At 36.3% G+C, this 130945-nt stretch overlaps 32 protein-coding genes and 2 pseudogenes across 45 annotated transcripts; 19 read left to right on the top strand and 15 right to left on the bottom strand.

Moving 5' to 3' along the window:
* The first annotated feature begins 220 nt into the window (after positions 1–220).
* On the top strand, positions 221–1014 carry LOC9307523. The gene has a single exon (XM_021023113.1). The coding sequence runs from the start codon at positions 328–330 to the stop codon at positions 787–789; it is 462 nt and encodes a 153-aa protein (XP_020878772.1). The 5' UTR covers positions 221–327; the 3' UTR covers positions 790–1014.
* A 2785-nt stretch (positions 1015–3799) lies between these two features.
* Positions 3800–6805, bottom strand: LOC9307522 (homeobox protein knotted-1-like 4). 2 transcript variants are annotated; one of them, XM_021022590.1, is made up of 6 exons: positions 6125–6805; positions 5503–5623; positions 5138–5322; positions 4632–4763; positions 4368–4504; positions 3800–4149 (listed from the first exon to the last, which is right to left on the bottom strand). In XM_021022590.1, the coding sequence occupies exons 1-6, from the start codon at positions 6689–6691 to the stop codon at positions 4116–4118; spliced, it is 1176 nt and encodes a 391-aa protein (XP_020878249.1). In that variant the 5' UTR covers positions 6692–6805; the 3' UTR covers positions 3800–4115. The 2 variants fall into 2 exon arrangements, with proteins under 2 accessions (XP_020878249.1, XP_020878250.1); XM_021022591.1 differs by having other exon boundaries at positions 3800–4141.
* Positions 6806–14250: 7445 nt separating this feature from the next.
* Positions 14251–16130, bottom strand: LOC9307521 (myb-like protein A). The gene is made up of 3 exons (XM_002871405.2): positions 15539–16130; positions 15347–15473; positions 14251–15264 (listed from the first exon to the last, which is right to left on the bottom strand). The coding sequence occupies exons 1-3, from the start codon at positions 15871–15873 to the stop codon at positions 14449–14451; spliced, it is 1278 nt and encodes a 425-aa protein (XP_002871451.1). The 5' UTR covers positions 15874–16130; the 3' UTR covers positions 14251–14448.
* A 1091-nt stretch (positions 16131–17221) lies between these two features.
* LOC9309563 (trafficking protein particle complex II-specific subunit 120 homolog) lies at positions 17222–23115 on the bottom strand. The gene is made up of 10 exons (XM_021023862.1): positions 22606–23115; positions 22206–22412; positions 21916–22098; positions 21622–21731; positions 21481–21540; positions 20513–20801; positions 20075–20364; positions 18891–19771; positions 17847–18752; positions 17222–17721 (listed from the first exon to the last, which is right to left on the bottom strand). Exons 1-10 carry the CDS (start codon positions 23014–23016, stop codon positions 17498–17500), a joined length of 3561 nt encoding a protein of 1186 aa, XP_020879521.1. The 5' UTR covers positions 23017–23115; the 3' UTR covers positions 17222–17497.
* Positions 23116–23261: 146 nt separating this feature from the next.
* Positions 23262–27397, top strand: LOC9309562 (aberrant root formation protein 4). Of its 3 annotated transcripts, XM_021023865.1 has the most exons (14): positions 23262–23327; positions 23435–23608; positions 23697–23846; positions 24012–24084; positions 24281–24447; positions 24563–24622; positions 24739–24889; positions 24991–25035; positions 25189–25322; positions 25399–25470; positions 25928–26005; positions 26202–26360; positions 26720–26771; positions 26957–27397. In XM_021023865.1, the coding sequence occupies exons 1-14, from the start codon at positions 23271–23273 to the stop codon at positions 27199–27201; spliced, it is 1617 nt and encodes a 538-aa protein (XP_020879524.1). In that variant the 5' UTR covers positions 23262–23270; the 3' UTR covers positions 27202–27397. The 3 variants fall into 3 exon arrangements, with proteins under 3 accessions (XP_020879524.1, XP_020879523.1, XP_020879522.1); XM_021023864.1 differs by having other exon boundaries at positions 24991–25322; positions 26969–27397; XM_021023863.1 differs by having other exon boundaries at positions 24991–25322.
* Positions 27398–31058: 3661 nt separating this feature from the next.
* On the top strand, positions 31059–35291 carry LOC9307520 (probable receptor-like protein kinase At1g80640). Of its 3 annotated transcripts, none has more exons than XM_002873445.2 (10): positions 31059–31536; positions 32047–32202; positions 32327–32592; positions 32713–32845; positions 32932–32995; positions 33085–33181; positions 33274–33373; positions 33497–33615; positions 33701–33790; positions 34918–35291. In XM_002873445.2, exons 1-10 carry the CDS (start codon positions 31401–31403, stop codon positions 35065–35067), a joined length of 1311 nt encoding a protein of 436 aa, XP_002873491.1. In that variant the 5' UTR covers positions 31059–31400; the 3' UTR covers positions 35068–35291. The 3 variants fall into 3 exon arrangements, with proteins under 3 accessions (XP_002873491.1, XP_020879525.1, XP_020879526.1); XM_021023866.1 differs by lacking the exon at positions 34918–35291 and adding an exon at positions 34845–34897 and having other exon boundaries at positions 31104–31536; positions 33701–33816; XM_021023867.1 differs by lacking the exon at positions 31059–31536 and adding an exon at positions 31867–31962.
* Positions 35292–35481: 190 nt separating this feature from the next.
* LOC9307519 (probable RNA-binding protein 19) lies at positions 35482–39659 on the bottom strand. Of its 3 annotated transcripts, XM_021023359.1 has the most exons (15): positions 39477–39659; positions 39262–39369; positions 39070–39184; positions 38780–38986; positions 38469–38680; positions 38238–38369; positions 38026–38115; positions 37815–37932; positions 37409–37732; positions 37267–37331; positions 36981–37134; positions 36616–36720; positions 36431–36535; positions 36046–36354; positions 35482–35963 (listed from the first exon to the last, which is right to left on the bottom strand). In XM_021023359.1, coding segments are annotated over exons 1-15 (2184 nt in total). In that variant the 5' UTR covers positions 39479–39659; the 3' UTR covers positions 35482–35825. The 3 variants fall into 3 exon arrangements, with proteins under 3 accessions (XP_020879018.1, XP_020879016.1, XP_020879017.1); XM_021023357.1 differs by having other exon boundaries at positions 38469–38986; positions 39477–39657; XM_021023358.1 differs by having other exon boundaries at positions 36431–36532; positions 38469–38986; positions 39477–39650.
* A 1056-nt stretch (positions 39660–40715) lies between these two features.
* On the bottom strand, positions 40716–43260 carry LOC9309559 (polynucleotide 5'-hydroxyl-kinase NOL9). Its single transcript, XM_021023821.1, has 9 exons — positions 43036–43260; positions 42559–42747; positions 42233–42330; positions 42081–42120; positions 41822–41979; positions 41538–41721; positions 41269–41446; positions 41082–41181; positions 40716–40994 (listed from the first exon to the last, which is right to left on the bottom strand). Exons 2-9 carry the CDS (start codon positions 42723–42725, stop codon positions 40813–40815), a joined length of 1107 nt encoding a protein of 368 aa, XP_020879480.1. The 5' UTR covers positions 42726–42747; positions 43036–43260; the 3' UTR covers positions 40716–40812.
* A 3896-nt stretch (positions 43261–47156) lies between these two features.
* On the top strand, positions 47157–48782 carry LOC9307518. Its single transcript, XM_002873444.2, has one exon. The coding sequence runs from the start codon at positions 47447–47449 to the stop codon at positions 48611–48613; it is 1167 nt and encodes a 388-aa protein (XP_002873490.1). The 5' UTR covers positions 47157–47446; the 3' UTR covers positions 48614–48782.
* A 1858-nt stretch (positions 48783–50640) lies between these two features.
* LOC9309558 (auxin-responsive protein SAUR50) lies at positions 50641–51879 on the bottom strand. Its single transcript, XM_002871401.2, has one exon. It carries the CDS (start codon positions 51447–51449, stop codon positions 51003–51005), a length of 447 nt encoding a protein of 148 aa, XP_002871447.1. The 5' UTR covers positions 51450–51879; the 3' UTR covers positions 50641–51002.
* Positions 51880–55368: 3489 nt separating this feature from the next.
* LOC9307517 (histone H3.3) lies at positions 55369–56521 on the top strand. Its single transcript, XM_021021101.1, has 3 exons — positions 55369–55658; positions 55914–56081; positions 56182–56521. Exons 1-3 carry the CDS (start codon positions 55587–55589, stop codon positions 56350–56352), a joined length of 411 nt encoding a protein of 136 aa, XP_020876760.1. The 5' UTR covers positions 55369–55586; the 3' UTR covers positions 56353–56521.
* Positions 56522–58626: 2105 nt separating this feature from the next.
* LOC9307516 (zinc finger protein 3) lies at positions 58627–60277 on the bottom strand. Its single transcript, XM_002871400.2, has one exon. It carries the CDS (start codon positions 59652–59654, stop codon positions 58845–58847), a length of 810 nt encoding a protein of 269 aa, XP_002871446.1. The 5' UTR covers positions 59655–60277; the 3' UTR covers positions 58627–58844.
* Positions 60278–64361: 4084 nt separating this feature from the next.
* Positions 64362–65951, bottom strand: LOC9309557 (probable CCR4-associated factor 1 homolog 10). Its single transcript, XM_021021091.1, has 2 exons — positions 65671–65951; positions 64362–65562 (listed from the first exon to the last, which is right to left on the bottom strand). The coding sequence occupies exon 2, from the start codon at positions 65449–65451 to the stop codon at positions 64621–64623; it is 831 nt and encodes a 276-aa protein (XP_020876750.1). The 5' UTR covers positions 65452–65562; positions 65671–65951; the 3' UTR covers positions 64362–64620.
* A 2602-nt stretch (positions 65952–68553) lies between these two features.
* LOC9309556 (nucleolin) lies at positions 68554–71251 on the top strand. 2 transcript variants are annotated; one of them, XM_021021080.1, is made up of 7 exons: positions 68554–68906; positions 68988–69061; positions 69128–69179; positions 69421–69516; positions 69593–69660; positions 69908–69997; positions 70221–71251. In XM_021021080.1, the coding sequence occupies exons 1-7, from the start codon at positions 68835–68837 to the stop codon at positions 70975–70977; spliced, it is 1209 nt and encodes a 402-aa protein (XP_020876739.1). In that variant the 5' UTR covers positions 68554–68834; the 3' UTR covers positions 70978–71251. The 2 variants fall into 2 exon arrangements, with proteins under 2 accessions (XP_020876739.1, XP_002873488.1); XM_002873442.2 differs by having other exon boundaries at positions 68555–68906; positions 69608–69660.
* Positions 71252–73841: 2590 nt separating this feature from the next.
* On the top strand, positions 73842–75633 carry LOC9309555. Its single transcript, XM_002873441.2, is given in 3 exon segments — positions 73842–74038; positions 74807–74901; positions 74903–75633. Coding segments are annotated over 3 exon segments (279 nt in total). The 5' UTR covers positions 73842–73902; the 3' UTR covers positions 74951–75633.
* A 1356-nt stretch (positions 75634–76989) lies between these two features.
* Positions 76990–82546, top strand: LOC9309554 (WD and tetratricopeptide repeats protein 1). Of its 3 annotated transcripts, none has more exons than XM_021021054.1 (19): positions 76990–77170; positions 77381–77449; positions 77530–77607; positions 77794–77928; positions 78053–78160; positions 78237–78365; positions 78718–78833; positions 78917–79034; positions 79155–79269; positions 79585–79724; positions 79807–79977; positions 80067–80177; positions 80299–80410; positions 80914–81248; positions 81410–81500; positions 81632–81727; positions 81822–81892; positions 81985–82112; positions 82225–82546. In XM_021021054.1, exons 1-19 carry the CDS (start codon positions 77099–77101, stop codon positions 82304–82306), a joined length of 2277 nt encoding a protein of 758 aa, XP_020876713.1. In that variant the 5' UTR covers positions 76990–77098; the 3' UTR covers positions 82307–82546. The 3 variants fall into 3 exon arrangements, with proteins under 3 accessions (XP_020876713.1, XP_002873486.1, XP_020876714.1); XM_002873440.2 differs by having other exon boundaries at positions 76991–77170; positions 79155–79260; XM_021021055.1 differs by lacking the exon at positions 76990–77170 and adding an exon at positions 77214–77290.
* Positions 82547–83648: 1102 nt separating this feature from the next.
* On the bottom strand, positions 83649–84033 carry LOC110227874 (annotated as a pseudogene).
* A 2437-nt stretch (positions 84034–86470) lies between these two features.
* On the top strand, positions 86471–88266 carry LOC9307515 (CBL-interacting serine/threonine-protein kinase 5). Its single transcript, XM_021021078.1, has one exon. It carries the CDS (start codon positions 86805–86807, stop codon positions 88143–88145), a length of 1341 nt encoding a protein of 446 aa, XP_020876737.1. The 5' UTR covers positions 86471–86804; the 3' UTR covers positions 88146–88266.
* Positions 88267–89631: 1365 nt separating this feature from the next.
* Positions 89632–92069, bottom strand: LOC9307514 (argininosuccinate lyase, chloroplastic). Its single transcript, XM_021021074.1, has 5 exons — positions 91676–92069; positions 91131–91511; positions 90741–90889; positions 90181–90637; positions 89632–90094 (listed from the first exon to the last, which is right to left on the bottom strand). Exons 1-5 carry the CDS (start codon positions 91985–91987, stop codon positions 89840–89842), a joined length of 1554 nt encoding a protein of 517 aa, XP_020876733.1. The 5' UTR covers positions 91988–92069; the 3' UTR covers positions 89632–89839.
* Positions 92070–92153: 84 nt separating this feature from the next.
* Positions 92154–94259, bottom strand: LOC9309553 (ribosomal RNA small subunit methyltransferase H). Its single transcript, XM_002871397.2, has 5 exons — positions 93790–94259; positions 93437–93667; positions 93288–93356; positions 93000–93192; positions 92154–92745 (listed from the first exon to the last, which is right to left on the bottom strand). The coding sequence occupies exons 1-5, from the start codon at positions 94171–94173 to the stop codon at positions 92318–92320; spliced, it is 1305 nt and encodes a 434-aa protein (XP_002871443.1). The 5' UTR covers positions 94174–94259; the 3' UTR covers positions 92154–92317.
* Positions 94260–94370: 111 nt separating this feature from the next.
* LOC9309552 (serine/threonine-protein phosphatase 7 inactive homolog) lies at positions 94371–97760 on the top strand. The gene is made up of 11 exons (XM_002873438.2): positions 94371–94551; positions 94674–94837; positions 94932–94982; positions 95068–95682; positions 95999–96442; positions 96532–96672; positions 96766–96867; positions 96946–97149; positions 97252–97323; positions 97425–97445; positions 97531–97760. Exons 1-11 carry the CDS (start codon positions 94539–94541, stop codon positions 97594–97596), a joined length of 1893 nt encoding a protein of 630 aa, XP_002873484.2. The 5' UTR covers positions 94371–94538; the 3' UTR covers positions 97597–97760.
* An 805-nt stretch (positions 97761–98565) lies between these two features.
* Positions 98566–100037, top strand: LOC9309551 (protein POLAR LOCALIZATION DURING ASYMMETRIC DIVISION AND REDISTRIBUTION). The gene is made up of 3 exons (XM_021021082.1): positions 98566–98874; positions 99029–99543; positions 99634–100037. Exons 1-3 carry the CDS (start codon positions 98655–98657, stop codon positions 99937–99939), a joined length of 1041 nt encoding a protein of 346 aa, XP_020876741.1. The 5' UTR covers positions 98566–98654; the 3' UTR covers positions 99940–100037.
* Positions 100038–100065: 28 nt separating this feature from the next.
* Positions 100066–100760, bottom strand: LOC110227872 (proline--tRNA ligase, cytoplasmic). The gene is given in 4 exon segments (XM_021023771.1): positions 100066–100187; positions 100189–100304; positions 100306–100533; positions 100719–100760. Coding segments are annotated over 4 exon segments (489 nt in total). The 3' UTR covers positions 100066–100084.
* Positions 100601–102587, top strand: LOC9309550 (chorismate mutase 2). 2 transcript variants are annotated; one of them, XM_021021092.1, is made up of 6 exons: positions 100601–100768; positions 100855–101107; positions 101612–101698; positions 101784–101927; positions 102004–102096; positions 102192–102587. In XM_021021092.1, exons 2-6 carry the CDS (start codon positions 100874–100876, stop codon positions 102429–102431), a joined length of 798 nt encoding a protein of 265 aa, XP_020876751.1. In that variant the 5' UTR covers positions 100601–100768; positions 100855–100873; the 3' UTR covers positions 102432–102587. The 2 variants fall into 2 exon arrangements, with proteins under 2 accessions (XP_020876751.1, XP_002873482.1); XM_002873436.2 differs by lacking the exon at positions 100601–100768 and having other exon boundaries at positions 100790–101107; positions 102192–102548.
* A 34-nt stretch (positions 102588–102621) lies between these two features.
* On the top strand, positions 102622–104151 carry LOC9309549 (CBS domain-containing protein CBSX3, mitochondrial). Its single transcript, XM_002873435.2, has 6 exons — positions 102622–102731; positions 102931–103198; positions 103282–103363; positions 103442–103515; positions 103596–103656; positions 103763–104151. The coding sequence occupies exons 2-6, from the start codon at positions 102938–102940 to the stop codon at positions 103903–103905; spliced, it is 621 nt and encodes a 206-aa protein (XP_002873481.1). The 5' UTR covers positions 102622–102731; positions 102931–102937; the 3' UTR covers positions 103906–104151.
* Positions 104152–104588: 437 nt separating this feature from the next.
* Positions 104589–107791, top strand: LOC9307513 (transmembrane 9 superfamily member 8). The gene is made up of 7 exons (XM_002873434.2): positions 104589–104821; positions 105291–105455; positions 105546–105655; positions 105751–105862; positions 105944–106056; positions 106137–106287; positions 106390–107791. The coding sequence occupies exons 1-7, from the start codon at positions 104684–104686 to the stop codon at positions 107545–107547; spliced, it is 1947 nt and encodes a 648-aa protein (XP_002873480.1). The 5' UTR covers positions 104589–104683; the 3' UTR covers positions 107548–107791.
* Positions 107721–108897, bottom strand: LOC9309548 (putative methyltransferase DDB_G0268948). Its single transcript, XM_021021094.1, has 2 exons — positions 108567–108897; positions 107721–108445 (listed from the first exon to the last, which is right to left on the bottom strand). The coding sequence occupies exons 1-2, from the start codon at positions 108714–108716 to the stop codon at positions 107810–107812; spliced, it is 786 nt and encodes a 261-aa protein (XP_020876753.1). The 5' UTR covers positions 108717–108897; the 3' UTR covers positions 107721–107809.
* LOC9309547 (probable folate-biopterin transporter 6) lies at positions 108596–111690 on the top strand. 2 transcript variants are annotated; one of them, XM_021021075.1, is made up of 6 exons: positions 108596–108680; positions 109023–109066; positions 109212–109903; positions 110012–110116; positions 110315–110485; positions 110986–111690. In XM_021021075.1, the coding sequence occupies exons 3-6, from the start codon at positions 109244–109246 to the stop codon at positions 111556–111558; spliced, it is 1509 nt and encodes a 502-aa protein (XP_020876734.1). In that variant the 5' UTR covers positions 108596–108680; positions 109023–109066; positions 109212–109243; the 3' UTR covers positions 111559–111690. The 2 variants fall into 2 exon arrangements, with proteins under 2 accessions (XP_020876734.1, XP_002873479.1); XM_002873433.2 differs by lacking the exon at positions 109023–109066 and having other exon boundaries at positions 108603–108680.
* Positions 111691–111806: 116 nt separating this feature from the next.
* On the top strand, positions 111807–113862 carry LOC9309546 (enhancer of rudimentary homolog). Its single transcript, XM_002873432.2, has 4 exons — positions 111807–111914; positions 112149–112254; positions 112695–112815; positions 113540–113862. Exons 1-4 carry the CDS (start codon positions 111912–111914, stop codon positions 113637–113639), a joined length of 330 nt encoding a protein of 109 aa, XP_002873478.1. The 5' UTR covers positions 111807–111911; the 3' UTR covers positions 113640–113862.
* A 477-nt stretch (positions 113863–114339) lies between these two features.
* Positions 114340–119844, top strand: LOC9307512 (protein RRC1-like). The gene is given in 16 exon segments (XM_021021053.1): positions 114340–114467; positions 115031–115091; positions 115190–115334; positions 115431–115547; positions 115647–115812; positions 116280–116315; positions 116318–116373; positions 116543–116614; positions 116782–117003; positions 117091–117149; positions 117232–117316; positions 117419–117556; positions 117767–117991; positions 118075–118799; positions 119105–119247; positions 119386–119844. Coding segments are annotated over 15 exon segments (2541 nt in total). The 5' UTR covers positions 114340–114467; positions 115031–115032; the 3' UTR covers positions 119679–119844.
* A 69-nt stretch (positions 119845–119913) lies between these two features.
* On the bottom strand, positions 119914–122352 carry LOC9307511 (ubiquitin carboxyl-terminal hydrolase 22). Its single transcript, XM_002871395.2, has 3 exons — positions 121269–122352; positions 120983–121101; positions 119914–120876 (listed from the first exon to the last, which is right to left on the bottom strand). Exons 1-3 carry the CDS (start codon positions 122021–122023, stop codon positions 120077–120079), a joined length of 1674 nt encoding a protein of 557 aa, XP_002871441.1. The 5' UTR covers positions 122024–122352; the 3' UTR covers positions 119914–120076.
* A 204-nt stretch (positions 122353–122556) lies between these two features.
* On the bottom strand, positions 122557–124392 carry LOC9309545 (ER membrane protein complex subunit 4). 2 transcript variants are annotated; one of them, XM_021021096.1, is made up of 6 exons: positions 124154–124392; positions 123959–124015; positions 123614–123767; positions 123254–123351; positions 123069–123134; positions 122557–122931 (listed from the first exon to the last, which is right to left on the bottom strand). In XM_021021096.1, exons 1-6 carry the CDS (start codon positions 124280–124282, stop codon positions 122872–122874), a joined length of 564 nt encoding a protein of 187 aa, XP_020876755.1. In that variant the 5' UTR covers positions 124283–124392; the 3' UTR covers positions 122557–122871. The 2 variants fall into 2 exon arrangements, with proteins under 2 accessions (XP_020876755.1, XP_002871440.2); XM_002871394.2 differs by having other exon boundaries at positions 122557–122935; positions 124154–124391.
* Positions 124393–127196: 2804 nt separating this feature from the next.
* LOC9309544 (aspartyl protease family protein At5g10770) lies at positions 127197–129557 on the top strand. Its single transcript, XM_002873430.2, has 3 exons — positions 127197–127599; positions 128009–128446; positions 128521–129557. The coding sequence occupies exons 1-3, from the start codon at positions 127434–127436 to the stop codon at positions 129342–129344; spliced, it is 1428 nt and encodes a 475-aa protein (XP_002873476.1). The 5' UTR covers positions 127197–127433; the 3' UTR covers positions 129345–129557.
* An 89-nt stretch (positions 129558–129646) lies between these two features.
* Positions 129647–130945, top strand: part of LOC9309543 — a 1976-nt pseudogene continuing 677 nt past the window's right edge.

Genomic DNA, 130945 nt, shown 5'->3' with positions numbered 1-130945 from the left:
AAGAACTTTTTTTTTTTTTTTTTTTGTCAATCGGTAAAGAACTTTCTTTATATTATACAAGTATCAATTTTTTATTATTATTACCAACCTGAGGAATTTAAAAATTACAAAATAAACCCATAGAAAACGCGGATCGGGCCCAAGCCCACGCATCAACCACGGGTTTTTGTAACTCTCCCTTATCTTTTTTTTTTTTTTTTCCTATTTATTCTCAACAGACTCATTCTCTTTCTCTCACTTATCTTTTTTTTTTTTCTAATTCAAGAAACCATATAATTTTCCTCTGTTTTTTAACAAATTCATCAAGAAAAACATTCAAGATCAAGAATGTACAACGAATGCAGCTCTCCCTCCACCGCAAGATCAACGACGAGAGGAACTAATCACCGAATGAGATCTCCGATCTGTTGTGTAGGAGCCAACGCGGTGGTTGAGCCTGAAGCCATGATGATCGGAGAACAAAGAACTCCGAGATCTCCTTACGAATGGCTCAAATCCACGGCGCAAGAACTCGAGTTAAGAGATCGGTGCCGGCGCGTGAAGTCACGTATCAAGGTTACGTGTCGTAACAACAATTGTGCTTATAATTGTGTTCATCATCATCAGAGACATCAGAGCCATCAGAGTTATCCTGGAGATTTCAGTTACGATCCGTTGAGTTACGCGCTCAATTTCGAGGATAATGTGCGAGCTGATGAAGACGGCTCTTTCCCGAATTTCACGGCGAGGTTGCCTCAGTCGCCGGTGACGAAGACGAGATCAGCGACGGTTGATTTGATCTCGTTTTGACGGTTAATAAATTAAAATTCTCTTTTTTAAAGAAAATCTTTTCGTTTTCTTTTGTGTGACGGTGGAATGTAACTGTTCGCCGGAGAAATGACGTAAGAATATGACGTCATGTATATGTAAATGCTCTCTCGCCATATTGATTTGATATACTTGTGAAATTGATGTGTGCCAAAAAAAAAAAAACAATTTCTATATTTCTGACTAATTTGATCGATTTCACTTATGCTTTGTTGACTTGTTCTTCAAATGAGAGAATTGTTTTCAAGTATAATACAGAAATTGTTATGGACAACCCTAAAATGTGGGTGTGGATCTAATAGATGGTTAATCATTGCATATTTGTTTCCATCATTTCAATCTGGATTTGATATTAGTGTTCGTTAATTACCACACTGTATTTAGATGGAACAAGAAATGCTTTTGGATTCGTCAAGAACTATAGCAAAAATGATGAGTGAGCAGATTCTTGAGCTGAGGATTAAAACTAGCTTGTAGAAACATTTTAACTTTATAATATTAATGATTTATGGATCGTGATCATTGAGAACGTTGTAGCAAGACTGATATTTTTTTGGAGGTAAAAACACCACTTTAGTGTATATATTTATGGGCTGTTTTCAATCATATAAAAATCTTTGTGTAGTCATCTATAGTATTAAACTCATCATGACGAGAAGAAAAGGGGTTTTGAGTATACTTTTAGAACACAAGAACCTGATTCAGCTACCGGATGAATTATATATGAATTTCATAATTAGAAGAATCACTCTTTACGTTTCGGCTAATTATGAATTAGGTTAGAAAAAAGAACCTTTAGTGTCTGGAAATAGTATTAATCAAAACACAGAGATTCTGGTAAGCTGTCACGGGCATAAAGCCGGTTTAAGATAGTGGAGGCCAATTATCGTATTATCCACAATATTTAAAATTAAACTATAAAACACAAAACAAGTGGAGATGCTGAGGATAAGAGTGTGAAGTGAAGTGAAGTGAAGTGGGGAAAAGTGAAAAAGAAAAGCGAACCAAAAACGCTTTCTCACCTGTTTTTTTGTTTTTTTTTTTTTCACTCACCTGTTTGACGTTTGTGTTGTTACATAGTGATACATACCACTTGCCACCAGTCGACATGTCTCTTTCTCTTTTGATGCCTCAAATCTTTCTCGTTTTGTCTACTATACATTTTTTTTTTAGTGTATTATACTCTTTTCTACTTTTTTCCCTTTCAACTATCTCTAGACTTGATCTCCTATCGAGACTCGAGTCACAACAATTCGATATCAATCATCGTCATTGATTGTTTCCATTTTAGATATTTGTATTCACCACTAGTCCATTACATTTCTATATAAACATATATCGTGTTTCTAATTAAAAAATGTATTATGATATTTTTATAAATTGTAAAGGTGTAATTTTTTTGTCAACTGTAAAGTTTGTTTTGTGGCAAGAGAGATAAATTGCATCATGTCTCCAACAACGAATATAGATATGCCATCAAAAAATAATGAAATCGTGACGTCCTCAACTTGCAATTGTTACCGTACCTAGATGAATTCCTTCATCGCATATTAAAATATACCTTAAAATATATAATATTGAGATTTAATGTCAAACTTCATTCGAACGTTATTTCCTCGTATTGGTGCTCGAGGAAGAGCTTCTTCTCTCATAAATATTCTAAGCTTCAGAGAAACACCAGACGAATCTAATATTTGTATCAATGTTTATCTTAATATACTTTTTATATATAAAAATATCAGAAAATGTTCCTCATATATTGGCGGCTAACGTGTACCAGAAAGAAGCGCATGATAAACTAGAGAGAATGTTGAACTTCTTTGTCGTCCTCTCTGTTTTATTCTCTATCTAGTATCTATCCTCCAGTTACCCACTAACACTTTATTATTTTGTACTTTTTTTCTGCGTCACTTTCAGATAACGAATCTTTGATATCTTCAGCAATTGTAAATTGATTTTGAAAAGAAAAGTATTATCCATGATGACAAAAGAGAAGAAGAAGAAGCAATTGTTTCGTCGCTCGCTGCTGCTACATAACGGATAACACAGAGAGCTAGCTGTCTTTTATGATTTGGCCTGCTTTAAAACGCTCCACTCATATGACGACTGTCTTGTAAGTAGAAGACAAGACCAATCACAAAACCCCACAACGTTCAGAATGCCACGTCATGCAATCTTATTATTCTGCTGCAAAAGGATACTCTCTCAACTCCTACCACCAGTCCACTAGTCTAACAATAATAATTGAAGCCAAAACCCAAATTTTTTTAATCTGACATTGAACCAAAGTTCATTTATAATCCAATTGGTTTTATTATGGTTAAAACAAAACCAAGAGCTACGTTTTAGTGTAGCCGAATCAAACCTATCAGAAGAAATCGAATTTACCTCAGTTTTACTTACATTGTCAGCTCATTGAGCTCAACACTGATTGATGTTTAATGACTTATGCTAGTATTGTTGTTACTTAATCAACTTGATTATTAAGATGAACAAAAAAAAACCTTATATAGTATATGGAGAGTATAGAGAGCACTAATGTCTATTGTTAGGTCCATCACTCAGAATCAAAACCCTAATTACTCCTTAGAGACAAGATGCTTTTTTTTTTTTAACTATTTAAGTAAACCCTGCAAGGTAGAGAGAGTCTAGAGACGATGAGGCCCATAGTGGACAATAAAGAAACCCAGGTGGAGACAATGAGGCCCATAATAGGGGAGAGGGGGTCAAAATGGAAAAACTTAAAAATAGGTTTTAGTAATTTTGACAACGGTGGAGAGAATCTCTCTTTCGTTCGTTTGCCGGCGACCTTTGCATTTTTTGTTGTTGTTGTTGCAGAGTTGGTCGTATCATTAGGGTTAACAAATGGACATACGAAGTGGTTCCACTCACAAAACAGAAAAAAATCGAAACAGTTAATTAACAATATATATATAGAATATAGTCATGAAGCTATATAACTAATATAGATGTATATGCATATTTGTGTAGATTACGGCCAATGATTGCACAAATGCTATAACGAGAAATCTCCATGTTATTCACAAGATATAATGATGGATTGATGGTGGAGATGGCAGTGACGACGACTGCCGATCCTATCATAAAGTAGTCCATCTAAAACCTCATATTACAAATCATACTTTGGGGCTTGATGTGTTCCCTAATCATTACGAACTATGGAAGTCATACCATGTAATGACACAAAATTTACGTTCTAAGTTTCTTGTGTAAGAATTCTTGTCTTCATGATGTCTCCAATTTTCTAAAAAGCTTTTGGATCTCTCCATGCGAGCTTCAAAGTGACCTCAACGCTCTCTTCCGCTATTTTCACCTGCATTGCTTCATAAAGAAAACTCCCCAAATTTAATGACTCCATGTGTCTTAAAAATGTAACTAAACACTAATCTAACCATACCTAAATTAAACAAGCTAAACTTTGTCACACCTAACATATATATTTCAAAGATTGTATCGTATATGGTCTGATCATATATTAATTGGTCCTATATATCTTGGATAAATAACTCTTCCTACAAAGTTTTGTTGGTGTGAAGTACCTTCTGCGTTTGTTCTTTGAGACGGTAGAAGAAGATGGATTGCTATGCCAGTTCCTCTTTCTTTGGTTGATGAACCAATTGTTTATCTGTTTGAGCTGCAAACCTGTCTCCTGCACCAACCTCGCCTTATCTTCCTCCTGCCAAAAGTTATCATATTATTTTAAAACATAGAAAATTGAAAACGCAAATAAAGTCGTGAAAATAATAGTCCAAGATTTGTGGGACAAATATGAGCGATTGTAGAAGTAGAAAGAGTGAACTCACAGTAGGGTACGGCCACTTAGAATGAGACTGCCACCATGCTTTGAGAACAGAAGTGGTGTCTCCTGGTAACTTTCCAGCTCTTCTCTTCCTCAGTATCTCCTCTCTTATGTCCACAATTTTCTCCTTATAACCCTTTATACAAAAACATGGGTCTATATCATTAGATCAAGCTAACTATAGTGTGTACCACAAATATTTTGGGTTTGATGCATGCATATAAGTGTCAGGTAAGTAGGTAGATGTTGTAAACTGACAACTCATTAAACAAGCTTCAGACAAAAAAATTTCTAAATTCATTGAGTCTTTTAGAAGATCAAAAATAAAGTTTTGATAAGTTCTTGATTGATTGGACTTAATAGAAGCATATCTTTCTTTGGGCTACAACGATATATAATAAGGTATGAAGGATGTGTTTGACTAAATGATGGATATAATATATATCAGTAGTTACCTGCTCAAACAATGTGTATGACTAAATGATAGAGATAATATATATCGGTAGTTACCTGCTTGAGTTCATGTTTAAGTTCTTGTCTGACTCGTTCCATCAAAGATCTCTCACTCTCAGTGGGAACTAGAGGACCAAACCCTAACCCATCTAAGCTTCCATCAAACAACGGAGCATCACTCTCTACTTGCTCATCTTCATCCTCAGACATTGTTGCTCCTGTGCCTTCACCAGGAGATACTCCTGTCTCACCCATCAAACAAGTGTTAAATCCTTAAGAAATAATCGGGTACTATAAAGTATAAAACAGCAATAAAATGAGAAATAAAATAAAAGAACCTTCTCTTTGTCAATACAAGAGTTATCATTATATCTAAATGGCAAAGAAATGTTAAAATTTGAGAAGAATTCTCAAAAACTAACCTGTAAAACTTTGAAGAGACTGCTCAATCTCCCAACAGGCCATAACAGCTTCCATTGCATGAACCCGAACATGCTGTTGCAATTGTTCTTTGAAAGAGCAAAGCAGTAGTACATAATGCGTCTGCACAAAAACATGGAAATATCTTTATCTTTCAGACAACAGATACAATCATACAAATACGTCCATGAATAGTAAAATATGGATATAGATACAGAAAATGACAAACTAGTTTTTGTCAGATCACTGTATCCGTAACTGCAATCAATGAAATTGCTCAATCACTTACACTCGCAAAAATCTATCTCAAAATAAACCTTCCGCTGTCAAATTACTACTGTACAAAACTAATATTCAAATTTTGACTGACGATTTATCCAACCCACTGATCATGTGTGTCGGTGCAAAGTACAATTCTACTAATGAAATTTCCATTTTCTTCTCTAGTTTTTTATAAAAATTTTTTTTGAAAAAAAACAAATATTCAAATTTGTCAAACCGTGTTAAATATAGACTAAAAGACGAAAATAAATGAATATTGATTTTATTTTCCCAAAAACCGAAAAAAAAGGAATAAAATAATGGAAATTGAAAATGGTAAGAAGGAAAGAGAAGTTAAGTTACCATGAAGTGGTCAAGCTCCTTGTCATCGCCGGCGAGGAGTCCTTGAGCGGCTTCTAAGGTTGAGTACTTAGCCACGACGTTTTGCGACTGAGCAAGCTGTGCGTCGATCCTCGGAAGCTGATCCACCGGCGTTGCGATCCTCAGGCACGCCACGTGTGCCGACAAAAGCTGCTCGTAGAGTGGATGAGACAGTATCTCCGCCTTGTGTCTCGCATTCTGCCACCTTTCCGCCTCTTTCTTCTCTCCGATCATTGACTCCTCTCCGCCGGCGACGTCTTCGATGACGTCACCGGATGTTTCGTCGTTGTTGTTTGCGGTGCCGCCGCGTTGGAGGAAGGATGAGGATCGTGAGAGCCACTGGTTAGCGGCGGCGGAAGAAGGAGAATCGGAGCTTGTAGCGGCGGTGTGGAGGTTGAGGAAATTGTTATCGGAGCGGAGGAGCCAATTAGGCGGTGCTGATTCATGAAAATGTTGTTGTTGTTGCTGCTGTGACGGTGGCGGAGGAGGAGAAGGCTGATGTTGTTGTTGGTCGGTGAAGTGATTAAAGTGATTGTTATGAAACGCCATCGTTTTCGTCTGAAATTGGTTTTGAAGAGAAATTCTTAGCTTTGATGTTCAGATTTATCAATCAATTATAGAAACTTTCTTCTTTAAAAAGAAAGAAAATGAAATATAAGGGTTTCGATGTGTATGTGTTTGAACGTTTGAATTTTATATGTGTGTATATGTAATGTAGCTTACACCAAAAAGACGATTTATTCCTATATTTATTCTTCTTTTTATTACTATTTTTTAATTGCAGAGTACCAATTTTTTGGTGATCCATAATAAAATGGGATTAGGTCAGATTAGTAACATAATACTAGCATTTACTGCGACAACAAAAAGTTTTATCGTTTTACAAAAATAGGATGGTACAAGTTGACGGCAAAAGAATGATACGAATTACGAAGTGACAGTAAAAGGAAATAGCTGCACCACTTTTTCTTCATTCGTTGCAAACATTTTTTCTTCTTATTAAAAAGAAGAAGGCTTATTTTGCTCATTTTTGTTCTAAATTATTTTTTTGTTACCAAGCAAAAGTAAATATGAAACAAAGTTAATTAATAATGTATCTTTGATCTTTCTATATTCGGAGTGATTACACTAATCTCAATCTGTAAGGATTTTGGCGCAATTTTTGAAAAATATCGGAGGAAAAAATATAATTTGTTAAAGATGATGAATAGTTGGAATCGGAGAAGAAAAAGGAAAAAAAAAAAGAGAGTAAACGAATGGGAAAAAAGCAAGGAAGGAGGGGACCATTAACAATGACGTCACTACTCGGCGCCAAAAATATCGGAAGACACGTGTCGTGATACGATTTCCTCTAATAGTGGTCCCTGAAGAAATGGCATGCGATAGATCGGATAAGAGAATCCAGCCGTACAAATTTAAATTTTACATTATTTTGTATAAGTAACAGAAAAAAAGGAAAATACAGATTCAAAAATTTGGAGACTAATCTCAATTGCTCCTCAGAGTCAAAGAATTAATCTATATACTCTCCTCTAATCTATATATTCTCCTTCTTTTAATGAAAGGACGAAACTACCCATTTACTAGGTATACGTGGTACAACTGGTATCCTAGTTGTACCCTCCTAGTTGTACCAAACCTTAGTTGTACCACCTAGTTGTACCTCCTCCTAGTTGTACCATCTAGTTGTACCAGACCTTAGTTGTACCCGAATATTCCCGAATATTCCCTAGTTATACCAGTTACAACCCGAATAAAAGGATTCGAACCCTGGGGGCGTGCGCGTGCGCATGGAGCTTGCAACCACTGAGCTATTGTGTTTTTCGTTGAACATTTACCGATTTAATTGTATTTAACCTTTATCACCCAAAATCAACCCTCATTAAGGGTAATTTTGTCTTTCTACCATTGAGAAGTATTTGAGACAAAATTTGGAGCTTGAGGAGCTCCTGAGAATTTGTTCCAAATTTAGAGGTGTGGGGGACCAATTTCAGAAATTTGACTTAAGCTTATTATAGTTGCTGTCTAATCAAAAGTACGACAAATTTAATCCCATTAGAAGAAAAAAAATTAAAAAATTTGCATCTTAATTTTGGTATGAACTCATGACTTCTGCTAAAAATATTTATTAGAGATACATGATATCAAATGTTTCACACACACATATTACCTAGGAAACATACATATACTTTGTTAAATTTGTTTTTGGTAAACAAACAAATAGATGAGATAAAAGGTTTAACAACATTTCAATTAAGTTCTACACCAAATTAGGTTTGTCATGAGATTTCATTGATTTTCGATGTATATCCTACATTATTTTCTCAGTAATTTTCATTGTCTAAATATAATGATCGAATTCGGAACTCCATGCAAAACTATTTTAACCGGTAAAAATGACATTAATATATGAAAGTAGACATTTGTTAAAACTATCCAACGATGAGTGGTAATTTTATAGAAGGTTGGTGGCCATTGACTGCTTCCAAGATTTGGCCATTGAGAGTGTTCTATTTGCGTGCGATACACGCGAGAAAGCAGATGAACGAGACTAAGCGACAAAGTTGAATCCACCAAAATATCCAAACAGTAAGGTGTGAGTGATGAATAAAAGAGCAAAGAAATGTGTCAAGAACTCTTCCTGTGTGATAAGGTCTACCTTTCGTGTGGAATCAGCTAACACATGATTGGACAAATAGAGTCACATTAACGATCACAGTCGTCCATTTCACAACAACTCTTGTCGTCCCCACTCTCTTTTCTCCGAGAAACGACGAAGTTCCCTACGCCCCACGGCTCCAACTAATTACTCCTTAAAACACTTTTTTTTTTGTTTTCTGTCTTACCTTTACTGAAATATGAAATGTATATATAAATCAATACTTGCAATGAGCCAAGTTAATTGTAATCACCAGTAAATCTTGTGCTTTTGCACCTCGTGATGACTTATTGAACAACCATCACCGATTATTCTTATTCACATTTACATAAAACTATCCTTACATTTTGTTTTTGAAATTGGATTTGGACCTACTAGGACCAAAGCTAAGAGTAGGGTGGTACAGAGAATCTTAATCAACGACTTGTGCTGGCTATATTAGCGACAGAAACAAAATCATTAATTAATAAGAGTTAATGACAATTTGGGTTGTTAACAAAAATCTTGTCTAGTTTACAAGTTTTTTTTTTTTAAATTAGTATTTTCACAAGTCCATGAATCTTTATGGAAACACTTACATAGTGGTTTCCGACGGATTTTAAACTTTATTGACTAATACAAGATTAGTAAAACCAAGTATTTGCCAATCAAACAAACAAAAACTAATATGGAACTTATAATACAATATAGACGCAGCCTTGAAAATGGGATGTATGTGATGATCGTAAAGATTGTATTTGGATGCTGGTGAAATGTCAACTATCGCCATTTATTTATATTTATCGAACACACAAGAACTTAACACAAAGACAAAACAATGTCATCTCAGCAAAATAAAGATAATCAATTTTGCTGGAATTATAATTAAATATTCTTAATGAAAACTTTTACGAACATTGTTTTTCCTGATAATTTTTGTGTAAAATAAGAATGAATCTGATACTTATAACTTTTATTCCTGAAGATACCGGCATAGCAGATTTCGAAGAAGAAATTAAAAAAGTTGATGTTTCATATTTTGCTAAAAGCCTTAAACTGGCGAGTTGTTTGTAGAAACAGTGAATCTATATACGAGGATGATATTTATAAAAATGATGCTTTATTTTGTTAATTTGTTTGCTGTACACTTGGCTTGTGAAATAGATGAAAATTAGAAGAAACCTAACAATATGGACAACATATACATCAAAACATTATGAGTTAAAAAATCATAAATACTTTATTATATTACTAAGATAGAGTAGAGAAAGAACATAGGAAGCTTTTTGTCAGGTTTGTGGATGAAAATGATGGAACGTAAAGGATGTTTTCTCTTCCTCTTTCACTTTGTTTTGTAACGCTGCCAAACTTGTTCCTTTAGTGACTTACTTTTTTTTTTTTTTCTAATATTCGAAATTGACATTATAGCATATTAGAGTAATTCTAATGCTCCCTAACATTTCCTTTGTTTGAGAGGATTTTATGAAATAGGATTTTTTTTCTTATATCTTATAATGTATAATACTAGAGTTATATTACATGCAATTACTTTTGATCATGTTTGTGCAAATGCACTGAGATGAAAGCAAAATTACCAGAGAGATAAGCATTAAGTTTCTTTTGCTCAAAATTTGATCACACTCGCAACAAAAAGCCACAAATGTCTCATTGACTATAAGTGTGTGGCATTTATTCATTGTCCAGAACCAGAAGTATACGTCGATCACGACAAGATCTTTGTTATCCCACTAGAGTGACACACACATGAATATATATATATGTACATGGCTCTTTTTTTTTTGTCGAAATATGTACATGGCTCCTATTAATAGTTTTTCAAGAATGGGATGATCACAGAGAAACATATATAACTACATAAGAGAGGGATGGAACTAGCTTTATTTGTTCCACAAAACAAACAAGAAAACGTAACGGAAATGTTTAATTTAACTTTTAATAGAGATGTGTGTGTGTACAAAGACTGTTACATCTTTATCAAATAATAGAGAAAGTAATGGAAATGTTGAAACGATCCAACAAAAAAAAAGATGGAAACGTTTCAAAGTAGACAAAACGTAGAAAAGAAGAGTGGTTTGGCCCCGCGTGAGAAAGAGAGATTGGGGTTATCCACATTGCTGAGAAAGTCTTTGGTTCTTCTTCTTACTCAATTAGTTCTTTTAACAAGTCTTCAAACCCTCATATTTGAAGGTTTTTTGAATTCCAACAAACTCTCAAACCTTTATTTTTAGGGTGTAAATAGTGAACCCTCAAATTTGAGGATGAACTATTCACACCCCCAAAATCTTTTTTTTTTTCATATTTCATTTTAGTTCTTAAAGTTTATATATATATATATATATATATATATATATATTTAGAGTGGTCTCCTTTCTTTCTATAAAAAAAATGTTAGTTTATACATTAGAGTGGTCTCCTTTCTTTCTATAAAAAACGTTAGTTTATATATTTTTAAAGGATATATCTTTGGACAAATAAAACATACATCAGCTATGATGCCTATGTTTTTTTAGTGACGTAATGATGTGTATCTTTTCTACTCGATTTGTATGGAAATCTTAAATTTAAAGGGGGATATATATGATGCGATCTTGTATATTATGATGGGGAAAAAATCGAATTTTGAGTATCTATTGTTGTGAGAATGTTATAGTTATTAGTTCCAGGTACATGTTATTTTGAAGTTTCATGACTTTCTTCTCAAATTTAGGATAACTTCTCAAATAATGTTACAAATGTGTCCCCATCCAACCTTTCTCTTATATAACTTTTTATGAGATGTATAAGCGAATATGTGTAGTTTTATAAGCTTTTTATCTTATTATATACTTTTGAATTGTACATTAGTGAGATGGAGACGTGAGAGGATGTGGCCATATCACATTTTTGCAGGATATTGACAATGAAACGTTGAATTTTTGAGGTTCTTATAGTATTATATATTTAATTAGAAGAATAAAAGACAAGCACAGAGGAATACAGATAAGCAAAGAGGAACTAGGATAGTAATAAGTTTTTTTTTTCTTGTGTCAATAACATGGATTATTATGACACAAAATAAAATTAATACAAACTTATATACAACATCTATATGTCAAATAGTAGTATTGGTTGAATAGTATATATAGTAACATAAAACATGTCATATGTCTTGCTAATATAAGAGTGGCGCATTTGTCCGCTTCTCTTATTAACCCTCAAAGTTAGGCTTTGTTCACTTCCAAAATTGGACCACAGACATCAGAAGAAAAAGAAGAAGAATTTTCAATGAAATTAAATTCTGTAATGGACCACTTCTACACTCTTCTGCTTACTTCTTCAATGCTTCTCTGTGTTGTCCATGTCTCTCCGCATTGTTTGCTTACTTTTAGTTATGCATTTGACATCTCTTTGGGAATCTTAGGCCAATCTGAAGTAGCATCTACTTATCTCTTTTTCTTTTTCTTTTTGGTTTCATTAATCTTGGAATCCAATGTGGCTCAAATTGTACCTATAATGTTGTAAGGTTATATGGGAGTCAACATTTTGGTTTGGATTACTATATTATTTGCCCTCTCAGGATCATAGTAAAGCCAAATTAATTGCAAGTTCAAAGTTTTATAAACTTATGCATATTAAGTTTTCATTGGTGACAATGGTGGATCTATTATTAGCTAGAGTTAGATTTAGTCCTAACTCACATTTGTACTCAATTTGACACCAAATTAATAGACAATACACCACATCTTTAAAAAAAAAAAATTCTAGTTAGTTATAATTCAAACTAAAAAAATAAAAAATAAAAGAAGCTAAGAAGTTTAGCAAATTAATCGACCTATTCTGATTGTGACAAAATCAAAGTACAATTTAATAACAATTTTATTGAGTCGGCGAGGACGGGTACCTTTGAAAACAAATAAGCTATTTTATGGTCCATATTTGCCCTCTGGGCCGCTCTATTTGCCACGGCCCATGTTTAATTCCTCAAAAAGTTATAGCAGATCAGAATAAAAACAAATTAGATTACAATAATTTGTATTATTTATTCATATGCAGTATAGTTATTTCTTAAATTAGTCTCTGACATATACTGATGATAACATTGGCCTGATTGGTTCCGGCTGTACCTTTAGATTTTCTACTGTAAATTTTAGGTTGTACATGTTTTGGCTATGACTGTAGATTTTAGTGTTGTAGTATTTTTACTGTATAATTTAAAATTTTGGAAAGTTGAAAATTGTATGCTTTAGAAAAAAGCTTTCTATAACCAAAAAAAAAATAATTATGAAAATATTTTGGATGTGCAAAAAAAAGAAAACCAAAGTTTATAAATTTTTTTTTGTTTTGTAAAGACTCTAAAACACTTGCTAATCAGATTCATTGTCTTTTAAGAGCGCCCAAGAACATATATCTTTGGTTGGTGATATATATATAATTTCTTTCCATTTTATTCCAATCGACATTATTTTGATCCGTATATGTTATAGAGTTATCCGGATATTTTTTTTTGTCGAGATACATATTAAAATTCGGATATTAGTTGGGATAACCAATCGTTCCGTTAGTATTATTAAATACAATAAACTATTTAACATCAAAATAAAAAGAAATGCAATTCATTTCAAAATTTATGTTCCGGTAGAAAATTTAATAGATATTATAATTAATTTTACGCCAAGTACTCCATCCATTTCACAAAGAGTGTCGTTTTAAAGTTTTAATCTTGTTTCACAAAGAGTGTCGTTTTATGTTTTTAATGCAGTTTTTTAAACTAATTCTTTTTTTTTTATCCATACTTTTTCAGCTTATTAATTAGAGAGAGAGAATTATCTAGTGTATTAATAAGAGGTAAAAAAGGAATTTTGTTACTTTTCTTAATTTGTGTGAAAAATGGTAGAATGACACTCTTTCTGAAACAGAAAAAGTATTTTTTTAGTATTATATATATATATATACACAATTTATAACAAATGTCGCATATAGGAAAAATCATTTTTTGCCCAGCTGGACTAGTCATTTATTACATAAACTCTGATTTGGTTTAACTTGTATAGTAATTAGTAATTACTGAAAGAAATATTTATTCCTAGCTAGCTAGTATCAAATGACTGTTACGATCTCAACCTAAGATTTCAATTCAAAAAAGGTAATGGGTTAACACATAAATTTTTAACTTACAAACTGATATTTTATATAATAGGTGAAATTGAACACAAAATGATAATTGTTCTCGAATTTTCTTGTCACTCCTAATAATTCATAATATAGAGTTACATAACGGATTTGTAAGTTGTAACGTTCATGATGACTAGGTAGGATTTCATGTATTATTTTCATTGAGACAATGTTTTCTGGCTTTTGCCTGAAAATTGAGAACTTACGCAAAAGTGCATGAGAATCAATCTCACCTTAGATAGTAAAACAAAAAACCAACTTAATATATGAGATCATTCAAAATAAGATTACACAAAGGAGAAGAAAAACTCTGACTACCAATTGTAGCGCATATATAAACCTAGTTATTTTGATATGAATAGAAGCATGAATATGATATATCGAAGTTCCTTTTTATTTTTTAAAAACAAAAAATAGTACTAGATCACTAAAAAAAAAATTAAAGAGGGAATTATCAATATGATAATGATGATCTCATACATGGGTCATAAGGTAGCTAGAACAATGGGAACCAAATGTTGCTACCTTGAGTAGAACCAGAGAGCATTTCTATCAGATCCATTTCTCTTCTTTCGCTTGTGGAGTTAGCTTGGGGCAAAAGCAACTCGTTTTCACCGGCTTGCTCATTGTTGTTGGAAGACAGAAAAGAAAATGAAGAAGAAGACGACGCCGTACCATTCAACAAATCAGATAGGTAGATATCAGATGCGAGGTGGGAAGTATTCGAAGGTTCTGTGACCATTGCTCCAAGATGATTTCCGAAAATATTGTTGTACAAGTTAGGTTTAGGGTTAGGGTTCTCGATCATGAACCCAGATGAAGAAGACTGGGTTATCTCATCCATACCTTGGCTCAGGTTGATGTTCTCGAGAGAAACTGGGTGGTTCGCAAAGATATTTTTCAGGAAAACAAGCTCTTCGTCATAAGGATCATCCAAAAGAGACGATGTAGAGTCTTCGGAATTAATCTGATCAAGATTCGAAGTAGAAAGAACATGATTACCACTAGTAGTCGTCATGATGTTCTCGCTATTGTCCTTGTCATTACTCTCGATTCTTCTAATATAGTTTTCTAGAATGCACGGCCTTTTAGCGGATGGAGAGAGATCATCTATATCGCTGTTATTATCCGCGTTTTTTGAACGCTTATGTTTGCGTTTGGAGTTTTGGCGACGTTTCGTCGCATTCCAATGGTTCTTGATCGAGTTTTCGGTTCGTCCTTGTATGAGTTTAGCGATCTCTGCCCACTTATTACCGATTCTGGTGTGTGCTTCCACAAGAAGACTCTCTTCTTCTTCACTCCAACTATCTTTCTACAAAACCAAAACAACATATATTTACATATATCCAAAGTTTTCAAGTAACTTTTGTAAGAATACAGATCTATATGAAAACCTTGATATCAGGACGGAGATGATTGTGCCATCTCTCACGACATTGCTTGCCTGCTCTTCCCTCAAGCTTCTCCGAGATTACTGCCCATTTCCTCTCTCCATGTTGCATCACCAACTTTATCAACTTCCTATACATATATACATCATATATAAATGCAAATACAGAATTATAGCATGAAAAAAATATATATACCTGTCTTCTTCGGCTGTCCATTGCCCTTTGATGAGATTCTTGGATGGTCGTTTCTTTGTTATTTCCTTGCAATCTTTAGCTGCACCTTTAACGACCATTTCTCCAATAACGGCCAATATTTTCTCCTTCCTCGGACCAAACATCATGTTCTCTTTGTTTTCATTTCTAATCTCAATCGCCCTTGTCGTCTTCAATATCGGTCGGTCTACAGAACGCTCTTGTTTCTTGAAGCACAAGGTATCATTTTTTTGGCCGTTCAAGAATCTCTCAACCGCTGTCAACGGCGGTGCAGCGCCGTGGGCGAAGCTCTTCTCTTGTATTCTCTGTTCTTCCATGGAGGAAAAAGGAGAAAAAGTTTAGTGTAGAATGGGGAGGTGAGCCGAGAGCACAAAGGAGGGATAAAATTAAGCTGGTAATAAGGAATATGAGAATTTAATGAGAGGTAAAATAAAATGCACACTAATTACTAAATAAATTTCATTAATTATATTGACTTTTTAGCAAAACATATATATTTAGTAAAAAATAGCCCTTCTGGTTAATTAGTTATCGATACTTTGTAGTTTATAGAAATATATCAACTACACATCAAAAGTTATTATTATTCGTATACCTCAGAAGTAAGATAACACAGAAATAATCAAGACTACAAAATCTGAGACTTAGGAAAATATCACATATGGATTTTACCTATTTGTCACTTAACCTCGATCAAGTCAATATTTTTCACGAGGCCATTAATCATTATTTAGATGACAGTATCTACGAACAATATAATGATATATTAGTCACATAATAGAAGTTAGAACAATTTTTAACTAAATATTTATGAAATTTGTAAAGATTGTTTGTTCGGCCATAAATCTCATGTGTGATGCAGACTGTAGTAAGAAAATAGCGGGAATAATTAGTGAGTTAATAGCATAGGTTAATTGTTGAAATGAATGTTTTTGTAAATGTGTAACCGACGAACGGACGAAGTGGTAAATGAGAAGACCATCAATGATAAATTTATATATGTAATAAATTAGTTAGTTGACTACAATTATTTGGAAGGATAAAATTTAGGAGAAGTCTAAGCCCATCCAACAAAATCTAGTACTGTAATATTCGAATAATTACTATAAAAAATACCAATAATCATACTCGCAAACATACATAGCTGCTAGGTGGTTTTCCAAATTATTATTAGTACGCAGTAATTGACTAAAATTTATTCATAACCTTATGAAAGCGTATTACAACTACAAAATGAAACCAAATTCGTTCATATCCTTCAATTAAGCTCCCCCAAAAACTAAATTGCACACTAATTTAAATAACAAACACAATAGAATAGGACAATCCTCTTAGATTTCTGCTGATTGGATGTTGGGATCAGGTGATTCAGCCCAAGAGACTTTATGTACACAATTTTTTTCTCTTCTTTAAATTAACAATCTTAACTATTTCTAAAGTAAATTGTTGTATTATTTTTTAGTTATTGCTTAATCCGTAAGGCCACTAATACACGACATACGAGCTTAGGGGAACTTCACCGCCTTATTTGAGTATTTCAATGAATGGTATTTATTTGCCGATGAAGGTTATGTCAATTGCTCTGTGTAACTTAACACTACACAATAGGAAAGAATTCATGGTTAAATATGTTTTTTGTTTTTTGTTCATATTATGCTATTTTGCTATATAATCGGTTTATCATGTTTATCACTGAAAACTGATCCCAATGAGCAGAGTACAAACACTTGCTTTGAGAATAATAGTCTCAGAACTGAGGCCGTAAAATTCCAAAAAAGCATACAGTCTATGCATGATGGTCATAAGATGACCCAAGGTAAAATACAGAGACACACACAAGTATTTATAGATATATATATAAAGACCAATTACTTAAACCGGAACTTAAAATTAAAATTGATTCTCGTGAAATCAACAAACAGAGCTGATTTGCTTTACGAATCACAGTGCGCCTCCAGCGACACAGACATGAAAAGGCGGTCCACGGCAGAAGATGGGTTCGTTAGGAGATGCAGTTCGTGCTCGTGCTCTGAGTACATTGTTAGCGTCTTCAATTACAGCCGCTGCTACCATCGTGTACTCTCCTGGAACAAGGAAGTAGAGTGAGAAACAGTGTCTTGCTTCTTGCAGCGGTGCAACTTCCATTGAGATCCCACTAAGAGCACCTGACAAAAGAAGTCACGGACATGTATAAGCCACCTTCTACATATATTATTGTAATACACATGGCTATAATGGCAGCAAAAACCTATGTTACACAAATTTTATTACTTAATGACAGGGATCTTACCAGCCCAGAGGACAGTGGCATCAGCTCCTTCAGTGCAGTTCTGTCCAGCTACATCTCTGCAAGTAACACTTAGATTCAACTTGATAGCTTCGCTTGTGTTATTGCGGACCAGAACCTCCATAGGAGTGACTTCATGTGACAGAACAGATCCCTTTGAAAATGGGGACTCAGCCTTTGTCTCAGAATCCCTCTCCAGACCGTTTCTGACCAGTCTGAAACCAAATGTTAGCGGATCTGGGAGCAAAACATCCATCACGGTCGTCTGGAGAGCTGTCTGAATTGCATCCTTGATGTCCAGTTCTCCTGAGCTGTTCCTTCCTGATTGCCACCGAACTTTTATCTTAGAAATGAGATTCTTGATCAATGTGTTTATCTCAGCTTTCGTGTTCTTCTCTGAGAAGCTCGGATTTCTACTACTTGAAGGGCTACCAGGTGGAGGGTCCTTTGTGAAGAATGAACCATCAAGAACCGGTAGCTTAAAATGCTCCAACGGAATCAGTACCCTAGCAGAATAGTCCCGGTCGATTCTTGTTTTTGGGTACTCATACTCTGGAGAATCTTGCACTGGTGAAGAATCATCTTCCTTGGCAGAGTTTTCCAGCTGAACGAAGACGCTGATTTCAAAAACAACATCTGTTGGGTTAGATAGCTCAAGTTCAAGAAACCGTAGCCCCCAGCTTCCCCTAAAGGGATTGATCTTGACAAGGCTGTCTGCATTGCTCTCTCTTTCAATGTCTTCATCCCGAAGGTTGTCACTCACATGTGCAGGGATTTCCATGGAAAGCAAACGAGCTTTCACAAACGACAAACCTTGCAAAACACAAATTTGTAAGGGAACAACAAGCCGTCTGCCCGGTGGCACGACAGATTCTTTTTCCTGGGAATCCCCATTGTTAGACAACGGCCCTGCAAAAAATATGAATACAAAATGCTTTTGGTAATCAGTCATCGTGAGGATACATGAAGCACTGCAAAAGTAAAATACATAATAAAAATACGTGTGTTGACCAAAAAAAAAAAAAACGTCAATGAAGAAATGATTACCTGCGTAGTGTATAAGTAATGACGGACTGGTTCCGTCTTTTGGTCTTCCTGTGCTACCAGCAGCATTCCTGCTACTGCTAATAGCATTGTCAGAATCTGTTGGTCCCACATGCCAAGCTTTTAAAGTCACAGGAAGAGTCACTTGTGCCCCGGGTTTCAAGGGAAGAGCAGACTGTAAAGCTTCATCTGCTATCGAGATAACAGCATCCTGATTCTTTCCAGAGAGCGAGACATGTGCCTGTTCTATTGGAACTGTGCCAGCATTTGCAAAATTTATAAACACCTCTCGAATTTCACCTTCATACAGAATAATTGCACCATCACCACCGACAACATTAGCCACAAGGAGGGGCAATGGTGGTGCAACTGATATGTTAGGAACAAATACATGCCGTAGCTTTGCAGATCCGCAGGATCTGAAAGGGTCAGAAAATACAAGTCCTTGTGCTGCTCCAAGAAGCAGATTGTCAACATCACTGAACACATGTTCAGTGATTACACCAAAGCAATGAACTGTGCAGCCTGGAATTGTAACTGGTCCTACAGCTGTTGGAATACCAGATAATGTGATCACTTTTGCAGAGTTAGGGGGAATGTCCACACTGACAGGAAACGCATCAAAGTTTTTTGAGTGAGCTGAGAGATATATACTATCAATCCGCAAATCGAAGCAACAAGGATTTGCTAACTCCACTAAGACCTGAACTGGTTCACCGACCACCCAAATCAATTCCTGCTTGCTACTTTCGTTGGCATCTCCTTTGCTGAAAGGAGTGTAAATAAATGGCCCAGAAGGAGCAGACCCTGTCCACCAATCTTCTCTTGCTGGATTGCGTTTTACGATGTCCACTTGGGAGGAATGAAGTGGGAAAGAGAACAGCCTGAAATTTCATTGAAATAATAATGCTTAAACGAACCATAAAAATTTGCCAAAACATACATAGTTTTGCCAGAGTCGGCTAAGAACCAAACATGGAACACATTCCTGAAAATAAACACATATTAGGCATATATGAAGCCTAAGAGATGGATTAAAAGTAATTATTACTTATTAGTCTGATCTCGTTACTCTACTTAGAGTGCTAGGAAATATAACATGACCAAGTTAGGTTGTTTCATGATCGTGAGAGTGCACAAGGCAAAACATCTCTGAAAGCAAAAAGGTTGACTGCTGATAAACATACCTTACAAAAGGCAAGGCAGGGTCAGCACAGCGAGTTCCTGAAGGTAATCTATCCGCTGAATTTGCAAGGGAATTAGCAAGTCCATTTTGACCTGAAGGTGTAATTAGAGGATAATGCCACCTCAGAAGCCTAGCTGCAGCACTCCATGCAGCTAGGGGATCTCCAGCACGAACAGCAGAGAGAAGTATCTCCCTAAGCACAACCATCTGCAAAGTACTCCACTGAGACTCGAACAGGGAGACAATGGAATGATGATGCATTTTCCCAGCATCAGGTAGGCGCCCAGTTTCCTTTACCAACAAACACAAGAGAAAATATTAAGATCATCAAAGTATGATACGTGGAGGAACACCAAGATAGTGAACAGTGATGATACCAAAAAAAAACCTCCGGAAAACCACAAGAGAAGAAAAATAATTCTTATGCTGTCAAACTCACATTGTTAACAGAAACTTTTGACACGGATGCCCTACTTTGGATTCTGTATGCATCAGTTGTCATAGAGAGAACTTGCATGGCACTGATAGCAGCCAATCGATTGTCTTGCTGCAAATACAATTGGGCGACCTGCCTACAGAAGAAGGCTGCTTTCCGTTGATAACCAAGTACTCCAAATAAACGCGCTACTTCAACATATAATATGAGCCTATCACTGGCATCAATCAAAGACTTCGCACCATCGGCAGCATTTGTTAATAGCTCTACTACTTCCTTAGCCAGTTCCCTCCTGCACAACCCATAAAAATGACATTGTAAGAAAGATTAAGATCAAAGATAACAAAGAGAAAAATGAGGATTCAACCAGAAGGTTAACAAAACATACAAGCTGCCCACAACAGAGAGCATCATTTCATATTAAACGGAAAACCCATGTAGTTTAGCTTTTTCAAAACGTAATAGTCATTCTTCTCCCAGCTAACATCACCATCTGTTAGAGTATTTACTACTCTTGACTCATCTCTTAGAATTCTACACATCATCACTTAAAATTCTACACATTTATCTCTTGCCTTGACCATCTCTATGTCTCTTCGATTCTCTCTATGTATTGTGTATATATACCTCTCTGTAATCCTTCTATTTCTATTAATAAAAAAATAAGAGATTCTCTTCTTTAATACATGGTATCAGAGCAATCAATCACAAAACATTAACATACAGCCATCGTCCACTAGGTCACTTAATACTTAATAGTAATCTAAATTTATTGGTATTATAAGTTGAATGTGCAGATAGTTTTAGAGGATCAAAGCCACACACACACAAGATCCCATGAGTTAATATTCAAATTATATTAGCAATACAGACAAAAATACCATAGCAAACTTAAACTTAAGCAGGATACTGAAGGCAAAAAGGAAACTACACCATGATAATTTAAAGAAATAGAGAGCATACAATGATACCTGCAAAGGAATCTGGCCAGTTTAAGGGTAGCTTCGAGTTCAAAGCTGAGGGGCGAAACTCTGCAAGGAAGAGAATTGATTGCTATTTTTGCAGTGCTTAAGTTTATCGAAGAAGAGAGCCAAACAGGTACGTAGAATTACCTCTGAGCAATTTCTTGAATAAATGACTTTCTGTAGTGCAAGATAACATTAGTGTATCGATATCTAACTTCATCTTCTAAAGCCACATCACGTTGACCCATCCGATCTACCTAATATTAAGAAAACGGAAAACTACGATGATTGCAAACTTAATTAAAGAGGGACAGATGAGAGAAATTTCATAATCAGTGCACTTTAGATAAATAGCACATTCACTATCCATGTTTTTGGGCTATAATGCTATGAAAAATGTCAGAACAATGCATTTAGAGCTTTATTTGCATAAAGCCTTACCAGTAAGGCACAAACACTGCCTTCCAAGGCACCGGCATACCAGAAGTAATCTCCTGTCAATCTGGCCAGTTCTAGAGCAGTAGAATAATGAGCATTGGCATCAACAGGTGAACCAGCCAACAAAGAATAGTCTCCTATAGTTTTTTGTGCACGTCCCAGCCTACGCTTTTTGGCCTTAATAACCTGCATTATACCAAACTAGTGAGCCTAGAAGACTATGGTAATAATTTATAAGCTTCCACAGGAAGAAATGAAACGAAGACCAAATTATAGGACACCTAGACATAAACCTCCTCTGAGTTAAGACTAGCTTGGGAATCCAAAGGCGTCTTCAAAATTGTGCCAGCAGATTCTGCCTGAAGAACCCACTTCTCAAATTCCATTAACAGCGAAGCGGCAATGTCTTGCATCATTGTTTGTAAATGAAACTCCTGAGTTTGCTTGTCAGATGGAGGAAACAAAATCAAATTTTCACCCTTCTTGTCTCCATCTTCAAGCTGCAAAAGACAGTACATTGATCAGTAAATCGTCAATCAAACGCATACAAAAGCCAGTAACTAAATCACTGGTACCAAAATTTGCCATCACTATCAACTATAGAGGCAAATCAGAAAACAAGCTAGCTAGATCCATCCGCATCGAGCTAAGAATGCCATAGCAGATAAGAAGCATGGAAGCTAATATACATACTTGCGAATCGTCAGGGGAGAAAGCGAAGCACCGCCGAACAAGAGCCGAGGAATAGCTCTTACAAGCGACATTGAATTTTTCAGTGACAGAATCGAGATCAGGAGACGAAGGACAGTGACAAAGACCGATCACGGCGAGCATCTTCCGATTAGACTGAAAATCCTCCCAAGGACTCGGAGGAGAACCACCAAGCACAAATTTGAACCGGAGAGAGCCAGAGTCCCAAGGCTGATTCGTGAACGGAGATTTCTGATGCTCAGTGTAGAAAGAGCTAATAGCAGAGAGTGCGATCGTGTGGTGACGGAGCAGCATCGAGTGATAGTCCCGGAGAAGCGTCGGCGGGATAGTGCCGATCGGAAGGACGGCGATCCGAATGATCGACAAAGTCTCGATGCTGACGTCAGGTTCCATGGCGAGATCAGAGGAAGAGAGTTTGGAGCCAGTGAGGATCTTTCGGTGAGCGTGAGTGCACCGGATCTGGAGGAGACGAAAACGAGAAAGTGTTGAGAGAGAGAACGTGGTCTGTTTGGATACAGGTTTTAAATTATTCTTAATTAGAATGAGATTATCCGAGGTTAACTCTATTCGTATAACCAAACAAACTGGTTTAAATTCGAGATTATTAATGTGATCGAAACTTGGGAGAAATTGAAAAGTTTGAAGAGATGGCTAGTGCTTCTCCTTCACGTCGTGTACGAGAACTTCTAGCTTTGTGTTTCAGTGTAAGCTTTTCTCTACTTCGTCTCCTTGTTTTCTGGTGGAATTTCTAGATGCTTCGTGATCTTCGGAATTGAATTCGTACTTTCGATTGATTTTGTGATTTTTTCAGTCAGTTGAAGCTGGAGGATTTCGAGAGTTGGAGAGCTTAGTGACAGAACTTGTCAACTGTTTGAATTCTTTGTATGAGAACGTAGTTTTGAATGCCAGCGATGAACTGGAGAATGATGTTATTGAAGTATTAGATGAAATTTTGAAAGTTTTGTCATCTCCTCAAGTGGATCAGGTAGTTTTCAGTTCTCGAATCGCTTTGAAAGCCTAAAAGGAAGGATTTTGTTTAGAATCAAGCTTACGATTTTTTCATTGTGGTATAGGATGTTATTGATGCACTGTCATTTCACTTGCCAAGAGTAACTTCCAAGTTTGCAGACCTATCAAGCAGATGTTTACAGTTAGTTGAGGAAATCGTTGATCGATTTGTGGAAGCATGCAATCCACGGGATATGCTTTCAATTCTTTGTGAGGTATTAGATCTGGAATTGGTTTTGGATCAGGCTAGTTCAAGGCAGTAACTATACAGATTCTTAAGTTGCTTTTTCCTACTTGGTATTTGGCATAAGAAGATCACAACTTCTTTTATCCACTGAGTAGTGTTTTGGCATTTTGATCACCTTATGACTCTGAACCAGGCACTCGATGCTGCACGGTGCTCTCTTTCACCCTCCAGTTGTTCTACTCCTTTATTACATGGGCTCTCTAAAGGTATCAGTTGAAGATTTCTCGTTTTCAAGATATTTATAGACTTCTCTCATGAAAGTGAATTTTAGCCTGGCACCTGCAAAGGATGAATTTCCTAAAATTGTGTTTTTGAATTCCTAACTAGTTTTGTTACTGAAGATATTAATTTAGTCTTCGCGAACTGAAGCAGTAAAAAGTTATTCAAATTTCTTGGTTTCAGTATTTATTTCGATTCAGAGGCGTCACTACGAGCAATTGAAAGTTGCAGTTCCAATTGTCCTGAACGTTTTGAAGGACATTTCATTGGAAACAGACGTGCAAGTTGAAGGTTTATTTGATAAGGCTCTAGGCATTGCCTCTTCAATTCGAGACGTTTCTTCAAAACTGGTCTGTAAGTTTGATAAATTGGCAATTAAGATTTCCTAAATTACTACCCAAAGTGCACATTCTCTAATTTGAATATTCCACTTGCCTGTTTTGATCTCTTTTCTTTGTTTTACAGAATAACGAAGAAGAAGCAAAAGTCCGTTGTCTGCTTGGTCTCTATGTGATACAGATAACGGTTTGTACTTGATTCCAACTTTGTTTCTATATATCCTGGAACTTTGCTGACTTTTCTCTTTTATGAGCTATTCCTTAGATTTTCTTCAATACCTTAGATTTGGTCTGGTTTTGCAGGCTATTCTTTCAGTTAGCATCAGAGACAAAGCGGCCTCTTGTATTCCTCTGGTGATTCAGTTAGAACCTTTCTTGACATACTGTGGTTTAACACATCTTGGTTTAATCACGGGAAACGACACTGAAAAATTAATGAGCACAGTTGCTATAGGTTACTCTCAATACTCAAAAAACACTTCTTCCTAAAACGCCTTCCATCCGTAACATACATCTTTTCTCGTGTCACATGTCTCATGGTTGTAAAATAAACAGATGATGATGATGATTTCGGCACCTCTTTCCCTGACATCAACTTGGGTGCGTCGTTTTTACTCATCTGGGCAAAGATCTCACATGAGGTTGCAGAGGCTGCTAATGCGGCTTTAGGAAGTGATGTAGATGAGCTTCAAAGCAATCCAGTGAAAAGGTGGCAAGTTTATGGGATGTTGAAATATATTCTTTCCTCTGTAGATCTGCTCTGGGAATTCAAAAGACATGCTATCGAGTTCTTGCTTGACATAACAGAAGGAGTTACTTCATCTCATTGCAATGATGAGCAAATAGATTGTTCGCACTACACGCCTGGCATCTACGCTACTTTACAGGCATAATATTCTTCTCCTTAATCTTTACACCATTCAGGTTTACCAGCGTTCTAAGTGTCTCATTTCTTTTATCCAGGCTGTTACATTAGTGATCATGTATGCCCCAGACGCAGATCTGAGGAAAAAGACATTTGAGGCACTGAAGAGGGTAAATAAACCTCGACTTAATCAATTTTTTGGGTAACTGACTTTGAGTGATGCAGAAATTGATACTATATGAAGCATGAATATACAAAAAAACGAACAACGCAAACTTTCAAATGGCTTTTGTTTCCTCAAAAATCTTTTTCTTTAGATCTAAACTTGTAATTGATGGTTCAGAAATTATGGTTTAACAAATTTAGATGATTTGACTTGTGCTGATTATCTTTTATAAGTAGAAGAGGTATCAGCCAACTTTGACACAGAATGATTCTCTCTTTATAAGTAGAAGAGATATCAGCCAAATTTAAATGATTCAGATGTTTTTCTGTCTTTTCATTTACTTTTTTTAAAACACATCGTCTTCATTCAGAAATTTAGTTATCTATTGGGCTTGGTTAAAGTTTGAAAAGAGATGATTAATAATCTCGTCTTACAATCTTATTCTTGTGTTGTTTGATTAGGTTCTTTCTGATATCGCAGCTCCTCATAGGTTTGATGTTTTAAGAGCCCTTGTCACAAATTCCCGGTCTCCTTCAATGGTTAGTATATTCGTATCCCGTTGAGCTTTATGAATAGTCAAATGCCATGATGGTCACCTTTGCATGCATTGACCATTCATAAATTGCATAGTTTAGTGTCTTCAGTAGTCATACTGTGCTAATATTTGTTTTAAAAATTGGTTTCAAAAGAAAAAGGTATCTTGTTTCAACTAATATGTTGTGCTAAATCAACCAGACAGCAATCCTTCTGGGTCTAGTTAAAGACAGCATAAGCGAAAGCAGTTTGCAAGCTACAGATTGTGCGACTACTGATACGCATGTTATTGAGCTAGTGGAGTTGGTCTTAAGGCCTCCAGAGGGAGGTCCTCCACTCCTTCCGGACCAGAGTGATGCGGTGATGTTTTCATTTCCTATATCAGTTATTTAAGTGCATAAAATCATTTAGGCAATGCAATGATATGGGTTAAGGTAATTACTTTAAGGGCCATACATACCTACAAAGAAATGGAGAAAATGCCCATTTCTGTGCAAATGAGAGTAGCTTGCTTTTCTCGCTAATAAATGAAATTTATCATGTTGCATTGTCTTCTAATTTGCCGCAAGGAAAACTGTGATAACAAAAGACCCCAGAATTTTCACTATTTATAAGAATCAGAGGGTCAGAACGAAAATAGAGAGAAACATGGTTTTGTTTGAAGATCGATTATTTAACCACATTTTGTGTAACAGAAGCCTTGTGTGATGTCTGTGCAGGTATTGGGGGCACTTAACCTCTACAGGTTTGCACTGTTATTTGAATCAAGAGGTAAAAAGTCTTAAACTCTCTAAAATGATAAAATGTCAAGTTGAAATGTACTTTGCTTCTCATTTCCTTCCAAGTAAATGGAGGAAATCTGACTATTTAAAATGTTGCAAATTAGTAGGCAGTGTGGTTTTGCCATTTCATCTCTCTTGTTCTTGTGGTTGTTTTTCTGACAAGACAAGTTATAGAATGTGAAGCAGGTAAAGAGAGAAGCAAAGTAGGCAGTGAAATTTTGTCAAAGAAGAATCTGGAGAAAGCGTATAAGGAATGGCTTCTGCCTCTCCGAACTCTTATGAGCTGCAGCATCGCTGAGAACCTCAAGGAGGATCATGGCCAAGAATCTTCACTCGGCGATGTATGCCTTCTGAACCCAATTGAATTTGTTCTATATCGATGCATCGAGCTCGTGGAAGAAAGGTTGAAAAGTCATTAGTAAAATGAATCATGAGCACTACAATTCTGCTCATTTGTTAGTTACAAAAAAATATTGTTTGATATTTTCCTGCAACTTTAGTTATTCCAAATTTAGTCTTGGCACTTTGCTTGATCTATATTATTATTGATAACCCATATTCACTTGTGAACCTGCTGTTGCTTCAAGGAAATGCAGAAGAAGATTATGTTTCTAACTTTCATTTTGCAAAAGAGTGTTGTCTTGTGTAATGCCAAGACCACAAGCCGAAGATTACTATTTAGCAGGCTTAGTGATTGGTTTGGCTTGGGATAAGCTAATTGCATACAAAGTCAGAGAAAAATAAATGGTTAAGGCTATCATTTTGAGATGGCATCATATTCAGATGTGGAAGTAGGAGACGAGTCTTGAACTTGATGATGAGAACTTTGAAATTTAGTCACAGTCAAAGGAAACAGAAGTTGGAGCATCCCACAAGCTAACAACTAAATCTCTGCAAAAGACACACAGTTGAGGTTGATAACCTAATCTTTCCAACAGACGACACATTTCATTTACCACAGCAATTTCTCTGTTAAATCAGGGTTGGACCGTGATTTGTATCCCATTCTTCCCATGCTCTTATCAGTATAGGGACCTAGGCATACTTTTTATACTGCAACAACATTATGAGGTCAGGTTCAAAGGAAGATTTATAACACAAAGGCAACAGTATCTATCTCCAGCTTCTTTTTAGTTCCTTTTATTTCAACTGAGGAAAACAAGAGGCCTCTTTGTCATTGATGCTAAGTGAGAGAAGAGCCTGCAAAATCAGATCTCTCGAAAAGATTTAAGATTTGTAATTTGAAAAGAGAATACTAAAGAGTATGATTTCTGGTATACTTAACGACAGGGCCGGTCCTTGACATTATGTGGCCTAAAGCATGCTTAAACTATGTGGACTTCTTATATACTAATGATTAAAAAAATTAACATTAAAACACTATAATTTTTTTTTGTAAATCATCAGATATAGTTGATGAAAAAAAACATTAAATATATTAACAACGTAAGACAATCTAATTTATTTCCATTCACAAAAATAAACTTTTCTAATTTTTTCTTCAACAAATTCAGTAATTAATTAGGTTTTCATAGTCGAGTAATAATAGATTAAATCAGAAATATATATACAAAAATGTAATTGTTGTCATTTTCGTGATCGTGATTCGTAAACATAGATATTGAATCTCACAGTTATATATGATATTGAATATCACAGTGACGCTAGTAATTAGTTCTGTTGTTCTTACGAAAATGATTAGCATGAGCACTTTAGCAAATAAAATCTATTAAAAAAAACTGGAGGGAAGAGAAGAATAAAGAGATAATTAAAGAGAGAAGCTGGAAATATTACCCCAAAAAAGAAGGAACCGTGACTTCAAAGGGATTCGAATTCTATACCTACAATAAACTTTTGGACTATATAACCACTGAGCAAATATAACATTTAGAAAAATGTGGCCCTAAAATTTAGTTTATATTCAGTGACCTAAAGCTTGTGCTTTAGTTGCTTTATGACAGGGCCGGCCTTGCTTAACGACAAATCAGTATGCATAATTAGAAAGATTATAGCATTATAGTTGCCTTTCTGGGGTGTTGGAAGGAAATTTATTTTAATGTCTCGAGACAAACCCATTGGTCACCTAACATGTGATAGTAGTTTCTTAAAATTTGAATTTTAGTTACATAACTATCTAATAGCTTCAAAACATGAAAGATTTCATGTCATGCATATGCATTTCAAGATTGGACCACCCGACCTTATCCATATTCGATTTTCTTACTTCAAATAATCCATTACCTAATAAATTGATAATTGTAGGGAAAAAAAGTATAAATTCGCTAATTCGATTGAATACAAGGAAGTGAATTCGCTAGTTTTAAAAGTACGGAAAAAAAACATATAAACCAGCTTTTTAGATTCTATAACAAAAGCTTCTAGATGTCAAAAAAAAATAACAAAAGCTTCTTTTTTTTTCTATTAACTTTTACTTTTAATTTTTGATGGAGAACTTGGAAAGTCAAGTCTAAAGTAATACACTTTTTTCTTAGACTTTCGTACATCTACTTTCAGTTTGAAGAAAAATATGTAAATTTGGTTTATTTTTTTATTTTTTTCCATCTGGTAGAATTTTTATAAAAGAGAACTAAGTTACAAAGTCGGCGATTAAAAACATAATCCCGAAAACTAAGCCGGCGGAAACAACACAACCCCGGAAACTAAGCCGACGGATAACAAGATATCTTCGGAAACTAAGCCCAAAGAAATGGGATTCAAACAACAACTCTACAAATGAAAAACAATGCCGAAACAAAGAAGGCAACGAAGCACAAAGAACTTAAAATACAACTCTAACTCAGAATCTAGCACATCACACCTTGCCTACCATCAAACCAACAAAGAGAAAAGCTTGAAGTAGTGGCTAACCGATGGAGACGAGAAAATCCACGACACCGGACAGCGGCTCCTCCTATACCAATGAAGACTACCTCACAAATTATAGAGAACTAAAGTATCTTTACCAGCAAGTAGAGAACAAGAACCCAAACACAAACTCCTGGAAACGGCGAATTCGAGGCAAACGAAATAACCACGAAAAGAATACGCCTAGAAAGATACCAATGCAATAGAGAGACCTCGATCAGGTCTTGACCGTAGAGACAAGGACCGAGCCCAAACAATCCGCATCAAACCGAAAACTGGAGACGGCAAGAACGCGAACCGGATCGATAAACAAGCAAACTCAAAAAGGCAGAGAATAGGCACGAGATCAAGAAACTAGACCACAAAAGACTGAATATAGAGCCAATTCCATGACAGCACCCAAGAAACCAACGATGAGAGCACAAAGACTAAGACCCAACAGAGAATTGAAGAGAACAAGGCTAACGAAGGCACAAAGTGGCAAAAACAGACCACAAACCCTAATCCACCAGATACCGTCGCCACCACCAACACTGGAAGATGGCCAGACCATGAGTGAATCAAAACCGCGGCCAACACCGCTACAAAACGCCTTCGTCGGAGCCCAAATCTGAACCGACAAAGGAGAGAGACAGAAACTCCGACGCGAACCACTACCCCTCATACTGCAAGCTGTTGGTCCTCACCGCAAGACATGACCGAGAACGGCCGCTCCAACCCCACAAACGACCAACGGCTCCAACGAAACGAAACCTTGACCAAAAGTCGAATCAGATCTGAGAACCCAAAAAAATTTTCACCTCGCCAACAACTCCCAAGGTCCCCACAAACTAAGAGAACTAAGCTAGAGACGAAAACAAAAGGAAAACGGATAGGAGGACCGACGCCGGCGCTACCTAAGCCGCCACGCGCCGGTCACGCGCTTGAAAATTGATGTTTGGACTCTCTCTAATATTTCGCCACTGTGGAGACAAATTTGGTTTATTCACGAGATCATTTTTAATGTTTTGATTAATTAGATGAATAATAAAACCCTTTTCTTATCAGCTTACAAACTTTAGGACGATATTGACATATTGTTATAGGTAAAATTTCATATATCTAAACGTTAATTGTCAAAAGTTCTGACTTCTAGAAAAAGATTGTTGCCATAAAAGTGATAATAATTGCTAGAGTTTTACATATACTTGTTAATTGTTATTTAGTATTCCACTAGAGTTTAGAATAGCGTCTAAGGTACTCAGCTTTACTGTCTCGTATTGCATGATGATACCAGTTTGAATTGAACTAAGTAACTAACTCACCACAAGATTTACATAATTACAAAAACATATTTATTAACCTCTCACAATATTGATTGACATATGTATACATACGTATACATTAATATGATATATATATATTTCCCTTAATACCGAAATTATTTTCCCTATCCGGTGGAAATTTCCGATATTCTTTATGGTAACTGCTCCACCTCAAGAATTTCGTCTGAATCCTCTTGTCTTTATCTTTTTACCATTTCTTGCTCATAGCTCTCTTCAACAATGGTTAAATAGGAAAACTGAATATTTTTCTCAAATCTCTCTTTCTCTTTCAAACTTTCAAAAACACATTCTTGGTCTTTCTTGAAATACTCAAATCTTCTTCTCTCTTATCCCAAAATCATGTCTCTGCTCTAAAAACCCAAATTTAAAAATCTGTCTAAATCTTCCCAACTCTTGGTGGGTTCTTGAAAGTAAACATTTTTTTTTAAATGAGGCAATTTGTTATAACAGCTCTTGTTTTACTACAAGTTTATGTTCTTCATCAATCCACATGTGTTGTGTCCCTCACTTCACATGAATCTCTTTCTCCTCAGCCTTCTGCTTTCACTCCCGACTTATCTCCTGGTAAATTTCTTCAATTTTAGGGCTTTATTCATTCACTTCAACATGGTATGAAAATTCAAGAAATTTAGAAGAGGAAGAAGAAACAGATTCTGGTTACTCTTGCTTGTGACCTGTGCATTGAATGATTATGATGTTTTTTTATTCGCTATAACTTGCATCTTTTTTGGTAGAAAGTAGAAAATTTTCAAAACGTTATTTTGAAAAGGTTTTAGCTTTGTGGGGAGTTTTGTCCTCTGGGTCACATGAAATTTTCTCTGTAGTCACCCTTTTCATGTCCTCCATTGTAAACGCTTATCACTTGCCGTAAAGTTCCAACTTTTCATTTGATTTTTCGATTTGTTTTTAAGAAAGTGAGACCATTTTCCTTCGTTAAATTCAGTTTGATTGTTTCTTGAATCTGAATTTGTTTTGGAGGTCTGCATAGAGGTCTGAAGGATTTATGCGGTTTTTGATTTGGATGTATAATCCTGAAACGTTAGGAAAAGCTAATGCCTTTGGTTGGTTGATCAGGTTTGCAACAAGGCGAGAAGGAATTGCATAAACAAGATAGTAACAACATGAGACTGGTTATTTCACTAGCAGCTGCATTTTCCTTAGTTGGGATAATCTTAGTTTGCTCTCTGCTTTATTGGTTTTGCCATAGGAGAAGAAACCCTAAGAGCTCCGGTAAATTTCTCTTACTCACATTTCTTGTTCATGTTCTTGTTGGTTTATGGCTTTAATCTTGAAATTCATGATGAATCCGATAGCTGAGAAAGTGACTCTCAATGTGTCAATTTGGGTTTTGAAGGTTGTGGGTGTAGTGAAATCACATTCTCACGGTTCTTGAATGGGTTTAGTCGCTCAAAAACATTAGACAAGAGAGCTACAAAGCAGGGAATCGTGTCGTTGATCGATTACAATATACTAGAAAAGGGAACTAGTGGTTTCAAGGAGAGTAACATTTTGGGTCAAGGTGGATTTGGATGTGTATATTTGGCCACATTAGAGAACAACATTTCAGCTGCGGTTAAGAAGCTAGACTGTGCCAATGAAGAAGCAGCAAAGGAATTCAAGGTGCTATACAAATCTTTCTTTTTGTGAAAACTCTTCCATGTTTGTAGTTGATATTACTTTGATTGTTTGCAGCTATATAGTTCATCATCCTGAGTTTGTTATATTCTTTGAGATTTGCAGAGTGAGGTTGAGATATTGAGTAAGCTCCAGCACCCGAATATAATATCCCTTTTGGGTTATAGCACGAATGATACTGCACGATTCATCGTCTATGAGCTGATGCCAAACGTTTCTCTGGAATCTCATTTGCACGGTACAGAAACCGATTTACATATTCTTGCTAAAGTTGGGATTTGAACATGAGAAACTGAAACATTTTGTTCAAGTACTTGTTCTTAGGATCTTCTCGGGGTTCGGCGATCACATGGCCTATGAGGATGAAGATTGCTCTTGATGTAACAAGGTGAGCTTGACTTTTCGTGTTTGAACTTGCAACATTTCACAAACTAGATGACTAAAACAACTACTATTTTTGTGTGTATTTCAAATTAGGGGATTAGAATATTTGCATGAACATTGTCATCCAGCAATCATTCACAGGGACTTGAAATCATCCAACATCTTATTGGATAGCAATTTCAATGCTAAGGTAAACAAATCAATGATTAATGTCATAATGTTTCAATATCATATTCCTTTGTTTTATTTTTGTCTAAAGCTCTAGCTTTCTGTGAAATGTAGATTTCAGATTTTGGTCTTGCTGTTGTTGATGGGCCAAAGAACAAAAACCATAAACTTTCCGGGACAGTTGGCTACGTTGCACCAGAGTATCTTCTCAACGGTAAACCCTGAAATATCAATCTGTCAAGTCCTAATTCAAATAAACATCCCTAAAGAAACTTGTTCTGTTTTTTTGATAAGCATTTCTTACTCATTACCATATTGCATGTGTTTGCTTTTATAGGCCAATTGACAGAAAAGAGCGACGTGTATGCTTTTGGAGTAGTGTTATTAGAGCTTTTACTCGGGAAAAAACCTGTGGAGAAACTAGCTCCCGGTGAATGCCAATCCATCATCACTTGGGTACATATATAATCTCGTGCTATGTTTTTATAAATCTGTTAAACTTGGAACCTTGAATTGTGTGTTTTTTTCTTCTTCTTATCAGGCAATGCCTTATCTCACTGATAGAACCAAGTTACCGAGCGTCATAGATCCTGCTATTAAAGACACAATGGACTTGAAACACCTTTACCAGGTTCGTTATACAAAATTTGAGAAGGATTAAGGGGGGTTTATTGGATCATTGATTTGAATGGAATTGGAAATCTAACTAAAATCATGTGTTATTCAATCATTGATTTTAAAATCTTTATAAAAATCATGTGTTATTGGTTCTATGATTTACAAATACTAGTTCAAATCACCCTTTATTCAATATTGAAGATTTGAGTATGGATTTGATTTCATATTGGATTTGAATGGATTTGAAAATCTGTTTTAGTTATAAATAGAGAGATTGAAATCCTTGGGTTCCACCTAGTTATTTGGGTGGATTTGAAAAAAAAAAATATTAGTAGTTTTTATTTTCCATAATGTTTTGAATATCAAAAAGAAAAAAAACTGCTAATACAAAAATCACGAAACATCTTCGTATAATACCATATCGATCACAAAAAAAAAAACTGCTAATACCAAAAATCATGAAACACCTTCATATAAAAGTATATTTTTATCATATAATAAAAATCAAAAATACTAGAAAACAAAGGAAGGTTTTCGAAACCAAACAAGACTAGAGGAAAAATTCTAGAAAACCAACAATACTAGAAAACAAATAAAAATTAATCTAACATTCCATAATGTTACGCTTAATCCAACCATGACGTTCATTAGTAGACATACTAACAAAGATTTCTTTCATCCCCAATTGGTGAATCACTTTAACCGCATCGTAACGAACGGTTTTTTTTCCAAATTATGGACTTTTTTGATATCTTCCCATATGTGTGGAGAGAACAATCAGTGGAGAGAAACAAGAGCATCAAACATGTGGAGTAATTCAATTCAGAGTTCATAGATGAGAACATGATAGGTTATTTTGTTTATCATAAAAAATTTCATGTTTTAATTTTATAATCTCTTTTCTATGATTTTCAAATCCATTTTATTTGACTCTAAAATCAACTTTATTTGATTCTCAAATCCACATTGTTTGATTTTAAAATCAGTGGATTATGTGTGAATTTCCAAATGTGATAGGGATTTCTAATTCTATTCAAATCAATGATCCAATAACCCCTCCTAAGTTGATTCTGCAAAGTAGAGAGTTAGTTTTGATGAGATAGAATTCAAGAGTTGTGATGCGAATATGTAAATGTGTAGGTAGCGGCAGTGGCGGTTTTGTGCGTGCAGCCAGAACCGAGTTACAGGCCGTTGATTACAGACGTCTTGCATTCTCTTATTCCTTTGGTTCCAATGGAACTTGGTGGAACCTTAAAAACCATCAAATATGCTTCAATGGATCACTGTTAAAACATCATAGAAAACCGGGGGTTTTTTAAAAATCCGGTTTAATATTGACCGGTAGGTGGTTTTGATGTGTATATTACGTATATTGGGTTAACATAACAGTAACGAATTTTTTTCACCTTATTTCTTCTTTGTATCCTTTTAAAACTCTTACTTGCACTGTTGATTAACTCTTTTCTCATATGTAAATTATTTCTTTTTACAAAAAAAATGAGAACTATTTATCAGTTTTCTTTTGTATACGTCTATCCAGTATCCAGTAAGTAACACTAGTAGTTTAGAGTAGGTGGTGGACAAGTCACAAAAAAAATGCTCAGTATCGTTTATCTTCCGAATTTGAAATTAAATACTCTTGCTTAGAATAGGACCATTTACGCCCATCTGCATTAGCTAAATCAAGATTAGCCCATTTGAAAAACTTATGAAGGTATTCAGATTTCAGAAATAGGACCATTTATTACAGTCTTAGTTATTGCTTACTAAAGGAGAGACAATTTTCACACTGAAGTGGACCATTGAAAATCTCTACATCTAAAATAACATACTAAAAATTAAGATCGGCTTCAACCACAGGAGAATCACAAAAGAGACTCTTATAAGTTATAACACCATGGTCAATAATAATATATATATATATACTCTCGATTACAAAACTACAGAGAGGGGCTATTCAGCTATCCTCTCATTTTATAAGAGAGTTCCACCGCACGTGCATAACACCTCTTGTTCACTTCACGCCAACGCCCTAAAACCATCTTCTTCTATAACCTTTTCTTTGACGTCTCTCTACCTCTACCAACAACTGTCCATCTTTTCCTTTTCTTTGGATTATCGTTTTCTTGGTCCATATACTTGGCAGCACAAGATTTTCTCTTGTCATCATGAGCCCACTCGAGCACCTGCAAAGACCTCATACAGAGAGAGTTGAGGATGTCAGAAAATGAACAAGCTAGAGAGATGAGTACACAACATAAGACTTACCAATTGGCGTCCATAGAAATGGGTGTTGGAGAATGCCTTTTTAGCGTTTAAAGCTTCTTGCATTGTCCCAAATTCAACAAAACCAAAACCAGCATATTTTCCCACAGTCTTCAATGGAAGCCCAACTCTCTTGATCTGTCCAAATGGACTGAAAAGCTGTCTTACTTCTTTCTCGGTTGCTTCAAAAGCTACATTTTTCACATGTAACTTTGCCAAATTTGTGACCTTGTCTGAACCTTCCCCAACCGTTTCACTCCGCTTGTTTTCAGAATAACTCAAGATCAAAGAATGCCCATCCAGAACATTTCCCTACAAACAAACAAATCCGTACTTCATCGAGTCCAATCACCTTCAAGTTTCAAAGAGACTTAACTAGATAATATACCTCTACTGGTAGATCTCTGTAGACACTGGTCGCTGTCTCTACGGAGTCAAATTCTACAAAACCATAACCGCTTGAACGACGTCTCTTCCAATCTCTTATTATCTGCTTTATATTGAAAAATAAAACAGACTTATGATGGTTAACTGCATATCATATTCATCTGTAAGCAATGAACAACAACTTACCTTAACACTCAGAATCTTTCCCTGCTTCACCAGTCCAGTCAAATGCTTCTTCAAACCCTCATCAGTTGTCTTGAAGCTCAGATTCTTTACATGAAGGACATTTGACTGAAATATAATGCATTATTTAGAGAAAACGTCTTTATAAGATGTGATCAGAAAACAGATATTTCAAGTCAATGAATAAACATAAATTATCAAGGTTCCTAACCTGAAACTTGCAAGAATAGTGTACTAAAACCAAATCTAGTTTCCCAAGCTAATCAAGATTTTTTCAACTATATCTCTGTTTGCGATAGTTCGATACCACACACAAAGCAAGAACATATGATTTCAAAACGTCCACAGCAATCATAAAGTGGACATACCTCGGCTATATCCGAATAGATTCCAACCTGCTGATCCAGGTTGACTCTTCTCGCATCATTTTCTTCAACAGCACTCTTCTCTTCTTTGTTATCGGCAAGTGCTTTTGGCTCAAGAATATCTCGAGGAGCCCACTCCAGATACAGGGGAACATCTCTGTAATAATAAGGAAATGTGATGAAGCAGTTTGGTTAAACTAGGACAATCATTGATCTCCAAGAAGCACTTTAGGGAAAGAAGGAGGATTTTAGACTTTATACATGCAGAAACAATAATGTTAAAGCTTACTTGTAACGCTTGTATGCCATTCCGTTCAAAGCTGCACGTGCCTCAGCCGGTTCAAGGAAAACAACCTGAAATTCAAGTAAGAACAGGTTAGAGAACACAACAGGTTAGAGAAGAATCACCTATTCCTTGGAAAGAATAATACCAAAGCCATCGTCTTCGTCGGAGGGAGAATAATTTTGTCTAGACTTCCAAATTTTCGGAACATTTGAGCCAGTTCCTTTTCAGTGGAAGCAAATGGCAAATTCTTTACTAAGAGAATATGTTTGCTTCTGTTCTTCTCATCACCTTTCCGTGCAGCAAATTCTTCCAAAGAGGCGACACGTACTCCAGCTTTAGCAAGGGCTTCTTTGGTCTCCATAATCACTTTTGTTTCTCCCAAAGCAAGGCGTACTGCAGGATCTTCGCATTCACGGTCAAGTAACTCACTCTTTGTTACACCATACGACCTGACTAAGTTTTCCAGGATCTACAACAGAAAATGCAAACATGAAGCAAATCAAACAAGCCAGATTTCAAAATGGATGCATTGTTGAAACAAGAAAAGGTACAGTATCGGGTCGCATGAAGAAACTGTTCCAAGCCTTTGTGTTTCCACAAGCTTCAGACGCCTTCCTTTGTTCCTCCCTCTTTTGCTTGAATGATTTTGGCAGATTAGAAGAGTTATCTCTGTTGGGGAAAGCCATGATAAACAACTGATGAAAATCCTAGCTAGTCCACAAAACAAAATATTACAAGTTTGACATAGAAGTGGTCACTGACACTTGTTTAGCAGACTTTGCACAGGGCTTAGCTGGTAAAATATGCAACGTCCGCCCCTGGAAAGGTAACTTATCTAATTTCTCCATTGCCCTGCAACACCATCCAAATTCTAACGATTCAAAACCTCAACTAAAACAGCTAGAGATCAACATAAGGGCTACTTTTTGAAAACCATGCACTTAGAACTTTTTAATTGGTATGAATTAAAATACCTTTTTGCAGATTCCGGTATCAGGTAAAGGACGTAGGCCATTCCTCTGGAATTTCTGGTATCCTTGTCAAGAACAAGATGGACCTCTGATATATCACCGAATTTGCTGAAATGTTCCGTAAGCTCTTCTTCTCTATTTCATGAGAGAAATATTTTTTTAACAACAAATGGACATGTATAAGACATAGGATAATCAGGAAAGAAGAAGAAGAAGAAGAAAAAGATCCATTACGCTGTAGAGTAAGGCAGGCCATGGACGAAAAGGCGACTAGTGTCAAGAACATCATCATTGCCATCCATTGCATGGCCATCATCATCATCATCATCTTTGTCGACTCTGTCAGCTTCAACTTCTCCATCAATAGGAAAAACATGAATTGCATCTTCACGACTATCAGTTTCACAATCACTGTCCGAATCCGACAGATTTTTCTTTATCCGACTCTTCAAGTATTCCATATCAGAAACATCGTCACCAACTTTATTCTTTCTAGTCTTTTTAGGATCTAAGAATGATCTTTTGGCACCATTGGAAAAACTTACTGGAGAGACCTTTTCTTTGCCGGTGGAAGGAGGAATACACATGTCATTGGACCAGAATTTCAACTTCTTATGCTCATGAAGAAATTCTTGAAGCTGAGGATCATGATCAGCCTCTGGTTTCTTCTTAATCTTTTTGTCTCCTTTAGCATAAGCATGTTCACTCTTTTCATCAGCCTTCCCTTGTGTCCTCGGAGGAGGGTCCGCAACCTATATATATGCCAAAGGAGAATCTAAATTAAACTAGTACTACACAAGTGAAACTGAGGCGTAATTAAGTGAAAATTAATTACCAAAACAGATATTCGAAGAGTATCAATGAAAGACTTGTTAAAGTAAGTGATAGCATCTTGAGCTTCTTGTTCATTACGAAATCCAATATAAGCAAATTGTCTACTTGTGCCATCACTGCAAAAGCAAAAACGATATGTGTGTATAGTGATTCCAGCATACAACACAACAATTAGCTGTGACAAGTATATTACCTTAAACGCTTCAATTTCACGTCTGTGATTTCTCCTTTTCGTGAAAAGATACCTCGTAGTTGATCCTCTGTCACATATTTGGGAACATTCTTAACGATTATCCTAGACCTGTAACAGAAGATAAGTTTCTTACATTTATTGTGTTTCTGCGAAATCTCAGCTAATTAAAGGGAAAAAAAAAAAAAGAAAACTGTTGTAGGAAACCCAATACTTACATTCTTAGGATTTGCAAGCAGATCTCGTTCTAGGAACTGTAGACTTTAGAGGGATTCCAAAATTTAGGGTTTCGAAGAGAAGAAGAACATGATGTTTCTGGAGTGTCGACCAAGACGACCACTATTAGGAGGGTCTTTTTTCCTTTTGTTGTTCCTCTTACCAAACCTGGCCCTAGATCGAAGCGGTCCAAGCCCATATTTTTTATAACCAGTTCAAAAGCTAAAATGGGGTTAATAATCTTTTACCAGTCCAAGCCCATGCTTTTTTTTAACCAGTTCAAAAGCTTTTACCAGTCTTGGCTTGGTTATTGCATAAAATGTTACTTAAGAAGGTTCGAAACATGCCTTCTTCTAGGCCTGGACAAATCAACCAAACCGAATGAATACTAAATTTTATAACCGAAAGAATCGGAACCGAACCGAAATATTTCGGGTAATCAAAAATACCCGAAATACAATTATTTTTTCAAAAATATTAGTTATTTATACATCAAATCATCAAAAATACTTGAAAAAATAGTAAAAATATTCGAAAATAACAGAAAATATCCAAAAATATCCAAAAATACCCAAAAATAACCGAAATATCCAAAAATATCCAAAAAAATAACCGAATGGATACTAAATTTTAAAACCGAAAGAAGCGCAATCGAAAGGAAACCGAACTGAAATTTCAAAATACACGAATGGGTATTAAATTCTATAACCGAAAGAACCAAAACCGAATGGAACCGAACCGATAACCGAACGCCCATGACTACCCTCCTCAAAGTCCAAGTTTGTGAAATTTGATTATTTAACTGCTCTTTTTTACTCAAAACATATTGATCATAGTGCATAACCGGATACAAAGTTTGGTTTATCTATCTCAACATATGGCTAAAGTAGCCATAAAACGAGTAGCAAATATCAAGATTTAGCACATAAATCTCCAAATTTATATGTTTTAACTCTTTCAACAAATGATTTATCACGACAAATACAAAAATTAAGAAAATCGTTATGGGCATACAAATAACTGTCTCTTTGCAGCAAGACAGTGCCATGCAAGTTCTCTCTAAGACAACTGATGCATACAGAATCCAAAGTAGGGCATCAATGTCAGAAGTTTCTGTTAACAATGTGAGTTTGAAAGCATAAGAATTATTTATCTTCTCTTGTGCTTGATTGAGCATAGTTTATGTTAGCAATTAGTTGTATATTTCGGTCTCAATGCAGTCATTTCTTGGTTCCATTTTCTTACCCCCATAAAAAAAAATTTATCTTGAAGAAACTTAGCAAAATTGATACATAGTAAACAGAAAAACTGAGCAAAAATGTCTTACAAGAACAAAATCTAGGTGGAAGCTAAGACGTTGGCAGATAAATATGGACACCTGTAATCCTTCACCTCTAAGAGGCAAGTAGGTAACTGAATATAGCCTTGCAATAGAAGATCAACTTTCTCAACTACGTTTTCTGGAACTGGAGTGATCACGTATAATATTCCTCTCTCTGTGTCAATACCCCTCACGATTCCTATTCAGCATCCAAAACCAATTTCAATACATAATCATAGACCCATGTTCGACGATCACTGATTGCAATGGATAAAGAGAAACTTACCAAGACCTACACATGATGGCAAATCTTCAAACACGTCGTTGCTAACGCCCAAACCAACAATGGAAGCATTCAAACTATAAAACACTTCAGAACTTGGGATCTAGAGAGAACAAAAAGAAGAAACCCATTATTGGCATCAATCATATGGATTAGAAAGATATGACCTTTATAATGTTCTGATTTTTACCTGACAATGGAGATGATTGATTGTTAAACTTGATATTGGAACTTCATAAGGAGTGTGGGAAGCGAGTTCATGGGTTAGTTCTTTGATCGTGTTTACTTCTTTTCCTTTAATGCATTGCCTGAAGTAGGCAATTATACGCATGTCCCTCATCAAACGAGCATCCTTATGTATTAAAATGCTGTACAAACGGGATACAACAACATGTAACTACTTAGACAATAAAGCGTATCAATGAGATTGTTCGATAACTAGCATTATACAGGACTTACGATTGATTATATCTGTCTTGGTAAGCAGATTGAATCTCTATCAAATCAGCTGTCTCATCATCATTACCGTCTAACCAGAACAACCCAGCTGGTAGATTCTTGTTGTAAGCAGAGATGTTGATTTTCACAACGTGGGAAGGAGAAACATATCTCAGTACGTCCACCAATAACTCATAGCCAATTCCTAAATATTGTGAATCATTTTATCAGTGAAAGAATAAGTCTGTAGTTTCTTCTGTTGGACATAATCCTTTTGTTATGAAAGGATAAAGAGAGGGAGTTACCTTTAACCCATCCTGGTGTATTAATGACAAGCGGCAGTTCAGTTTTGTTCTCGCTAGACTTGCAGAAGTGTAGCTGATAGTAATCGAATAAGGTATATACATATCTTAAATATGCCTTTGGATCCCTCTTTGAAGAAACATCACCATAGAAGAAACATCTGCATCATCAAATAAAAAAGAAATGAGAATAATTGGCTTTAATTCTAAATCAAAGACTCGTTGCTACTGATTCCAAGAAAATTTTCTCAAACCAAACTACCTCTCCGGTGTCTTTACGCATGGAACTGTCCAATCCGATTCTAAAAAGTAACAAAAATAAACCAAAAACATAAGTTACAGAAATAGCATTATGAAAACAAGTTTTGGGAATGCAAACAGCAAGAATCGTCAAAGCAATAAGTTTGAGGGTACCTAGAATTGATCTATCAACAACAGTGAGAGAAAGAAAACCAGGTGCAGTAAATTCAGGCTGGCCAACATCAGTATCCAAATAAGCAACCCTTTTGTATCTGTAAAAACCACAAAGGTCAAATTTTCAGTAAAACTTATCCAAACAAAGCAACAACCATCATAAGCCACTAAAGAAGATATTGGATCCATTCAAACTAAAGTAGAAGGTAAAGACATTTTTCCCCACTGCTGCTGATTTACATTTTGCAAAATGATACTCAGATTCTCGAACACTCGTTAAGAGACTCGGAACAATAAAGAGAGGCTGAAGGAGAAGCAATAATAACCTTTGGAGAAGAACTTCAACAAGATTGCGTGAAAATGTGCTTTTGCCACTGTTTTTAGGGCCACAGACCAAAGCTATAACCGGTTGCAACGAACTGCTGGAAACAGAACTTGCTGCATTCGACCATTCCTCTGGTATGAAAGGCAGTTTCTTTTCTCCTTCAGACATTGCAGCCACACCTTATCTTTGTCTAAGAGAAATCATGTAAAAGAGTTCAATAAAAAAACCAAGACCATTTAACATAAAACCAACAAGTTCTTAACTGTGTTTTAGCAAGGGTTCAAGCTAATGTATATAACAGAAAACAAAACTCATCCTTTTCTACCTAAAACACGAGTCTAGACTCAAATTTGATATATCAAAGCTCGATTCTACTACCTAAATCATCACAACAAGCTCGATATGCCCCGATCAATCTAGGTGAAGTCTCTACGAGGTAAGACATCGTAACAGAGAATCAAGCTCAATGTAAACATACTTGTAAATAACACGGAGAGTGGCGAAATTAGAAGACGTCGGAGAAGAAACTATAACCGGCGATTTTGGAGTCGTCGACCAGAGGAGAAGGTATTATTGAGCCGTCGGAGAAGAAGGAAACAATGGCTAGAAATTAGGGCTTTTAATTTCTAAATGCTTTCGAAACCGAACCGTTATAAACCAAACTTAATTGAATTGGTTCCAAATAAAAAAACGGTATAGTCAAACCCAGACCAAAGAACTCGGTCCGAATCATATTGTTTTACATTTACGTATGTATATTACTAGAATTTAACCCGCGGTACACCGCGTGGCTATATTTTTTAAAAAAATATAATGTTATTTTTTAAAGTTTAACTGAAGATATATCATATTAATTTGTAATTTTAAATGTAGATATCTATCTATGTATTATCTAGTGTATGATTACTATTGTTTAGGTTTCAATTTTTAAAGTATAGATACGAAAACATACATTTTTTTTAAGTAACGATGTATGGTGGATTTTAAAATTTTGAATATTTGACTCCGAAGTATACTGTGGGTCGGTTTTTTAATAACTAAAAATTTTAAGTTGTATTTGTTTTGTTAATATTGTTTCTTTTGTTTTGTGTTTAAGATTGTATAATTGTATTTTGATTGTTAATTTTAGGATTTCATCCTTAATATACCGTTATTAATATCGACCCAAACCCGTCATTCCATATAAACCCGTCTATATTATCCCATTAGCTAAATTATTAGTGTTATAAAATCCAAGAAAATAAATTATTATTGTAATAAAATCCAATAATTTTAGGATCTCACCCGTGGTATACCGTTCTTTGAATGATTTTAAATTTATATTACTAATATATATTTTAAATTTATCATATAAAATAAATGATTTCAGGTTTTTGTGTTTTTATTTTATTTAAATAAAGCAACGGCTTAAATGATGACATATATAGTTTTTTTCTTGTATGTGTATATAATTTTTCTATGTGAATATTTTGATTATTATAAATTAGTATTTTTATTACTATGCAAAATGTTAATATAAATATTTGCTATAAAAGTTTTTTGAAGATATATGGAAAGATTGTGTAGAGATTTTTAAAAACAAATTAGGCAAGATATTGTTTGGTTCATATCTTTTATTTAAATTTTGTAAAAGTAAATAATAAATGCCAATGGCATTCTTTGTAAATACATTTCAACTCCAGGATTTATTTGCTAAAAGTCATCCAAAAATGTATATATAGATTTTATTATTTTATTAAAATTATGATCTTCGAGACATGGAACCTGCTATTTCCCACCAAGCATATATAGTCCGAGATCTCAATTACTTCGTGGCAGCTAATATTCCGCCGATGAATTCATTATTTAACCATATACAGTATTTATATATAATATACACTTCTCTGAAATACAAATATAAGTTATTCACGAGTTAGTGAAAAAACCCACATGGAACAATGGTCTATAATCGCAACATTGTTTCTATTAACATATATTTTGTGTCTTTATAATTATCTTCACAATTTATTTGTCCATTAACAAGGTTCTAGGATCTGATGATTAACTGATAGATACATAAATCAATATTTCTGCGACACTTAAACAGCTACGACCAGTTGAAAACAAAGTAAAACAGCTATAACCAAGATATGAAATCAGATGTTATGAAAAAATAATTAAATCTTTAGCAGTAGCTTGTAGAATTATCTCTACACTCTGTTTTTTTTTTTCTTCTTTTACACAGCCTATTTCTACTTTTTGGTCATCTTTTTATTAGGATTTTTGTGAACAGCCAAATTATTGTCATTCTGGTAGAAGATTACCAATCATACACAGTTTCACCAAATCAATTACTTCCTCCGTTTCATAATATAAGTCGTTTTGGAGAAAAAATTTTGTTTCATAATATAAGTCGTTTTCAAGTTTCTATGCACTTTATATATTACTTTAATATTTTATAATTATTTTTATTATGCAGTCTTTTTTATAATTGGCTAAACCTTTTAAAAGTAGATCTTCTTAATCTGCGTGTTTAAAACTAAAACGACTTATATTATGAAACGGAGGAAGTATAAAATAAATAAAAAAAGAGAAAAACTTGTCGCTTAGTCAAGAGATATTAATGAAGTAGGTGTGATAAAAGAAAAGAAAGGTATTTGAAAAGGTTGAAAAGAGAATCTAAGAAGTGGACAGACAGTATAAGAAAATGAAGGTCGACCAGACTCGAGAGGAGGGGTTATTAAGTTGAATCAAAAGCGTGTTGTCGTTTCAAACTGACCTGGTCTTAGTCTTCTACATGAGAAAATTCAGTCAACCATTGCTCTCAAATTCGTTTGTTTTTATAAATTTCATTAAACAAAATCAAATATACTATCTTCATCACCATTTCTTCAAATTAAGTTTCTGTTTATTACTTTTAAATGTATTCAAACTATGTTCGGAAGTACGAGTTTTTTGTCAATAACGGAAACAAAGTTTTTAAGCTTAGTTCACAAAAATAGATCGTCCTATCAGCCTATGATTTGAAAGTGTTTCAAAAGATAGGGGACAGAGTCATTTTGAAGCAAAACAATCTTACTAGTTACTAGCTACAAGTTGAGCGTAATTATTACATTAAATTGTTTATTGCTAGTGTGTATCAAAGATCTCACTTGTACAATAAAAAAAACATGTGGATATGATCCAAATATTATGGGATGAGACAACAAAGACTCACTCTTTAGGACTGATATCACGTGAAACTAATTGTACTCCATTATTTAGGCTGGTAAATTCTAGTATCTTGTACATGAGCTATACATTTGTCCAAAAAAAAAAGGACATGAGCTATACCAACTTATTACCGAGAATATTGTATTAGTAAATTATTTTTCCAGATTAGTTAACTGAAGTGTTATCTTTTAATACAGATTTTATAAGTTGAAAATTATGCTAATTTTAGATAGGGAAAGGAAAATATTTACTGTCTTCTTTTTTACCGTCAAAAACAATATTTTAGTCTCAATGAAACGATAAGTACCAATTGGATTCACAATTTAGTTGATAAAATTGAATTCACCAAAAAGACAAAAAAAATAGTTGATAAAATTGTTTTCTTAACACAAATTTTTCGAGCCAAAATAAGTTAAACAGTGTTAAAACTATAAATTGGGAGACAACAAAACTTAAACTAGTGATTTATATCAAAAAATTTATAGAAAGGTGTTTCAGTTTTTCTTTTTTAATATTTTTATCATATAATACAGGTTCGAATAATTAGTTAAATGTTTGGTGTATAAACCATGGCTTATAATGGGTTGTTATACACGTAGCTAATTATATAAATAATGTAAAGACGTTTAGCTGTCTTACAGTTATAATTTCTTGAACCTAAAGTTTCAAAACACATCTTGTCTCATAGCATAAGAAAATACGGATCTAACCAAATATCAAATTAATTAATAATACGGATATGACTCAATAAGTACTTATCCACCTCCTTTTAGCTGTCTGCCAACGTATCCGAATAACTCAAGAAAATCAATAAAATATAACTTATGAAAACATAATTAAATAAACCGAAAACGATGTTTTCACAAAGTAAAATGATATTAAGTCGACCGAACCAATTATTTGTCTTTTTTTTTTCAGGCATCACAAGGGATACATTTTTAATTGTCACACATTATAATTTTCTGTTATTTTAACTGTCCATCAGGCGTTAAAATAACAACTTGTTGGTGTGTATTACTACTATAAATGAAATTAATATACCTTAACCATGTAGACTATAAATGGATATGTTAAAAGTTAAAACGATAAATGGGTGTGTATTAATTCTAGATTATATATATATAATATGACATAAAATAAATAAAGGTTGTATAATGTGAAATAATTGACCCAACTTCTACCAATTGATTATGTTCTCCAATAAAACCTTCAAGTGTGCAGGCTGTTATCATAACGTGTTCCTCATAGTCGAACAGTTAATAACGCCTTTTTACTGTTAACCCTTATAATATCTCCTAATATTCAACTAAATTATTATTTTTTATTTAAATGTGAATAGTTCTTGTTTAAATTCATCCTCCATATAAGAAAGTCAAGTTGAAAAAGTCAGTTATTCATGCCCAAGTTTACAAGTTGCAAGCTCACAAGTTCAATATTCGTATAATTATAATCTTATGTCTCTATCAATCCTCATCCACATTCTTGTTTTTACGAATGATTCGAGCCAAACATTATATTATAACTTTTCCATTTTCTGAAATTTAACAATCTTTTTATATAAATATAAATCCCTCTTAAACAAAAAAAAAAGGAAACAAGAAAAAAACCTCCCAAACACAAACTCCCGAAAATCTCTCTCTTTAATTCTTTCTTTCTTCTTCTTCTTCCAAACTTGAGAAAAAATAGGAAACACAAAAATGTCTCCTTCTTGGCTCCGTCCAACCGCCGATCAAAATCATCCTCCGCCGCCACCGCCGTCTCAATCACCGTCTCCTCTATCTTCCGGTGATCCGAATCTCACTACTTGCCTCTACCAAACAGATCACGGCGTCTTCTATCTAACATGGTCTCGAACTTTCTTAGGAGGCCACTCTGTGAATCTCTTCCTCCACTCACAAGATTACTACAACCACTCTTCACCACTCTCTTTCTCCTCCGCCGATCTCTCCCTCTCCTCCGCCGTCTCTTTCCATCTCAACTTAAACACATTAGCTTTCTGGAAAAAACGCGGATCCAGATTCGTTTCTCCTAAAATCCAAGTCTTCTGGGACTTAAGCAAAGCCAAATTCGACTCTGGATCCGAACCTAGATCCGGATTCTACATCGCTGTAGTTGTTGACGGAGAGATGGGACTATTAGTCGGAGATTCGGTCAAAGAAGCTTACGCTCGTGCTAAATCGGCGAAACCTCCGACGAATCCACAAGCTCTTCTGTTGAGGAAAGAGCATGTGTTTGGAGCCAGGGTTTTCACAACGAAAGCTAGATTTGGAGGGAAGAACAGAGAGATTTCTATTGATTGTCGTGTTGATGAAGACGCTAAGCTCTGTTTTAGCGTTGATTCGAAACAGGTTTTGCAGATCAAACGACTTCGATGGAAATTTAGAGGAAATGAGAAAGTTGAAATTGATGGTGTTCAAGTTCAAATCTCTTGGGATGTATACAATTGGCTGTTTCAGAGTAAAAACTCCGGTGACGGCGGAGGAGGAGGAGGACACGCGGTGTTTATGTTTAGATTCGAGAGTGATCCAGAAGCAGAGGAGGTTTGTGAAACAAAGAGGAAAGAAGAAGAAGATGAGAAAAACCGAAACGGCATCGTTTTATGGAAGCCGAAGCAGTGTGGAAATAGTTTTGGGATTAAAGGAATTGTTGAGTGGAGGAAGATGAGGAAGAGATTTGTTAAGAGTAAGAGAAGTTCGTCATCGTCGTCGATTTCGATGTCGTCGGCTTCTTCGGCTTGTAGTTCATCGGTTATGGAGTGGGCAAGTAGTGCTGATGAGGCGGAGTACGGCGGAGGAGGATCTTCTGGTTCTGGTTCCGGCAATGGTCTTGGATTCTCATTACTGGTTTACGCTTGGATTAAGTGAAAATATTCTTTTTCGAGGGAAAAGGAAAGTTACTGTTTCCGGTCAATTTTTTATTTTAAATGTTTTTTTTTTTTTTTACATTAATTTTCCCTCTGAAATCACGGACGAGAAGATATAAAAATATTGGAGTAAATTTTTTTAAGGAATTCAATTTTCGTAATATCTCTTATATAACTAATTTCAGTATGATTCTATCGTTGGTTAAAAGAAATTCAAGTACGATTTGTAAGAAAGGGTTGGTATTTGATGGCGGTGTCTTGTTGTATTAGTTGAGAAGATTAGTTGTCAAATGTTGACTCGGTGGCTTTGGATAATAAGTCCTTATTAAGCTTTGGATTTAGTACGATCTTTAGACTATTATTAGAGTTTGGTCCTATTATTATTTTCTTTCTTTTTTGGGTGGCCCCTTTTAAATACTTTATAACGGTTCCACTCATAATGAGGTGTATATTTTTGTAACGTTAGGGAATAATAATACACAAGGAAACCGAGATTTCTGCCATCTCTGTAGGATGTAAGAGTGTAAATAAATGGCAAATAATGCAAATTTAATAAAGATGGGGTGTAATTGGATTAAAATAAAAAAAGTTAAGGGAAAAATAGTGAAATATGCGTTTTATCATCTGAAGTGTGGCGTGAGGTGAGGCTTAAGATAGGGAAAAGAGAGAGAGAGAGAGCACCTTTGGGAAATATTTCATGTTTTCCGACAAAGTGCCATTGTAACATGTGAACAGTGGGTCCCACTGTCTCCCTATTCTTTCTCTTTTTGCCTCTAATTTTGCCCCCCCCCCCCCCTGATTACGAATTTACGTTACTAACCACTTATTGCATCATTCGTTTGTAACTATAACTACCAGTTGCAGAGAATGTAAACTTAGGACATGTTTACTGATTTTTATGCGCTTTTTTTGATATGCAGACAATTCCAGATCGACATAATCTACGGACTTAATTTCTCGACAATTATATTTGTCATGTTTCTTTCCTTCTGAATAGTTCACATAGAATATGGGCCGGCTCATCTTGGCCCAGTCTTTCTAGTCCAGTTTTCATTTCCTGAGATTAGATCTGGGCAAATAAACCGAACCGAATGTACCAAACTAAAACCGAAGAAAAAAAAAATCGAACCGAACCGAAAATTTAAAAATAACCGAATGGATACTAAATTCTATAACCGAAATAACCGTAACCGAATCGATAACGAACCGAAATACCCGAAATACAATTATATTTTCAAAATAATTAGTTATTTATAGAACAAATAATCAAAAATACTTGAAAAATATATAAAAATAGTAAAAATACTCGAAAATAACCGAAATATATCAAAAAATATCCGAAATATCCGGAAATATCCTAAACAAAATAACCGAATGGATACTAAATTTTAAAACCGAAAGAACCGGAACCGAACTGAAACCGAACCGAAATTTCAAAATATCCGAATGGATACTAAATTTTGAAACCGAAAGAACCGAAACCGAATGGACCCAACCAATAACCGACGGTTAACCGAAATCCCAGGCCTACCTGAGATGATGATTTTCAGATGACAAGAGTTATCCTTGGGCTGCATCCGCTATTGGCCGTATTACTTAATTTTAATTCTCATAAATCGCCAGTTCTAGTTGTTACTAAACACTAAACAAACATGTTAATTACGACCAATGCTTCAAGCCCGGTTCAGACTCATCCTGCAAAAGTTATGAGTTTGGGTATAGATATCTAAGTCCAAAACAAATCATATGCCCTGGGCTTAAACCCATTTAGGTTAGGGTGTTCTTCAAGTTTAGTCGGCTGTCACAAAGGCGTTCAAATAAACAAAGTTGCTAGCGAAACCCAAATTTGAGGACCGTAGTAACAACATCTAGTGCAAATTTTTGACTACATGTATTGTATCATTTGTATGGGTTTAAATCATGATGGCGCAACGATAATACTATCACAAACCACTACACTAGAATCATTATCGATTTTTTGGATGGCAACAACGAACATTAATGTAGACAAAGATTTGTGTGCAGTGATGAAAGAAGATAAATGTATTCAAATGGTGATACAACGACAACAGAAATGCTAGGTTACAATCGTGGTCAATTTGAAAATAAATTTGATCCAAAGAATATGAAAATAAAATTAATAAATAAATGTGATGAGGTAAAAAAAAACAATAAATAAATAAACTGAATGGGAAATATGGAATCAGTCACCAAAACTAAATCACGGTTTTTTTTTTCCTGAACTCGGATTCGAACCCGGGACGACTCAGGTGGAATGAATCATCCCACCTTTCACGGCCATCTCCCACCGACTTGAATTTACTAACCTGAACCCGGTTATTCAAAACCCTTCAATACCGAGTCAGAATTGAATGCAATTTTCTTTCTGGTCACCAGATGATAGCCTTCTCAGAGACGCCGTGAAGCAACGGCCGAGATTCCATCAAAAGATCCAGCTTGCTTATAATACCATCGTGGCAATTCTTCTTTAAATCATCGGTACAAGTAAACCGACTTGACCGAGTTATAAACCGAATCGATTCCTCAAAAACCGATTCTTCACATGGGATAACCAACGGTCCCTGGTTAGCAAAACCGAACTCCTCTTCAGCCTTAACCAAGTGATTCATCAGGATTGGATGGTTCAGATACGTCGCGCGCACCACAAATCTCCTGCAACTGCTCCCAACGTAAACCGCCACGTGTCCTGACGGCACATCCGACGGCACAGATCTTCTGACAGAAGACATCCGCGCCTTGTTCCGCCATTGCCGGAGCATTTGCCTTAGCTTCACAATGTGTCGGATCTTGCTACATTTTCCGATACCTCCAGCCATTTTTTTCCGATTACTCAAGCTTTAGCGAATGTGAGGTATTTTCTTAGACGAGAAAGTTTGAGAAACAGAGAAAATGTGAGGTAGAGAGGTTTGAGAGTTTTTGGGAGGGACGAGGTTTATATAGTAAAGAGAGTAACATAAAGCCCTTAGGATTACGAGATAATTACTAGATTGCCATATTGGTTCTTACTTTTGGCTTCTTGCGTCGGATGAAACATGATTAGCTAGTGTGTGTTATTATGGATTAGATTAATTTACTCGGGAGATTAGTTTTAATTATTATGTTAGCAGAGATATTAGATACGATTCTGAAGAGGAGGAAACATTAAAGATCTTGTATGTTTTTTTCTTCTTGATGCATTGGATATGTCTGATTTATGATGGATTCGACATGTGAAAATTAGTGGTTGATTATTGGTTTATATAAATCCTAGGCTCCTAGCTATGTTTGTAATAAATATGCTATATAATGAGAGACTATCATGGAAAAACATGTTAAAGTGGCAGTCATTAGAGACAAAGAATTGCTTAGTATTATAATTGAATGAAATTGGCAATGATTAGTAATGTAAAAAACCAGTAAGCGTGGTTACAAAAGGAAGTGTCACGTATTAAAGAAAGAGAAATAATTTGTAGTATGTGGTAGGGAAATAAGAGCATGTGCTGGACAAGAAGACCAGTCTTTGGAAAGACTTTAAAACACCACCTTGAGATTCAGAGACACAGTGAGTCATTTCTCTCTTTATATTCACCACCTTGTTTGATGTATAATCAAAAGTCTTTATGTCTTTACACTATGTAGCTATTTCTCGAACCAAAATGTGCAAATTTCTATTCCTGATCTCTCATCTTGAGCAGCAAAATCTTTGGTTTATAGGAGGCGACGTCAAATTTAAAGGCCCTAAACGATTCCATAATTGGGAACTGCATCTGCATGTAAGCGGCAAGCCTGCCATTATATCATCGAGCAAAAGATAGCAGATAATTATTTATATATACAATCCAGTTTAAAAATATAAATGTTTTAAGATGTTAAAAAGTGTTCTAAGTTACAGGCAAAGGCGTGGCTTCAACCGCCGCTCTAGGGTCAAAGGCTCAAAGCTTTCAAATCTTCAAACTAAACAATAGAAAAATGTTCGAGAAAAATAATATATTTTCAAATTTTTAATGAATACTGTTATGAATCTCGTGTATTTTTATCATTAATGAATGGAGTTATAACATATATATATACACAATAGGGGAAACAAATCCCAATTGGGCTAGGAAACTCTAAAGCCCAAAGCCCACTAAGACTAACATAAACCGTCATTGAGTAAGTCTTCTAGAACGTGGACATGGGCCCTCTGGGCCACGGTTATGGAGTTCATCCTAATGTGGTTTATAACAAATACTAAATTATGTCTTCATAAGATTAGTCTATAATTTCAGCGCGCGGAAGTGTGAAGTTCTTGGTTAATTAATAGAAGAAATAAATGAAACCCACCACATGCATGCATGCGTAGCAGGAAAAGGGAGGAAATTAAATGTACTTATACAAATGTAATTTTAATTGTATACTATAATCAAAACATAAATTCTGTTGTAAAGATTACATCATCACAGGCAAATCAATTTAATTTATTTTCTAGAGATAAGTATTTTATAAGAAACGAACAATAATGTAATGCGGCGTACCAAAACACTAGTTTTTGTAGTTTACGAATGTGTCCAAGTGGCCAAGCCACCATGTGCGCTAACGTCTCAACTCCAACAAGAACCCAAAATATTTCTCGTTTAATATTTGGAGCAAATGTAAACTTGATTCTGATTGTCTCTCACATTATCAGTTATTAAATCGTACATTTTCAAGGGAAAAAATGTTGTCAATTATATAGCCCCCAGAATAGATTACAGTATAAGATAAAGTGTGGGAGTGATCCAGACCAATATCAAAATACAATGGTTGATCAATAATCCAAACCTCGAGCTCTTATCCATCGATCCTATATATCACATATTATCCTACATATTATGCATGTGACGTGATTTGCTTATAATATATTTTTAAATTTTAATAGTATCAATTGAAATCAAGTTATTATATTACAATCAAGTTAAATATACCAAAGGAAAGATGAATTAAATGCAAATATTATAAATATATGTATTCAAATAAATAAACTTGGGTCAATATTCCAAGTGCATGATATGGAACTTGGATACATTCCCCTTGGGTTAGTTACTACTAACCCTTACTTGTTGGGTTCTAAGGATCTTCTCGTTTAATTTGATCTTCTTAAGCATATCTCGTTTAGTATTATTGTTCCATGTGAATTCATTAAATGGTATGTTTTGGTATATACTACTCCTAGATTTTAATTGGGATCAACCACTTATAACTTTAATGATGGTTGATCAACTATCTCATCGATTACTATCGTTTGTGTAATGTCATTTGTTGAACCAACAATATCCAAAAAGTAGACAGAGAACGGGTCTATACTATAATTTTGCTCATCCCCTTACAAAAAGGAAAGGAGAAAAACTTGCTTACCTAATTAAATTTCATCAGAGAGATATAGACAAAGTTATTTTCTTTCCTTAAAACATGTATAGTGTTATTAAAATTGTATTTTGACGCATTTGAAATTAGGCTTAATTGGCCACAAGCAGAAGCCAGAAGGGATAAACTTGTTACTTGAATAATGTTTGGTATTAAATATAGCTTTTTATGTATAACTTTTGTATAGTGAATTCGTTAACTATCCACTCATTTCTTTTTAAAAAGAAACCTTCTGAAAAGATTATCATACAAATAGAACGCAAGAACATATGTTCTGTTAAAAAATTGCCAAATCACTTTATAAATGCCTATTAGGGACAAATTAAACTCTAACTTGTATCTTTGTGTTTATTTGATAAGATAAAGGAAAGACTTATTCTAAGAACTCTACGTTAAATGTGATCAAGACATACGAGTGTAGTGCGCGGAACATGCAATCTTTGGTTTAGGCTTTGGATTTATTTAAGCAACAGTCTTTAGACATCTCTTATAACACAAAGGTTTCGTCGTAACGCGTAACTTATACCATATGATAAAGTTTAAATCGAGATTATGTAGTGTTGTATGGGCTAATATAAACTTGTACGATTAGTGAAGATTATGTTTTCTAAATGCAAGTCATTTAGATCGATGAGCACACTCGGTCCTAGCCGGAGTCTCCCCCATTTTCCTCTCTTCTTTTGACCTTTGACATCCAGTCTCTGTTTTTATTGTTAGAAGCCTACTTACTTTCGTGAAGTTCTTATATTTCCTTGGTTAACCTATTGTTTTTCATTTCCTGCAAAGACGTAACATTCCATTAGAAATATAATAATGTTGTAACACGATTCAATGAGATAATAACTTTTTCTAATCATTCATCTCAACATGATGTCTGGTGGATTGAATTTTTCGTTCGAGTTGGGCTGGAATGTGTTTTATGTTCTAATACCAAATTACATCAAATTTTAGAGTTTATAATTCAAAATGAAGTAATAATGTGTACATTGAACAACTTCAGAACATCATATGTCATATGTCAAAGTTGGACTGAAATGTGTTCAACATATGTCATGTGATGTTTTTTACAAGACCAACCTGACTCCGATCAACGTCACATCTCGGATCTCGGATCGATCAAAACACAGCTGAAGAACTCTCAATGCCTTATCAGTTGGGCCTGAACCCAACGGTACACGCCTTACCAAGAGATACGGCCCATCAATGCTAATTATCAAACAAGTAGATAAAATCGTCATTACCTTTTTCTTTAACCCAACTAAAATCGTGATTACTTCAAACGTAGAAAAGAAACACAAAATGTCCACGTCACCGATCCTCCCAAGAATTAAACCAATCAGAAGCGAGGACGCGGATCGCCAACGTCAGTTTCTCTCACATCAGTCGAATCTTGACCGTCAAAAATGTGCAGATTGGACCACTTCTGTATTTCCTAATATTAACCGACTAAACATTCACCTATATATATATATATATATATAATAACCTTTTACAATTCCCCCACAACAATCATCAAGAAAACAAAACTCGCTTTTTGATAATCAAATCGAATCCTCTCAAGCTTTTCGAAAAGTCACATCTTTGAGAAGACAATGGCTCGTACCAAGCAAACCGCTAGGAAATCCACCGGAGGTAAAGCTCCCAGGAAGCAGCTTGCCACCAAGGTTTGTTCTTTCATCTCTCGTCTTGTACGCAATAAGTAGATCTAGGGTTCAAATTTGCGTTGAATTAGGAGTTTTAAATCAGTAAAAGATGACCTAGGTTTTGTAAATTTAGTTGAAATTTGAGTTTATGATCTTAATTTAGGTGGAATCTTGAGGTTTTGATTTTTTTGCTGATGAAATTGGTTGAAAGGGGATCTAGGGTTTATATCTAAGCTGAATTTTTGATTGCGTCTCTAACGAATTCTTTAAATACAGGCGGCGAGGAAATCTGCACCGACCACCGGAGGAGTCAAGAAGCCTCACCGTTACCGTCCCGGAACCGTCGCTCTTCGTGAGATTCGTAAATACCAGAAGAGCACTGAATTGTTGATCCGCAAGCTTCCCTTCCAGCGTCTCGTTCGTGAAATCGCTCAGGACTTCAAGGTACAATTAATTCTCATAAACTTGATCCTAGATAGATTAGCGGCGGATTGAGATGATATTGTGGAATTAGGTTTACTAATTTGTGAATTGGAATTTGCAGACGGATCTGAGGTTTCAGAGTCACGCGGTGTTAGCTCTTCAAGAGGCGGCTGAGGCATACCTTGTTGGACTTTTCGAGGATACCAATCTTTGCGCTATTCACGCTAAAAGGGTTACGATCATGCCTAAGGACATTCAATTGGCTAGAAGGATTCGTGGAGAACGTGCTTAAGTTTTTTTTACCTAATTCGATTTAGATTTTTACGTTGATGTATTAGTGTGTTTGGGATTCTTCTTTCCTTTTACTCTTTTATTTTTCTTACCAAGTACATGGTGTTGTTAATTGTTCTACTTACAGCTCCGTTTTAAGCAAAGCAATGATAAAATCTTTCCTTTCTTTATCGGTTCTTGTTGATTTCTTTTGAGTTACTGTTTCGATTTAGCCCATAACCCAGAATATAACCGATAATTTTGACACGAAGATGATTATTAATTTGATTGGATAGATTTTAGTGGATAAAATGGTTGGTATAAAATTTAAGATGTTGCCGAAAATTCAAAATTATTGTCTTTTGGTTTTTATATTTAAAAGGGTGGTTCTCGATGTCAATATGGGCTTCGTATATTTGGTATGAAAAAGAATAAAGAGACATCACGAAGCCTTTTCTTGTTTTCACAGTATGTTTAAAATTTAATATAATGGGCTTGTTATTGGGCCTTTTAAAATTCTAGATTACCTGCTCGTGAACTTTGTTCGAAAACTCGGAGTCCTCACGTAAGCTCCGGCGAAACTCCGGTACATGCCTGGTTTCTGGTGAGAAGTCCAACATCTTTTTTAATTTCATTGAGATTACTGTGCCAAATATTAGGAATTCGAGTGATTTGTAGGTTCAGCTTCATATGTATTTGCCGGCGAAATGCTCAGTCGGATTATCAAAATGCTTGAATCTCAGAGTAATGAAAAATGATTTATTTAAACTTAGCCTTAAATAAATATTCGTATCGTTTAGCAATGTTGTCAATTGCAAAATAAGAGAACACTGGAAATTTTCTCAGTGCAATCAAAGATTTCTTTCTTTTTTTTCTTATGCTCATTGCGTTGTAGGAGAAGATGGTGCTTCACAAGGGATACATTTTCACTTGCATTGATTAGTCAATTAATCAGCTGACCTGTGGATGTCATTTGGTAGCAACCTGATAAATGATCCATCAATATCTTTTTTTCTTGCTATGTGTTTCAGGAAAGTGTGACTCAGATTGAAGAGTATTGTTGGGTCAGATTTGTGGTATGCATACAAGTAGATCAAAATGGACCCAAGAGTTATTCAATGAGGTTTGGTTCCACTAGATTTTTATTCCACATGTGTTATTGTCTGCCTTGGTGTTTGTTTCTTCTTTGTTTTATTCATTAAGGTCTGTTTTCATTCTTTTTTTTTGTTGCTTGTGGCCAATTCTGTATCTGAAAACAAACATGATGATCTGTCTTGTGCCTTAAATGTTTATTGGGAAGAAAGTCTACATACTTCTATTTGGTTCTAGGTGAAGAGTTTGATAATCTTTAGTATTTCAGATTCATATGCCAACATTTGTTATTGTCCAACGTTTGGTGTTCAGTGTAGCTGTGTCCAATTTTGATATTTGTGAGTTATTTTGGCTTCTATCTTGTCCTTTTGTGTTAGAGTGGTATATTCAGGTTGGCCATAATCTCGTGTATGCTACTTATTGAGAGGATCGTCTGGTTCCCCTAACTTGCCTCCCTTGCTTGCTAGTTATTCATAAACCTGTTCAGCAATCTTTTGTTTTCTTAAGTTTCTGAAATACTGAAACTTCGTTCTGTGTGAAAGCTCATGAAAAGATCCTCAGTTTGATGTTTTATTCATTTGAAATGTTTCATCTCAAGATGTGTAGAGAAGTTGGAGTCAGTCCATTAGAATTATATGAAGCCCTTTTAAATTTGTGTTTTAGTCTCATAAGTCTTGACTCTTGTCCCACCTTTTGTGCATCATACGCACATGGTTATTTGTACATTCTATTTATGTATATCTAGGTAGTGCGTATAGATTCATCCTAAAGGCCAAACACTAGTCACTCTTTGTCTAGTGTACACATATTTTGGGGTCTCACAAAGATTTCATTGGATTCTTGATTATTTCATGATTTGTTATTAGCTGCATTATTAGGATCATCTGTTGTATTAATTATGTTTGTTCTTCTGGACTCTTTGCTTCTTGTCATCATCACAACTAACAAGTTCTTATTTTATATTTGTTTTTGCTTTCTTGTGTGTCTTGTTAACCACTTTTCAATAAAAGAATGTTTTTCTTACTTTTAGGTATCACAACTCTGACTTAATAATAAGTCTTTTTCTGGTTTCCATGACAACAAATCTTCCCTTAGATCTCAAGATAATCTCTTTCTTTCATACACTAAAAAAGTTTCTCTTCGTTTCTAGGAACTTCACTCACTATTCTATGGTTGTTGGCTGTCTATAAGAAATCCATTGATGTCTAGTTGAAAAACTCAAACTTGTAGAAATGTGGAAAGATGTACATCATAAATCTATGGTAGAAGATATACTCACAAGATTACTAACAATTGAATAATACTGGTGTAGACATCAATGACAACAAAAAACCAGCACAAAGAAAAAAAAGCTCGAGGAGAGACTTGGCTCAAGGAAACCAATTTCAGAGCAAAACCCAAAAAAAAGAAAAGAAAAGAATTTCAGAGTTTAAGGGACAAGTCAAGGTTCTTCTGCTGTTCTTCTTCAGCTGGCTTCAACAATTCCTCGCCTCTCTGCCATAGTTCGGAAGTTGGTAAATCTACTGGAATCCTTCCAACATCGAACCTACCGATGTTTTCACATGTGGAAGTCAACGGTGGAGCAATCATCATCTGATGATGATTATAATGATTCTCTGTTGAAGTTAGTTTTCCTATGGCTGGTTGCTGAACTAGTGGTATCCTTGACCAATTGATCTGACCATACTCACCACCAAACACGTTATATGAACTTAGCTTGTGACTCATTGAGTGCGCCTGAATACCCAAGGATCTGTTGCTGTACTGCCCATGGAACGGGACTGGAGCAAAGCTATATGGATGCCCGAAAGCTGCGGCAGATGCCATCCGTTGCCCTCGCTTTGCCAAAGTCCTTTCTCTTTTGTGGGCGTTTTGGTGACCACCAAGCGCCTGTGAGCTGTAGAATGTTCTTTGACAGTAGTTGCATGAGAAGAGCTTCTGTTCAGTGGAACTTGACCCGTTAAAACTTGGAGTGACTACACCTGCCTCTAAGCAGTTGAGGAGATTGAGTTCTTGATTGAGCTGTGGTTGACTAGAATCATATCCTGCTAGCATAAGTTCAAGCCTTACACCTTCCTCTCCTTCTATTTGGTCATGATCTCGTGCCGCTTCTGCGTCTCTGTTGTAATTTTTTAGGTTCAGCTTTGGGGAATCTGGAAATGGAAGAGTGGTGGATGCAGAAACGATGCATGAGGAATCAGATGATCTTGGCTTTCCGCTGGAAGACTCCATGAGGGGCAAAGAGGGTATATAATTTTCCAGGTGATGGTTTTGTTCCCTTCAATTGTCTCTTTCGCTCTCACCTTCTGGACTAATAGCTATATAGCCTAAGAAAAAAAGAAGCATAAAAATTTAGTTTTTTATCTCATAAGTGGGAGCAGAAGTTGATGCTATATAAGGAAAGAATAGACTCACTACAAATGCTTTTGAGTTTTGTAATAAGTGGAGAAAAGTAGTAAGAATATGAGAGAGATAGAGAAAGAGAGATGGGTAGGTCTTGTTTGCTGACACACACGACACACACACAAAGACACAACAAAACACTTGAAGCTGATTGGAACTCCACCAATTAATACCTCTGTGTTTATCCCTTTGTAGGAGCAACTTTCACTTCACATCAACCTTTTTTTGGGCTGCTTTCTCCTTCAATAAACCAATCTCTATTCTTTATCATGCATAATTTTATTAGCTTCTTTTTTTTCTGTTCTCTCAGTCTATTGCCTTTATGTGCTTAAAAGTGCTTCAACAAAGAGTATACATGTCGTATTCTTTTTCTTATACCCAGGTTGATTCCAATAACATGTATAGACTTGGCCTTAATTCAAGAAAGCCTTTCAAATGAGTTATATTTCGTCCTGGTGAGTTCATGAACTTTTTTATTCAGAACTATGCTTGATATTTTGCTAAATCCAGCTCTGATTGATGGATGCGTTGTATTTCTGTGGACAGATTCTAATAGGCCCCAACTCGTCTTCTTATGGTATAAGCGTATGCAGCCGCGGATATGTGTGTAAGGAAATGGCTAAACCCTCCTTAGCCCAACCTACAAATCTTACATTGAATATGTACAGTAGTATTCACTAGTTGTAAACTAATGGAGACTTTATAGACTCTTTTGTATGAGGAAAAAAAGGACTTGGAGGGGGGAACAAGACAAAAGAAAGCTTGGCAGTTCAAAAGATCTTCTGAAACTGGGACCGGTTTTATTTGTTTGGATGAAACGACAACTTGTTGTAATATTCACGGAGTGTATGAAGATGACAACAAGTGACAATGAAATTGAAAAGGATGCTCAATGACAAGAGAGAGAGAGAGAGAGAAGGAGAGAGTGGACCAAGTGAAATTATTCAGGTATGTTTGATGTTTCTGTGTACTTTAGAAACTTGGAGATGAAAGTGGCCATCTCTGTTTCCTTTTTAGCTTTCTACTGTTAAACTCTCTTTTGTCCTCTTTTCACTTCTTCCTTTTAAAGTTTGCTTCATGTTCACTCTCCTTCCTCTTTAGTATATCTATTGGAATCCTTAATAGTTTGGGAAGCACCACCCGGATTTTATGGTGAAAGGTTTTCGAATACGAAACTCATTCTACTTCCCAGTGATTGCCACTTTTTATATGATTCTTCGTAAAAAAAAATTCTTGTACCCATGATATATAGTCTCTAGGACTAGAAGACCTTAGCAACGGTGTCACATTCTTTGTGTTGAAACCATGATTACTTGAGTTTGTTTCTGCTAATCATAGAGATTCGTTTCATCATTATATCTGATCCACTTGAGTTTTATTAACATATGAATTAAGTGACATGATTAATATCACCCTTCTTTCACAACCAAATTAACACTTTGGTTTCTGGAGCCACCTCAGCTGTTCAAACTTCAAATCTGCTTGAGAGTTGCGTTAAAGTCTTTTTCTTTTCTACTCTAATTTCTTGACATCTTTTGCAATCATTTTAAATACCAATTTGAATGGATTTATATAATTTAACATTTATCATGTACTTTGTTTCATAATATTTGGATTCGAATGCGACAAGAGCGGGTTATCACGACAATAATTATCAAATGAATATTGTTTGATTTTTGAAATATTCGAAGGCCAATAAAATTGTTCTGGTTTGGGTGGGAAAACAAAGTGAAACGACAAAGCGTCTCATCTGTGCTCGGGATACGAATCTTTAGATACATATTTATTTATATTTCTCCCAAACTTTAGCATAAATTATATGTAGTGGAACTCGGATTAAAAAAAATAGGTAAGTAAAATCCAAAGAACTAATTGTTAGGACAACTAGTTTAAGTATGTTGAGTATTTTGTCGAATGCGACCTATATATAATTCGTGGGTCCAATGGTACAAACGATCCAGAATTAAAGAAATATGTGAAGCTGATTCGGTGAATCAATTGTTAGTATTATAATTAAAAATTTGATTGACTATTACATGTAAGAGACTTACAAAATTTTGTATTTCCGAAAAATCTGAAGTGTTTGATGATTTGTTCCCTAGTCTTCTACTTTTTAGTTCTTTCATGAAATATTTTCTAATGTCATAGTAGTCTTTATGCACACTAGTATGAACTTTAGAATAACTTAAGACTGTATAGGCATCATATTAATTATTATTGTGACTTGTAAAATAGCATTAAAAACAAGAAACATGATTGAGAAAGGGGAAGTGAGACAAGTGGTGCAGGAGAAACACCCCCACATGGATGATTACAGATATAAACACTGTTCGTGTTATCAGTAATAATCACAAATCAGCTGAATCTTTTTAATTAGATTTGCTCTGTCTCGTCCGAAATTAGGCAGAAAGTACATTCCAGAACTCCATCTTAACCTTACTCTTCATTTTTGAACAATAAAATATAAATATCCCTAATCATAGTTACCATTTTTTCCGCAATCAAGTACAGCAACAAAAAAAAAAAACTCATAAAATAAGTGGGTGCTTGACAGCTTTTTTTTGGAATCACAAGGATATATCATACTAAGTTGATAACTCTTAATCGTTATAACTAGGGTTGGCACTGATATTTTGCTTGTCGCAAGCAAATTGATAAACATGCATGTCTTTTTGGTTTCGTCAATTGATGTTTCAACATTCATTTTTATTTATTTTACATATGTTTAGGCTTAACAAAACTTCTTCAACGATAACAAATAATACAAAACAACACATCGCAAACACAATACAATAACACTAAATGACTCAAATCAAGTCTGATATAGTGATATGTATTAGGTGATGATGTAAAGAACATTTTTTTAAAAAAGTAATCCATATTTTGATAATAGTGAATTTGATCACAAGTCAATGTTCTCTCACCTCCAAGGACTAGTGACCAAAGCCCACAACGAAGGCCCAGATCAGAATCCCAACACACAAACAATTGTTGCCACGTGAAGAGACTCAGAGAAGCCGTTAAAGACAGGACTAACAAGTACTGTTTCTTCTGTAATACTAACAAGTAGTCAAGTAGATTTGATTCTCTGCCACACCTACATAATAGTGACTCGGACATTTGCCGTATTGCTTTTGTTTTCTTCTTTTTACTTTATTTCTCGTGTCATATTGCTATCAAAGCTATTGAATCATATTTTTTCGACCATCAAACAATTTCGTGTAATGTATAAGAACCAAAAAAAAAAAAAGTTTAATAACCATTTTCGTCCCGTTGCAAAAAAGTGTAAAGAAAATGAAATATATAAGGTTTTGAGAAACTAATAATTTATTTATCTTGGTGGAATCTGAGTTCATATACCAAACAAAACCACATTTGACATAATACTTCCAACATGCTGATAAAAAAAAAAATTCTTCGGCAATTGAATGAGCTACGTCTCAATCAGTCACATCTCGTAATCTTCTGTACCACTTGCGACTCAGATGACGTTAGAATAGGAATAAGAATACTTGGCCAAACAAACATTGATTGCATGTAGAATGCTACTCCATTATACAATATGATAATAGATTGGCTCTTGGCTCTTGAGGTGATTGGCAAATGCAACATACGTATGTGATTCTCCTCCAGATTAACTAAGAGTCTAAGACCACCAAAAGAACAAATATATTCATCAATCGATTACCATAGTTTCTGTTGTGAACTGTGTCTTTCATTAATAGTATAAGGGATATATATACAAGGATAATAGCATGATACAGAGAATAAGGTAAAACCAGTGTTCAAAAAAGCGCTAGGCGCTAAGCGGGCGGTGACCCAGTGCCTAGCGCCTAGAACGCCTAATCGGGGCCTAGACGATTTTTTAGGCGGTTTAGACGTTTATAACATAAAACATTATCAATATGATATTATATATAAAAGTTATATAAAATATCTATATAAAACTAAAAATTATGAAATTATAAATAAAAATTAGATAAAATATTTATTTATATTTATATTAAACAATATATGAATATTTATAACTATATATATAAATAAAACTCTAATTGAAATTGAAAAAATACATTAAACAAGATCTATGTAATTTTAGGCGGTCAAGGCGGTTATCTAGGCGTCGCATGAGAGCCTAGCGCCTAGTCGGGGCCTAGGCGACCGCCTAGACCGCTTTTTAGAACACTGGGTAAAACCCTAATGGGCCATGGGCCGGTTATGGAGTCCATCCATATGGTTTATAACAGTTTCCAGCTTTTTTATTGTATAAACAGATAATTTTTAGCATAAGAAGTCAGATAATTTTTAGCATAAGAAGTCCACTGTTCTTCTTATCAACCCGTATCAAAGGAAAGAGGAAGAAGATTCAACATTCTATTCAACATAAAACTTACCCGTTTGCATCCTCAGACTGATATATGGTTACAAAGAATTACACAGTACCTGCAAGCTGGAACAAGCAAACGCTACTACAAGAAGACACTGTCAAGTTATACAGTGGTCATTAGTAAGAACACACACCAAAAAGAAAGAGAGGAAAATATAAAATTGGAGATTATTTATTAAATAAACGGGTAGCTGAATTGATATACATTCAGAAACTCAAGCTAAAAACAAAAACCCCTCAGTTTTGATCAGAAGGGGTTTTCCTGAAAACAACAGCAACAAAGACACAACAAGTCACTTACTACACCAAATTTGCCAATTTACACAAAGACAATTCTAATTGGTCTCACACTCACAAAGTCTAAAGAAAAATCTAACTGCAGTTCCCTGGAATTTTCAAGTATCTTTCTTCTTAATTAGCAACAGTAGTAGTACCATCTTCCACACCTAGACCATACAAGACTCCAGTGTATTTCTCAGTTGATCCCGGGAAATAACGTTCCTTGAGCTTCCTAAACGAGCCTAAGGTGAGCAAGCTATCTGACCCAGCTTGATGACAAATCCCAACTCTTTCCACTCCCATTAGCTCAGCGAGTCTGTTCAATCCGCCAAACAGTCCGTTGCAGAACGTCATCAAGTGCTTGATGTCGTAAACCGTAGGGAAATACACATACAGTAGCTTGAAGAAATCAGCTTGCTTGAGAGGTAATTCCTTGCAAGTCAACAGTTTAACCAGATACCCGAAATCATATCCTCCATGGAAAGTAACCCACGAGATAGCATCGTTCAAAACAATCCCAGACGACATCATAAGCTCACCAAACCTAACCACATCAATACCTTTCTCAATGTTCTTCTTGAAATCAATCCCACACTGACGCAACAGCTCAATCGACTCGCTGGCGTAGATATCCTCACCGATATTGAACTCACGGAAATTGAATTGCCAGATGCAGAACTTATCCGTCCCACAAGTGGGAAGATTCCCATTCTCATCAGAAAACGTTAAACCAACTTGAATCAATTTCAACAAATCAACATTTTCCTTGAGAGTCCTATAGTTAAGATCATTATTGTACTTAAAAGTAGCAACAGGCTTCAAAACCACACCTGGAAACTCAGTATCCATAGCGATATAGCTGAATTTGTCAACAATCTCACGGATCAACGCGAATTCTTCAACCAAATTGTAATCCCAAACCTCTCGAATCATAATCGAATCTTCTTTCAAAGTCTCCGCCATTTCTAGAGATACAACAAACCCAGATCTGAAAACAAAGCATACGTCGGAACTCGGAAATACAACGAAACTTGTAACGGAGAATCGCTAGATCTGTAAACAAAACCTTCCGATCTGAGAAAAAAAAACAACAACAAACACCGAGAAGATCAGAAACCGCGTTTTCAAAAACCAAACCCTTTGCTAAAATAAATGAAATTCGAAATGAAAGTAAGAAATTACCTGAGGTTTCGCAATACAGATGTAAGAAAACGAACAGATCTAGCAGATTCGAAGAGAGATCTGTGCGTCTGCGAGAGAGAAATTATCGGGTCAACCAGAGAGAGAGAGAGAGAGAGAGAGAGAGAGGTTTCAAGTGGTTAAGCTTTTTGGAGACGATGAAGTGATAAATAAAGACAAGTGTGAGCCTTGACGATGCCGTTTTACTTGACGATGTAAAGTTTATACGACGCCGTTTTGCCGTGCGCCTTCTTACATCAATCATTACGTTTTGGCCAGTTACCAATTATTTTATCCATACTGTCCGTTTTCTAATAATTTAATTATTTTAATAATAGTATTTTTAATGATGCGAATGTGATATGATGACCAATTTTATTTATGTGAATCACGGAAATTCCGTTCGTTTGTAACTTCCATGATCTTTTTTTTTTTATAGACCTACCTCCATTATTATTTTATTTTTCTGATTTTTATGTGTTTTATAGCATATGGTACAGTATGGATAAAATAATTGTTATACCTTATTGTGACAAACTTATAGGAAAAAGGTTTACCGTGGCTCAGTGGTTGAAGGCTAGATATGAGATGCAAAGATCAACAGTTTAACCCTTGGTTGCGCAGATTTTCTTTTACCAAACAGAAAACTTATAGGAAAAGTTGTATAAACTCAACTGCATTTTTAATTTTGTACAAGTCTAAATTTATAGTTAAGAAACAGATTGTTGTGATCTTATATTGATCATATATCATCCACATTATCCATTTTTGCTATAGAGCTAGTCAGCCAGATGATTTTAAGAACCTTAAAACTTCTTTTCTTATATTTTTAACTCAGTTTTATATCACGTGGTAATAATATTCGTACGGATGATCTCCCAATTTTACATTACGTTGTAATAATTTTTGTACGAATTGTCTCACAAAAATTGAAGAAAACATAAGATTAGATTTTTTTTCCCATTTAAACTCTCTAATTTCGGATTTGTTTTTTTTTTCAAGTAAATTCTTTTAATTTCGGATTTGTTTCCTCATGTAGCATTTTCCGATAATTTATTTAAATTATGGTATGTTATGAAAAAGGATTTGTTTTTTTTTTTTTTTGGTAGGGGAGGGGAGATAATTATCTCCCACCATTTATTAAAGCAAACTAAAAAATTACAATCGTACTTGACGTGGGAACTCTGTCCCAGCCGTATCCTCTAACATTATCGAACGGACTACATCAGGACAAGAATCAAAAGAATGAAAACCTAACTGCAAAGAAAACGCATAGTTCGCTAATCCGTCTGCGAGACGATTAGCCTCCCTATACACGTGAGCAACCCGGACTATCCAGTCCCTTGATAAAGAGCCATGGCACAAGCGTACCAGGAACGCCAATGGATGAGCATCGCTGATCCCTGACTTAAGAAAACCCACCACCAACTCCGAATCCACCTCCAACTCCACCCGCCTGTAACCCCGCTCCCAGGCTAAACAAAGTAATTGTAATTATAATATGATTGACTTTGATTTTCTACCTTACAAGTTACAAGTCGCCATTATACTACGAAGGGGAAGACGTTTGATAGAGATACATGCATCACTTGTTACAATCATCTTCGTTCATGAATAGAATCATTTTAGATTTAAGAAAGAAAAAAAAAAGCTTCCAATTTTCACGAGCGTAACCAATTTTGTCTTCTAAAAAATATTTCATGAAAAGATTCTCCAACTCAAACGAGGACCAAATTTTTTTTTTTTAAACAGGCAACTATTAATTAGGAAGAAAAGGGGATAAAGGAATATTGATTCTAATTATTCTTACGGAGTCAAGGCATCATCGTGCTTCCCACTTACCCTCAAGCATAATCCGTGGCTTTGTAATAATTAATTCGTTTTTTATATAAACTAATGTATTATATGGTTTTCTATAAAATAATTGCGTACATTTTTCTAGAAATTAAAAAATAAACAAGTAATATCAAGCCCAGCCACAAAATACTAGATGATGGTTTCATCATCCGACCATTTAAAAAAAAAAAATCTTATGGAATCCAACACATACCAACATCAAAAGATTCTGCATAATTTTTCTTACATATATAAACAAAATCTGCTTAATTGTTGTCCTCCAAAAATATGTTTCAACACGTAATTACCTGCTCGTCTAATTAAAATTCTACATTTAAAACCAAAATAAAAAAAAACTAAAATTTTATAAATTTACTTAAATTAGAAAGAATTATTTAACGTTGCATGTATTTAACGTAGATAAATTATTTAGTATTACGTACACGTATAATTTAATTTAGATAAATCGTGTAGCACGAAATATTTCTTTAAGTTTATGGCCTTCTGGATTGTCGTAAAGATGTTTGGATGGTTTATACAAATGTTCGAACAACTTGATAAAACAATGTCATATTCTACCTGAATTTTTTTGAACTCTAGGCCGGTAACAACGTTTCGATATGGTCTAGTATAAGAAACACTTGAAGATAAGTAGGCTCATGGCTTCAAAACGTTAAGCTCACTCGCAGAAACGAGTAATTTAGTTCTTGATCACAATATGGAAAAAGTTAACTCACTAGAAAACCATAAATAACAAACGACGTCGCAAATCTATAGACCTTAATTATATATTTTCTATCAATTTGTTCTCAATTTTTTTTTGTTTCCGACCAAGTCCGGTGATCTAGTAGTATTAACTTGAGCATCATCTAGTCATCGGAAAGCACTATACTAGGACAAATATCTTTGACCCTTAACTTGCTAAAGACTGGCACTGAATATTGAAGGTCTAATTACTGGCAAAAAACATTAATAGGTAAATAACAACTGGCTAAAGGAAAAAAAAAAGAAGTAAACAAAGAAAAAGTTGAAAAAAAAAAAGTAAACAAAGAAAAGATGTGGCCGTGGTCAATCACGTGAGAGGTAATTCCTTAATTGTAAGGTCACGTGTCGTCGTATAGGCGTTGGTTGGTTAAGGGAAAGAAATCTCTCAATCTTCAAATGACACCCCTTGGATTGGATACCCTAATTACAAATCCCCCAATTTCACTGCTCCTTTCTTCTTCACTCTCTTCCTATAAATCTCTCTTGTGGCTGTAAGAAAAATCTTACACCAACAACACAAACTTTAACTCAGATTCCTTCTTCTCCCTCTGTTTGCTCTCTCGAAGATGGCTGGTTCTAGGAAGCGTTCATCAGCAAACAACAGACTTTCTTCTAGTCGTTCTTCTGGAAAGGATAAGGTTTTGCATCAATCGCTTCTTCTTTGAATTTACTTGTTCTTATATGCGAATTTGCTCTAAAGTACTGATTTTTTTGACTAGGTTTCTGATGCTCGAAAATATGGTGAAGCCTTGGTGGGTTCAAGGATTAGAGTTTGGTGGCCGTTAGATCGCAAGTGAGTGTTGAAAAAATTAGTTTTTTTTTACTTGTGATGAATCTTACAGATCTCTTGGTTTTGCAGATTCTACAAGGGTGTGGTGGATTCCTATGTCTCTTCCAAGAAGAAACATCGGGTAATTCTTATCATGATTGTTGTTTCCTTGTTTCTATCGTTTGCTTGAATCTAGATTGGATTTTGAATTGCATATATTCATTAAAGGCATGTTGATATGAATGAATTAGGTTTTATCTCTTGGATTCTAGGAGGATCCTTTGATATCTAATCTAAATTGATTAAGTTTGGTGGATGATTTACTTTCTCAGAGGAGTTTAGATAATGTGTCATTTAATGAATCACTCTTTCTATTACAAAAGGTTTTCTATGAAGATGGGGATAAAGAGACCTTGGATTTGAAGAAGGAAAGATGGGAGTTGATTGAAGAAGATGATACTGAATCTGAATCTGATGAGGTAGATAGATACTAGACAGTGTTTGATCATTTTTCCTCGATTATATCCTCTGTATTACTAGCTTTTAATGGTTCAGCATTCTTTTTTTCAGATCTCCCTTCAGGATGAATCTGCTGATGAGAGTTCTGAGGGTACTCCAGAACCGTAAGTTTGCCCTTATCCTCATACCTGTTTTAGCAATCGCAACGCCGAGTGTCTCCTTATACTTAACTAGGGTTCTGATTTAGATGTTGTGTTATTTTTTTGAATAATCTCTAATAGTCATGATTTACGAACATGAGTCTGTCGGATACACATATATTCATGTCTATGGATTGTGTCCCTCAACCTAAAGACTTAAGAGTAAGTAATTCTGACTGATCTTTGATACATCTGTCTAAACTCTCTACAGGTCTAAAGGGAAAGGGAAGCCATCCTCAAAAGGAAGGACAGATGATGTTATGCCGAGAAAGAGACGGAAGATAGATTCTTCATCAAAGAGGTTGGTTATGTTTTAATATGCATACTTGAATAAACATTCGTACATATGCACACTTACACGCTCACGTGCGAGTTCAACACAGACACTCATTAAAGTCACCTTACCTTGTCTCTGCTTCACACGTTATGGAGTTGATTTCATAACATAGAGGCAGCTATATAGATTACAGTATTATTGTGGCGCTCTGTCTTTGAAGATCTAATTACACCTGTTGTTTATACAGCAAATCCAAAGAGGTGGAGAAGAAGAACTCGAAGCCTGAAACTGAGAAAAATGGCAAAATGGGTGATATCGGGGGTAAGATTGTAGCAGCGGCCTCACGCATGAGTGGAAGATTCCGAAGCAAGGGGAATAACAATGAAAAAGAGACATCCAAGTCCTTGAAAAAACGGAGGACTTCTTCCAAAATAGCCAAAAGGAATGGCTCTGATGATGATAATGATGCTTCAAGCGAAGAGGTCAAGCCCAAGGCCATGAAGTCCAGCAACTCCAACGCTGATGAAGATACTGAAAATAATACTACTGATGATGAGGCTTCGAAATCCAGCAACTCTAACACTGACAAAGAGGAAGCGGCTGATGCTGAGAATGAAACTTCTGAAGATGAGGCCGAGCTCAAGGCCATGAAACCCAGCAACTCCAACGCTGGTGAAAAAGAAGATGATGCTGAGAATGGAACATCTGCTGATGAGTCCAAAGCCAAGGCCTTGGAGAATGGTGAGGAGAAAGAGTCAGCAAAACCGAGGACAACCTCGGAAAAGACTAAGAGCAATAGCTCTGATGATCAAAATGGTGAAGAAGAAGATGCTGTGGATGAAACGTCTGATGAGGAGGGGAAGCCTCTAGTGAGCCTCTTGCAGAAAACCCCAGAGGCCATTGAAGCTATGAGGGAAAAACCGAAGGGGAAGAAGGAGGAAGAGGAAGGAGAAGAAAATTCTGGAGAAGAACCAGAAGGGGAAGAAGAGTCGTCTTCGCAATAATCTTGCCAGAAAGAAAAAACCCTTGAAAAAATAGACTTAAGAAATAAGTAATAGTGTCACGGTCTGTCTCTATGTGCAGGTACCGTAGGAGACAGTTACAGTGTTAGGAAGCCATTGTTAAAGGGTGTGGTTTCATTTTTATTTATACAGAGAATTCTTGTTTCGTTTGATTTAGGTTTTAGAGTCTTATGTAGCCGGGGGGAGGGATTGGAAAGTCTTTTGAACTATGAATGTGAATTAATGCTTTCCATTAAATCTGACTCTCTCTCTGATATTTTCAGGCAAAGCAGTTTATAATAGTTCTGATATGAATTATGTTTCTTGTTCACAAGCAAATAGAAGAGGTAAGCTAGTTGTTGATTTACTAGTATGCTAACAGATATACAGAATCGAACCTAAACACTAAATTCACTATGATTCAGGGTGAAAAATCAATAGTATGTTTTAAAGTTTCGTTGTTGATCTAACAATCTATGAAAACGAATACGCGGAAGTAAAACGTTTTAAAAAACGCTATTTTTCTAAAATGGAAACATTTTGATAGGTAAAAGCCGACGCAACCTATGTTGCATGGAAATAGAAACAGATAAGTAGAAGTAAAATGTTTCTGGAAAGAAAAACAATTTAAAAAAAAATAGAAATAAATACATTTTGAACATGTGCGTATACATATCACATATATATAAACGCCAAACATCAAAACCATATTAAAAAAATATTTGAAACAATACAAATCCAAAACATAAATATTAAATAGCTTAATAAAATGATAAAGATAGAAAATAGTTTACACACGCTTCAAAAACGGGAAACAGACCTCGAATTTATGAAATGTATATTATTTTCACTTGAAAGAGTTTAATTTTTAAAATCAATACTAAATTTTCAAAGTGATGGTAGTACAATACTCTTTCTATCACTAGTGTTTGTGTTTTGTACCACCAACTATTTATCACCTCGTGTTATTGTCATCCTCTTACCGTATACTACTAACTAGTTCTTCTACTGTTCTACATAAGAAGGTGGGTGCACACATTTTCTGCAATGGTACAACATCACTAAGAAATTTTAGTTACTAACTGCATATCAGTGTTGTTCTCCACAAGAGGTGTATCGTATAATTCCTTTTACATATCCGTATTCGTTAAAATGACTATCTATTTAGTAAAATTCAGTTTATTATAGTGCGAAAACATATTAGCTATAAGAAAAACATATTTGGCAAATTTGAATATTATACAAAAATATTTAAGTTTCCAAAAATACCCCATTTCTAAATTTGAACACCGTACTCAAAATAACAAAAAGGGTGAATTAGCGCAAATACATTATTAGGAGAGAAAATTAGCTAAAAGACGTTAGTAGAAATCGTTTGAGATAATACCAAAAAAAAGAATATAACTGGACTTGAAGTTCCAGTTAATAACGAAAAAACTAGAAGTGTGTTTGACCATGCGCGTGGTGAAAGATTATGTCTCTTAAGGGAACCTAAGGAACAACCTGCCATATATATAATAAATGCTGCCAGGTGAACTAATATTGTCGCGTCGACAAAATGAACGAAGTAATTGTTAATAAATGCAACATATCTTAATTTGAGCTAACTCAAATTTGAATATAGACAACTAACACAGTTGCATGGACACTCAATAAATAGTTCTTTGAATTTTTTAAACAACTAACTTAGTTGCATGGACACCTAATGAATATTTTACATTTGTATACATATAAACATATATATAGAGCGTTAGAAATAATTATGGTGTTAAATAGTGCGGTCTATGTGTACATGTAAATATATATATAGATCGTTATTAACATTTATATATATGTAAATACATACATGGAACGTTACTAACATTTGTATACATAAAAACATGTATATAGACCGTTATTAACATTTATATATATGTAACCACAAATATTTATTAGATATTCAATCTAATCGACGGAAGAGACAACATGCAAGATATATACATAGATTTACAAAATGTTTTGGACATCCACAACAAACAACAATTCATTCGTCTCACGCAATGGACTGATTCAAAATCTAAATACAAGAAGCGAGTGGGGTTAAAATTGAGCAAAAGAAGACTAAAATTATCGTTGTTCTGGACCTTGTGTCAGATTACTAAAAAACTAAATAACTTCCCCAATAACGTCTTTCACCCAATTATCCGTAACAAGAATTTGGGTAATGGTTTTAGGTATCTAACAAACTCAATACTATATGATCTGAAATTTTCATCTAATAAATTATTATGTGTCGAATTTCGATAGTACATTTATATATTCCGACCCTCATCGCATTACCCGGCTCATTGCCAAAAATGAACATGCTACTGTATACGGTCCCATTTTTTTAGCAGATGAATGGAAACAAAACGTGTTTATTAATTAATTTAGTGGGCACCAAACCCTGCCACGCCCACTTACCAATTCAAAGTTACAACAACAGTAATTATATTTATACCGCATTAACTACATCGATTTAACTACTATGATCATTGGTTGACTTAATGAAAAAATAACTTTAAACAAAGCCGACGACTCTGACAAAGAAGCAGAACAATTAAACCGTGACACAAATGAAGAATTAACCAGCATTAATCCAGTTTTAAAGATAGAAAAGAAGATAAGAGAAGAGAATTGAGAAGAATTAGATCTAATGACGCAATACTGAGTTATTTAAAAAGGACAGAAGCAGATAAGACGGCAATGAGACGGAACTGAACAAAAGACACATCCAACGGCTCATAACGACTCTCAAGTCAAGTCCTGGCCTTTGATTGCGACACGTCTCTCTCCGACAAACCATAACCAAGCGTTTTGACATCCGATCCGTACTTTCTTCTCTCCTTCATCTCTGTTTCACCTTTTTTTTTTCTTTTTCTTCTTCTTTTATTTAATCTAAAATTGAAAATGTTGTTGGATTCATTGTTCATTCTAGGGTTTTTTTTTAAAATTTCTCTATTTAATCACCACTTCTCTCTTTCGTTATATAGAGAGATAAAGAAAGCAGCCGACACATGTATGCTTTGCATGAAAGAGAGAGAGAGTGAGTGATTAAGAGAAAAGAAAGTTTGTTTTTCGGCTGCAATTCTGAGTTTATCTCCTTAACCTTTGTTTCTCATAAAAAAAAAGAAATTCTAAAACTGGGAATTAGAGAAGAAACCCTAACTTGCAGTGTCCGTACTTAGATCTCTTTATACTTTCCTTTTATGGATCCATTAATCAAGTCTTTGTTAGTAGTTGTTTGTTCCCAGATTTGATCTCAAGTACCTTCGATCTGTACTTGTGTCCTGTTTTATCTTTTGTTTTTTCATCGGTTTCTGGACTAATTGGAATTTACTATCTACACATACATATATTAAACACATATATCCTTGTTTTTTCTGTCTCGTTTTTCTAACATATTTCTTGTATATATTATATATGGTTATAATCAGATAAATATGTGTGTTTATATATATGTTGATGGGGGAAAAGAAGTTGACAGAAGAGAGTGAGCACACAAAGGGGAAGTTGTATAGAATTTTTGTATATGGTTGCTTTTGCGTGCTCACTCTCTTTCTGTCATAACTTCTCCTTTCATGAATCTTCCTTATTCCATTGTTCTAGTAATTCATTTGTGTTCATATCTGTCTGTGCATACCAAATTCTCTATGTATACATATGTTGCATCTAATTTTCTTTATTTTTATATAATTTGAAATGTATGTAGTTTCAAAACTTTGTACATTCATGATGGTGAATATCTTAGATTTTGTATTCCAAGTAAATTATATTCCACTACCATTAAACCAAATTTTTTTTTTTTTTGCAGACTCTAGCACATATGAATTGTCCCAACTCTCAACTTCAAAAGGTGAGTCAAAGTTATGCAGATTGCACTTGAATCCATGGAATAAGATTGGTTTTAGTGGCGAAAAGTTTGGAGTTGATGTGCTCAAACTCTTGGGCATTATAGTTTCTATGTAAGTTATGTGAATAAATATATGATTCTAAGGTCTCTTATATATAGATGTGTGAATTCAAAGAGGGATAATCACTTAAAGATAAGTGGAAGCGATTGAAGCTTATGTGGTTTAATATGACTGAGTATAGCTTATCTCCGATTGTTGTGGTGAAGAAATGATTAGTGTGTAGCAAAGAAAATTATTCTACCACTAAATTCCAGTTGGGTCTTGACTAATATGTTAGTTGAATAATGGAAATTTGGAATAGTCAAATGATCAGGTAAGGGATGGCTGCCCTTAATTTAGCTAGAGTTTTGTAAAATAATCATAAAACCTTCAAGAACTGGTTGTAGTTAATTTAATTTATAATGTTTCGTGTTATCTAGTTATTTTATTAGTTCATTCATCGCAGAATCAATTTTCAAAAATGTGAGTATTTTTTTCGCTTTGGTATCTATGTTGTTGGAATAAGATGATACAATTTGAGCATTTGATCTCTCTCCCTCTACATATGTGTGTGTGCTGTAATCTCTATATATGCATATACAGTTGTTGATGTTTTTGCTTGGTATGATGACTCACATATTTGTTAAAAGGATGTGGATGTATATTTTGTTTTCTTGTATATTTGTTCAAAGGACTGAAACCATGTGTATCTTTTGGAATAATGTGTTATGGAAAAAGTCTTGTCGTTCGTCTTTGTGTCCAATTGTGTACATTGTGAATTGTGATACACTACATAAACCCATAAGCTAGCCCTGTTCAGTTACCATTTCGTCATCTGGTCATTTAATTAATGTCAAGATTATTTTGAGTAGGTAGTGGAAATTGCAAGTTTTGGAGTATTTGATTATCAATGGGATTTATTTGTATCTTGTTATACTATATGGCAATCCGGCTTGTCACTTTATCTTGCTCGTTATACCGACTTCTTTTGTTCATTAATTAGTATACTATGCCGACAAAAAAAAAAATTAGTATACTAAAATTTTGTTTCCGCAAATCAATTATAATAAGAATCATCTTTGGAGACGTCACAAAACGGCACTGTTAATTAGAATCGCCGTGCACATGCCTCTGAAAGTACACTGTCGATGATGAGAATTGAGTCTTTTTTCTGGTTCCGTAGCTACTAAGTGATAAGTATAAACAGCCAATTAACTATATCTCATCAATCACCATATCGCAAGAAATTAACACAGAAAACATACATCACGAATTCACGATACCACATAGTGTGAAGGTGTAACACTAATGTCACACAACCGGATGGATTTGGAGAAATTAAAACACGCCAACTCACTTCTTCAGAAATTTAACCAAGATCGGAACGAACGAGTCAAGGCTATGGTAATTAGATTGCGGAAAAGAATGGTTCTGATGTGTTTAGAACACATGGATAGATTAGCCAATACACTCGAAGAATCTTGCCCTAGAATGTAGAAGAACCTAGAACTAGTAGTAGAAAATGGTGGAAAAAAAAAAGAGTTGCATAGTCTTTAAAAAAGTAAAAAGTACACATCGATTGTTTCACTTTCTTTAAATTAAAAAAAAAAAAAAACAAACCAAAATTCGGGATTTCACAATTGTATTTAAAACCTAATTTTTTTCTGAATGCAAAGCGAAGAATTATATTACAACATGATTTATTTTTAAAAAGTTCTACCAAAATTTGTTTAGTTTTAGAATCAAACATTTGTCCAAATCAGTCAAAAAACTAACTAAGGACAGATCGGCATTATGTGACATTTTTTTTTCACATTGTTACGTGTCTACGAATATTCAGAAACAGTTTTGTCCAAATTATATCTAGCTTTAAAATGTGGAAAGAAATTAAATAAATTTGGAACCGATTTATCGAACAACTATACTGCTGCTTTGGTTTACACCACAGCAAATTGTCGTTCACCAGTCACCACATGTGTAAATTTGTTTTCCCCATAAAAGGATTTGTTTACATGATTCAGTAAAAAAAAAAAAAAAATCGTAAAAAGTAACGGCTCAGATGTAATAAGAGTACAGAGATACCCAACACATGCGCCGCAGAGGATCTGACCGTAGAATGTAGAACCGGGCACGAGAAATTGCGTCAGATTACAAAGAGAGCCAAAGGGCTTTTTCTTCCAATTCGTGATCGGTGCCGGTCGATCGTTTTCTCCATGGAAAATCTCAGTTTTCACGATGGTAACATCTTCAATCTCCTCCACACAAGGTCCCAGGACCCAAGTCATGTACGTCTTCTCTCCCCCAATCTTTCTTCTCTTTCTCTTCTTCTTTTCCCCCATTGGAATTCGGATTTTCTTTCTCATTGCTAGGGTTTTAGCTACAGTGCTCTAGCTTGATTTATGGAGGTGTTTAACTTATAGTTGAATCCTTAAATCAACTTTTTTCAATTCTTGCTTCTACCTGAAATTTTACCCTCTCTGGCAATGTCTTTGTAGGAGGTTGATCAAAGAATGCAATTACACTCTTCCTTGGTTCGGAGACTCTCTCAGGAGCAAGAATTGGAGGTTATTACTCAAGCTTTGAGGCTATCTTCATTCTTCTGCTTGTTGGTCTATTTCTTCACATGTTTTCTTGTGTGTGGCAGGGACATCAAGGCTGTGTTAATACTCTAGCTTGGAACTCTAATGGTTCACTGTTGATATCTGGATCAGATGATTTAAGGGTATATGAAATTCTCAAATCTTCCTTTGTGTCTGTTAGTTGAGCTTGTTTGGTTTGTTTTACGTGTATCACTTATATTTAATTTTGGATGTGAGTTTTAAAGAAGTCCGTTTGCGCATCTTATTTGTCTCGCGTCGTGCTATATCGTTGCTTTTTCTTGACAGTTATATCTTCTTTTAATTTTCAGATCAATATTTGGAATTACTCCAGTAGGACGCTTTTGCATTCTATAGATACAGGGCATACTGCCAACATATTCTGTACAAAGTTTGTTCCTGAAACTTCTGACGAGCTTGTGGTATCTGGTGCTGGAGATGCTGAGGTATATAAAACTACCCCTTTTGGGTAGTGATTTCACTTGGCTTCGTATGTCATTTATATAATTAATCTTTTGGTGATTTTTGTTTTTTTTGGGGGTCTGTGCATGTATTTTTCCTATCTTGTAGGTGAGGCTATTCAATCTATCCCACTTAAGCGGTAGAGCAGAAGATGACAATGCTATTACTCCATCAGCATTGTACCAATGTCACACACGAAGAGTGAAAAAACTAGCTGTAAGACCCTCTTAATCAGTATTTGGGTCTAGCATTTTGAGCTGTTTGATTAACAGATGTTTTTACCACCACGTAGGTCGAACCTGGTAACCCTAATGTTGTATGGAGTGCTAGTGAAGATGGGACTTTAAGGCAGCATGATTTCCGAGAATCTACCTCTTGTCCTCCTGCTGGAACTGCTCACCAAGAATGCCGCAGTGTTCTGGTAATCTCCAAATGTTTTCAATAAGTTTGAGTTTCTCTAGTCTACTACTTCCATATTGGCTTTAAATTTCTCCAAAACAATATTTTGATACTTGTCTGTAATCAGAGTTCTCAAGCCTTTTTCCCATTGCTTAGATTGTCAGCATTGAGTAGAGTTTTTCAAACAGAGTGCCATATTTCTGTATACCCCCCTTGTATTATCCATGTATATTTTTATTAGACGGCTTGTGTGGATGTTTGAATATCATATGAGGCCTATCTGGATACTTCGTAGACGTATAGTTATATGGTGTGTGTCTTATGCAAAACTTTCTTGTGCCAATTAAAGTTGTTGATAGCTCTGAATTATGCAGCTTGATTTGCGCAGTGGTGCCAAAAGAGCACTAGCTGATCCTCCTAAGCAAACTCTCTCCCTGAAGTCTTGTGATATAAGTGCCACAAGACCACACCTACTTCTTGTTGGGGGAAGGTATTTGCTTCCATGTTTTTGGATCAGAGTTCTGTCCTTTTTTTTTTAACTAACTTGTTGCTCTTTTCTTTCCTCTTTGCCAGTGATGCATTTGCTCGTTTGTATGATAGAAGGATGCTACCACCATTGACATCAAGTCGGAAAAGGATGCCTCCACCTCCATGTGTCAATTACTTCTGTCCCATGCATCTTTCTGACCGCGTTAGTTTAACCTGTTTGATATTAAGATACTCTACTAGTTCTGCATTGCTGTGGTCATGTTGTGTTCTTAGTCAAAGTTTTTCCCAAGCTCACTGTCCGCTACATCTTAAATTATTTCAGGGGCGAACAAATTTGCACCTAACACATGTTACTTTCAGTCCTAATGGTGAAGAAGTTTTGCTCAGTTACAGCGGGGAGCATGTCTACCTGATGAATGTAAATAATGGTATTTGCAGTTGAGTTGTTTGCTGCTTTTAGTTTAAATTCCGTGAATAGTTAATCCACCAGATTTGCTATTATGTGAACCCTTTTGAAAATTGAACTAAGAATGATGAATGTGTTAACCCGCCAGATTTTTGCTTACTTTTTGTTATGTACATTTCTCTCTTCGAACTGCCAATCTGTACTTCACCACTTAGGTAAAAATATTTGCCTGTGCTAGTTATTGTTGTAGGCACCTTTTCGTATTGAAAATGTCAGTTTTTCAAACATTTTGCTAATTTTTTTAGCTCAATATCTGTTGATTCATTCCTTTGTTTGCGACTTGTAGGCACTGGAATCTTGCAATACACACAAGGAGATGTAGATAACTTGTTTTCTTTCAGTAACAACCTCCACGATGTAGAATATCCACCTCAGGTTTCCACCACTCCTCAAAACGGCTTTCACAGAAATTGCAATGCTGCAACGGTTCGCACCTCCCTTTGTAATTGTTCCATATGATGACCTTGTCATTCCATATTCTTAGTGCATCTGACGCTGTTCTTTTCAGGTTAAGAAGTGTACCGAATTGGTAGAAATTGCTAAAAGGTCTTTAGAAGAGGGTACAGATGTTTTCTATGCAATTGAGGCAGCTAATGAAGTTCTGGATGGTCATTCTAATGATATTGATTCCGCGCTAAGGCATGAATGCCTTTGTACTCGTGCCGCTTTGTTGCTCAAGGTCCTTTAGAACTGGTGTCTATAACTAGCTTAAATCCCTACATTACTCCTCTCTAATAACCACAATCAGCTGATTCGTTTATTTTCCAGAGGAAGTGGAAGAATGATGCTCATATGGCGGTAAGAGATTGCCATAATGCTCGGAAAATTGATGCTTCATCTTTTAAAGCTCATTACTACATGTCTGAAGCGCTGCAGCAAGTAAATTCATAGCTCTGATCACAGTTGATTTTAAGTTTACTATTTGACATAGAGATGGTTCTGAAATAAGCATTTATTTTATTCACCCTTCCATTTCATATACATATGTGCTTTCACGCAGTTGGGAAGATGTAAAGAAGCTCTAGATTTTGCGAATGCTGCACAACATTTGAACCCATCAGATGCCGATATAGTGGCAAAGGTGGAGAGCATTAAAAGGGATCTTCAAGCAGGTTTGTGACAACTGATGTATGTTTTTCCTGCATATAAAACTGCTTAGTAACAGATGTTATTTACTTTTCCTGCTGTTTCTGTTTTCCTCTTTGAGCTAGGATAGAGGTTCAAGATGTTTCTGTTTAGTTGTTATTTTTTGGCTCTTCAATGAGTTATAACCATTCGTTTCTAGTAATCAATGAGGAGAATATATATCATAAAGATGAGAGAACAATCATAAGCATAGATTCGTAGTTACATCTTTAAGTTCATCTGGCTTCCCTTTCTTCGTCTAATTTTGTTCAGAAATATTTTGTGGTTTAATTTGTCTGATTTTTGTTCTTTTGATTCAAAAGCGTATCAAAGTAATATATGTGGATTGTAGAGCTATTCTTTTAGATTTGGGGGATTCTTTCATTCCCAAGTAGTATTATGTACTTAGAAGCTTTCATGATTCAACAGGCAAGGAAATTTCATTTCACATTTTAATATTCTTGTACTTGTCTTTTGTTTGACAAATCAGCTGGATCTGAGAAAAACGAAGAGACAGGAGCTGGAACTACTAGAGTACTTTCTTTAAGCGACATACTATATAGATCAGAGGCCAACAGTGACAGTTCACATGATATGTCAAGATCCGAAAGAGAAGATTCTGATTATGACGAGGAATTGGAGTTGGATATTCAAACTTCCTTGTCTGATGACGAAGGACGAGATCCAGAGTCGAATGCTATGCGTGGCAGTCTCAACTTACGAATTCATAGAGTAGGTGATGATGATAAACCGATGGAAAATACAGTTGATAATGCCTCCTCAGGAACTGCGTCGTCATCTCAAAATGATAGAACGTCTTATCAGGTTAGTTTTAAGATTATGGTATTGTTATATTCTTTCAAAGTAAAACAAATTCAGCACATTGAATACGTTTTGAGTTAGTACTTGGCTTCTTTTATGCTGTGTCATACTCTTACTTAATTTGATGAATCCCTTTTACACCACTGGTTACTTGGTGATTACAGCCAGAGGGAGCCATTGATATGAAACGTAGATATGTTGGCCACTGTAACGTAGGAACTGATATCAAGCAGGCCAGTTTTCTTGGTCAGAGAGGTAAGTTTCTTGGGGTTGCAACTTTTATGTTATCTGAATGCAATTCCAGTGTAGTAGAAAAAAGCCGTTTCCAAATTTGAAATGTCAATATGGCATTGACTTTCTGTGAAAATTTTATTACTAAATTTCAGGTGAATATATTGCAAGTGGAAGCGATGACGGCCGGTGGTTTATATGGGAGAAACAGACGGGAAGGCTTATGAAAGTGCTTGTTGGCGATGAAGCAGGTTATTATTTTTAGATGTTTTGTTAAAACGTTATCCATTACATAATTTCATTGAATTTCATAAGTTTGCTTCAAGAATCATCTTTTGTTTCTAGTTTTGAACTGCATTCAATGCCATCCGTTTGATAGTGTTGTAGCAACGAGTGGAATTGATAACACAATAAAGGTAAGTAGGCACACAAAGCTATCTTCCGGGTTTGGTTTTCGATTCAATTAAGATCTCTTAAACTAACATTTGCTTATAAAATATGTGTATAGATATGGAGCCCAACCGCATCAGTCCCATCAGTTGTAGCGGGGGGATCAGCTGGACCTGCAACCGCCAATGTAGTGGAAGTAATGGAGAGTAATCAACAGAAGCTAAGCCGCAATCGAGAGAATCCTCTGTAAGTTTTCTGGGATAGGGGGTGGTTTGAGCTAATATAAAAACTCCATGGCGGTTTCAGAGTGTACACAAAGTGGGTTTGATGATTTGGTGCATTGATGATTCATTTGCAGATCTGTGGAGCTTATGCAAAGGTTTAGGATGCAAGAGTTTGCAGAAGGAAACTTTCACCCATTTGAATGTACTCAGAGCTAAAGCAGGAGGAGGAAACTGTATAGGTAAAATAAGTTTGCTTTGTGAAGGTGATGGTGGAATAACAATGGCTTTGAAAATGAATAATGAACAATAAGGTTTGATTAGGTTTCAAATTTAGCAAAAGCTTTCTCTCTGTAAAACTCATGCATAGCTTCCTTCTAAAATCTTTTTTTTTTTTTCCTTGTGTACAGTTTGATATTGGCTTTTCTTTTGACTGTGAAAATTCAACGTTATTTTACATAGTTTTTCTTTTCCGTTGAGTTTAGGAGACAACACAAGTGTGAATGTGTCCAATCTTACATAGTTTTTCTTTTCCGTCGAGTTTAGGAGACAACACAAGTGTGAATGTGTCCAATCTTACATAGTTTTTCTTTTCCGTTGAGTTTAGGAGACAACACAAGTGTGAATGTGTCCAATCTCGTTATTTTAATATAGACTTTAGTACGAATTTGGACCAGCTATGCTTCTATTTGGACTAATCCCACCTACGTGTTTTTCTTGTATACAATTATTAGTTATATTTTAATGGTTCGTAAAATACTAATTCCTGTTAAGTAGATCCTGAAACATTCCTTGGTGAACACAATAGATCTCCCTACTTTGAAGAAAAGTGACATGACATCCCAAAATAACGATTAGCTTCTCCCGTGCATTAAGCTTTGGCTAATAAACTTTTATCTTTTGAGAGTGATTAAAAAAAAAAAAAAACTCTTTTATCTTTTGAGTTTTTATTATTATCTTTTGGCTAATAATAAAAACTTTTATTATTATTAGTATTGTTTCTGCTTCAGAGCATAAGAGATCAGAGAATCATAAGCAAAATATTTGCATTTTTTCAATTTTTTGTAACACCAAAACTATATGTTGGGATCAATAAATAGTGTGTTTATTGAGCCTCACAAAATAAGAAACTGAAAACTTTTATAGTTCCTTTTGGTTGAGACTTCATAAAGCTGAAAGAAATGTCTTATATACGGTATCAGTGGCGGATCCAGAAAATATTTTTGCCGGGGTCAAAATATTAGCAATTACCAAAGTAAAATTAGTTATTTATTAAAAAGGGGGAAAAATGAATAAAAATAGGATTTAGATGAAGTTGAACTCAGGTTAAGGGGGGTCAATACTATAAACTTTAACCAAATTAGCCAAATAATCCTATTGATTTAACCTTAAAAATTTTAATTATATAATTTAAGGTGGTGTAAGTGACACTCTTTCTATTCACGTGGGTCCGCCGGTGTACGGTATATTGTAAAGAGATGTATTTCTTTATTTGGATATAATATTTTAAGCGACCAAATTTTATTTCCGATATGAAGGCATGTGATAAAAAGTATAGGGATTATTGTCTATATTGCCACTTTTGGGCCAAATCTTTTGTCCATGCCATTTTTGATTTGAGTTTGTGGATTTGCCATTTTGGGCCTTATACAATGACGTTTTTGCCCTTGTCTTCAACCTTTGGTTTCTATTTCGTTTTAGCTTGTTTTGCCGAGCACAATTGCTTGCCGACCACCACCGTCGTGGTCCATCGACGCATCTCCTTCAACTCCATCATCACTTTCAGTTTCAACTCTATTCACATCATCACCTTTGTTCCATTTCACTAAACGTCATCGCCACCAACACCATTTTCTTGGATGATTCAAGGATTTTGAATGAAAAAAAAAAAACTAAACCCTAGAGGGATAATGGATAGTAAACCCAAGGGCTTCAATAATAAACATTGATTTCAATCAAACTTCCAATTTATCTTCAAATCTAAACCAAATTTGAAAAATGCAATCACATATTCATGAAGCTATGAGTTTTTTTTTTTTCTAATTTTTTTTTGACAAATCAAAACCCAAAGAGAAAGAGATTGGTTTAAAAGCTTTCATCTTTTGGTCTTGCTTAAACTGGATTTGTCACCAGATCTCGTCATGGAGAAGACTAAATCGAGAGATCAATTACGTTTTAGAATTTTGTGGAAGAACAAATTCAGATTTTTTCTTTGCAACAAAACGAGGGTAAAATCGTCTTTTCGCATGTGCTAGAAATGGCAAACTCACAAACTGTTCATAAAAGGACAAATTTAACAAATGCCATGAGAAAAAATGGCATTTTTCGTAATTGATTCAAAAGTATATTAAGCATGAACCTTATCATACACTTTACAATCTAATTTTAGCAGAAATTTATCAACTTTTGTAATATAATTTTCTGCTAAAATTATTCGAATATGAACTTTCTATTTCTTCCAATCACGTTTAAAAACATTTTTCATTGATATCTTTTTCTAATAATTATTTGAGATCTTGACATAACTGAATTTACTTTTATAGTATTTTCTAGGCCTGGGAATTCGAACCGAACCGATTTGTCCGAACCGAACCGAACCGAGGTTTGGGCAAATCGGTTCGGTTTCTGTTAATTAGGTTTAACCGATCGGAATGGTTTTAAATTTGGTTCGGTTAACCGAGATTTTCGGTTCGGTTCGCCCGAACCGAACGGTTAACCGAAAACCTAAAAACCCTAACCTAATATACTCCTAGCCGCCTACAACCCTTCTTCAATTCTTCTTTTTCTTCATCTTTCTCTTAGATCCCCTCTCTTCTTCTGCTATTCATCATCTTCTTCTTCTTCGATTAATCTCATCATCTTCTTCTTCGTCTTCGTTTCATCATCATCTTCTCTTGATTAATCTCATTATTCTTCTTTGATTCCTCATCTTCTTCTTCGATTCATCATTTTCTTCTTCGATTACACCAACATCATCTTTTTCTTCTTCTATACCGGAATCTTCGCCCATGAGATCTCGCCGCCGGTGTCTCCGATCAACGACTCCACTCCTCGATTCATCACTACGTCACTTTTTTCTCTCCCACCCCAAATTTTTTTTTTTTTTTGTGGATCAAGAGACCCAAACGTGGCTTTTTTCTCTCCCACCCCATTTTTTTTTTTTTTCTTTTTGGGTCAAGAGACCAATTTTGTGGAAGCCCAAATAGAAAATAGCTTTTGGCCCAACAATTATGAACCGAAAAAACCGAAAAGCAAAAACCGAAATAACCGTGAAATAACCGAACCGAACCAAAATTGTTAGTCAGTTAGTTCGGTACAAAATTCATTTTCCGAATAAACCGGAAAACCGACTAACCGAAACCGAATAAACCGATCGGTTTAAATTCGCAGGCCTAGTATTTTCTACTATCAAAGATACAAATGGAATTGAGCCAAATGATTTGAGAAACAAAATATTATAAATGATTTTGAACTTTTGTTTTTAAGAAAAAAATTGTTATACGATTCAAAGGTTATGTAACTTAAGAATTTTCATAGTCTACTCACCAGAAACTTTAATTTGTATGTTAGTTTATGAAATGATATTAAACTAGAGTTTTAAATTTTATATACGAAAGGTTGGGTAGAACCACCACATAAGATAAGGGGACAAAAGGCATTAGACCGTTGGGGAGAATTATTGACATTATTTTAAGGAAGTTTTGTCAATAATTGATAACCTATTCCATTTTCTCCGAGGACATTATTCGTGAAAAGTAGTTCTTTAGTAGAATTATTTTAGAGGAAAAAAAATGAATTATAGAAAACCATAGCATTCTTATTTGATGATAACATAAACGTTTAGGTTTTTACACATAATCATAATGTACTGTGTTATGGTCCATGTAAGTTTTAGCTACTTAAATTGCATATTTCCTTTGACGTTGATTGTTCTTTTAACACTCAATTTTTTCTACAAATTGGTATGTTATAAACGCAGGAATAATATTTTTAAGTGTTACTTTATGGTAAATGATATTATATATAAGGTAGGAGGGTATATGACTCCCAAAGTCTTAGAACTAAGTTTTAGCATCTAGTTTTGGCCAAGTAATTAATAAATTAAGAAAGAAAAAAACTCAAGAGACATTGTTCTGAATGTTGTTCATAAGAATAAAATCTAGCAAACAATCTGACATGTGTAGAAAAATAGAAGCTTACACAAAACAAATCTATGTATCACAAGACAAAGACAAAAAAAATATCTAGCACCAATAATTTTTTTTAACTGCAAACAATTTTTGTTTTTAAATGATAACCATTTTTAAAATATAGTTATTTTTCCATATTATAAAAACATTTACCCAACAAAAAAAAAAAAGAAAAGTAAGTTAATGCGGTGTGACATGTGTGACTTTGTGAGTGGCCTATCACCTAGTTTATAATTGAAAGAGTGATGAGTATATATAATAATAAGAGGACACCACGTAACTGTGTTGTGATTCATTTGCACACTTCATCTTCTTCTTCTTCTTCCTCTCCCAAATTCCATGGTGAACAACATCAACATGGAGTTTCTCTACTTCTTCACCTATGAGAGTAATCTATTCTACTCATGTACTCAAAATACTAACCAAACCTCATGGTTCAACACCACCTTTTCTTAATCCTCCTTCTTCTTCATCATCATCTTCTTCTAATCTTTCATTTTCCCTAAGCTTCATCGGAGTAGTATCAAATGGAGGAAGAACGGCGAGTTCTGTTCGGAAAGTACGAGATGGGAAGGTTATTAGGCAAAGGAACATTCGCGAAAGTCTATTACGGCAAAGAGATCATCGGCGGCGAGTGCGTCGCCATCAAAGTCATCAACAAGGATCAAGTAATGAAGAGACCAGGAATGATGGAACAAATCAAACGCGAGATTTCAATCATGAAGCTTGTTCGTCATCCAAACATCGTTGAATTAAAAGAAGTCATGGCTACGAAGACGAAGATCTTCTTCGTCATGGAGTTCGTTAAAGGCGGTGAGCTTTTCTGCAAAATCTCTAAAGGTAAGCTACACGAAGACGCAGCTCGTAGATATTTCCAGCAATTGATCTCAGCCGTTGATTATTGCCATAGCAGAGGCGTTTCTCATCGCGATCTGAAACCTGAGAACCTTCTTCTAGATGAGAATGGAGATTTGAAAATCTCCGATTTCGGATTATCTGCGTTACCGGAGCAGATTCTTCAAGACGGATTGCTTCATACGCAGTGTGGAACTCCGGCTTACGTTGCGCCGGAGGTTTTACGGAAGAAAGGATACGACGGCGCGAAGGCGGATATCTGGTCATGCGGCGTCGTTTTGTATGTGCTTCTCGCCGGATGTTTGCCGTTTCAAGATGAGAATCTGATGAATATGTATCGGAAGATTTTCAGAGCGGATTTTGAATTTCCGCCGTGGTTTTCGCCTGAATCGAGGCGGTTGATTTCTAAACTCCTCGTCGTAGATCCAGATCGACGGATCTCGATTCCGGCGATTATGAGAACGACTTGGCTTCGGAAAAACTTCACTCCGCCGTTAGCTTTCAAAATCGACGAACCGATTTGTTCTCAGAGCAACAACAACAACGACGAAGAAGAAGAAGACGGAGATTGGGAAAATCAAACAGAGCCGATTTCGCCGAAGTTCTTCAACGCTTTCGAATTCATCTCCTCGATGTCTTCCGGATTCGATCTCTCAAGCTTGTTCGAGAGTAAGAGGAAAGTGCAATCGGTGTTCACGTCAAAATCGTCGGCGACGGAGGTAATGGAGAAGATCGAAACCGTTACGAAGGAGATGAACATGAAAGTGAAGAGAACGAAGGATTTTAAAGTGAAGATGGAAGGGAAAACGGAAGGGAGAAAAGGACGGCTGTCGATGACGGCGGAAGTGTTTGAAGTAGCGCCGGAGATCTCGGTGGTGGAGTTTTGCAAATCGGCGGGAGATACTTTGGAGTACGATAGGTTATACGAAGAAGAAGTCCGGCCGGCGTTAAACGACATCGTTTGGTCATGGCACGGTGATAATAATAATAATACGTCATCCAAGGATTGTTGAATCAGGAGTGTTTGGTTCTGAGTTAACCGGTTTTCGGTTAACGTTATATAAGAACTGTTACATTGAACCTAACTTTTCTTTGGTTTAATAAAATTTTGGTTTTACTCCTAATTGAACCTAATTGTGTTGTTTTTAGGTAGAAATGAATTAATAATTTGGGTTTAAATTAAATTAATCGACAATTAAGGGTAGGTTAAGTCGAAAACGAAAATGACTTTGACCGGGGTTGTGGTTTAGAAGACCGCCACGTGTAGTGTCTCAGAGACTTCGAAAAGATCCACCTTGTTGTTACGAAGTCAAATCATTGAATTTTGAAGTTAAAAAAGAATTAGTGGAGAGGAGAGGACAAAGTCGCAACAAATTTATTTATTTATCCGGTGACTTTTCATTAATTTTATTCTATATGTCCAATTTTGAATTGTATGGGATTTGGGAATAATCGTAAGATAGGGATAAAGAAATGATTGATGGTATGAAGATAATGCTAATCTGATGAATTTCTGCATAAATGAGTATGTTTATCCATATTCAGTCTATCAAAATTACCCACTCATACCAAATGTATCCGAACTTATGTTGTAATTTTGTTAGAAGCATAATAATGTTACAACCTAAAGAAAAAAATATGGACTACATCATTCTACAAAATTCGAAGAAACCCAATCGTGTAAGAATTAATGGCGTAGAAGTTATACTAAGTGAGAAAAATCCCCTAAAAAATTAAAACGAATACAAACAAAAACAAGAATAAAAGATAACAAGAGAAATGAGGTTCACCAGTAAACTCAATCCACTTAATACAACGACTTAAACGAAAAAAGGAGCTTTCACCATAATTAATATCCGACCAATAATCTAAAAAAAGGATCAATCAGTGGCTGACATGGGATTTTAGGACCAGGATTGTGTCACAGTCAGAAAGTGACTCCACCGCCATCAAATGGATATAATTAAATCGAGAAGAAAGGAGTATTTTTGTTAAGATTAGATTTAACTATTTTAGGAGAAGAGAAACACCAATGAGGTTATTACTGGTACTTATTTGTGTCAATTTGTGTTTGGTCATGAAAAATGGAGAATGACATTTTGTTTGGAACATAAAAGGATAATGTAAGTAATATATATATAACATGTAACAGATGTTGCACCTCCTAAGGAAGAGGGGGTGTCATGTCATGTGTGATCCTTCCATGTTCAAAAAAATCACATCCAAATGCAATCCACTATTTTTTGTTTTTGGATTTTTGAACAATAATTGGTTTGAAAAGAAAAGAAAAAAATTCTAAAATTCTAATGAAAATTGAAGTTTGCATTGACAAGTAATCTTCAAGATTAAAGACATGTTCAAATCACAAACTAACTCCAACCCACTCTCTTGATCCAATCTTTTTAGCTTTGCGCAAATATCCGCAATTTTGAAGGTGTTTTGTTACTCACTTCGATTTTTAGAATATGAAAAGATTGATATTGCAGAGAGCATTTGAAATGAGGAGAATGCAAAACCCTTCCACATTATCTCGATTTCAAATATTACAAAACTTCAATAAAGCTTATTTTGTTTTTGGGTCTTCCTCAAAAGTCAAACCGCTGCAACATGTTGCTTAAAAGCTTCTTGGTATTAACGACCAAAATCCTCAATAAATATGAAAATTACACAAATGTCATCAAATCTTTTGCTAATGGTTTGTTCTGGCTCAGGTGGTAGTAATGTTCAGCTTGTTGACCCAGTAGCCAAGTTGCTCATCAACACAGTTTGATCCTGTTGACCCATAGGAACTGAACTTATTGACTGAATTTTCAACGCCCAAAAATCCAAACACATCTTCTTCAAACACAGGGCTCAGCTTTTTCATCTCTTCAAGACTTAAGTTCTGAAGTTCACAGCCTCTTGAGACACAAACTCCAACTAGTTTTCCAACTATGTCATGAGATGACCTAAAAGGCATGCCCTGGGAAATCAAAAAACAAATCCGTATTTATCTTTCTGACTTTAGTTACCAAAATGGAAGATTATGATGAATAAAAACCACATTACCTTCTTCACAAGATAATCAGCGAGAGTAGTCGCGTCCAAGTGTCCGGCAGGAAGACTTTTCTTGATTCTGTCTTCGTTGAACGTGACATTCTGGGCAAATTCTGCAGATACATCGATCATTCCAATTATTGTCTTGGTACTATCAAACATCGGCTCTTTATCTTCTTGAAAATCTCGGTTGTAAGCAAGGGGAAGTCCTTTGCACAGTGTTAGGACAGTGACCAGATCGCCTATGACTCTTGCGGATTTTCCTCTGACAAGTTCCATTGGGTCTGGATTTTTCTTCTGTGGCATAATACTGCTTCCGGTTGACACAGAATCACTTGGAGTCAGGAAACCAAACTCCTCGGAAGCCCAGAGTACCCACTCTTCTCCAAGCCGTGATAAGTGAATAGCTGTGTTGGCATTTGTATATAAGAACTCTAGCACGAAATCTCGGTCTGAGACTGCATCGATACTAGTTGAAATAGAAAAGAAAAAAAGAGAATAAATGAGAACCGTTAAACTAAAGGGAGAGACATAATTAGAGAGAGTTGATGCAACCAAAACTAGGAACATACCTGTTTCTCATTGGTTCGGTAAATCCAAGAGCATTTGCAGTCATAAACCTATCAATAGGTAGACCAGTTCCAGCCAAAGCACAAGCTCCTAGGGGGGAGAAATTTAGCCTTGCTCGACAGTCCACATAACGACCAGCATCACGTTCGAGCTGCCATACATGAACCAAATACCAGTCAAGAAAGTAAAATCCTAATAAGATGATAGTGCAAAAGTAAAATCCTAAGAACCCTACGATGTTCTGAGGCAGGAAAAGGTGGACATAATAACTAGAAGATGAACCTCATAAAGCAAATTACAGTGCTACTAAATTGTATAACATAGCCTAACCAGAAACAAAACAAAACGATGCAACAGAAAACTAAAACTTGAACGAAGTAGAAATTCCAAACCTGCTCTACAAAAGTTAAGAGGACGTGTGGGAGTAAAACAGGCTGAGCTCTTTGAAGATGAGTATAACCAGGAACAATCAAAGCCTGATTCTTCAAAGCCAATGCAACTAGTGCTGCCTGAAGATTTCTGATTTTGACAATAATTGCATCGATAGCATCACGGCACCAAAGCCTGAAATCAGTAGCAACTTGGTCATTTCTGCTCCGTGCAGTGTGAAGTTTCTTTGCAGGTTCACCAATAAGATCAGTAAGAGCTGCTTCGATGTTCATATGCACATCTTCTCGATCAGTCCTCCATTCAAACTTATCTGCTTCAATCTGTCTCTCAATATCATCGAGACCTCTCAAAATGCTATCTTTGTCGCTATCAGTTATGAGCCCCTGTAATAACAAACCATCAATAAATGTCCTGACTTTACAAATTTGCATTACTTAGAAGAACGAAACGAGCAATCACCTCTGTTATCAATCCAAAATCACAACTGAATTAAGAAAATTAACTCAAAATAATTTAAATTCGAATCAAATTTTAGAGATGAAGGTACCTGGTGAGCGAGCATTGTAGCATGAGCTTTGCTACCCATAATGTCCTGCTTGTAGAGAACCTTATCGAATGAAATTGACTCAGTGAACTTCTCCACTTTTTCAGTGACACTCTCTTCGAACCTTCCGCCCCATAGCTTCACCTCCTTTGAGGCCGTCTCGTCGTCGTGGCTCATTGAACGCAACTGCGGCAGACACCGTGACTTGGTTCCCGGCGGGAGAAAAGAGACGGAACGGTGTGTGGAGGAGGAAAGATTGGAACGCGACGGAGAGAAGAGGAGACTCTGTGAGAAAGAGAGATCAATTGATCCCATTGAGTAGGTGGAGAAGAAGAAGAGGCAGGGTTTCGAAGGTCCAAATGGGTTTTTGCGGCGACGACGACGACACACACTCGGATACTTACTTTACTTATGTGGTATGGTCAAAGGAATTACCGGTCTGGTTCGAAAATTGAACTTCATTCAGTTTGGTTTAATATGGTTTTTGGTTCAACTATAAGTCTATAACTGGATCCAATCCTCTTCTGTTATTTCTCTGTTTCCAACTTTCTTTTTAAAAACCTCACCTATTTTAATGAAAAGCTTGCTTAGTTAAGAGCTTTGAAACTTTGATTGTCTACTAAAAAACATTTCATAAAGCAGCAATCACAACTTCTGAATCACTCTTAACTTAGCACTCCTTGCTCTGCGATTGAGTCGCTCCTCTTCCTCTGAAGGCGTTATTGGTCTCTTTGTCAGTATTACTCCTTTCGACCCTATTACCGTTTGTTTGATCCAGGCTTCTTTCTCTTTTAATTCCTTCTCTACTCTTTCTTCGATTTGCCTTTCTGGTTTCACACTATTTCCCTCTCCGTTTATCTCTTCTCTTTGAAACCCTAAGATGTTGAGGAACGTTTGTTTTACAACTCGATCCTCCAGACTGTGGAAGGAAATGACTGCTAGTCTCCCACCTGGACCGAGAACATCGAACGATGAGTAGAGGGAGTTTTGTAGAGTCTTGAGTTCGTCGTTCACTGCGATCCTTAGGCCTTGAAACACACGTGTCGCTGTCTTTATCCAACCTTGTCTGCCTCCTACAGCATTTCAAACGGAAGTCGATATAATAAGATTAAAAGGATTATCTTCTTCAACTTTGTTGTCAACTGTGAAAAATATAAAATGTCTTATGTTTTCATGATCTTATTTTGGATCACTCATTGAACTTCTGTACCTGGCACCCAAATCTTTAACTAGGAACACTAACTATAGCTCGCATTGAGATGCAAACGCAAATTAAGAAATCCCAAGATAGAAAAAAGAGAGAATCAAAGGATATATATAGATATACCTCTGCCTGCTGGTGACATACCCCGAATGAGATCCACCAGTTCACCGGTAGAATGTAACCCGCCATTAAGTCGAGCCTTAACAATTCTAGTTTGAAGTAAATGCCAATTGCTTTCTTCGCCATAATCCCGTAGAACTCTTCCCAGTTCAGATTCTGGCCACGAATTCACTATATCTTCTGCTGTTAGAGTCGCCTGTCACATGTCAGTGAACAAATTTCAGCAGAAATTCCAAGAGATTCAAAAGCAGGAAGGTTGGTTCTACTGCAAGAAGATCTGAGTACCCTCACCTGAGGATCCATTCGCATATCAAGAGGTCCCTCTTGAAGAACGCTAAACCCTCTTTGGGGATTGTTTACCTGTCGGATACAAGCTTAGGTGAGTGATGTCAACAATACAAGGAAACAGAAACAGTTGCATGTGAAAACCACAAATGTACCTGCATAGATGACATTCCCAGGTCCATAAGAATACCATCAACACCTACATCTAACAATTCCGGTTGCGTATCAGCAACCACAGATTTGATGTATTTGAAGTTCTTCAACACAATAGAAGCCTTCAAAGTTGGATGCATGAGGGAATCAATATGAAAGTGACCCAGTTTCCTTGCCACAGGATCAACATCCATTCCAACAAAATGCTTCAATTCAGAGTGGCTTTGAATAATCTGAAACACAAATTACAAATTCACAATCTAAAGCACAATAACTTGTTCATCATACTTAATAGATCCTAAGTAAGAGCTTATTCGTTTTGAGCTAATTAATCAACAATGAAGAAGAAACTTACAGAAGAAGAGTGACCAGCTGCGCCAAGAGTACAATCAACGAAACTTCGCAAGCGAACCGAAGAGAAAATGTCAAGAACTTCTCCGAGCATCACAGGCACATGTGAGGACGGAACTTCGTCACCGTCGGCGATTTCATACTCTCTGCTCGACCGTGTCCTTCTCTTTTCCTTATTCACCACTGCTTCCGCCGTAGCTTTTGCCACCTCAATCTCTTTTCTTCTCTTCCTCTTCTCTTTCTCCTTCTTCTTCGTCTCGCTCGAATTGAGATTTCCCGCAATTACATTGATACTACGCCGAGGAAGGCGTAATAGAACTTTATTGTTGTTGCTCGAGAGAATCGACGAGCATAGAAACAGCTGCTTAGCCCTAATCACTCCCGCCATTAAAGCTTCTTCTTCTCATGCCTTCTCTTTCGCCATTGTTGTGGGTTTATCAGAAGAACAGATTTTACTGGTTTTGGTCAATCACAAATCTCACACACTCCAGACAAAACTGACAAACTGTGTTTGTTTCTAATGTTGGGCCTTAAATATATGGGCCGGCCCAATAAAAATGAAAAACAACATCCTTTTCGCTTGCTAAGCAGCGAAATGCGCGTGGTTTCTCTGACCTAGAACCGGCAAGAAGTTAACACGAAAACGCTCGTTCCTCGGTGGTGAAGCGGCGGTTGTAATCGACATCGACGCCGGAACTGTGTCGACGACCTCACCGAACTGTGATTCTCACCGTAAATTTCAAATCTTTCGATATGCCGCCTCCAGGTAAAATTGTTTCTTCGATGGAGATTTTAAAGTCAATTTGATTTGGCTCATCTCCATGACAACTTTCTCTGTGTCCGAACAAAAACCAGTAATGTAATAACATTTGATTGTTTTTTCTGTAGAAATTTCGAAAAGGGTTTTAGACGCGAAGCTTGAAGCTTGCAAATTCGCATTCTTAAAGCTAAGTGCGGTCAAAACGACGAGAATGAAGAACTATAAGCAACTGCGTACTCTGCTTATGTTGAAAGAAATATCTCGACGTGGTGCTGATCGAGACTTTCTTAAAGTAACAATTCAGTCTCCATGTTAGTCTGAGCTTTTTAGCATCTCTCACTATTTGCTTACTACCCTTAACGTCAAAGTTACGATCTTTGTTTCAGGATCCGGAAAATAGTGTAACTCGAATTCTGTGTTCGGTTCTAAAGCAAGTGGTAAGTACACATCTTTATGTTTTATAGAGTTAAGTGGTGAAGCATTAAATGTGAAAATCGAATTTAAACTTTGAATTTTGTGCAGGTGAGTAACTCAGACCGTTCTTTAAAGTCTCTTCGTGGGTTTCAATATGAGACATTGGATGATCAAGAGAAGCAACAGGTGACGAGGATGATAGCAAGTGTACAAGGAATGGGTAGTAGAAAATACGAACCAGAAAGTGTTGATCATCTAGAGGACATGACTGAGCCAGTGGAAATGGAGATTTATTTGGGAAACGGAGATGATTCTGTGGGTGGGGATTTTGGTGACATTGTTTTGGAGCCAATCTCTTGGCCTTTAGAGTCGCAGCTAAATCTTGAATGGGTTGAGACTTTGATGGGTTTAATAAACCAGTTCACATGGAAGAACTCGGTTTCCGAGTTCCCTTTGATATTGCCACATTCTGTGGCTTTTTCTCTGGTGGAATGTGCTTCGCAGATTCTAGACAAAGAAGCCAATTGCGTTAAAATTGATTGCTGTAGTGAGAATTCTAGAGTGATTGTGGTTGGGGATCTCCACGGTCAGTTACATGATCTCCTCAAAATCTTTGATCAATCAGGAAGGCCTTCACAGAATCAATGTTTTGTGTTCAATGGTAATTACATTGGTCGAGGTTCTTGGAGCCTAGAAGTGTTCTTGGTTCTCTTAGCCTGGAAGGTACATATATAGTTTCATTACTTGTTTGCTTTTTTTATTAGACTGTTTCTCCCATGTTGTCTTTTAAATGATAAATAAACTACTTTCTGTGCTGTAGCATTGGTCTTAAGGCTTACTCTGGATTGTTTTGTTGAAGGCATTAAATTTGTTTTCAGTAAATCACAGATAGAATATTCAACATGAGTTTGCTTAATCTTAACATTAAAGCATTAGATTTAAGGCCCTAGATATGTTTTCTTTCATTGTATCTGTTTTACCGTCTTAATTAATCAAACATTGTTCCCATCTGATCGATACTTGCTGTTTCTAACTACAGATTCTGATGCCTGAGAATGTAATTTTACTTCGAGGAAGCTCTGAAACAAGAATTTCTGCAGAAGAGCTTGATTTCTTGAAAGAAATATGTGACAGATATGGTGAGCACGGTCCAATGCTATACTCCAAGTGTATCGATTGTTTTAAAATGCTTCCTTTGGCATCAGTCATATCAAATAGCGTCTACACAACTCATGGAGGTCTCTTTCAAAGTTCGCGGGTCCAAGAAGATAGCGTGAATCCATCTTTGTGGTTGGGTTCTTTAGACGAACTTGACAAGATTGAGAGGAGACAAGCTGGTGAGAACGATGACGAGAATATAACTCTTAACCATGTTTTATGGTCATGTCCATGGATGGCTGATGGTCTGAGCGAAAGCAATTACAAGGGCCTTCTTTGGGGAGCTGATTGCACTGAGACTTTTCTACAACAGTCAAACTTAAAGGTAACTGTATAACTTGGGTAAAAACTGCTCTCCAAATTGATATTCCAGTTTTTTATGTACAAACTTAATCTGTTTGTTTTCCATCTTAGATGATTATAAGATCACATGAAGGCCCCGATGCACGAGCAGATCGAGAAGATATGGGAAACATGCTAAGCGGTTACTCGATAGATCATGAAGTAGAATCCGGAAAACTTTGCACAGTCTTCAGCGCTTCAATGTTCTCACAGGTCATTTCCCTTAGCCTCTTACATCAAACAGACTCTGAATGCTACCTGTTCTGTTGCTTTTCCAACTGGTTTTCTTGTTATTTTTGTTATTAGGGTTCAAGAAACTATGAAAACGAAGGCGCATATGCTGTTCTTGAGCCTCACAACTTCACAGAACCCAGATTTGTTTCTTACACAGTCGAAAATGTTCCAAGGGTAAAAATCTAACAAGCTGGAAATTTCTGACTTTTTTTTAGCATTGTCTTAGACTTATTCTTGTGTTTTCTTTCATAGTTACACCATCAAATCATAAGTGATGGATCTTCAACTCAACAACAACAAATGTGGGAGAATAGAACAGGACACGGTTTTGCATCATTGGGGATTTCTAATCCGCCTTCATGGACCGTTCCTTTGCCAAATGACCCGAGTCAGATCCTTCAACTTCGAGAGCCTCCTCAAGTCTTTGAAGGTCTTCCTCTTCCCGACACCATCCAGGTATATTATTGATGGTTTATGATGATAATCTTGATTATTGTATGATTATATTGATGGTTTATGATTATGATCTTGATTATTGTGTGATTGTGATGATTGCAGGAGCCTCACAAATCCAACTACAACTACTTGTTTAGACTGATAAGCGCTCTCAAACAGGAGATTCAAACCAGGGTATAATAATTACATATAAAGCCTTTTACTCGTTTCTTCACATTCACGTAATCTCTCATAAAGACTTACCCTTGGATTCGTTTTTTTTTTGTAATTCGCAGGACAACCGCGAGAAAGAATTGGTAAGCCATGGAAACCAAACTTTGAAACATATTTTATCTAAAAAAATGTAGATGGATTTTAAAAGAGTGTTTTAAACAAACGTAGATGGATCATTTAACGAAGACGAAAGCTACGTTGGAGGTCATAAGCCAAATGTCATCTTCGCTCTGACCCACTGACTGAGATCCAAGCCCCAACGATTTTGCTCTTTGTTTTTTCTTTTCTTCTCCAGTTTACTTAGCACTGTAAAAATCAACTGTAATTTTACACTGTAATATTAACACATGTTGATTTAGCTTTTCATTATTATTTTTCAATATCAATTCTTTTTTTTTTTCTCAATACAAAAAAAACTGAAACATATTTGCTTTGAGAAAGAAAAGTACCTTGTGCAGATCGTATTATCTCTTTCTCTTACTGTTGAGAATTGTATTTTTACAACTGCATTGTTGTTACAAAATTGCAGATTTTACACGGATTTGTGAAATTTAAAAATTGCTCTCGGGAATTAACTTCGGAAAATACAAATTCAAAATTGGACATTCTTATTCAAACAAATAAACACTGACTTGTGTTGAATTTATTATGGTCTTTTCCCAACGACATTTGGTAAAATTCATAAATGGTCTACATTCTACAATAATGACAAATCACTGGTCGTTAAAAAAGAGGATGAAAATATTACTGAATTTGTGTGATACTTCATTACCATTTCTTTTGGTCAACGCTACTAGATTTACCATTTATGACTAAAAGAAGTCTCAATAGGCTTATGAGTTATGACACCTCCAAATGTAGCCTTATTTGATCTTCAAACATACTTTTGACCTAAAATAACTAATAAAGTAAAAAAATGAATACTTGTCAAAATAAAAGAAAACAGAGTGAATGAATTATAGCAATTATTATTATTCATAGAATTTTGTCACATGCCAATTATTAGAGATTTTATTATAAATTGGGAAAAGGAGAGGTGATTGGCATTTAAAGAGTTTCCAAAAATTCAAAAGCTTCCCTCCAAACGCTTTTATTTATTTATTTTTCTTTGTAGATCGAAGTCGAAACAACACTCTGTTTCTCGTGATTCTCATTAATAACATTCCCCTCTCTCTCTCTCTCTCTGTTTCTTCAATCCCGATTCCGATTTCTCTTTTAAATATCTCTCTCTCTCTCTCTATCTACCTCTCCTTATATTCTTTTCTCTTTAACGATTGATCTTGAATTCTCCAATGGATGACGGTGGAGGAGTGAGAGCAGGGTGCATTCGGATCAGATGTCCGTCTCCACGGAGAATCGTGTCTCGGTGGTTCTCTCCACAAGGGAAGAAGACGGCTATGGCAGAAGCAAGGGTGAGAGACGACTGTGACGCGGTGAGGATCAGAACTTCCTCGGATGGTCATCATGGTGTTGGCCAATTTTCAGATTCACCGTCACCTACTATCCATTCCGGTAACAATTTTTTGGTTTTGTCCTAAAGTTTTGGTCGAATTGAAAACGACCTCCGATCAAATGATTATGTGTGAGTTGAATTGTCATAGATCAGTTTCATTAATTTAATTTTGTCTCTCATTTCTAATTTTCTGAAATATATTTTGGTCTGTAGAATTGCAAAGAAGGGAATTTTTGTTCAGCATTGGATTGAGTTGTTATTTGATACATTTGATTGCTACTGGTAGAGAAGAGATTCACAAGATTGTTGAGTTACGTAACGATTTAGAGAGGTTTTTGGAATGTCGAGACGAAGAACTGAGGCGAAAACAGCAAGAGTTTGTCGAGTTACGGAACGATATAGACAAGTTTATAGAATTTCACAACGATGAATTGAGGCGAAAACAGCAAGAGTTTCGCTTTCGGAAGCAAGAACAAACTGAAACCTCTGCATATTCCGCCACAAGTGATGTTGTAGATGGCCCTGAATCGTCTACTGATCACTATTACTCTCCTCAGATCATGGAGACATCTATGAGTGTTGGAGGTGAAGGGTCTTTGTCACATTATGTATATAAGCGAGGGGATGATTCTGGAGGTGAAATGGATCAGCTTGAAGCTGAACTTGAAGCTGAGTTTGAGCTTCTTCAGATTGGTCAAGACCATGATGGTACAAGTTCTAAGCTCAAGGTAAAATAACTGTCTAAGCAGATCATGACTTCTTTTTGGAAGAATTGATGCTGATTCTCTACTCTAAATGGTTGTGAAACAATTTCACAGGAGGTTTCGAGTGAAGATGCAGAAGGATTAAGATTGGGACACGTGTGTCCAGGACTAGTGGAGGAACAACAAGGAGTGTGTCCGTATGAGCTGGAGAGAAGACTACACGAGCTCATGGAGACAAGACAACAAGAGGAGATAAAGGAGTTAGAGATTGCATTGGATGATGCTAAACAAAGGCTTCATTTGAAGGAGAGAGAAGCTTCTTGGTGGAAAGACACTGCTTATATAGTCTCTGAACGTATTCCAGAACCTTCTAGAATCACTTACAGCTCTCGAACTCATCCTTACCCTCTCTCAAGGTGAGAATTTGGTATTTCACAATTCATTACAAAAAGTAGAACAGAGTATGTAATTTTGTGAGAAGCAACATGTTAATTAATGGATTTGCCTTATTTTCTCTTCTTGAAAAAATTACATAATAAGAAGAGAGATATGAGTCCCAATTTGCTCATGACATAATCAAAGCTTCCACAAATTTATCCCAAGTTTCAACCTTTTGACTACATAGTCTACATTCTTCCACCTTTCTCTTTACCACATCATAGAGGTATCTGGATTTTCTCTAGCAAGTCCTTAGCTTGTTTAATCAAATTCCCTCTCTTGACATCCATCTTAGCTCCATTGCCACGACTCACTATTCTCACCTGATCATTGGCCAAATCTCTGGGGTCCAATTTCAATTCTCAAAGGAACACTCTTTAGTTCTTGATCCGCATACTTCCAGCCGCTAGAATAGTTGTCGCGGATATCTGCTTCAGCACGGATTCCAGCCCCGAGCTAGGTGGATTCAACAGCTTCACAAGCATCAGAGAGTGCTTGGTCATCAGCAGCACCTTTGATGGGAACCTGGATCACAGCAACTTGAACAGGTACCACTTTTGGAGGGAATACTAAGCCCTAGCTTTTAGCTCACGATTTAAAAAAAAAAAAAAACAATATTTGCGGATAAGATATATAATAATTCTATAAATAATTTCCGGTCCAGTTGGTGAATATAGTTGGGCCCAAATCATCGGATCTGGATCTTGTTTTCATTTCAACGCTTCGGGCCCATTATTTTCTCTTCGCAATTTATGTCAAACGCGAGAATTGAGGAAGAGGAGGAAGAAGAAGAAAAGCTTCATTTTTTCAGGTAAGTCCTTTGACTTTCGTCATTCACAATTGCTCATCTCTAGCTTCCATGAATGATTTATTTGCTTACTTACACCATCGATGCAGGAGATACTGTTGAAGCGGCATGGCAAGAGTCGTCGAATCGGATTCGAGTTCGGGTTGTTCCAATGTACTGAGTCTTGACTCGATTAGAGAATCGTTGATTAGACAAGAAGACACCATCGTCTTCAGCTTGATAGAGAGAGCTAAGTTTCCACTCAATGCCCCTGCATTCGAAGAATCTCGTTGTCTAGATTCTGGAAATTCTTCTTCTCTCACTGAGTTTTTTGTCAGAGAGATAGAAACCATCCAAGCTAAGGTTCACTTCCCATTTAAAAAAGCTGATCCTTTTTTGCTACAAATTAGATACAGAGATATCAAATGCATAGTTTTGCTGTAGCATTGTTATAGATTGTTTCATGAAATTAGCAGAAAGTAAGCTACAAGTCAATTTGATTGAGGCTTTAATAAGCTTGGATTCTTGAATTAGCTTGCCTTTGTTTGTTATGTGTCTCTTCCATTGCAAAAGAAGATAACTTGGCTTTGCCTGTATGTATATCTCATTGTGTGTTAACTTCTTGTTTGGATTTGGGTGTGAATCTGCCTAGAAAGGCTCCAACTTTATCATATGTATAAGAAATTTCCTTATGAAAATCTCATCATATGTGGAGATTGGAAATGGAGGATTACTGTTTTATGTCTGAAAGTCTTGTTGCATGATAAATTCATCTCGTTGCTTTATATTCTTAAGTTATTTCTGGATATGAGCCTATATGTTTGTTGATTGGTTCACTTGAAAGTCTTATCTATGTGTATGTATTAGGTAGGAAGATATGAAAACCCGGAAGAGAATCCTTTCTTCCTAGAGAATATTCCTCACGCGGTATTTCCTACGCACAAATATCCACCGGTATGTAGTAGTAAAGTCTTAAGCATTTTTCTTAGAACTCTGAATGCTTAAATCTAACAATACTTTCCTTTTCTCTCTCGATTAGGCTTTGCACCCTAAGGCTCTATCCGTTAACATAAACAAACATATTTGGGATATATACTTTAAAGAATTGCTTCCTTTGTTTGTCAAACCTGGCGATGATGGCAACTATCCATCAACTGCTGCTAGTGATCTTGCGTGTTTACAAGTAAGAAGATCAATGTATTTAACAAACTTAGTTCTACATCTGGTTTATGTCTGATTTGATGCTTGGTCTTGTAAAGGCTCTTTCAAGAAGGATTCACTATGGTAAATTTGTTGCCGAAGTCAAATTCAGAGATGCTCCTCAAGATTACGAGCGTGCGATTCGAGCTCAGGTAAAATTAGTGTCACAATGTGGATAGGATTCAGTTTCACCCTGGGTTTGATATAAAATGATCAAAAGTGATGGGTTTCTGAAAACTTTTTGTAGGACAGAGAAGCTTTGATGAAGCTTTTGACGTTTGAGAAAGTAGAAGAAATGGTTAAGAAGAGAGTACAGAAGAAAGCAGAAACGTTTGGACAAGAAGTAAAATGCATCACTGACTCTGGTGATGAGAGTAAGAAGAAGTATAAAGTGGATCCATTACTTGTCTCTCGCATCTATGGAGAATGGCTTATCCCTCTCACTAAGCTCGTTGAGGTTGAATATCTTCTACGTCGTCTCGATTGAATTTCATTTGTATCCAAATCTGGGCCTGTTAAAGTGGGCCTGTAGATATTTGTCAGGATATGATAGAATAATTGAATGAAGGAACACAGTCATCACTAATTTAAATTTTATAAGATATTTTTTAAGGAAAATAAAAAAGTAGCCAGTATTTCGCTATCGGAAATGGTTTATTTATATATTTGATGATTATCCATTAGAACCCTTCAAACTCTCCACTCAACTCTCTGGTCAGCTGTCTCTTCCTTCTACTCTAGGGTTCTCAAAGCTCAACTACGATCTGTTCTTCTTCTCTAATCTCAGGTCTGAATCTCTCCTTCTTCTCTATCTCTGAAGCTTTTTCTCTATTTTTATAGTCAGATTTAGGAAAGTTGCCATTTTAGGATTTGCCAATCAAATGCACTCATGTTAAGATCTTTCTCTTTTCGATCTAGTTTCATTAGATTAAGCCTTTTATAGATCTCGTTATTCAGTAACTGATGATTTTGATTGCTGTTGACAGGTGAAAGATGCAAGCTGTGGTTAGATCCTTGGTCTCCGGTGGAAATGTTGTGAAAGCTTCTGTGCTGCAACATCTCCGTGTGATTAACCCGGCGATTCAGCCTTCTGTGTTTTGTTCACGCTCTGAATCAACTCAACCTGCTCGTATGGAGGAGACTGGATTCGAGAGCACAACTATTTCCGATGTCATGAAATCCAAAGGCAAAAGTGCTGATGGATCTTGGCTTTGGTGTACTACTGATGACACTGTTTATGATGCTGTTAAATCCGTATGCTTGCTTACTCTTCCTTTTTGCCTTTTTAGATCTCTTGATGTGGATTTGGAATTTATTGTGTGTTTGATTTTGTTTAGATGACACAACACAATGTTGGTGCCTTGGTGGTTGTGAAACCTGGTGAGCAACAAGTTCTTGCTGGTATCATTACTGAGAGAGGTAAAATTAGATCTGACTAGCAAGGAATGTTTTTGTTGTGTTTTTGTGGTTCATTTTTCGATGTTGCGATTTCTTCAGATTATCTACGGAAGATTATAGTGCAAGGGAGATCATCCAAATCAACAAAAGTTGGAGACATTATGACTGAAGAGGTAATGTAAATGCACGGTTTTATGATTATTCTTGCTTTTGTGGATGGAATCTGACTGGATCTGTGAACTGGCAATCGCAGAATAAGCTTATCACTGTGACACCGGAGACCAAGGTCTTGCGTGCTATGCAACTGATGACAGGTAGTATGGAGAAAACTTTATGCTTTTCCACTAAAGATACGAACTATTGGGTTTAAAACCTATTGAGGCAAGTAAAAATACGGTTTTGTGATTGTGCAATGTACAGATAACCGAATCAGGCATATTCCGGTAATCAAAGACAAGGGCATGATCGGAATGGTGTCCATAGGAGATGTGGTCCGTGCTGTGGTTCATGAGCATAGAGAGGAGCTTCAACGCCTAAATGCGTTTATTCAGGGAGGTTACTAGATCTTGAAGATTGGTAAGATAAGAGTTCCCTGTTGTGTCTGGTCTTGTGCTGCTGAATCTGAAAAGCTTTTAGATCAGTGTAAATATGCAGTCCTCGTTGTTGTTGTTGTTGTTGTTGTTGTGTTATGTTTGATGTGTTGTGTTGTTTCGTTGTTTAACTTGTCAAAACTAAGGCCTTGTGCTTCTCCTTTTCTTGCGCTTACTTTGCAAGAGAATAAAACCAAAGACTCTGATCTCGTTATGAAAGATTGTGATGTTTGATTTTGTTATAAATCCTGCGTCAAGTATCATACTGAGTTATGAAATAATAATGTGATAATCACTTTGAAATTTGATTTTGGTACAAATTCGACTAACATCTTAACAACTTTCATCTCCATTAAAAGAAACATGAATTCTTTAAATACAAACAAGTAAAAATATATATCTTCTTCATGTGGAAAGTAATATTATTATTCAGACCACACTTTAACACAATCTTGAAAATGTATACTAGTATGCTTGAAAAGCTTGATTTTCTGATAGGGTGGGAGTTTAGGCCCATTAGTTAGAGGCTTGTAGCCTCGTAGAATGACTTCACGCGTAGTGACGTGGCGAATTATAAATGGTTGATAAGGATTAAACAGTAAATAGCCAAACCGGAAAGGTAAACCGGGATGTATTAAATTACATTTACAGGAGGCGGGTCAGAGTCTCGAGTCTCGAAGCGTATAAGAGTCATATATTACTGTAGCGTAGCTTCAGATCTGGTTATTTTCTTCCTTGTGTGGAACAGCCAATGGCTATGGAGTTTCGGAGGAGCAGTAGAAGGATATCGGAATCTTCTGGATCCGCGATCGCGTTGATTCTTCTGCTCTTCATCCATGGCGCTAACTCTTTCTATCTCCCAGGTGTTGCTCCTCAGGATTTCGAAAAGGTAAAAAGGTTTCGGATTTGTGCTTCTAGGCTTTTAGATCTGAATTGGATCTCCTGGATCTGCGTTTCGATTTCCTTTAGGTTTAATTCGTACTTGATCCATGAGAAAGCGAGAGATAATGAGAGTCGGAGTGCTGATGCACCGACTTTTGGTTTCTAAGAGAATTGGTAATTTCACTTCATATGTGGTTTAAAAATCTCTCGATCTGAACAATGTCGCATCTTAGGCGATCTATATCGATATATGTACTTCTGGATTAGCCATATTCGCTGTAATTTTGATAACATTTATTAGGTTTATAGTGATCTCTTGCTCTTGATTCGCTTGTCCTTACTACAAAATCCAAGTTTTGGGTACAAGGGAAATTTTGGTCCTGCATGTTATCTTACGAATCTCAATCAAAGTATAATTGCATGTTTCACTTCAAAATCATATTCAAATTTGAGTCTTATTTTCTTGTATGTTGCAGGGTGATGAGCTGAAGGTGAAAGTGAATAAATTAACTTCTATAAAGACTCAGCTTCCATACTCGTATTACTCCCTACCTTTTTGTCGCCCTAGCAAGATTGTGGACAGTACTGAGAATCTTGGAGAAGTGCTTCGAGGTGACCGGATAGAGAATGCCCCATACTCGGTTAGTCTCGTATTCATTTTTTTAATTTGTATTTATTAATATTGTGTCTGTAATTTAACTCTAACCGTTGCGGGGTTGAAACAATTGCAGTTTAAAATGCGGGAGGCACAAATGTGCAATATTCTCTGCCGGGTCACTCTTGATGCCAAGACAGCTAAAGCCTTTAAAGAAAAGATCGATGATGAGTACCGTGTCAACATGTAAGACCAAATACAAATACTTTTCTTTGATTCTTTGTATAAAGAACATGCTTTCCTCTGTCAGTTTTCTTACAAGTCTTTATTGTGTGTTTTAGGATCCTCGACAACCTTCCTCTGGTTGTTCCAATCGAAAGAGTTGACCAGGGTTCTCCCTCTGTTGTTTATCAGCTTGGTTATCATGTTGGTCTTAAAGGCCAGTACGAGGGGGTAAGTAGGTTTGAATTGTTGACACTATATGGACTTCATGCTAGATAGTTCGATTTTCTAATTTCCTTTTTGCATACGCAGAGCAAAGAGCAGAAGTTCTTTATGCACAATCACTTGGCATTTACAGTCCGCTATCACAGAGATACCCAAACTGATGCTGCAAGAATCGTGGGATTTGAGGTCAAACCTTACAGGTGCAGTTCTTATTCTTAATTTTAATGTCTCTTGGGATCCCCTGTCCTTCAGTACTGATGTTCCTTCCATTGATTTGTAGTGTGAAGCATGAGTATGAGGGAGAGTGGAGTGAGAAGACCCGTCTGACGACCTGTGATCCTCACACGAAACGCCTGGTCGTTAGCTCGGCTACCCCTCAAGAAGTTGAACAAAAGAAGGAGATTATCTTCACATATGATGTCGATTTCCAGGCAAGTTTTTTCTGAAGTAATCTGCGGTTTGTGTCTTAAATAAATTTCATGAGTTTTTTGTTTTCAATATCTTTTCTGATTTCCTCTTCTGTTTCTGTCCAGGAAAGTGAAGTGAAGTGGGCATCTAGATGGGATACTTATCTTCTTATGAGTGATAACCAAATTCACTGGTTCTCTATTGTCAATTCTCTGATGATCGTCCTATTCCTGTCTGGTATGGTGGCAATGATAATGCTGAGGACCCTTTACCGCGACATTTCAAGATACAACGAGCTCGAGACTCAAGAAGAAGCTCAAGAAGAGACAGGATGGAAGCTTGTCCATGGTGATGTTTTCAGGCTTCCTACCAATTCTGATCTGCTCTGCGTCTACGTTGGAACAGGAGTCCAGTGTCTAGGCATGGTATTTGTCACAATGATCTTCGCCATGCTCGGATTTCTCTCCCCTTCCAATCGGGGTGGTCTGATGACTGCAATGCTCTTGCTCTGGGTCTTCATGGGACTCTTTGCTGGTTATGCCTCTTCACGTCTCTACAAAATGTTCAAAGGAACAGAGTGGAAGAGAATCGCTTTCAGAACAGCCTTCTTGTTTCCTGCAGTTGTTTCAGCAATCTTCTTTGTCCTAAACGCTCTCATCTGGGGACAGAAGTCATCCGGGGCTGTTCCCTTTGGGACAATGTTCGCCTTGATCTTCCTCTGGTTTGGCATCTCAGTTCCTCTCGTCTTTGTTGGGGGTTACATCGGGTTCAAGAAGCCAGCGGTTGATGACCCAGTGAAAACCAACAAAATCCCGAGGCAAATTCCAGAGCAAGCTTGGTACATGAACCCAGTTTTCTCAATCCTCATTGGAGGAATCTTACCGTTTGGTGCAGTCTTCATCGAGCTCTTCTTCATCCTCACATCCATCTGGCTCAACCAGTTCTACTACATCTTCGGGTTCCTCTTCCTCGTCTTTGTAATCCTCATCGTGACTTGCGCCGAGATAACCGTAGTACTCTGCTACTTCCAGCTTTGCAGTGAGGACTACCTTTGGTGGTGGAGATCTTACCTCACATCTGGCTCATCAGCTCTCTACCTCTTCCTCTATGCGACGTTCTACTTCTTCACAAAGCTTCAGATCACCAAACTGGTCTCGGCGATGCTTTACTTTGGGTACATGCTCATCGCGTCGTACGCATTCTTTGTGCTCACAGGAACAATAGGGTTCTATGCTTGTCTCTGGTTCACAAGGCTCATCTATTCCTCTGTTAAGATCGATTAGAGGATAATGATGATCATCATGGCAATTAAGGAAACAAAGAAGGAAAGGTGATTATAGTTTTTATCTTCTTTTTCTTTTAAAATCGGTTTTGTTGCATTTTAGGTTCATTTTGTTGCAGAACAAAGGGATTTTTAATATATATATATGTAAACGTTTTAATAGAGTGTATTTTGTTTGATATGTCAAATAACAACACTTTTTGAGAATTTTTTCAAATAATGATAATGAACTCCAATGAGAACAACAGTTATTGGTTTGATGATCAAACTCTAACCTTTCCTGCGATCATAAAAGCTTTGTAAACGACGGAACGAACCAGATCAGATCCTCCCCAAGCGGTCTCAAGCTCTCTCACCAAACTCTCCGGTAACAGCTCGACGCCTTTCTCTCTCGCCGTGACGATAGCCGACCATGATTTGAACATCCTTATGATCCCTTCAAACGACGTCGTTTTAGGCATCTCTAGCTTCAATGGCTTCCCTTCTGATCCCATCCCAACACTTTCAAAAGGAAACGGCAATGCTTCGTACGAATCGAAGATGTGCTGAATGTACGGATACTTCCAAAACGGCAACGTTGTGGCGTGGAACCGATACTGGACGGCGTCGAACTCTGGACTCACTATGACGTCGTTGTATCCCCAGACGGCGATGATTCCGCCAGGTTTACGGAGGAGGCGTGTGGCCACTGCGTAGAACCTAGGGAGATCGAACCAGTGTACACCTTGAGCGACTGTGATTAGATCCACTGAGTTCTCACCTCCGATTAATTCCACTAGCTCGTCGTCGGTCATTGAGGACGGCGTGTGGCGATAACTGATCCTCGGATGTGGCGTTGCTAGCTTCAGCTGCGATTCGCTCACGTCCGTTGCTATCACTCTCTCGTAGTGCTCTGCGACCTGCAAGGCGAAATTTCTCAAATCCAAGATCTGATGCATGTTGTTACAAGAAAGAAGCTAAATCTGTCAAAATCTGAGATTTAATGTTGTAAACAAAGTTAATGAGCTTCAGATTACTGACGGCGAGAGCTGCTTGGCCGTTGCCGGTGGCAGCATCCCAGGCTAAACCGTGGTGATCGGTGAGATCAGCGAGCTTCGAGAACCACTCTGAGGGGTAATTAGGCCTGGCGTCAAGGTATAGATCGGCTTGTTTATCAAACAGTCCTGCCATTTTCTCTGTGTTTTGCTTTTTCTTTTTTCTTCCTCTCCTTTTTCTGATTAGTTTCTAGCCATGGCTCACTGGTCATATATAGTAGTCTCTTTGGCGTGTGGGAATCTCAAAGATAATAATGACCTCCAAAGAAGTTGACACAATTAGGTGTTTATTAATTGTTTAGTAATTGATTAGGATTTTTGAGTTTCGCTGGAAAGATGAAACATTTTAGTTTCTTTTTTTGCTTTCAAGATTTGTCAATCATACTATCAACTTTGTGATTTTTGGCTAATAAGGCGATTTGGTTTGGTTTTTGTATTTCAGACTGGTAGTTGAAGTAGGACGTCATTGCTTACAGAGTCAACAAGGTAAATGTCAAGTGGGAAACTTTATAATATATCTATTGTTTTTCCTCGTGTGTGAATGTATGTATAAAGCTTTTTTGAAAGTCTAAAAGGAGTTTCTTTTACATTGAAAATAACGATTAAAGGCTCTTGCTCTTGATATTTTCAGATCCAATGTTCATCTTCTAAACAGTGAAGACCATGGAAACACTAGAAACTGAGAAATTCTTCTCAGACGATAAACCTCTGCTAAAACCAATTTCAGATCATTCTGAGATCAAGACATATGCAAGAAGAAACGCTGTTGTCTCAGTTCTACTTCAGCCCTTCCAATGGTTGCAAATGCTGAGTTCTAGGCTAAACCTAAGCTTTGTGCTAGGTGTGGTCCTTGTGTACGGCGTAAACCAAGGGTTCTCTGGTTCAATATTCAAAGTCGTCACAGACTATTACTGGAAAGATGTCCAGCAAGTGCAGCCATCGGTTGTGCAGCTTTACATGGGGTTATATTACATTCCATGGGTCATGAGACCTATTTGGGGTCTCTTCACCGATGTTTTCCCCATCAAAGGTTACAAAAGAAAGCCTTATTTTGTAGTTTCTGGTGTTCTTGGTTTGGTATCTGCGATTGCTATTGCTGTTCTTGGTAAGTTGCCCGCTGCTTTGGCTTTGAGCTGCCTCTTAGGTGTCTCTGCAGCTATGGCTATTGCAGATGTGGTGATTGATGCGTGTATAGCAACAAATAGCATCAATATCCGATCTTTGGCCCCTGATATACAGAGCCTTTGTATGGTTTGTTCATCTGCTGGCGCTTTGGTTGGATACGCAACTAGTGGAGTCTTTGTTCACCGGCTTGGACCTCAGGTTGAGGCTTTACACCTTTTTTAATCACGTTTACAGGACGTGTTCCCTTTAGATATCGAGATTATAAACTTGAATTCTCGCTTTTCTGTTTTGTTCTTTGTGATATAGGGAGCATTAGGGGTGTTAGCATTTTCGCCTGCTACTATCGTCATTCTTGGGTTTTTCATCTACGAGAAAAGATCTTCTACTGTTCCTATACAGAAAAACAAAAAGGTGAGGCCTCAGCCTGTAATCTCAACTCCTTTGATCTCTCTCACAAGTGACAAGAATTGGCGTCGCAGCAGAATAATCCAAACAGAAATTTGCCTCGTCTTTATTTGTTTCTGCCGGAGTAATTTGAAAAATCATGCTTTTTATCTCATGACTTGGAATCTTGATGGAATTCTGAGCAATTGTTTGTCTTTTCTTCAGGACACAGATGGCTTAGGAGTAGCGGTGAAGGGAATGTGCAAAACAATAAAGTACCCTGAAGTGTGGAAGCCATCACTTTACATGTTCATATCCTTAGCTCTCAACATCAGCACTCATGAAGGCCACTTCTACTGGTACACTGATCCTACAGCTGGGCCCGCCTTTTCCCAGGTTGGTTTTACAATCCCACATTTGGCCAATGCTAAAAATTGATTTGACAAACCTGAAGAATCTCTCTTTTAAAGATCTTGATTTAGAGAATAAAGATAATTAGTTTGGGCCTTATAGAGATTGAGTTCATAGAAACCAGTATAATTACTAAACTCCATGGGAAGCTAGCAAAAACAGGTTACCATGGATCGCAACCTCAAGACTGACACTGTGGTAGTATGTCATGATATTATATGAATCATATTTGAGACTGTTGTGTTGGCTTATATTTAAATCCATGGAGTCACTTCTCTTGAAAGCCTATTTTTCCTAGAAAAATCTTGTCTCTGGATTTGTGGAGATCTGTATGCCTCATGAAATGGTGTTGAAATTATGATGGTGTGTTAGTGTCACATTGACATATAAAAGCTATGGAGTTTATGAACCAGCTAATTAGATTCTTCATCTAATTATGTAATAATGAGCTAGATTCAAACTTGCTTATTTTGGTCTAAATGCAGGAGTTTGTGGGCATAATCTATGCGATCGGGGCATTGGCATCTATGTTTGGAGTTCTCATATACCACAAGAAGCTCAAAGGCTATTCCTTTAGGAACATACTCTTCTTTGCACAGCTTCTATACGTCTTCTCAGGAATGCTTGATCTAGTCTTCATCAAACGCTGGAACTTAACTCTCGGGATACCAGATTCCTTGTTTGTGATAACCGAAGAATCAGTCACGAAGATAATAAGTAAGATCAGGTGGATCCCCATGGTGGTTCTCAGCACAAGGCTCTGTCCTCTGGGAATCGAAGGCACCTTCTTTGCTTTCCTCATGTGCATTGATAGTTTTGGACAGCTTGCTTCTAAATGGGGTGGAGGGTTTGCTCTTCACGCTTTTGGTGTCACGAGACACGATTTTGGGAATCTCTGGCTTGTGATTCTTATAAGGAATCTCTTGAGACTCGTCACTGTGTGTTTCGTTTTCCTCGTTCCAGATTCAGATCATTTGGATGATCTTGTACCCTCTGATGTGTTGCCAAAGAAACAATCAGAAGATGATGATGACGACATTAAACTTTTGCTTCTGTAAAGGAGAAAAAAGTTAGCAGACGTCAATTTTGTATACTGTGTAGTATTCTTAACAGTGAACTGAAACTTTTAGAAGAGAAAACTTGTCGTTTTAAATCTGCTAATCAGATGGAAACAGCTTGTAGTTTTTTCATATTTTACTACATATGTCACATGTTAAGCGACAGTGTCCCTCTGTAAATTTACGATTTTGCCCCTAGAGATTCTTGTTGGGTTATTTTTTTTTTTTTTTTAATATTATTTTGTATATGCTTTCCTCTCTGAAACAGTGAAACTTGTTCCGTCTCGTCGTCTTCGTCTTCGTCGTCTAACCAACCCTCTACTCTGCTATCGAAGTCAAACTATCACTTGAAGATGGTAATCGATTTCTTCTCTGACGTCTCTTTTATGTATTTTTAGTGATTCCTTAGTCAATCGCGTAGAAATCTGAGCAAAGCCTTTTTGGTTAGATCGTGTTAGGTTTTCGAATATCTTTCCTTACGCCGTTTGAATCTCAGTGTCTGATGATTTCTCGTTAGTTTAAGGAAACTTGTTTTGATTTTTTCAGTGCTTAAAAGCTGATTATGCTAAGTTTTCTTCTTTGTTGTGTAGGCTAATCACAACAGTAGTAGGCACACCATCATCTTGTTGCAAAATTCACCCAGCAGAGCTACCAGGACTTTCATGGACTATGATTCTATAGGCCAAGCTATGGATGGTAATTATTAATTTTGAATCACTACTCTGTAACTTGTGTATAGCTATAGTTACTCATTGTTGACTTTGTTTGTGATTATGTTGAGGTTTATCTTTGTGGTAACGAGATGGATGGTTTTAAATTACGACTTGCTAGGAGGGTCAGATTTTAGAACCAGTGTTATAAGCTGATGGATATAATATGAGTGATGAGTCTGCTCGGTAATATAATGGTGTTAGCATATTGTATTATTAGTTCCCCGGCCCCTGTTTTGGTTACTAACTTGTTTACTCAATAACTTTGAGGAAGTAGCAATGTGAAAGATAGGTTTCTTAAGTTCATTACCTCTCTTCTGAGTGTAAATTGAATTAAGGAAGCTTTTTTGGTTTTAGAAGCAAAAGTTTTTAGCTTGCAACCCTGATCTTTTTTCCTCTTCTGCTGAACTGTCTGCTTCTAAACAGGTATTTGCGGCTTATACGAAAGGAAGTTGAAGGAAATTAACCCTTCTCTCAGAAATCTTAGCTATGACATTGCTGACCTTTACAATTTTATTGATGGTCTTGCTGACTTGAGCGCTTTGGTGTAAGTATTGCCCCTTTCTCTTCTCTTAAATGCTTTAGTTCCTTCCAGGGCACTGTCAAATTCACATCACCTTTTCACATTCTTACATAAACTAAAAGGAGGAACCACATTACACCATCTATAAAGAGCATGAGTTGTGTTTCTTCCTACCTTTTATTCTGTTCCCACTCATACCATTCTTTTGAATTCCTGGATGTTTTGGTAGTCGTTCAAAACATTTAGGAATGTTTAAACTCAAGATGCAACAGGCACATGCACAGTTGTTCCTTTTCAAAGAAACTTTCTTGAGAAATTCTCTCATGATATTCGATAAACTGCATATTTCTTGTTCTTGATTAGTTTTTGACTTGCAAGTTCACAATAGATATTATAGAAATCTCTTGCAAGTAATGTGTTGCTGAATAATTTAAACTGCATATATATATATATATATTGTTCTAAATTAGTTCTTCACTTGCAATGTTCTCAATAGTAATCTCCTGCAAGTAATGTGTATAGAGATCAGTAGGATTCCCATGATGTATAACAAAACTGTTAATACTTGACCCTTTAGTTGCTACTAAGCTTGTTACCTTGGTGCTAAACAAGTAAAGAATCATTCTTAGTTTCATGGTTTGCGTAAAAACTGGTGAGTGCGTGTGAATCATAAGGGTTTTGTCAATGTTCTTGAGATATTCTAACAAAATCCTCTGGTCATTTTTGTGTGACCCTTTTCATTTTGCAGCTATGAACACTCGATCAGCGCATATCTGCCATATGACAGGCAATGGATTAAGCAGAAAGCATTTAACCATCTCAAGAGAATTGCCAATGGAAGCAGATGAAGAAGAAACATCATTTGAAAGTGTCTGTCTACCTGAAGAAAGATAAAAAGCTTATTAAGAGAGGCCATTCAAAAGCATCATCACTCGTGATTATATATCTGCCAATGTAACAATAATTATTATGCATATAAAGAGTATGGTGTTGTGGTTCTCTTGGATTTGTTAAACATGAAAAATATTGTTGTTATCCATAATAATAATTGTTACATTTCTAATTTTTATATCCAAACCTGCACCTCCATTTTTCTTCTCAAATTGATGAGATGTGCTTAAATCTTCCTCCATTGGAAATTATGCTTCTTATAACAAGTATTCTGGTATAGTTTGTTATTGTTAAATTCGTAATCTGTTGAAAAGAAGATTATTAGATTTGTCAATTTTTGAGTGAACAGAAAAGAAGCAAGAAAACTGGGTTAAGAGGTCTACTGATTTTACTTGTTTTTTTCTCAATCTGTGTTGACACCATTTTTGGTGGCGTGCTATTGTCGATTGGCAAAGTTTTCGAATCGAGGTAAGTTGGTGGATGCAGAAAGATGAGTTCTTTCTCGATCACCCGGAAGAAAACGCACACAGAGAAGAAGAAGGTTTGTTTCTTCTTTTCTTAGCTACTAAATTCCTCAATAGCTTCTATTGCCTATTGGTTTGGATATTTATGGGTTTACGTTGAGAATGAGGAATTTTTCATGGTAAATGCAGAGAGCGGAGGATAGACAGCTCGTCTGTATCAAGAATTCGCTGAGTCGTTTCAAGGAGATAATGCAGCTAAGACTTTTGTTCGAGGTGGGACAATCAATCCCAGTGATAATAAGCTCAAGCCTGATTCCTAAGGTTAGTCTCTTGTAAACGCTCATGGCTTCATCAAGTAGAACTCAAGGCTTCATCAAGTAGAACTCAAGGCTTCTAGTTTTGTGTTTCATTGAATTGTTTTGATCATGTAGATTGGTAGATTTACATTGAGAAACATGTTTATTAAAAAGTATGGACGTTTTTTTCTATGCATTCACGGTTTGCAGGTGAAAAGTCCAGAGATGGGGCTTCCATTTCAAAGTAGGGGAGTAGGTATAACTGTGATTGCTTTTGATTAATCAATCTCGTCATATATAATTTAATTTCTAGTGTAGGCCTTCATAAGCAAAGAGTTTTACGGTTGTTAATACAGTTTTCATGTGTTTGTTACAATGCTAGAGTAGAATTCCGTTTCTCTTGTGTTTGTCATGTTTGGAGTACAATAAACTTCTGTCATCTGCACATAGCAACAAGCTGAAGTCTCCTACTTTGTCGGTAGAAATTGTGGGTTTTGAGAATGGTGTCCATGCATATGGCTTGAAAAGTTGAAATCAATGTCCGTTCTCTTGTGATATAGAAGATTATCTTCCATGTAATTTCTGCAGGTATGTTCCCTCCTTTCTCCCCCCACCATTGGCATCTAAGGGTAAAGAACCAGAGAATAAGGTCAGTCGTTAGTGACCATATCAGTATTTTATATTATTCTGGTTCCTGATTTAGAGTAATAGTTTAATTGATAAGTACAATTTTTCTTCTTTCTGGAGGGAAGAAGAGAGATCAAAGGAGAGAGAAAAGGTAAAGACTCGAAACATAGATCATTTTATGGAGGATTTGAAACGTGAACAAGAAATGAGAGAAAGGCGAAACAAGGATCACGAGAATTCCCGTGACCATAATAGTGATAACACGGTATGCTCATAATAGTCTTTGCTCTTAACCAAGTTCATAAGGTTGTTTATTGAGAAATATGTACTGCTTTCTGTACTAAAGTTATACTTCTCTCAGTCATCTAGCCGCTTTGATGAGCTACCTGATGATTTTGATCCCAGTGGAAGGTTAGGGTCATTGGAAGATGGTGACCCACAAACTACAAATCTATATGTTGGGAATCTTTCAGCTAAGGTTTGTTCTCATCCAACTTAAATACCTGCGTTGTTTTCCATAGCTAATATATCATAATTTTCTTCCCTGACTAAAACTTTGTGCCTTTTTTTTTTATAGGTTGATGAAAATTTTATTCTGCGGACTTTTGGAAGATTTGGGCGAATAGCTAGTGTTAAAATTATGTGGCCAATAACGGAGGAAGAGAAAAGGCGAGAAAGACATTGGGGCTTTGTTGCTTTCATGAATAGAGTCGACGGGCAAGCTGCAAAAGATGAAATGCAAGGTTAGCTATACCGTTCTGTATGAAACTGTGTATGTTCATGCGAGGTTCTTAGCTGAAATACGTTCGCAGTGTATAATATGATAAAAGAGCAAAAGATGAAGATTTGTTCTAGATTTTTTTTTTTCAGCTTCCTGCCTAGCAATAGCATTTTAACCAAAACTTCAAATCAGCGTATTTTAGTAGTTTCTTTAGTGCAAAGCTTGATTTTTCTTATAAGAAATTGCATTAACGTATTCAGTTGAAGACATACGTACAGAGTTCGTTGTTTGGTCAGTGTTACTGCTTTTGTATGGTACTTCCATTTTTTTCTTTCTTCATTACTACAATGTTGAAAACTACTGACCTCCTAACAATATATAAATTTATTAATCTTTGACTCTCTGATTTGATAATAAATGTGCTTCCTTGATGCATGTGCTGTGATGGTATGCAAGACACTTACAAATCTTTTTCTCCCTACCTCACAGGGATCATTGTGTAGGAGTATGAGCTGAAAATTGGATGTTATTACAAGCACTACCAGCTCCTCCTCCTGGGCATATGGCAATCCGGAGTAAGGAGGTCTGTGGCAGTTATTTGCTCCTTTGAGATTCATTTTGACTTTTAATTGTGTTATTAGCGAATTAAATCTTTATCCCTGAATGTGACTGTTGCGTCGTTTCATTTTGTTCATGACGGCTGCTTTTGTTTATTTGTAACTCTAAAACTTTTCATATGTTTTAATTGGCAGGGCTGCAATTTAATTTTTTCTGGTACATCGGGTCCACCAATAACTTCCGTTCCAAATCAAAATTCCGAGCTGGTATGCAAACTTGGTCCATATGACTTGGAATTTTTATTTAAAAGTTCCATATGATATTTGATAAGTGCTTGAGTTACTGGATACTGCTTAAATGTTATCCTTCATATATGTTAACCTCTGGATCTTTAGCACAAACATTTCTTTGTTAACTTGAATTTCATCTTCAGGTTCTTACCCCAAATGTTCCGGATATCACTGTTGTTTCTCCTGAGGACGAGCACCTCAAACATATTATTGATACAATGGCCCTTAATGTACTGGATGGTGGCTGCGCTTTTGAGCAAGCGATTATGGAGAGGGGGCGTGGTAATCCACTTTTTAACTTCTTGTTTGAGCTGGGCTCGAAGGAGCATACGTACTATGTCTGGAGGCTCTATTCCTTTGCTCAGGTACATTTTAATTGTTTCATTATTAGGAATATATGAGGTTCTCGTCATTTTTGTCATATCCTGATGATTTTTCTCGCCGTCATTTAGGGTGATACCCTTCAAAGGTGGAGAACAGAGCCGTACATCATGATAGCTGGAAGTGGAAGGTATTTAATCTAGCCAGATTTGAAACTGAGTCAGGTGCTGGATTTTGTTTACCTTAGCACTGTTGGTTTTCTTTTATTATAGATGGATTCCGCCACCGCTGCCTGCAACTAGAAGTCCAGAGCATGGAAAAGAGTCTACATGCACATACGCAGCAGGGAAAAGCAGGGTAATCTCCTTGCACAATCTCACATATCATATCTTATTTCGTCTTTTTTGCATGTTTTTCGACAAGTTTGTTTATTGATACCTCATCACTGATAAATAGCAGAGCATGGAAGCTGAGCAAACTCTAACCGATTCCCAAAGGGATGAATTTGAGAACATGTTGCGCGCTCTAACTTTAGAAAGGAGTCAAATCAAAGAAGCTATGGGGTTTGCTTTGGATAACGCAGATGCAGCTGGAGAGGTGAAATTTGTTCTGGTTTACACCCTCTGTTAAATCTTTCAAAGGCTCAACATGTGTTTTGAATTCCCTTTCTTATCAAATAATCATCCATCAATTGTCTCACTTGCATGCGGTATATGTAATGGATTATATACACCACATAGAGTCTCCAAGCAAAATAACTCATTGTGTCATGATTTCTTTTTACTTAAATATTTGCTTGTTTCACAGGTTGTTGAAGTTCTGACAGAGTCATTGACCCTGAAAGAGACATCGATTCCCACTAAAGTTGCAAGACTCATGCTTGTGTCTGACATTCTTCATAATAGCAGCGCTCGGGTTAAAAATGCCTCTGCATACCGGACAAAATTCGAAGCAACATTACCCGATATAATGGAAAGCTTCAACGATCTATACCGCAGCGTAACTGGCAGGATTACCGCGGAGGCTCTTAAAGTAATCCCAGAAAGCAAATGTTCTTCTTATGTTATTCTTTACTTTCTCAAGTTCTGTTGCAATCTCATTATTACTTTGTGCAGGAACGAGTACTCAAAGTACTGCAGGTATGGGCAGATTGGTTTCTTTTTTCAGATGCATATATAAATGGGCTACGGGCTACGTTTCTCAGGTCGGGAAATTCTGGTGTTACCTCGTTTCATTCTATCTGTGGTGATGCGCCTGATATAGAGAAGAAAGGTCTCATAGGAAATATGAACAATGCTGATAAGTTTAATCAAGACACTGCACTGGCAATGGGCCAAGGAGATGCAAGGCAAGAGCTGATGAATCTACCAATTTCTGAGCTTGAGAGACGATGCAGACACAACGGTCTGTCACTTGTAGGGGGTATAGAGATGATGGTTGCTCGGCTGCTAAGCCTGGAAGTTGCAGAGAAACAACGTGGCTATGAAGTAGTAGATGAAAATGCAAAGTATCGACAGGGACATTCAACTTGGGAAGAAGTTAACATTGAGCCTAAGCAGATGAAAACCAGCTATTATAAAGTTGAAACTAAAGAGCCTGTGAATCTGGCCTCGAGAATTCCAATCCCCCAGCCGGAGCTAAAAGCCTTTGTGAAAAAGGAGAAAAATGACCTCATATTGCCCACTTCCAGATGGGCGAGAGAGGATGATGAACAAAAAAAGAGCTACTCCTCTGGTAGTGACAATGCTGGCGTATTAACTTTCAAGACTGATGAAGAGGATCTCAAGGCTGATCCAAGTATTCGTGTCCAGCCTGAAAATGAAATCGAAGAGGAGCAAAGGTATGATCTGCATGAGAAGCTCTGTTCTTCAGCACTATAATTGGGTAAATGGGAAAACTATGGAGTAAAAATACACCAAAATATTAGCTATATTAATTCCTTCATGTTGATGCTAGAGCTTCAGAACCAATAAAAACCATGGCAGGGTATTTGGTTCTAGTCCCTGGAGGTGGATTTCTGGCTTTTGGAAAAAATTTCATCTAGAAAAAACAAATGCTTACCAATTGATCAAAAAATGTAGGTATCAGTAGCTACTCCATTCTGAGATGTTGCCTTACTTTTACTTTTTTTTTTTATTGCTGCAGACAAAAGCTTAAACGCATAGAGGTTGCTTTGATAGAGTATCGAGAATCTCTTGAGGAACAGGGGGTGAAATACTCTGAGGAGATAGAAAGAAAAGTTGCGATCCACCGAAAGAGGCTTGAAGCTGATGCCTTAAAAGGAAATCGTAAGTTCTTACGAACGCACCCTAAAGTTACTATCTTCTGGATGTAAACATTGGAGCATCCATAACGAAAGCTTGACCGGTAGTTTAACACTCGTGCTGCAAATTCTTTAGTTTGAACATTGCTTTTTTCAACTGCAGAGAGAGTATTGCCAGAGAAAAGGGAGAAGCGTGAAGATTCTAGAGATTCATCTAGAAAGAGATACCGAAGTGAGAGCCAGAATCGAAGCCAGAGTCCACCACAAAAACTATTAACCAGAGAAAGGGTGAGAGATCATGACTTGGACAAAGACAGACACAGAGACAGAGATAGGCAACAACATGATTTGGACAAGGACCGAGAACGAAGAGCAAAGAGCTCAAGTCATGAGAGAGACGATCATGATATAAGCAGAGAGCGAGACAGAGATTGGCGTAGACGAGGCATGAGATGAGATGATTGTTTGTTTTGGTCTCTGCAGGACACGTGGAATGTTTTCTATGAAGATTATTAACCTCTTTTGCCTCGTTGACTCTGAAAAAAATTTCTAAGAAACACAACTGTATTTTGTGTGTATTACTCCCTTTTTCATAGTTTTCTGCAGAAGTTCCATGTGAGAACCACTTGCTTTAAGCATAAGAAGACGATTGATTCTGTTTCTTTAATTACTTGCTTTAAGCATAAAAATCTTTGTCCGCCTAAGAGTCTGATGAAGTAACCTTGAACACTGATGTAGTGAAAAAGAAATTTAATCATTAAACTTGGCTTTCAAATATTTGGCATAAACCTTAAATGAATAAAAAAAAGTATTAAGGGAAAATGCGTCAAAATCTTTGGCCAAGTTAATAAGAGTCAGCAATCAGCAAAGGGAAATGCATCAGCCATGGAGATAACTTGATAACTCAACTCCTTATGAGCTTTTTGAATCACTCTTTCTTGTGCATAGAACAACATATAACATTCACATCCTCTCACCACTTCTTCTTCAACCTCATTGATCCATGCATCATCACATCTATACCACAACCCTTTGAGCCTCAGATACGTCACATAGTGACCTGATTCCAACATCCCCGAGTGAGTTACAACCGCAAATATCTCAAATTCCGCTGATGGGGATGATGATGATGAACTGTCATACTCGCCTTCTCCATCAAATGCAAATATTCTGTTCCCAAACCGCTTTCCGATGATGGAGGAAGAGAGGTAAGGAGACATGTTTAGGCGGAACGGATACTGCAAGTAGCTATCAATTTTTCTCGAGGTTTTACGGGTAAGAGAATGTTCGAAACGCTTTACGTGCAAGCAAAGAAGCAGAGGAAGTCTTCTTATTGACATTTGTTTCGAAGATTCTCTCTTTTCTCCACAGCTTTGGCAGTTTAGTTTCTGGTCCGGACCGAGTTTCTCTGACCGTGTGAAGAAATCTAAGCAACCCGAGAGAGTTGGCATGGTTGCGTTCACACTTGGTCCACCACTGTATCTGTTCTTTCTGCAATCAGCGGGAGAGAATCCATTCACTGAATCTAAAGTAAGTGAAATGTCGATAAACGGGTCATATGTTGTTGATGTGGATCCGCATGTTGTGCAGGTGACATCTGATCTTAAAAGACCAGAGAATGCCTTGTGAGTAATACATTGACACTCCTCATGATCTGCACAGTAAACCAACAAACTTCTCGGTATCAAAAGGGAACAAACATCAAATCAAATCCTATCTTGAAAGTTTCATCACTCAACACAAATCGAAATTAGATTTACCTTGATACAGACATTTCGACTTTCCTTCATTCTCATGGATGCGGTCCAATAGCGAAATGAAGAACTCGTGAGAATCTTGCTGCTCATATGTAGCTAGATTCGTTGAGTGCTGCCACCAACTTCATGCACCAAAATAAAAGCCGAAAAGATATCAAAATCAGCATCACATAATGTCTACGAAGACATTCAATCATGTTAACAACCTCATCAGACAAACATATGTAACAATGTGACATTAACACAAATAAAGCTTTGTATAAACAAATGAAGAAGTCAGAAATCAAACCTGTAAAGCAAATGAGCTGGGCTATAAGGAGTCCGATCACCAGAGAACATAGCAGAGAAGATAACATCAAGATCACAAGGCAAACACAACAAACCCATTGTCCTTCTGGGACAAAGATCACGATTATGCTGACCACTCAACCAAAAGTTTCTCAAAGGAGGAGCATGAACAAGTGCTTGCAACACAGCATTCATAAAACAAGTGCTTCCCAGATTATTCAAACCTCTCAACCCCAAAGGAAACGTCCATTTCTCTCTCCGATCTCGAGGTGAGACCAAAAACTTGGACCCTATAATCAATTGCGAATCCAATCTCCTCTTCTTGTTCGATCTAACCGCAACAACATCAGCCCCGGATTTAACAGACATACCCAAACCAATAAGCTGCTTAGACACAACAACCTCGTCGAACTCAGAATCATACACTTGATCGATGCAAGCACAACAATAAAGCTCAGATCTTTCGACATCAATGGCGATATCATGGCCTTTATTCAATTGGGTATGCAAAAGGATATGACTTGAACAAGAAATGGAACGACAGATCAAACAGATGTAGAGTCTCTTTTGATAAACAGAACAATAACTGCATCTGGGTATGTCGAATCCTTGAAGTTTGATCTTAATTCTTCCATCGTTGAAGCATCTGAACAAGTTATTGAAAGATTTGTAACCATCAGTACCATATCTAAGCTTATAATCAGATAAGTGATTGCACGGATCGAGATTTTTCAGAAATGAAATCCTCGCGGACATGAAAACAAAACTCAGATTCGCTTGGAAAAAAGAATAAAAAAATCTCAGGAAGATAGTGACCAAGTAAGAGTTTTTAAGATCATCAAAGAATCAAACTTTTTTTGTGATGAAAAACAAAAAAGAAAGAAAATTTCGGATCAGGTTAGCGTGTTTAGAGTCATCTCTGTTCGTTTTATCAATTTTTACTAGAAGATCGCAAGGAAATATTACAAGATTAATGGAAAAAATATCTACTCTTTCTCTTTTTCTTTCTTTTTGGGTTTTTTTTTTTTTTTTTCTTCCTGTAAATCATTTATTTCTCGCAATCTTATAATCATTAAAGTAAACATTTTTGTCGTCGAGAGATTTTTTGAGTAGACCGACTTAAAAGACTGCACTACGTCTTGTGCTTCCCAAACTTGACCTAGTTTCTCATTGCGCCTACTAGTCCACTCTGTTGAAATCTTCTGAATCAACTAGAAGGTCTCAGTCATTACAAAATTAAAATCAAGCATTGATTGATTTGTTACTCAGAATCATGAGTGGAAGCAATAAAGAGCCAAACTTTGGTCTGAAACATTATCCATTCCTGTCTAAAAAGATGAGAAACAAAAAGCTGGGAGGAGATAGGTCCCTTCAGTGCCAATAATACATTCATAGTTATGATGAATAATGAGCATCACACTAAAAAGTGCAAAAAAAAATAACTACATGGTTTCTGAGTTTGGAAAATGCTACTCGAAGATCATAAGATGAGAAGGCCTCGTATATGAACCTTCCCTCGTGACAGGGTTGAACAAATCACTTAAGTATCTGTTGCAGTTATCTCACAAAAGTGTCGTCGTTGTCTTGCGGTTTTAACGGATTATTTAGAATACAAGGGACGCAGATTCATCAGTGGAAAACAAATCCTCCACCCGAGTGTTCAACTTCCTGAAAACGAAAGAGGAGGTAACAAGATGTGCAGCTTAGAGATGATGAGTCAAAATGCCAGATTCTTGCTTACACGGATGATGCGAAAACACATAGACAGACACAAATTTAGCTTCAGACAGAAATTACCAACCTGAGGAGGGGGTAGAGATGAAACCCAGTCTGATGCATGTGTTGGAAGAAGCCCCAAAGTGTTAAGCTGAGAAAGTGGAAATTGTTTGTATAAGGAAAGAGTACTTTACAGTTCTAATCCAAGGCAGTGTTGCCATAAGGAAAAAGGAAAGAGGAAACAATGAGGAAACAAAAAAAGTTTCTTACCTTCCAGACACCCAAAGCTAACCCTCCAAGGTTTAGGGCTAGAAACACTAATTTCGGCATAAGTAGTTCCACTTTGTTATCCTTGAATGGCTCAAAAACTGCAGACAAGGGTAAAGGTCAAATGTAAGGATGAAAAATACTGGAGAAGCGGTTCTTCCCTCTCTTAGAGGTCCTTTCTATCTTTCACATGCTATTCCACATAAATGATAGACTGACTACTTGCAAGTTCAAATAACATTTCATTTTCCAATCAAGATACTCATTCACAGTTTGATAAGACTACATATAATTTTGGGCAGCTGACAAGCTAGTTAAATGTGACTTTATGAAGAAGAATAAGGTGTAGTTGAGGAATCTTACTCTTTCCAACACTCTGGAGAGCACTGATAGGCTGCCAAAGAGCCGAGAATGTAATACCAATACTAAAAAGATGCACAGTGTTTCCAGCCATCCACATCATGAAACCCATCATCATCAAATTCTTAAATGGAGATTGCGCTACTTCCCATGCTTTCTGCTCATTCACCCAAAAAAAAAAACACATATCAGTTTTATAAATTCCAATCAGATTTGGACAGTGAAAGATATGGACTATGACAATCCAATACATGGAAGTCAATGGCTTTTAAGATCTAGATAGAGCAAGACCAAGATCGAATCCGTACAAATAAAGATACGACTTTCAGATTTGACATAAATCTATACCTGAAGTTTCCAAGTAGCTTCAGCGTCTTTCTTTTGGCGGCTGTTTGCTGAATCATCCTGAAATCGAATTCCATTTTTAAAAAAACAAATCCCAGTAGCAAATCAACTCAATTCCCAGTAAAATTTCCAAATCCAACCGAGAAAAATAGGAAACTCTAAGAAACTCAATACAGACATGGCCAAAAAAAAGAGAACCTGTTCCTGAGAAGCACGAGAGAAGCCAGGTGGATCGAGGATGTCACGGGAAGATGGAACAGTAGATTGGTCGGAGAATTCGACGGCCCATCTCCGACCAGTACCCATCACTGCTTTGCCTTTGTCCATTGCCTAAATTCTTCGATCGAGGAGACACAGAGAGGATTGGGGAAGAAGAGACCTAGATCGGATTTATCTACGCTTTAGATGTTTCCGATTTCTAATTGTTTTTTTTTTTTCAAAGTGACGAGGAAATCTCACACACTCCAAACCCGTTTCTTCAAGTCGGGTTAACCCGGATCCAGATATTTTATCCATTTATTAGGCTTTCTCCAAACTTGGGATTCTGTTTAATGGGCCTTAACGAACCCATACAGTTCTAAACAGAAATTAGTTCCAAACCGGTACAGGTTCGGTTAAAGAGTCTATACGTACTACTAATAATATGAAAAAAAAAAAAAAAAAACTGTGTCCTACGAATTTTTAGATGTTAGTGTAATAAAATAATGATGTTCGAATTCTTCTTTGAAATTACGTTAAAAAACATATTTTAAAAGAACTTTTCTATTGTTAGTTCGGAGGTTTGAACACGACGTATTTTGGTATTCTTGAGTCTTGAGGCATGTCATGATAATTGTAGTGGCAAATCTGGATGTGTTGATACTTTGCATCTCTAGATTTGGTTGAGTACCACTATTGATATATCACTTTTTTATTAGTATTGCTAAAACATTATATTAAGTTAAAGATCGTGAACGATAACACACGCAAGACTAACTATAGACCATCCATTATTATTGTTATTAATAGTGTTGTTGATACACAAACCTAAAATGAATTGATTTACATAAGATACTCCCTTCGTTTAAGCCAATTACATCTACCCACTATATAATATTTCATTTCAATCTCTTATCTTATCTTTAGTGGAAAACTCTTCGGACGATCAAACAGAATCCATTGTGGGATGTGACAACTAACGAGTTCCCACAATGCTAATCACCAACTTTTCAATTTCTATTTAAAACGTATTTATATTCAGTAATTGATAGTATTCAGTTACAAAACCATCATCATTCTTTGTTAAATTGTCCTCTTTGTTTCTTTTCGATCCTACCACAACATTCTCGATCGTATATATATTAAAGTTTATCTATCTCGACACTGTGTATAGAGAGAGACGTTGATAGCCGCCACAGACATATAACGATGGTCGATGGTTTCAGAAACAAAGTCTTTGTTTTCACACAAACGTAAAACCCCCGGGACCAGTATAAAGTATCTGAATAATTTAAAAAACGAGTGTTATTGCCTTCTCATCTTTTTCAAAACACTTCAGTATCTTTGTCTTTATGCTGATTTATTGACGTTAACACATTTACCCTGCATAAGCACTATCTTGATAATAATCAATAACGCATGTAAGAAAAGCGATGCATCATTTGACAAAAAAAAAAAAAAAAAAAAAAAAAACATGCGTCGAACAAGCTTTAGTTTAATTCATTTTACTATGTTGTTTAACAGATTTTGAAAACATTAATGCATTTTTAATTGGCTCGGTGGTTTTTATTGGCAGACCTCATATATGATATAAATATATGGAATAAAAAAATATGAAAGTTTATGGAACGATTTTTTTTTTTTAACTTATTTTGGGATTTATAAATTGAGATCATATTTCAATGCACTAATCTAATTGTGCATGTGTTAAAAGACTGGTCTAGTATATATGTATTTATCAGAAATATAATGTCTGATATAGATGGAGAGTTAGGTCATCACTCAATTCATTTTCTTTTATTAGAAATAAATTATATCTCATCCACCGTCTACGGATTCGTTATAATATAATCAAATTCATAATAAATACCACTCCCTTAAACTATACAGAGTTTCATATTTGGAACCAACAACATGCATTATTGATGAGTCAAATGAAATAATCATATAATGAGTGTTTAGTTAGTAAAGTAACCAAACAGTAATAAATATATATTTCTTAAGAGAGATAGTAGTAGTAATTAAGTCAATGTGAATTGTGAATTTGGACGACTGTTGAATTTTCTAAGTTTCTAGAAATTAGGGTACAGATTCCAGCTTTCTCCCACTTCCACTACATTAAGATTCTTTATTAGAATCTTTATCTTTTGTTCCCACTTGTACTCATTAGTATTTGTCAAAATTTTGTTTTCCGGAAACTATATATATTGAGGCCCACATACATCCAATTAATTGAGGTTCTTGTGGACTTATTATCTCAATCATACTTGCATGTTTTCGGTCACAAATTACTTTACAATCACTCCATTTACTTTGTTTCTAGTGTATTATTCTTACCTGTAAGGCTGTAACTTTGGTTCGACTTCAGAACTTTCTTTAACTATAGTTTACAGTAGGATACTATCAATAAAGATGGTTTGTGAGATCACATGTTGATGTTTAACACGTTCATGTAAACAATTATTAAATCTACCATATGCTAACTAAACTACATACATTTAATTTTTGAAAGAGAGTGATTTCGTGAAGCAACACTTTTTTTCCAAATTGATGCAAACATATGATATGTGACTTAAAATGTATACGCGTAAGTAAGCTTGAATCAAGGGACAGGATGTAAATTAATTGACTAAAAATGTTGCTTTCATTCTTTTTGTGGTTACTTCAATACTATGATCACTTTGGATTCTCTTAAATTTTAAGCAACATTATTGCTTTTGCTTGCAGTTGTTCAATTATTGGTTCTCTTAGTAATATGAGTCTTATGAAATGACTCTTCCATTATTAGGCGAAAATATCATTATATGAGAGTCATTAATGCTTTTGCTAACGAATAAACAATAGTTTATATACATGTATAAATTCGTCATTGGACATTTGAATAAATTTAACATTTTATTTTGTGTCGCAAATTAACGAATGAGCATCACACACATATCCATGCATGATTCGACACCTACCTAATTAGTTTACTACTGATCAATGAATCATTTGGTGGAATATTATCCCGTTCAATGTGCTGAAATTGGAAGTATGAAAGACAACAGAAAATAACAATAATGCTCCATTGCAAGATGATGTGTCACTATCTAACTGGTTAATGAAACCAATGGAACAGAGTGCCCCTACTTGTGTGATATGTGGATGACTGGATTGCTTCTAAAGTTAAACAACCTCCACTAGCGACTTTCTTTGAGCAAAAAGATTGGTTATAAAAGACCAACCATTTTCATGTTACCGAATGTCATTTTTTTGAGGGAGAGAAAGAGAAGAGAGCAAAATGAGCATAAATAGGAATTTGTTGAATATCATAATAATCCTTTGTGTATGTCTCAATTTGGGTTGTAACGAGGGAGCTCAAGAAAGAGAGATTGATGATTCTCATACAATCCAAGTCAGCTCTCTCTTCCCAGCATCATCATCATCTTGTGTTCTTTCTCCCAGAGGTGATGATTTTCTTAGCCAATTCAATTTATGATATGATTTTATAGATAAGGTAGACGAATAAAGACTCTCAATTAGGTTATAAAAGCCAATTTCTTGCTTCCAAGTAATTGATATTATTACATTCACAGGACTAAGAAAGCGATAGTAAAGAAGTTCAATATATTTTTTTTGGAAGATGTTCAGTATTTTGTTAAATGGGGAAAACGACAATAATTAGTAGTTGTAATCAATATTTTGTTGCCTAGTTCAGTGAGTTAACAAAAAAATTTCAACAATTTAGACTACTTCGTGAATAAGTACAACTCTGTTTCACTCCACTTATGTTGAAAATTACAAGAAAATTTTCTTTATCATTTCGTCAGATAATAAAGTTTTTTTCTAACGTGAATTTTATCTCATGACATTCAGCGTCTACCACAAAGTCCTCACTGCACGTGACGCATAGACACGGCACGTGCTCGCGTCTAAACAATGGCAAAGCCACGAGTCCAGACCATGTCGAGATCCTAAGACTCGACCAGGCTCGCGTAAACTCAATCCACTCAAAACTGTCGAAGAAACTCACAACAAATCACGTCAGTCAAAGCCAGTCAACGGATCTACCGGCTAAAGACGGAAGCACACTCGGGTCAGGAAACTACATCGTGACGGTCGGGCTCGGGACACCAAAGAACGATCTATCACTAATCTTCGACACCGGAAGCGATTTAACGTGGACTCAATGTCAGCCATGTGTTCGAACTTGCTATGACCAAAAGGAACCAATCTTTAACCCTTCCAAGTCTACTTCTTACTACAACGTCTCCTGCTCATCAGCAGCGTGTGGTTCCCTCTCTTCAGCTACAGGTTCAATTTTCAATTCTTGTAGTTCCGGTTATTATAACCGTATCCGGTTTTGTTAACCGGAATTTAATTTTCAGGAAACGCCGGAAGTTGTTCGGCTTCGAATTGCATCTACGGTATTCAATACGGCGATCAATCATTCTCCGTCGGATTTCTCGCCAAGGATAAATTTACACTAACGAGCTCCGACGTATTCGACGGTGTTTATTTCGGTTGCGGTGAGAACAACCAAGGACTTTTCACCGGTGTCGCCGGACTTCTCGGTCTTGGCCGTGACAAGCTTTCATTTCCGTCTCAGACGGCTACGGCTTACAATAAGATCTTCTCTTACTGTCTCCCTTCCTCCGCTAGCTACACCGGACATCTCACCTTCGGATCCGCCGGAATCTCCAGATCAGTAAAATTCACACCGATTTCAACCATCACTGATGGAACCTCCTTCTACGGCCTTAATATCGTCGCAATCACCGTCGGCGGTCAGAAACTGCCGATTCCTTCAACCGTCTTCTCTACTCCGGGAGCTTTAATCGATTCAGGAACCGTTATCACTCGTCTCCCGCCAAAAGCCTACGCGGCGTTACGAAGCTCGTTCAAGGCGAAGATGTCAAAGTATCCGACCACGTCAGGCGTCTCGATCTTGGACACGTGTTTCGATCTCAGCGGATTTAAGACGGTGACGATCCCGAAAGTGGCGTTCTCTTTCAGCGGTGGCGCTGTCGTGGAGCTTGGCTCGAAAGGGATATTTTACGCGTTTAAGATATCACAGGTTTGTTTGGCGTTTGCAGGGAATAGCGATGACAGTAACGCTGCCATCTTTGGAAACGTTCAGCAGCAAACGCTAGAAGTTGTGTATGATGGTGCGGGTGGGCGGGTCGGGTTTGCTCCAAATGGGTGTAGTTAAGTTAGTTAATGAAAAAAAAAAACGGGTAATTTAAAATTTATGGATTTGGCACAAATTAGCTTTATCCTTAATTAAGTGTGTAATTCGGGTAAAGAGCGTGCTGGTCTTTGAAGTACGTTTGTGTGAATGATACAGCAATTACAAGAACCAACTGTTAAATTTGTACATTTTTATTCCAATACTAGATGAATAATACAGAGTGATGTTGGTAAAGGCCCATATAAAACTGCCCACGCAAGGACTAGCTGCTTTCGAATTCGTCTTTCTGTTTTACACCGTGAAGAATTGTGTTTCAAAACTTGGAGTCTAGAGACAAAATCACATATTACAACCCCTCTAGTACGCTGGAGTCGAGAGAGAAAACATGTGATATTGGGGTGGGTGATAGTTTAACAACATACACCGGAGACTTGAATTTGAAGTCCCAATTATTAACAAGAATCAAGTAAACGAGAAGACCAAGTCTACGCTTATTAACTTGAAGCAAGTAAACGATTAGAAGAAGATGTCCACAAGCCTTGACATTTAGTTGACTAATTCAAGTTGTATCTTCGGTTTGGTATTTTGGTCCGGTTCGACGCACTCCGGTTAACCAAGCCCTTTCGGACGCTAATATATCTAGTTGAAATATTCCAACCCCTTTAGCACGTTGAACTTGGAATGGGGGTTAATGTCCCTACTTATGTGATGTGTAGGTGACCTCCACTTGAGACTTGGTTTCCTCAGCAAACAAATTGGTTATAAAAAGGTCCTACCAATTTTCTTGTAATTGAGTGACATTTTTATTGTAGTGAGTGAGGGAGAAGGTAAAAATGAGCATAATGAGGGCTTTGTTGAATATCATAATAATCCTTTGTGTACTTCTCAATTGGGGTTGTACTGAGGGAGCTCGAATAATAATCAATGGAAAGGGTTGTTCTCAGACAATTAAAGTCAGCTCTCTTTTTCATTCATTATCATCATTATCATCTTCTTGCTCACTTTCTTCAAAAGGTAAAATTATCTTAGCCAATTCAATTCAATCTCTAATGTTTCATTTGTGTTGAGATTGGTCCTAGTATATAAACATCTAACACGTACGACACCATTTGAACGCTAATTTAACTTGTCTATTTCAACATCGAATACCAAGTCGTCGTTGCAGTTGGTGCATAGGCACGGCCCATGCTCGCATCTCATCAGTGGCAAAGCCACGACGAGTCTTGACCATGTTTTACGGTTTTGCAATTTGTGTTGTTCCGGTTACGTTAAACCGAGTTTTTGAATTAAACTTCTAATTTCATCTCTCTGTTTAGGTCTCCAAGGAAGTTGTTCAGATTCCACTTGCGGCTACAGTGTCGGCTACGGCGATACTTCGACTTCCCAAGGATTTGTCGCCAAAGAAAAGTTTACCCTCATGAGCTCCGATTTCTTCGACGGCGTTAATTTTGGATGCGGTGAGAACAATACGGGAGATTACTACGAAGGAGTCGCCGGACTTCTTGGGCTTGGACCCGGTCAACTCTCCTTTCCGTCGTAGACGGCGAAGACTTACAATAAAATTTCTCCTACTGCCTCCCTTCTTCCGTTAGCAACACCAGTGGTCATCTCACCTTCGGATC

This window comes from Arabidopsis lyrata (assembly GCF_000004255.2).
Source record: "Arabidopsis lyrata subsp. lyrata unplaced genomic scaffold ARALYscaffold_6, whole genome shotgun sequence".
In the NCBI taxonomy this organism is placed as follows: Eukaryota; Viridiplantae; Streptophyta; class Magnoliopsida; order Brassicales; family Brassicaceae; genus Arabidopsis; species Arabidopsis lyrata.
Note: the sequence above shows the minus strand (reverse complement) of the source record. Positions and strands in the feature narration are given on the sequence as shown.

Excerpts from the sequence above, each read along its gene's own strand:
- LOC9309551 (XM_021021082.1), top strand. The coding sequence starts at position 98,655 with ATGGATGACGGTGGAGGAGTGAGAGCAGGGTGCATTCGGATCAGATGT. Across the intron at positions 98,875-99,028 it reads GTCACCTACTATCCATTCCG|AATTGCAAAGAAGGGAATTT; the intron begins GTAACAATTTTT and ends TTTGGTCTGTAG. Across the intron at positions 99,544-99,633 it reads GTACAAGTTCTAAGCTCAAG|GAGGTTTCGAGTGAAGATGC; the intron begins GTAAAATAACTG and ends ACAATTTCACAG.
- LOC9309547 (XM_021021075.1), top strand. The coding sequence starts at position 109,244 with ATGGAAACACTAGAAACTGAGAAATTCTTCTCAGACGATAAACCTCTG. Across the intron at positions 109,904-110,011 it reads TTCACCGGCTTGGACCTCAG|GGAGCATTAGGGGTGTTAGC; the intron begins GTTGAGGCTTTA and ends TTTGTGATATAG. Across the intron at positions 110,117-110,314 it reads CTATACAGAAAAACAAAAAG|GACACAGATGGCTTAGGAGT; the intron begins GTGAGGCCTCAG and ends TCTTTTCTTCAG.
- LOC9307511 (XM_002871395.2), bottom strand. The coding sequence starts at position 122,023 with ATGTCCGCGAGGATTTCATTTCTGAAAAATCTCGATCCGTGCAATCAC. Across the intron at positions 121,102-121,268 it reads CCAGCTCATTTGCTTTACAG|TTGGTGGCAGCACTCAACGA; the intron begins GTTTGATTTCTG and ends TGGTGCATGAAG. Across the intron at positions 120,877-120,982 it reads GTCGAAATGTCTGTATCAAG|ATCATGAGGAGTGTCAATGT; the intron begins GTAAATCTAATT and ends TTTACTGTGCAG.
- LOC9309545 (XM_021021096.1), bottom strand. The coding sequence starts at position 124,282 with ATGGACAAAGGCAAAGCAGTGATGGGTACTGGTCGGAGATGGGCCGTC. Across the intron at positions 123,352-123,613 it reads TCTCCAGAGTGTTGGAAAGA|TTTTTGAGCCATTCAAGGAT; the intron begins GTAAGATTCCTC and ends CCTTGTCTGCAG. Across the intron at positions 122,932-123,068 it reads CATCTCTACCCCCTCCTCAG|TTGAACACTCGGGTGGAGGA; the intron begins GTTGGTAATTTC and ends GTTTTCAGGAAG.
- LOC9309554 (XM_021021054.1), top strand. The coding sequence starts at position 77,099 with ATGGAAAATCTCAGTTTTCACGATGGTAACATCTTCAATCTCCTCCAC. Across the intron at positions 80,178-80,298 it reads TGTCTGAAGCGCTGCAGCAA|TTGGGAAGATGTAAAGAAGC; the intron begins GTAAATTCATAG and ends GCTTTCACGCAG. Across the intron at positions 81,893-81,984 it reads GAATTGATAACACAATAAAG|ATATGGAGCCCAACCGCATC; the intron begins GTAAGTAGGCAC and ends ATATGTGTATAG.
- LOC9307520 (XM_002873445.2), top strand. The coding sequence starts at position 31,401 with ATGAGGCAATTTGTTATAACAGCTCTTGTTTTACTACAAGTTTATGTT. Across the intron at positions 32,593-32,712 it reads AAGCAGCAAAGGAATTCAAG|AGTGAGGTTGAGATATTGAG; the intron begins GTGCTATACAAA and ends TGAGATTTGCAG. Across the intron at positions 33,374-33,496 it reads ACCAGAGTATCTTCTCAACG|GCCAATTGACAGAAAAGAGC; the intron begins GTAAACCCTGAA and ends TTGCTTTTATAG.
- LOC9309552 (XM_002873438.2), top strand. Across the intron at positions 97,150-97,251 it reads CTCTTCCCGACACCATCCAG|GAGCCTCACAAATCCAACTA; the intron begins GTATATTATTGA and ends TGATGATTGCAG. Across the intron at positions 97,324-97,424 it reads AACAGGAGATTCAAACCAGG|GACAACCGCGAGAAAGAATT; the intron begins GTATAATAATTA and ends TGTAATTCGCAG.
- LOC9309562 (XM_021023863.1), top strand. The coding sequence starts at position 23,271 with ATGGCTAGTGCTTCTCCTTCACGTCGTGTACGAGAACTTCTAGCTTTG. Across the intron at positions 25,323-25,398 it reads GCATCTACGCTACTTTACAG|GCTGTTACATTAGTGATCAT; the intron begins GCATAATATTCT and ends TCTTTTATCCAG. Across the intron at positions 26,006-26,201 it reads ATTCCCGGTCTCCTTCAATG|ACAGCAATCCTTCTGGGTCT; the intron begins GTTAGTATATTC and ends TAAATCAACCAG.
- LOC9307517 (XM_021021101.1), top strand. The coding sequence starts at position 55,587 with ATGGCTCGTACCAAGCAAACCGCTAGGAAATCCACCGGAGGTAAAGCT. Across the intron at positions 55,659-55,913 it reads GGAAGCAGCTTGCCACCAAG|GCGGCGAGGAAATCTGCACC; the intron begins GTTTGTTCTTTC and ends CTTTAAATACAG. Across the intron at positions 56,082-56,181 it reads AAATCGCTCAGGACTTCAAG|ACGGATCTGAGGTTTCAGAG; the intron begins GTACAATTAATT and ends TGGAATTTGCAG.
- LOC9307522 (XM_021022590.1), bottom strand. The coding sequence starts at position 6,691 with ATGGCGTTTCATAACAATCACTTTAATCACTTCACCGACCAACAACAA. Across the intron at positions 5,323-5,502 it reads GTCTCTTCAAAGTTTTACAG|GAGTATCTCCTGGTGAAGGC; the intron begins GTTAGTTTTTGA and ends TGGGTGAGACAG. Across the intron at positions 4,505-4,631 it reads CTAAGTGGCCGTACCCTACT|GAGGAAGATAAGGCGAGGTT; the intron begins GTGAGTTCACTC and ends AACTTTTGGCAG.
- LOC9307521 (XM_002871405.2), bottom strand. The coding sequence starts at position 15,873 with ATGGAAGAACAGAGAATACAAGAGAAGAGCTTCGCCCACGGCGCTGCA. Across the intron at positions 15,474-15,538 it reads TGGACAGCCGAAGAAGACAG|GAAGTTGATAAAGTTGGTGA; the intron begins GTATATATATTT and ends ATATATGTATAG. Across the intron at positions 15,265-15,346 it reads ATCTCCGTCCTGATATCAAG|AAAGATAGTTGGAGTGAAGA; the intron begins GTTTTCATATAG and ends TTGGTTTTGTAG.
- LOC9309550 (XM_021021092.1), top strand. The coding sequence starts at position 100,874 with ATGGCAAGAGTCGTCGAATCGGATTCGAGTTCGGGTTGTTCCAATGTA. Across the intron at positions 101,108-101,611 it reads TAGAAACCATCCAAGCTAAG|GTAGGAAGATATGAAAACCC; the intron begins GTTCACTTCCCA and ends TGTATGTATTAG. Across the intron at positions 102,097-102,191 it reads AGCGTGCGATTCGAGCTCAG|GACAGAGAAGCTTTGATGAA; the intron begins GTAAAATTAGTG and ends AACTTTTTGTAG.
- LOC9309544 (XM_002873430.2), top strand. The coding sequence starts at position 127,434 with ATGAGCATAAATAGGAATTTGTTGAATATCATAATAATCCTTTGTGTA. Across the intron at positions 127,600-128,008 it reads TTGTGTTCTTTCTCCCAGAG|CGTCTACCACAAAGTCCTCA; the intron begins GTGATGATTTTC and ends CATGACATTCAG. Across the intron at positions 128,447-128,520 it reads TTCCCTCTCTTCAGCTACAG|GAAACGCCGGAAGTTGTTCG; the intron begins GTTCAATTTTCA and ends TTTAATTTTCAG.
- LOC9309553 (XM_002871397.2), bottom strand. The coding sequence starts at position 94,173 with ATGGCGGGAGTGATTAGGGCTAAGCAGCTGTTTCTATGCTCGTCGATT. Across the intron at positions 93,668-93,789 it reads CAGCTGGTCACTCTTCTTCT|ATTATTCAAAGCCACTCTGA; the intron begins GTAAGTTTCTTC and ends TTTGTGTTTCAG. Across the intron at positions 93,193-93,287 it reads ATATGCGAATGGATCCTCAG|GCGACTCTAACAGCAGAAGA; the intron begins GTGAGGGTACTC and ends GACATGTGACAG.
- LOC9309559 (XM_021023821.1), bottom strand. The coding sequence starts at position 42,725 with ATGTCTGAAGGAGAAAAGAAACTGCCTTTCATACCAGAGGAATGGTCG. Across the intron at positions 42,331-42,558 it reads GTTGAAGTTCTTCTCCAAAG|ATACAAAAGGGTTGCTTATT; the intron begins GTTATTATTGCT and ends TGGTTTTTACAG. Across the intron at positions 41,980-42,080 it reads TGCGTAAAGACACCGGAGAG|ATGTTTCTTCTATGGTGATG; the intron begins GTAGTTTGGTTT and ends TTGATGATGCAG.
- LOC9309563 (XM_021023862.1), bottom strand. The coding sequence starts at position 23,016 with ATGGAACCTGACGTCAGCATCGAGACTTTGTCGATCATTCGGATCGCC. Across the intron at positions 22,099-22,205 it reads CTAGTCTTAACTCAGAGGAG|GTTATTAAGGCCAAAAAGCG; the intron begins GTTTATGTCTAG and ends GGTATAATGCAG. Across the intron at positions 19,772-20,074 it reads CCTGCCTTGCCTTTTGTAAG|GCTGTTCTCTTTCCCACTTC; the intron begins GTATGTTTATCA and ends ATGAAATTTCAG.
- LOC9309556 (XM_021021080.1), top strand. The coding sequence starts at position 68,835 with ATGGCTGGTTCTAGGAAGCGTTCATCAGCAAACAACAGACTTTCTTCT. Across the intron at positions 68,907-68,987 it reads GTTCTTCTGGAAAGGATAAG|GTTTCTGATGCTCGAAAATA; the intron begins GTTTTGCATCAA and ends TTTTTTGACTAG. Across the intron at positions 69,062-69,127 it reads TGGTGGCCGTTAGATCGCAA|ATTCTACAAGGGTGTGGTGG; the intron begins GTGAGTGTTGAA and ends TTGGTTTTGCAG.
- LOC9307513 (XM_002873434.2), top strand. The coding sequence starts at position 104,684 with ATGGCTATGGAGTTTCGGAGGAGCAGTAGAAGGATATCGGAATCTTCT. Across the intron at positions 105,863-105,943 it reads TTAAAGGCCAGTACGAGGGG|AGCAAAGAGCAGAAGTTCTT; the intron begins GTAAGTAGGTTT and ends TTGCATACGCAG. Across the intron at positions 106,288-106,389 it reads CATATGATGTCGATTTCCAG|GAAAGTGAAGTGAAGTGGGC; the intron begins GCAAGTTTTTTC and ends GTTTCTGTCCAG.
- LOC9309558 (XM_002871401.2), bottom strand. The coding sequence starts at position 51,449 with ATGGCTGGAGGTATCGGAAAATGTAGCAAGATCCGACACATTGTGAAG.
- LOC9307519 (XM_021023357.1), bottom strand. Across the intron at positions 38,987-39,069 it reads CTCTTCGAATATCTGTTTTG|GTTGCGGACCCTCCTCCGAG; the intron begins GTAATTAATTTT and ends GCATATATATAG. Across the intron at positions 37,933-38,025 it reads GCAAAGTCTGCTAAACAAGT|AGATAACTCTTCTAATCTGC; the intron begins GTCAGTGACCAC and ends TTTCCCCAACAG.
- LOC9307523 (XM_021023113.1), top strand. The coding sequence starts at position 328 with ATGTACAACGAATGCAGCTCTCCCTCCACCGCAAGATCAACGACGAGA.
- LOC9307516 (XM_002871400.2), bottom strand. The coding sequence starts at position 59,654 with ATGGAGTCTTCCAGCGGAAAGCCAAGATCATCTGATTCCTCATGCATC.
- LOC9309549 (XM_002873435.2), top strand. The coding sequence starts at position 102,938 with ATGCAAGCTGTGGTTAGATCCTTGGTCTCCGGTGGAAATGTTGTGAAA. Across the intron at positions 103,516-103,595 it reads GAGACATTATGACTGAAGAG|AATAAGCTTATCACTGTGAC; the intron begins GTAATGTAAATG and ends TGGCAATCGCAG. Across the intron at positions 103,657-103,762 it reads TGCTATGCAACTGATGACAG|ATAACCGAATCAGGCATATT; the intron begins GTAGTATGGAGA and ends TGCAATGTACAG.
- LOC9309557 (XM_021021091.1), bottom strand. The coding sequence starts at position 65,451 with ATGGCGGAGACTTTGAAAGAAGATTCGATTATGATTCGAGAGGTTTGG.
- LOC9309546 (XM_002873432.2), top strand. Across the intron at positions 112,255-112,694 it reads TATAGGCCAAGCTATGGATG|GTATTTGCGGCTTATACGAA; the intron begins GTAATTATTAAT and ends GCTTCTAAACAG. Across the intron at positions 112,816-113,539 it reads GCTGACTTGAGCGCTTTGGT|CTATGAACACTCGATCAGCG; the intron begins GTAAGTATTGCC and ends TTCATTTTGCAG.
- LOC9307515 (XM_021021078.1), top strand. The coding sequence starts at position 86,805 with ATGGAGGAAGAACGGCGAGTTCTGTTCGGAAAGTACGAGATGGGAAGG.
- LOC9307514 (XM_021021074.1), bottom strand. The coding sequence starts at position 91,987 with ATGGGATCAATTGATCTCTCTTTCTCACAGAGTCTCCTCTTCTCTCCG. Across the intron at positions 90,638-90,740 it reads ACCGAACCAATGAGAAACAG|TATCGATGCAGTCTCAGACC; the intron begins GTATGTTCCTAG and ends TATTTCAACTAG. Across the intron at positions 90,095-90,180 it reads CTGATTATCTTGTGAAGAAG|GGCATGCCTTTTAGGTCATC; the intron begins GTAATGTGGTTT and ends TTGATTTCCCAG.
- LOC9309548 (XM_021021094.1), bottom strand. The coding sequence starts at position 108,716 with ATGGCAGGACTGTTTGATAAACAAGCCGATCTATACCTTGACGCCAGG. Across the intron at positions 108,446-108,566 it reads ACGGCCAAGCAGCTCTCGCC|GTCGCAGAGCACTACGAGAG; the intron begins GTCAGTAATCTG and ends TTCGCCTTGCAG.
- LOC9307518 (XM_002873444.2), top strand. The coding sequence starts at position 47,447 with ATGTCTCCTTCTTGGCTCCGTCCAACCGCCGATCAAAATCATCCTCCG.